The sequence below is a fragment of the Populus nigra genome, chromosome 10 (genome assembly GCF_951802175.1).
Source record: "Populus nigra chromosome 10, ddPopNigr1.1, whole genome shotgun sequence".
NCBI lineage: Eukaryota > Viridiplantae > Streptophyta > Magnoliopsida > Malpighiales > Salicaceae > Populus > Populus nigra.
Genome location: NC_084861.1, coordinates 11,117,201 through 11,232,988, shown reverse-complemented (window position 1 = coordinate 11,232,988; position 115,788 = coordinate 11,117,201). Strand labels below are relative to the sequence as shown.

Sequence of the window (115,788 nt, the reverse complement as noted above, 5' to 3'; positions counted from 1 at the left end):
TATATATATTAACTCCACGATCCTCCATGCGACGCCCATCAACTTCATGAACGTGCCCCGCTAATCTGGGTTTTTCATTATTTCAGGCTTTTAAATGTTCATTTTCTACACTTGTTTTTGGGGAAGAAATCACAACTAAGTTGGTTCGAGCTGCATTCTAACTAGAACTGGATCATGTCTGGCAGAAGCAGCTGGGATCTAGTTGGAGGGTCAACAGCTAATGGCTCATTTGTATGTGTGCAACTGCGTCATCCATGTATCTACCTTCTGATTTCAAACACTAATAAATCCAGTGACTGTGAGATGACCTTTTTGGATTCGATAATGGGACCAAAGGAGGCAACATCTCTTCCTCTCTGGCAAATAGATAAACAACCGATGCACTTGAGACAACTATTTATATTTTACAGAGTTACACACTCTTCAATTACATCAAGTTTTTATTTTATCATATCAACTAAATCTAATCTAATTTATTTAGATAAAAATATCAGAAACTTCCTATGAAAATGGGGATATACGGTGAAGTTTCTCTAATGGAACGTTTATATACTTCATAGAATATACCTTTTGAAGTATGGTTTTTTTTTATTATTTATCTCAGCATCATTTTCTGCAAGTGTTCAACAGGCGTGTGAAATTTAATTTCAAGCTGCTTGGGATCAATAAGCTCTGAATCTTATTGGCCTTGCTGGTCCTGCTGATGTTGTTGCCAATTGATTGAGAAGAGCACTTGAGATTGGATCATTATCGTGCAAAAGCAGTTTAGAGTTTAACACAGATAAACTAAGCGAGGCCAAGATGGCGAGCCCGGAAAGGAGAAGCATTATAGCATTTGCGATCCTCCCTTTCACTTCTTCTGCATAATCCCTTGAAGCGAGAGCAACGACTGTCAATGGAAACGAGTAAGCCCACCACACAACACTGAACCTTCTCATGGATCTCTTGAAGAGATTAGGTCTACAGATGTGCTTTACATGTCAAGAAATTAGCCATAAATTAGAATTAAATTATGCAAATTCACAAGCAAACAAAGAAAGATCCAATTTTGCACCATTAATGAATTAGATAGTTTCGGTCTGCAAGAATCAAGATTAGAATCCTGATGATACCATTTACCACTGCAAATGATTTTATATTTCAGTCATGCTAGTGAACTTTAGTTTAAGGTTTTACTTAGCGTAGATTATATTTACCATCTCGGAGAATTAGTCGGGTCAGATAATCGAAATATCCCATGAAATGAGAAATTAATAGCTCACCGGTCTCCATTAATTCTTGTTTGAGGGAATCAGCATGAATAACTCTAGATAAGTAGACATAACAATGAAATCAGGCAAGCTTTCACCAGCTTTACGGTTTTGTCATAATATCAAACAAAATCCAAGACCAAACCCTAGTGGGTGCATGGTCCCTGCCTCATATTCATATATATTTAATTTAGTATTCAATGAAAGCACGCAACTCCCAAGTCCTACCACAGGATTATAAATCTCAACGAATAATGTTTGTGTGGTTATGATGTAATTAACAGTGCCAAAGTCGGTCATTTTCTTGGCCGCATTTTCTAATTAATTCAGCATTTTAAGATTTTCCTTACCAGAGATGTGAACAGGAAGAGGGTGAGAAAGAAGAGCATCTTTGATGCAGTATCAAAAGCTCCATTTATGGGATTCCCAAGTCAAGCTTGCCCTACTTGGTGCTGCAATGAACAAGAAAAAAACTGGCCTTGACATAGCTGGAAGCCTATCTCCACCGGATAAACGCTAATGGACCGTGCCAAGTGAAAACAAGAAAACAGCACCCCATATTAGCTGCAGCTTGAGCACCAACCAAGTTGAGCATTAAAAAAGGTTTTATATTTAAGAAAATAGTAACGAATGGTAAAGACAAAAATTCATTTTCTCATACGATGTATAGGCAAATGGAAGGAGCCTGGTAGTGATTGAAGAGAAAGTTTAGGCTTCTGTTAAGGAAGTAGTTAAGATTTGCATTCAGTTTAATAAGTCCTAGTCTATAGGATTGTTAGTTTATATTTTGCATGATTTTCTACGTGAATATCTCCTCTGCTGAGATTATGTAAGGCTGTATAAAGCCAACCTTTTTCTTTCAATAAAATCATCGATTCTGATCCTGCATTATTGTCACTTTCTATAACATTGTGGTATCAGAGCCTTTCTACTTAAATCAAAGCAGCAGTCTTTGAGTCGCCTTTGCAGCAGCAAAGAAATATGACACCGGAAGGAAATTTTGTGCAGCCGGCCATTCCTCGTTTTGATGGCCATTATGACCACTAGAGCATGTTGATGGAGAATTTCTTGCGCTCTAAGGAATATTGGGGGTTGATCGAAAATGGCTATGTTGAGATTGAAAGTGGCATAGAGCAGACAGAAATGCAACGAAAGAGGATTGATGAGTTAAAGCTGAAAGACATGAAGGTGAAAAATTATCTTTTTCAAGCTATAGATCGGACGATATTGGAAACCATCCTTGTAAAGGATACTTCCAAACAAATCTGGGAATCAATGAAAAAGAAGTATGAAGGAAGTGCTAGAGTCAAAAGATCACATCTGCAAGCTCTCCGCAGAGAGTATGAAACCTTAGAGATGAAAGCTGGTGAAGGAGTTTCTGAGTATTTCTCAAGAGTGCTGACAGTTGCTAACAAAATGAGAACATATGAAGAACGAATGACTAATGTTACAGTGGTGGAGAAAATTCTCAGATCATTGAGTGAAAAGTTTAATTATATTGTCTGTTCAATTGAAGAATCAAAAGATATTGATCAACTCTCAATTGATGAACTCCAGAGTTCCTTGATTGTCCATGAGCAGAAATTCCAGCGTCACACAGGAGAAGAACAAGCACTCAAGATCACCAATTCTGAAGATAGATTCAATGCCAGACGACGAGGGCGAGGTGCTGCATACAGAGGCAGAGGCAGAGGGAGAGGCAGAGGGAGAAGCAGTCAGTTCTACAACAACAAAGCAACAGTGGAGTGTTTTAAGTGCCATAAGCTTGGGCACTTTCAATATGAGTGTCCAAGCTGGGATAAAGAAGTTAATTACGCTGAACTAGGAGAAGAAGAAGAAATGCTACTCATGTCATATGTGGATATGAATCATGCTCGAAGGGAAGATGTCTGGTTTTTAGACTCTGGGTGCAGTAACCACATGTGTGGTGACAAGAGCCTATTCCATGTGATAAATGAGAACTTCAGACATAAGGTGAAGTTGGGAAATAACACAAGAATGGATGTGTTGGGAAAAGGCAACGTGAAATTAAAAGTGAATGGTCTTACACATGTTGTTAGTGACGTATTCTTTGTCCCTGATTTGAAGACTAATCTTCTCAGCATTGGTCAACTTCAAGACAAAGGGTTGACAATCCTCATTCAACATGGATATATGAACATCTATCATCCGGAGAAAGGGCTTATTATACATACTGAAATGACAGCAAATAGGATGTTTGTGCTGTTAACAAATTCTCTACATCAGAAACCAGGAGATATTGGTCCGCAGAGATCTGCATGGATGAGCTGAAGCTTCTTTGTGGCTCTCCAATTGTTGTGCTTTGGAATGGGATCTCTATGCTACTTCCCAATCATGCAGGTAGCGCATACTGTTGATGGAATCTTGAACTGAGGTATCCCATGCACCATGTTCTTTGCTTGAAGAGTCCTCAATCCTTTGTAGCTCAAATGTCCATATCGACAATGCCACAAATATGCTAAGTCTGGTGTTGAGTTATAGAGGCAGACTGATTTAGAGTGTGGAGAAGAAGGTGATACTGGAACATCCATGAATGAGGAAGACATTCCTGAAGAACTAGAACATGGAGCAGATACAAATGAAGACTTAACTGCTAGTTTTCAGCCTGGTGAGAATCGGGGAGAATCATCAAGTTTTCATGAAAATCTTCTTGGCAGTCCTCAATCTAGTCCTCAACCTGGTGAGAATAGCAGGGCATCGCCAGGTTATTATGGTGGCAGTTCTCAACATGGTGAGAACAGGGGAGACTCATCAGTTTTTCATGAAAGAAGAGTTAGAGGACCTCCAAGGTGGATAAGAGATTATGTAACTGGGGAACTTTCAGAGGAAGAAGATGCAAATGTTAACTTGATTTTATTTACTTCAATAGATCCAGTACAATTTGAAGATGTAGTAAAATATGAACATTGGAGGACAACAATGGATATTGAAATCAAGGTCATAGAAAAGAACAACACCAACTTACTGATCTGCCAGCCGGTGCAAAGAAAATTGGAGTAAAATAGGTTTATAAGACCAAACTAAAAGAGGATGGAGAAGTAGACAAGTTCAAGGCACGATTGGTGGCCAAAGGGTATGTGCAGCAACAAGGGATAGACTATACAGAAGTATTTGCGCCGGTTGCAAGAATGGATACGGTGAGAATGATTGTGGCCCTAACAGCTCACAAAGGATGGATATTATATCAGCTTGATGTCAAATCTGCTTTCCTGCATGGAGAACTTAATGAAGAAGTCTACGTAGAACAGCCGAAAGGTTATGAGAAAAAGCAGAATCCACAGCAAGTATACAAACTGAAAAAAGCTCTTTATGGACTGAAACAAGCTCCAAGAGCTTGGTTCAGCCATATTGAAGCACGTTTTATAAATGAAGGGTTTGAGAAGTGTTATAGTGAGCATACTTTGTTCATTAAAACTGACAGGGAAGGTAATATTCTTATTGTCAGTTTATATGTAGATGATTTAATATTTATTGGCAATAATGAATTGATGTTTGCTGAGTTTAAGACATCCATGTTGAGGGAGTTTGACATGACTGATCTAGAAAGAATGCGTTTCTTTCTTGGCATCGAAGTTCTACAGAGACCTGAAGGCATTTACATTTACCAACGAAAATATGCTTCAGAGGTATTAAAGAGATTTAAGATGGAAAACAGCAACTCAGTCCATAATCCTATTGCCCCAGGATGTAAACTTTACAATGATGAGAATGGAGCTTGTGTTGATGAAACTTTATTTAAACAAATGGTGGGCTGTCTCATGTATTTAACAGCTACAAGACCAGATTTAATGTTTGCATTTTGTTTAATTAGCAGATATATGGCTAAACCGACTAAGTTACACTCATTGGCTGCCAAGAGAATTCTGCGCTACTTAAGAGGAACTACTGAACTTGGGATCTTCTACAAGAAGGGAGGGCGTGAAGGATTAATTGGATACACTGACAATGATTATGCAGGTGATCTAGAAGACAGGAAAAGCACATTTGGGTATGCCTTCATGATGGGATCTGGAGCTGTTGCCTGGTCTTCAAGAAAACAGCCTATAGTCATACTTTCAACCACTAAAGCAGAGTTTGTGGCTGCAGTTGCTTGTGCTTCACAAGCTGTTTGGATGCAAAGAATACTTGAGAAACAAAGTCTGAAGGAAAGCAAGGGCACTACAATTTTCTGTGATAACAGTTCCACAATTAAGTTGTCCAAAAACCTTGTGTTACATGGTCGCAGCAAGCACATTGATGTGCGATTCCATTTTCTTCGTGATCTTACAAGAGAAGGAGTAGTTGAATTAGTCTACTGTGGAACACAAGAACAACTGGCAGATATAATGACAAAACCTCTCCCATTAGCTGCATTCTAGAAGTTTAGAAATCAGTTGGGAGCATGTGAAATTCCTGAATGAACTAGTAACAGCTGGGAACTAGTTTAAGGGAGGGAATGAAGAGAAAGTTTAGGCTTCTGTTAAGGAAGTAGTTAGGATTTGCATTCAGTTTAATAAGTCCTATTCCATAGGATTGTTAGTTTATATTTTGCATGATTTTCTACGTGAATATCTCCTCTGTTGAGATTATATAAGGCTGTATAAAGCCAACCTTCTTCTTTCAATAAAATCATCGATTCTAATCCTGTATTATTGTGATTTTCTATAACAGTGATGCTTTGAGGTATTCCCCAACTAGGTTAATTATTTGAAATGGTTAGCAACCATTAACAGTACTGTTAATTACAATTTTTATCGAATATATATGTAAGAAACAACTATAATTACTATAAAAGACGTCGTGGTTGCCAAAACTCAATCTTTGTTTCATTTTGTTTATATTTTTTCCCCTTCATAACCGAGAGTATTTGTGAACTAACATGTACGCATCAATAATACTAAGTTCCCTCGTATAGCCGGGTTAAGAACAAATTAGAATTCATGAGGATTTTAAACCTTATACTTATCTTGTGATAGTCTGAGCTATCGGTTCATTTGGTGGAGACACATTGAAGTACAAACATTAAAAGTTGATAAAGGCGAGCCAAAATTCTGGAGCCACTTTGAGACACTCCTCAAACAAGAGCGTGGGGAGATCAAAATTAAGATTAGCCAAGATGAGGGATTTTTTTGTAGGTGCCGAAGCCCATTTCAACGGCTCACGCCCATTCTCATTTATAATACTAATTACTAAATGTAATGTTCATTCATCAGAGATAAATGAACAAGTGCAGTGATACTAATGTTATTATTCTTTCAAAATCTCCTTTGTTAATTATACATCCTTCTATAGGGAGTAAAAGCAATGGTGGCTAGAAATATAAAAAATCTCCCTTATATTGTCTGGATTGGTCCAAGGTGGCTGGCGAGCTTCGTATACTTGAAGCTTATTGTTTTCCATGCAACTGAACTATCCTCTTTCCTTCCTTCCATAGGCACATGATAAGAGCTACATTTTCTTATATTGTCTATCGCAAGCGAATAAAACTTGGATCAACAACATTCTGGATCAAAGGCCAATCTATCTCATCGACAAAACTTTATTGAGAGGGTTTCAAATGAATCGCCATCATGTATGTGAACAGTGAATATATCTGCAAGGAAAATAACACTAATAATGCCCTCAGATTAGAGAAGCCAAAACTTTCTTGCCGCTAACAGAATATTCCTCTGCTAAAGACCATAAATATACATTGAGAATGACCTGTGGGGAAAAAAAGTGAGAGGACAAAAAAGAGGAACTTTGTAAATGATCCCAGATAGGCGAGAAGGGGATTGTTTTGCAACCTGCAAAAAAAGGAGTTACATCACCAAGCAGTCTAATTCAGTTTAAGATGCTTCAGTAACAAATAAGCAAAAAGAGATGCAAAAAAGGGGATGTCACATAAACAGAACTGATATTTATCCACACTATTTTCTTACATCATTTACTTCGAGATAATTTGCATGAAAAAATAGGATCAACTGCGGCCCCATGGAAATGAGCATTCTAATTTTGAAGTATAAAATTTAAAAAGATCATATGACAAACAGCAAGCCAAGCCACAAATATATGGGAACTTGTTTGGCTTGGCCCTGGATTGTGGAATTCTATTGCGTCGTGGCACTTGCTCCTGGACTTCTAGAATATATTTATGATTCTAATTCAAGCTGAAACAAAGTGGAAATGAGTTTTCAGAACTACCTGATCAAACAAGCTCATATTATGTTTTATCGAGTCAGGTCAGGGGTTGAAAAAACTTGAACCATCCATAGTGACAGCAATTAGAACTAATATGCTTGTAATCACTGCAAACCAAACTAAGATTGATCCTGCAATAACAAGTTTTCAAAAAAAGTGCATCGTGAGATAAGTTAAACCAACCTTAGATATATGGTACCTTTACGAATCAAATGTTCACGTGAAGAATAATAAAGAGACAATAAAAAATTACCAGCAGAACCTTCAGAACTGTTATTACTATCAGAGGGCATTGATTCAGCATTAAGACTTGAGGCATCAATTGAAAGTTTGCTATTTCCAGTATCAGATGCCACAATTCCTTGAAATTCCTCACTCACAATTAAAGCTGCTAGAACACCCATAAATGACTCTTTATCCATCTCATTAGAAGAATCCCTTCTACTAGGCTCATAAATAGCATTTGAGTCATCTGAATCAGACAACTCATCATCTGAAGCACCTGTATCAACAGGCTCCACCTGATACTTGTCATCGTCTTCATCCTCAACATATGCTTTATAAGTTAGTCGAAGAAGTATCTCCCCAGAAGAAGCCTTTCTGAACAATCCCCAACCTCCTTGCAAAGCCACAATCTTGTCAGTTGGTACAGTATCTTGCAGAGATCCCAGATCAACCTGTGAATGTTATAGAATTTAGAAAGCTATATCCAGGAGAAACGAAAGAATGTAACTTCAACAAATTGCAATCAAAATTTCATATGAATGCACAAATTGCTCAATAAATGCAGACAAATTACAGCATGAAGGCCAAAAAACAAAATTCCTAGAATAAAAAAAAAGATAGACAATTATGGATATGGTCCCTAACACATCAAGTCCTAAATTTGCTATTACCGCCTATCTGACCACTGTTCCAAAAACACAACCATGATCATCTTTACCACCACAATCACTGACTCCACATTGACCACCGCCACACAATCATATCACCCCACTGCCACCATTCCATGATCACCATGCCAGCCAACTGCCATCATTGCCACCACTAATTAGCACCATGATTAATCCAATCCTTGGAATCACCATGTCACCATACTGCAATGAAACATTAACTAATACCAAGACCATTAAAAGTAAGTTTTTTGTACAACAACCACCTAACATTTCTTCTCTTTACCAATACTACAATCACAAGCAGGCAGCTTCAATAGAATCTACTATGAACATCAATTCTTTCAATATAAATACTATCGTTAATTCCAGTATAAATTGAAAAGAAATTATAATACCATTACAAAGCACAAAACCAAACATATATGATTGGATATCAAAATATCAATATTCTACGCTATTTTTTTTGCAGCAGGATTAGATATGCTAACTTTTTATTTATTCATTATATTTAATGTTATCTCGCTTGCTTGAGAAAAATTTTAGGCATGCAACCTTATGCATACAATAACCCACTGCAGAGGTTATGTCTAATAAAAAAAACCTCTATATTCTATGTGACCAACCATTCAACTAAGAGAGCCATTCGAAGAAAACATGAAAGACAACTTTGTACTTTCACAGAAAAAAAAGAGTTTTTTGGAATAAGATAGTTTACCTCTCCAGTGCCAACAGTTAAATCTGTGAATCCAAGAGAGTCTTTCACTTGGATGTTCAATTTTTGTTTCCTGGGGTTTGCAACAAGCATATGAAAATCCTGGCCAAAGTCATAAAACACAATTACCTCAAGAAAAATGCTTCTGGAGGACAAAAGGTGTTTGTAAATACATGTAACGTGGGAGATGGAGAATCACCTGGTTCCAAATTGGCTCGCCAGGACGGCCGATCACGGTGGTTCGGCTGTTCTTTTTACTACGCATAATTTGATCTCCCAGGCTCAGAATAACATAAGGGTCAGTTTTACCTGACAAACAACAGGGAATCGATGAGTACTGCATGTGCAATACAAAATGTATATAAGAATTAATCAAGGGGCATGACCAAATGCAGGCTAGGGGAAGCAATAGTGCTCTGATTGTGACCCATAACTAATAACATCAACAAAATGTAGTATGCGTGTTTAAGAGGACAAATCAATGTGAAAGAATCAGAACAAACAAAATACTGAAATACTTGTAAATGGGTTAAAAGACAAATGTATAGCAGCCCACTGCTTTTCTAGCTAACAGAAAAACAAAGAATGGTGCTTATTCAATTATCCAAACATGTGTCAGATACAAATCAAGTGGAAGCTTAAATCCTATGTTGATGGAGAGAGAAAAAATCAACCTAAAGGATAGGCATCCTTAGCACTCAATAATAAACTATAGTTGAGCAAGATTTAACTACTCAAAATTGCATGCAAGAATTCTCGTTGTAATACCAGTGTTGAATAATTATATTTTATTTTTGTCTAATGCATGATGGATTTTAAGAAAACTGAAGAAGCTAGAAGTAATTTATACCAAAGAAGACATAGGAAAGTTTTCGAGCATCTACAAGAGTCACTGATAGTTCTCCAACAAAATCCTCGTTTCCTTCTTGCATTTCTCCTGATTCATTTGCAACAGGCCCAACCGCTTTTCCATTTTGAAAATCCAAAACAATCTTCTTTGGACGAACAAACAGTCGAGGCAAATCCTCAGTGAGAAGTTTTTTCAGAAACCTATGAAAATGAAATGAACCATTTAAGTTAGGGGGAGGAAAAGGCAGCAAAACCCTCAAAAAAATATGCTGCGTCTATTATGGACCTTCTCCTTTGATGCATTCTGCTGTTGTTATTATCAAACAAAATAAAATCTTCCTGCACTGGCTTCAAGCTCCGAAGATAAATTGGCTAGCAACCAGAGGATGGCTAATAACTAAATCCAACCAACTTAGTTACTGTTTCCAGAGCAAGTGTATTTGTAATAAAGCATCAAATTATTTGCTTCAGGGAACGCAATAATTAACAGAATGCACAGACTTTATCATTCGCAGTACACTACGTCTTCTAAAACCTAAAATACCATCTGGTTGCATTCCAAGTCATCTGACCATATTAAGTTTGAAGCTCTGCGATGATTGACTTTTCAAAGACAGACTATGCCTGGAGGCAATAATATTACAGTAAGAAATAATACAGGGAGAACTGAAAAATGGATGGCGATAAAAGTCCACTTACAATGAGAGAACTGGAATTGCTGGTGTTGTCCGATGCATGCATAGAAGATGAGAGAAGAAGAAAGTTGCATTAGAATTTCCAATATCAGATATTAAAATACAAGAGATAAACACATGGAACTAAAAAAGAAGAGCTTAGCAGTATGTCCACAATCTCAAATCATGTTCGGTTTTGTCAATCATCCAATATTTTTGTCAAGTTTCCATATCACTCAGGCACAGGCATTCTTTGATAGCAAATGGGACATAATCCATGTTCTGTGTATCTTTCAACCAGGTTTGCTAAATCAATGAAATGCATTTATTTTTTAAGTGGAAATGGACACTTGAAATTGATTTTTTATTTCTCAAAAAAAAAAAAATACAGATTTTATTCATTATTGCCTGATTTTTTATTTATTTATTTCTGAACATCAAAAAGTGTAAGACTTGACATCTGCTTCAATGCAATACTACAACCATTGGAGAGAACATGGAATTATCTCCGAATGCAAGGAAGGATATTTTCTATGGCTAATCCTGTGCTCCTTTAGTTCCAACATGCCCTCCAAAAACCCTAGATAGGTCTATAACATGCTCACAACTGAGACCACCAATGACCAGTAAGTGTAGTATATGGCTAGCTATCCATATAGGATTAATTCAGAATGCCACATTTTCCTAGATCTCCCAGGGCCAACAAAGGAGGTGCAAATCATTTACAAGAAAAGAAAGCAACTTATGCAATAATTACATTTCATCAACTGACTTTTATTCTTGACCACTTAGTGAATTAGGTGCAAATCATTTACAAGAAAATAAAGCAATTTATGCATTAATACATTCCATCGACTGGCTTTTATTCTTGACCACTTAGTGAATTACAGCTGAATGAATCCAAATGCAAGTATTATTAAGACATAAAATAGATGAAATAGTTCCTTTATGGCCAATAAAATAGATGAAATAGCTCCTTTGGACCATATCTATGACCTACCCATTAGATTGAACAAACGAAATGGCGACAATTCAAATTTGATCTTCGGAAGTGACACAAAAGCCCAAGAAGCAGCTCCCACCCATGGCTCTGTTGGTATCAACCGCAGTTTGACCCAGAGTTCACCATCAATGTCAAAATCTCTAACACTGACTGGCAACATAATGGGGATAATGCTAAATTTTAGCGATAGCATTAGAAGCATCCGAGCGCCACCAGTATATCTGAGACCTATTTGATACCTAAATATCATGAAAAGAGAACATAAATCAACTTTGCTTCTTAACAAAGCTGAATCTCAGTGATCATGGCAGCAAGGCTGCCGACCACTTACAGTATGCTTTTGGGCAATGGAAATCAATCAAAAGCTTCCACAGATTAACAATTGAATTTCCACTATAATTCATTACAAAAATTCTGAAACATTATCATAACTGCTTCAAATAGCTAGCTAACTTACTGCAAATCATTGACGCGGCGAGAAGTTCTTCTCTCAACGTTCCTAACGGACAATGGCTCGTCCCCTAGAGAGAATTGCTTGATTTCAACTCTCTCAACATAATCAGGCTTCTTCAAATCATCAATAACAGGTTGCAATAGCCCAACAAGCCAATTCTCAATCCCGCCTCTATAAACCTTCCATAACTTCCCTAGCACCATATTAACCCACTCAACGGACTCTTTCCTCTGCAAATCCTTCTCCAGAAACAAGGAAAAGCTGGTGGGCACTTGCGGCCACGCCCCAACACGCTTCCCTTCCTCATTGCTTTTCTCTCTCTTCCTCGAAGTCCATACCTTATCAGAAACAACACCCACAAAAAAGAAAAACACAAATAACCCAACAATATTTCTATTAATTGGAGGTGATGGTATCGGGTGTATCGCTCCCAATTGAGTCCTTAGCTTTCCCACGATAGGATCCTCTTGAAAACCAGTGAAGTTCGAAATCGATGGCTCTTGGGATAGTTCTCCGGTCTCCAGTTCATTAGCAATTCGCTTGAAAACAAACCTCTTAGTCCCCTTTGAAAGCTCATCAATGTTTACATTGCTATTTCTGGTGTCGTTTGGGAAGACACAAGCATGGAAAGTTAAGAACTTTCTTCTGAAATTTTGGTGTGTGAGGCCGGTGATTAGTTTCTTCCTCCTCCTTTTAGAGAAGGGAAGTGACGGGTAGTTGGTTTGATGGAAGGATTTGCATGGGCAGAGGAGAGGGAGAATTTGATAAGAACTGAAGCTTGCCGGAGAAGACTGTGAAGTCATTTAGAAAATGGAAAAAATCAGTGCCCCAGTTGTGATAAGGGCATAAGAAGGATCATTGCCTGGGAACATAGAATTGTTTTTTTTTTAATATATATATATATATAATAATAATAATATTATTACTGGTAAGGATTGAAAAGGGAGAGCTGGAAATGAAATCAATAAAATCTTAATCTAGAGAGTTTGGGGTAACTGAGAAGAAGAGTCGTAGTTGAAAAGTCCATGAAAAGAAATTGGAGAAGAAGAAGAAGAAGTGTTAGTAGAGGAGCAGATTGAATTTTAAGAAAAAGCGTTTCTTTCTCTCTTCGTGGGTGTGGCAGGGGAAAGCTGGTTTTCTGACTACGCAGGATTGAAGGCCTCTAAAAATGAGAGAGACGTGGAAGATGTAATTTTTGCTTTTAATTGGATTTTTCCGCGCTTGTCGGGGCCGACGCGCCTAGAGAGCTTTTTTTTTTTTTTTTTCAGTTTGACTTGTTTTTTAAATTAAAATTTTTATTTAAAAAATATGTTTTATAATTTTAATATATTGATATTAAAATTTATAAAAAAACTAAAAAAATATTATTATAATATATTTTTAATTACAAAATATTTTTGAAAAAATCTACCTTGTTATCAAATATACAAATAATATTTATTTACTTTTCAAAATATATTTTAATATGTGTCACATGATAAAATAATAAAAATATCAATAAAAACTCTAAACTATGTGTGTTTTTTATTATAGTGGTAGATATAGTTTATTATGGATTGTTACACTGTAATTATTTCTTTACCCATGAGTTGAAAATAAAATATAATGATATTGATGGTATTTTGATATTTATAATTGGTTTATTAATTGTTAAAAGATTGTTCAGGTACATGTTAGTATTTTTTATTTTTTTTACACATTAAAAATACATTTTTGTCCCTATAGTTAACAATTTTTTAAGCTATTACCTAAAGGTTTTTTTAGTTTTTTTTAAGAACATTGAAATAATTAAAATATTTATTTATCCTTTAAGTGAAAAAATAAATTATTAATTGAGGGTTTTTTTTATGTTTTGCACGCATTAAAATACAGTAACAATACTATTATACCTTTAAAAATAATAAAAATCAAGACATGCTCATGATTTTTTTTTAATCTTTCTGGGCATCCTGATATTTTTATATTATAAAATAATTATTTTATTAAAATAACAAAAATGCTGCCGCGTCATGTTCTCGCAGGCGAGGGAGTACACGTGTTAAATAGCTATTGAGATATAAAAACGTGTTGTGTTGTCATATATGATTTTCAATTAATATTTTTTTTAAATGAAGGGATGCATTAGACAGAGGATATTGGAGTCGTAGACTACGGCATTGTTCGGCGGAAAGCAATTATTTACAAATTATTTTTATATTATTTTTATATTTATTTATTATTAAAAAATTGATAAAACAAAGAATACTTTACAGTTAAAATAAATTTTTTTTAGTTTTCAAAAAAAAAATATTTTTTATTTTGAACGAAAAATATTTTACGAGATTTATAAAAAATTTAAAAATATCATATTATTTGCCGATTATATTAAATTTGGTTCTCAAATTTTTTATTTCTATATATATATTGTTTTAATTTTTTTTTTTCAATTTTATTTTTTATAATTTGATTTTTATATTAACTTTGGTACTTATTTTTATAATTATTATTTATTTTTTTCATTTTTTTTCTATCAAATTTGGTCCTCATTCTTTTGATTGGTACTTATTTTATTTGAAATAATTTATGAAATGGTTATTATTATTATTTTAATTTCTTTATCTTTCAATATTTTTATTTTTTATATTTGATCTTTATTATTTTGATTATTATTTATTTTATTTGAGATAATTTATGAATTTTTTTTCAATTTCATTCACATTAAACTTTTTAATTTGTAAGATTTGTTTCTTATTATTTTAATAAACATGAAAAAAATAAAACATTAATAAGTTATTTTCCAGCTCATTTTTACAACATAACCAAATATGAGAAAATATTTTTCAATTTATTTTTTATTATACTATCAAATATTAAAAAATAATTTATTTTTCTAAAATTCACTTTTAAACAAAACTATTTTTCAGACCGGGTTTTTCTTCCAAGCATCTCACTGTTTGTCTTTGCATTCAAATATGGACCGTTGACTTTTATTACCTTTATTTTCAATGCTGAGTGTAAAAGCAAGAATCGTCAAATATGTATTAGATTTAATAAAAAATTAATAAAAAGATGACGATTGAATGGTAATATATATATATATATATATATATATATATATATTGTTATCTTAGCAGTTAATTATATAGATTACATATATATTTTTTCATGATTTTAATTAACGAGTAAGAAAATTAACATTCCAACCTCTAAGCTAGTTTTAGAAAAATACTCGTTATAAACTAGAGTGGAAAATAGTGATTTATATTCATTGCTATGTACATTAATTACAAGTTTAAAAGCAATACTCATCAGAATTAAAACATATTGTTTTCATGTTTCATCCCTGTGATACTCATCGTCTCTCTCGTTTGATTTTACTTTTTTTTTTTAATCGTTTGATCTTACTCTCTTTTTTTTAATGAAACTGTGCTGCCTTTGAAATTTTTTGCCCTCTCGAAGCCAGTTCTTCTGGAAGAAAGCTTACGATTTAATTATTGACTACAATGCACGTTTAATAAAAGATAAGGATGGGTTCTACCATGAGTTTGAGAAGTATGATCCATCTTAATTTCTTGTTTTGACAAAATAAAATTATTTATTTTATTATAGTTACTTGGTAGAGTCTAAACTTGATCATATTCGATGAAAAATGAAGTTTGTAAGAGTTTTATATATATTTTTTATTTAAAGAGATTATTATAATTTTATAATTTGATTATGAATTTAATATATTAATCTAAATAAATTTAAATTATTTTAATATATCAATATATCAATATGTTATTTTAAAAATATATCATTTTAAAATTTACTAAGTCTAACTACTATTTCATGATTGCTCAAGTAACATTTAGATATGTTAAATCAATAAAATAATATTGAGTTAATTAATTTAATCCACAACACAGCGCACACAAACGATTTATTACTGTTTCATGATTTTTCACTCTATTTTAAAATTATATTTTATTTAAAAAAATATTAAATTTATATTTTTTTAATAGTTTTACCATGTCAATATAAAAAATAAATATCTAAAAGTATTTTTTTAAAAAAAATACACTTTAAAAGCATGCATCAAGATATCAAACAAACAAATATCAAACCTAACGTGAACGGTAATTATCGAGTTAAGATAGACTATAGTTCTTGTGCAGGAAGTTTGACAATGGAAGCCCAGACTCCAGACTGAAGCATCTGTGAACACAACTTTCTCCTCGCCTTGCAGGTTCGTCGTGTTCATGCATGTATTCAAACCCAATGCGCTGTCCATCTCTCGATGGAAAACAAAAAACGACACCTGACACCTCGTTTCTCTCTGTAATCGATACAATGCACCTGCTATTATCTCAATATTCATTGAACTCGGGATGCGTTTCTATAAAAATCTTATCGAATTCTTTAATTTTTGCATGCTAATCGATTTATAATACACATTCAAAGCTGCTGAGTGCTGAGAACTCCTGGCATGTGAAGTCACGAGAGAAGAGACTGGAAGCGTGAAGATTTCACGCATGGCCTGAACAGATAAAAGGATAAAAACAAAGGCAATGGAAGAAGTGCTGATTTTTTCCCCTTACATTTTCACAAATAAAACCATATTTTGTTAAAAAGGAAGAGGTAACCGGGCTGGACCCGTCCCGACCCAAGTACAATACAATAATCCGTACACACGGCATAGCGGACGACGATTTCGGTTCCAGCACGCGCTTTAGTCAAACGACACTCTCTCTGACTCGACGATTCGACAGCCCTTCTCAGGACCTCATCACCCCTTTCGTCTCCGCTCCTGCCTATTGTCACCCTCTATTCCATACAAAGGAAATAAAATTAGGGTTTTGCATTTGTTATTTTAATCCCAACTAGTTTCACTCTCTCAAAGGTGATTCTTATATCTCCTTTTGATCTCGTCAAAATTAACAAGAAAACCATTCACTCAGTTTGTATTTGAATTCTTACTCGCTTCTTTACTCTGTAGATAAAATAATGGAATCGCCGGCTTGGTTACCGCGACGAGAAGTAAAGCCTCCGCCAACTTCCACTGAAGCCGGAGTCGCAGCAGATGCTCCTCCATTGGAGAATTCAGCTGGTAACAATGCAAACAGTAGCTGTTCAATTCCGGCGCCGACAATCTTGGACCTCGTTCGGTTTCGGTGTAGTTTGACAAGGATCTTGAATGCTGTTAGGTATAATTATAGTTGAATGGACTGATATGTAGGACATAGAGGACGTTCCTGGAGAGAATGACATGGAAATTTAAAAAACTTACATGGACAAGATGAATTGAGAAGTTGTTTTGGGTAAAATATTGAGTGTATAACTTAGTCATATTGGAAGAAAGTAAACCAGCATAAGCAATGCTTTATGCCTCTAGGTTGGAAAATGGTTAGTTTTTGCGTATCGAGCACATAGCTGAGGCACTGAATCTATGCAGGGATGATTCTGTGTTTTTTCAAATCAATTAATGCATATCCATGCTATATGTTAAATTTTTGACTTATAGCCTTGTATTGATGTTATTTTGTGCTAATTTTAGGTCAGGGATAATCTAAGGAACGACCCAAGATACAAATCTGTAAAGCATGAGGATAGAGAGGTTTTCTTCAACGAGTATTTGTCTGAATTAAAAGCCGCAGAGGGGAAAGCAGAGCGAGATGCAAGGGGCAAAAGGGAGGAACAGGTATAAATTATTGGCTTTGCACGTATTGGAAACTGCTCTCTGTCATGCTTGACTACAATCTCTGTAATTATTGCAACTGCTGTTTGACTGCATTTTGCTTTTGGAACATAGGAAAAGTTTCAAATCTATGAATCTGGGTTGTTGTTTAAATAGTCCCCTAACAAGACAATGAATCGCCCAGTTTTTATTGATCCACTGACAGCAATTGCAAAGACAAAAGAATTTGATTTGTAGTATCAAGAAATTAAATATCCATGTGCTTCGCCCTCTGCATGTGTTATATAGATTGTCACATATTTGTATCTCAGGCCACTGGAAATATTTGAGTTATGATCGTGTCAAATAATGCAAAATTGATTATGAACTTCAAGTATATACCATGTGCAAAATCATTTTTCTGCTCAAGAAGCTGCAATTAAGCCGCTAGTTGTGGCTGGTCTGGAAATTTGATTTTGTAACTAGTGATAAAGTGTAAAATCAGCTGCGAAAAATGATCCAAATAAGTAAATCAGAAGGAAAAGGAAGTCACTTGTTTTGCAATAAAAGGTTGAATTTTGTGTTACTTAGAGGGATTTTACTTGTGAAGTATAGTTTAAAAGCTAGATGGAGAATGCTGATCTTTGGAAAGATTATCAGGTCAATGCAAAAAACAGACAGAGAGGGACATGTAGTTTTAGTGCAAAAAAACACTCTCTTAATAGGAAAGAATTAAAACAGACACATATGGAAATATTAGTCTGTATATTTGGATGTTTGCAATTCTTGATCAATTTAATCTTTTTTCTGATAAACCATTATATGAAACTTTTGTACATTTATGTAGTACTAAGTTCACTGCAAGTTTTAACTGATAGGATTGATCAGTTCATTTTTTCTAGTTCATGACCTGGTTCTTGTGCTTGGTATAATATTTCTATTTGGGATTAACAAGGGGTGGGAATACAGCAGGGATTCAATAAGGTCCATTTCCAGATTCTTTGATGTTGCCAATCATCTACTTTATGGAAACACGGTCTGTTGCTTTACTTGCTGCTACTACCATCTATAGTGGTTTACATCATGCCGGATGATTGTTTTTATATTATTCATGTTCAATATACAAAATTGCTAGATTATGATAGGAACCAAGGTGATATGGAATAAGAGATGCCAAAAAGTCCATCTCAGTCTTGCCTGTTTTCTGTTTGTTTGTTATGTAAAAATGGGTAAATTGGTAGAAAATGATGAGGATGCAGGTGATAAATAATAAATTTTATTAAAGGTGATGAGATGCGTGCTTTTTGAAATTTGTATCATCGTGCATGGAAATGTTCTAGTTCTAACACTTGAATACCTTATTCTCCTTGTATGCATGATTTCCTTCTCTTTTGATAACATGTTCTTCTTCAACTCTTTTTTTCCAAAAAAAGAAAGAAAGAAACAAGATGAAGATGAAGAAAGAAAGAGAGACCAAAATGGCCCTGTCTGACGAGACAAAGCTAGATGCATTATAATTGTATATGTTTCATAGGACATGTCTGTGGTACAGTGACTTGGATTCTTTAGTGCAGCAATTGGAACAATTATAGCGATTCATCTTCCAGATAATTTATGATAAGATGTGATGAATTGGAAACTTGTTCTGAACTGAGTGATGTAAATTTGTCCAGCTCTCTTCCACCTCAGTTCATGACAATTTGAAGGAGAGGGAGCGAGAGTTGCGAAAACAGAAGGAAATAGAAGAACAAGAAATGGAAAGGGTGCGAGTGAAGGTTCGAAGGAATGAAGCAGTTGCGTCTTTTCAAGCTTTGCTTGTGGAAACAATCAAGGACCCTCAGGTTTGTTATTGATAACTGTTGATCAGAGTCTGGGTGGTACCAGACATGTCAATATTAAAAAATCGACCTTCAGCAATTCCAATAAAATTAAAATTTTGTTACAGACCTTGTTCCAGCAAAGGTTTTGATGAATTAGTTGACTGCATGGGTTCAATGTCATACTTGAATTGTAGCTGTCATAGTACCATCGATCCCTCTGTACGATGCAGTGCTTGCTAAACACTGAACATCATAGACCCAAATTCAACATCAGCTAGTAAACTACTCTTCTTACAGTTTAAATTAAAAATGGAAGTCAGTCCTTGTTATTTCATAATATGTTTGCCACAGAGTACTGAAGTGTGCAATGCTGCCTGCTATCGCTTAACTAATTAGACAAAGTCTACTAGATGATTCTGATAATCAAAATCTATCAGGTTTCTTGTGTAACTGAGCTAACTTTTCATGAACATTGTTGGATGGGGTTTGGGTTCGTTTTGTTCCCATCTATAGTGCTGACCTTTTGGCTTGACTGTAACTTAGGCATCTTGGACCGAGTCGAAACCATGGTTGGAGAAGGATCCACAAGGACGTGCGACAAATCCTGATTTAGATCCATCTGATATAGAGAAGCTCTTTCGGGAACACATCAAGATGCTGCATGAGGTAATATTTCTTAAATGCAAGTACGCTATAATCAAAGGGCATCTTAATGGATTTCATTTAGTGGATCTGTGTTGTGACTGTCTCACCATCTCACTTTTTTTTTTCCCAGCGGTGTACAAATGTTTTCAAAGATCTGTTAGCTGAAGTTATAATTGCTGAAGCAGCAGCCCAGAAGACAGAAGACGGGAAAACAGCCCTTGATTCATGGTCAACTGCTAAACGTCTTCTGAAGCCTGATAGCCACTTTGCTAGTGATATTTATCGCTCCCACTTTTTGTGGGTGCGGTGTCATCCAGGTTATCAGATAGAATTCAGCAAAATGCTTATCTAGAGCCTCCCTCTTAGCTGCGTCTGTCTATATATATATATATATATATATATATTACCCAACCTAAGATCTCTGCAGTGGCTGACAACGAAACGCAGGTGATAGGATTTTCTCCTTTTCTATTTTTTACGTTTTGATAAAATCTAAGGAGATAGCCTTAGAGCTCCGAATAACGGATGATGTCATCAATCCCATGGGTTGTGATTATATGAACCCGGTTGGAACGATCTTCTGATTTTGCAGATGGTTCGCCCACCATCTATCCCTCCTATGACATCCGGTGAACGGAGGGACCCTTCTGTCATTCGTCCGTTGAAGGTGGCGTCTAGAATCGTTGGTACTAAACCTTCAACAAGGAACATGCGAGGGTTCCATGTGGCGTTTGTTGCTCCAGGTACTTACTCGTATTATTTCCTAGTACTTCACAAGAATTATCTTGAAGTGCCCATCCTATAACAAATTAAATCCGCCCGGTTTAATAATTAGGAGTAACCAACAAACCATTGTGACGCTGCCGTAGCCTAGAAGCTATTTCAGCTTTCCAGCCACTAAACCCTGTTTACGTAGGCAGATAAAAAAGAAATAGCAAGTTGATCTTCCTATAAAATGGTAATTTAGTCATTTTTGTGGCACGTATTTAGCCAATATTCCATGCAAAGTTTGGATTTTAGATGACCGACAACTTGAATGGCAGACAATGGAATGGGAGAAGAGGCATAAACATATGGTGATGTTTATAGCAGCTTTGGCATTCTCCTGTAAGATATATTTTCCAGGAAGAGGCCGACGGATGGCATGTTTTAAGATGGTCTGGACCTTCACAACTTCGTTAAGATGGCTTTGCCTGGACAAGTGGAAAGAAGAGATCCTACACTTCTACGAGGAGGAGGAGATTAAGAGGCGAGCATGAGCATCAACAACACCAACAACCGCAAACAATTATGCGAGCAAGCAAAACATGCGAAATTGCTTGACTTCAATATTTGAAATCGGAATTGCTGTTATGTGGAAATGCCTTGGGAGAGAGAAGACATTGCAGATCCCTTGGTCGAGTTGCTCCACATCAGGAGCAAGTATCCTTGGATAACATTGCTTGTATAATTGCAGCTGAGAGCCGTCCTGTTGTCAAGGGAAACGCCATCATCTACCTTATAATTTTGAGATTTGGGTTCGCTGTAATCGACTGTCAAAGTGTTGATAATGGAACAAACACATCAGTGTTATTGACAATTCACGTCCCACTGCAGAGCTCCCTGTCTCAACACACACACACACACACACTAATAAGCGGCGCTCCTCTTTCAATATAGATAGTTGTTGGCTGGCAAGTTCAACATTCTTATACTCCTGTTTATCACTGTAGAGATTATAGGACCTAGAGAACATAAATAAATGATAATTAATCTTCTAACTGATAAAATATCCCCTGCATGATTAATTCCGTAGCTTGCCTTAAAAATTAGAAGTTCTACATACCTCAACAAAATTTTCTCTTCAGAAGCATTCTGACTCCGGAAAAGGGTTACCCCCTTTTCGCTTTCCTCATTGTGGAGTTTACAGTATTGTCAGGACGGAGAACATACAGAAATACTGCTATTAAGCTCCATTAACAACTAAAAAAATCTTCTTCACTCCTATAATAAAAGAATGTCTACTGAAAAAAAAATTATTAGTTTGCTTTACAAATCAGGTACAAACTTGCAGATTTGCCAAAGAGATGAATACTATCCAAAAATCCATCCTTGTATTTCTGATACACTAACACGATTGGAAAACGAGGGCTCTCTTGCAGAGTATTTACAGAACAGTTTGTTTTTTGGGTGCCAAAAATTTGCCCTTCTTTGTGCAAAACAATCCATAGAAAGAATTAAGAACAAAATGCAAATGATCTCACGGCAGCCACAGAAGTGGTAGATGAGGAAATTTAGATGAGACCTAATCCCTGAGCAGAAGAGGGGGATCTACCTCTGTGCAGAAATACTCTAATAGGAAAAACCTTTCATCTCTATGCCAAAAACAAACCCTCCAGATAATCATCAACATAAGCTAAGCATGGCCAGTAATCAGTTCTAATTCGAACCAAGGTTGAAAGATCACTTACTTCCATTTGGAGAAGGAGATGGAACCTTGGTGGAAGAAATATCAATACAAGAAAGCAGCCCATGTTTCTTTTACTAGTATTTATTGAACTTCCACTCTCATCGTCTTCACCATAGGTAAGGTGAAGGGGGCCACTTTCTAAACCAGTAACTGACGTGGTGCTTTCAAGAAAGGAATCCGATGCAGAATCCTTCCATATGATGTTGCAGATTATTCCCCCATCCTTCACCATGTTAACAAGTGGTTCACCAATCACACTAACAACAAAGGGTGCCAGATACTGCTCAGTGACCCTGATCAGAGAGTCTGCAGGAACTTCAAGTAGCTTGACTGATCGGGTTCCACTGATTGCTGCAACACCCTTCTGCCCCTTTAATTGGAATGTCTCCCGTCCTATGTTGGAAGGAGCACCACACGCCTCCCAGAGAGCATTGAATAACAGGGAATAATAAGCAGGTATCTCATCCTCAGCAATGTCAGATGGGATAATAGCCTTGAGAAACATGTCCTCTATACCTACAGTGATACTTTGAAGTTGACCACGAATGACCTGACCATTTTCTGCATTTGCTTCAATGGAAACATCAACTAGACCAGGAGTTGGTTCCTGTGGTTCCAAATCAATTGTTACGGGAGCTCTGAAGCTTTCCTCTTCTCTGGCACCATTTTCCATGGGAACAATGTCTAGTGAAACACTCTGGCCAGAAATATCATCATTCCTGGGAGGTTCACCGAGAAGACAAGGTATGCGATATGATGGGATAGATCCATATGGTGCCGAGGATGAAAATTTAAGGACAGTTGCATATATGGCAGGAAGACCATCTACTCCATCCAACTGACTAATAGGTGAATTGTCTCCCCATATATGATTGAAAGGCTCAGATTCAAATCTCAAATGGCAGGATATTCTAACCTTAAACCCAGGCATGTGCCTAAAATCAGGAATACACGAGAAATGCCTCCTTAATATTTCTAAGATCTCCGAAATTTTTGAATCCATTACGCGTAACGGCTCCTGAGACTGATAGATTCTTTCATTTTCTGGGGCAGTCAGCAAATTTTCATTGCCATTCAGATCTCTTGCGTCAACCAAAGGTTCACTATCCCTTATGGTCTCTAGATAACCAGCTTTAGCACTCCCATCACCCAAAGGTAACAAGGACAAGGACCAGGTTTGCTTAACAAGCAGTGGTTTTGTTCGCTCAATGTGAATGTAGGCTGAGATGTTCCTGGATTTCTTGAGATTCTGATAATGCTGTCGAGGAGAGTGAACATTGAAGAAAGAACTGGAATGTGAGGATGGAGAAATACCGAGTTGCTCCCCCAGGTTCAGCATGTCTCGAAGCTTCACTCCTGGTATACAGATCAGCATTCGCAGGTAGATCCTATAAAAAGCCACGGTTAAAGAAGAAAAGTCAATGACAACTGATTATAATAGGTAATTATCTCCAAACAGATCCATATAGTTAACAGAGCCAGATTTTGATTATTTTACATGGAAAGAGTCTGTCAAACTGAAACAACACTGAAATGCAAGCAATTTCACTGGTCATACCTTGCATTGTCACGAACCTCCAAATCAGGGAAATATAGACATGTAAAAGCAAGAAGGCGAGATAACCCAAGGAACAATCTAGAGCTATGGTGGTGCATCAGCATAGTTCGGCAAATGCCAAGAACTTTACTTCCCCGGGACCAAGTTTTCAGCCCTGTATCAGGGCCGTGTTTCTCGACAAGAAAAACCATAAACTTGTCAAGTAGGTCCAACAATCCCCTGGGAGGTATTGTACTGTTTTCTGCAATTCTGTCAAATATTGGCAGGTAAGAAGACAATTTATAGTTTATTTTGACTTTTGGAAGCAGAAGCTCATCAACTGTCTGAAGCAAGCGCTCTCCCAGCCAGCGATGCTTTTGACAGCCTAACAAGCGATCAGTGTAAGAAACAATGACAGGGACCAATCTCTGAAACTGCAATGTCATGTCCACTAGCATCCCCTAAACAGAAGAAAGTTGGAAACATCAACATTATGAGAGACAAAACAGCATGTGGCCAAGCTCCATCCACCCCACTTCTGAACCCGCACCCCATAAACTCAAGAAATCAGGCAAGACACTTCACTATGTTCCTTGTAAATAGTGAGAAAAATGCTTTAAAGGATGAGAAATTTAGGCCCTGTCTGTTTCCACATTAAACAAGACCCAGGATATGAATTCCTAGTAAACTTTTCTGCATACTTATTATTTCTATTGGGAAATAAACAGACATTTAAAATGTTATAAAACCTAATCTACAAAAATCAACAATACCTAGCCTATATTCTTCAAGGTGACATGCTGCTCGGTGCAATAAGTTTATTCTTGCCCTTAGTTGCACCCTGAACCTTCAAAATTGGGGTGGAGATTGAAATATATCTCCTTCAAACCCAAACATGTGGCAGGAATCTTGATAGTTATATCCAACATAATAGAATACGTAGGAAAAGGAAGCTTATCAAAGCAGACCACAAAACATGTTTTTTGATGAAATTGAAAACTTTAATGTTTATAGCAGATTATTTAAGGACTAAACTATAAGTAAATAACATTGGGCGTTTACCTCTTGGTCCAACATTTTATTTCCAAGTGTTCAATGCATAGCATAGCTTACATTATATTACTGTGTGTGATCACCAATGAAAAACTCTTACAAGGTTTATGAAATTCTCATCAGACATTTTTCAAAGATGGCACTATAAACTTGGAATAGCAGCTCCAAAAAGGCAAGAACTTGAAGCCAATTTTTTCTCCTTTGTCATTCAGATTCCATGTTTTCAACAGTGTTTATTCCCACACAACTATCCTTCCACAACTTGTGCAATCGAATATGATCTAGCTACATGTAAAAACAGCATTCTATAAACATGCCTCTGAGAATGCAGTTCCCTATACTCTCTGATCCTCAACTCTGTTTAAAACTAGCACACTGAGCATAAGTCGGAAACATTTTTTCAGTTATATTCCATTGTTTTTCCACGTCAAACTTCATAATATAAAGAATGAAGAAAGTCTTTAACAAATGCTAAAGGAAGACATACCAAATTCAAAGACAACTGACTTCGTAAATTATATTGTGATTCTGCTACATCTATTCAGATAAAGTAACAATTAGAATAAAATTTCAGCAAAAAGAACAAAATAAAGTACCTGCAAGGTATGGAAGATGGTAGAGTCCATGAGTGTTCTAGTGGTGGAAGGATCACTGTCGGAATGAGATGAGGCACCTATCAAGAACTTGTGAAATGCACGGAAAGCCACGGCAGTTTCTGAACTCCAAGGAGGCAACCATTTGAAAGCCGAAACAGAAACCAGACCATCTTCAAACAGCTTAGCAGCAGATTTCCCAATACCCACCTCCTCACCAGAAAAACTCTCAAGTTTCAACCTATCAAGACATATAGAGTAGAAGGCAAGCAAATCCAGCTTCAACGCTTTCAATGCAAGTGGATCAAACACGGCTGGATAAAACCTCAAACCCAACTCAAAAATTGACTTATATTTCCCAACCTCTCCACTGAACATCAATTTACTTAACAACCCCAACAACCAATGAAGAGCAAGCAATCTAAAAACCAAATAATGGTGTGTCTCCTTCGAAATCAACAACAATCGAGAAAAAATCTCTCCCTCTTGTCCATCAAACACATCCAGAAAACGAGAATACATCGTCAAAACAACATGACACGACAAAGGATCAAACGAATAAATCATCCAAAAAAACTGCACTTTCAACATCGACGCTTGCAACTCCAAAGCTACAGCCATAGGCATTACCATCCCTATAAACTCCATCATCCCACTAGGTGTCAAAACCTGCGGAGACTCCAATAAAAACGCCATAGCTCTCCTCAACTCCTTATAATTCAACCCCACAACCACCTCTTTACTCCCAATCCCATTCTCATCCCCGCCAGACAAAACCCATTGCGGCACGTTAAACGGAACTAAAGGCACCGAAGTATTCAATATCGAAACATTCAACTTGGTATTAACAATATTAAAAACAACACTAGTAAACAACAACAGGTAAGATTGGCAAGCATGACTTCTCTCATTTTGACACAAACTCCATAAATGCCCACCAATATTAGACAACAAGCACGGCCAACATTTCTCCAATTCCCGCAAACACTCGCACGCAATCGCGCGTGATTGCCTATCCATACTGTGATTTGGCCTGTTAATGACCAACACTAGAAGCTCAACCAAACCCTCAATGAACCGCGGGTGAAATTTCTCGAGCGCGTTTACGGTTACGAAAATCGAAGTGGTGCTTACCATGAATTGTTCTTTTAAATAATACGAGATGGTTACGCCGTCGAGGGGTGATTGTATAACGGAGCGGAGAGATTCGAGGAGGCGATTGAGATGCGTTTCGTGGGTGAAAAACGTTTCGGAGAATTCTTCGAGGAGGAGAAGGAGAGGAAGCTTGAGAGGGAAGTCTTTTTTGAGGAGAGAAGTGAGGGCTTGGTCGAGGAGAGATTGGAGTAGGTGTGGTGCAGTCCATTTGTGGTGGCGTGGACCGCCTTGTTGGAAATCCTCGATTAGGGATTCCCAGTCTTGAGAAGAGAGTGGTTTTGGAAGTGGTTTATCTGGTGGATTCATCGTGGTTTTAGACAAATGCTAAAACGGAATTATGAATTTGATTGATCTCGTCTCATGATCTGTGAAGTTCCAGAGGGGAAGAAGAAGACGAAGAAGAGGAAGACAGGGGAAGGATCTGCCCTGGTATGGAATTTGAGAGATGTATGGGCCAATCAATGCCCCATGCTCCCTGCAGCTTGAAAGAAATCCAGAATTATTTGTCTTAGCTGTAGGGCCGGCCCAAATTCTTATCCCTCTCACCTGCAATTCAACGGGTGCTCTCTGTTCATTTTTCTTTTTTCATTATTAAAGTTTAACCTTTCCCTTTTTTCCATCTAGCTAGGTTTCGATCAGGGATGCCAATTTTGTACGATTGAATTAAATTTTATTCGATTTAAATTTGATACGATTAAATAGGGTGTGTGATGAGTTCACTCGATTTTTTTATTTTATTTTATTTTATTTTATAGAATTGTATTTTTACCTTTCCGTGCGATATATTGATTTTTATCTTATTATTAGTAAAGTTTCTCGAGGTTTTTTGTATGGATTTGAAGTTTAAACTTTATTCCAGGACTTATGGATGAAAATATTTTATTTTTTAAACTTATCTTTTATTTAAATATATTTAAAAAATCAGGTCATGTTAGGTATTGTCAAATGGAGATGATTTTTCATCTAATCCTGTCTGTTGGATTAAAGGTTAAGTTGAGTGATGGATTTAGATATTTTATATCAGACTTGAACATAGCAAAATCTGACCCTGGCATTATCCATTGCTGCCATCCTTGGTTCCTACCTAGTTTAATAACAAAGTTTATTAAATTTAATCTTAAAAAATATAATTTAACTGTGAAGTTTTAGGCTTATTTTTAAAAAATTAAATTTTAAAATCATTAAAAATTTATATAAATTTATATAGTTATTAATTTTAAAATATATAAAATTAATTAAAATACGCATTTAATAATAATAATTTAAAAATAAATTATTGAATTTTAATCAAGATCTCGAGTCACCGCTACGTGATCGACACGTGGAATTGGACTGGATTTGACTATAAACTTTAACTTTTGACTGGATCTAGAAAATGGAAGGGACATGATATGAAAGTGACTGTTAAGTTGTACGGTCTGTTTGGCTGTACGTTTTAACTGTGTTTTGTCGAAAAAAAGATTTGTTAAAATTAAGATGTATTAATGTTAAAAATAATTTTTAAAAAATAAAAAAATATTATTAATATATATTTCAACATAAAAAATTATTTAAAAAAGTAACCCTACCACGTTATCAATACGAAAAACAAATTCGATAATAGTGTCGGAAAACTTTATCTGAGAGAAACTGAAATTGTAATGTGATGTTTCAATTATACAAGCAATATTGAAAGGGTTAAAAAAGGGTTTTGGAAGGCTTTGCTGCCCAGTTCCGTACAATTAGATCACTGCCCCTCGCTGGTACATGCTGTCGGTGAGATCAGCTTTTCTTTTTTAATATAAAAAATATCTAGCAGTTACTAATATTTTATCTATTAAAATAATAGTTTTAAACATGTAAGAATTATTTTAATATAAATTTATTTGGTGGGTGGTAGAATAAATTGGATGAATAATAATAAAAATAGTTATATTTATGGTGATTTATTTATAAATATTGAGATAGTATAATATTAGATCAGATTAGATCAATTTGAATTAATATGTTCGTTTAAAATCAATATAAATTATAAAATTTAATTTTTAATAAACTCAATATTGAGAAGTTAAACTTAAAAAAATATAAAAAATAACTCGAGTCAATATATATGAAATTTTAATAAAAAAATAAAATTAAATATAAAACTCAATTCTAAATAAATTTAATGTCGAATGATATAATTGAAATTAAAAAATCAATTAAAAAATAACAGAAAATAATTTAAGTAAACTCTTCAAACTCGTGACTCGAGTAATGAGATAAAGATAATTTTATAAAAATCAAATCAAAATAAGTCATAAAATCTAATTATGAGATAATTTAGTGTTGAGTTGATATATAAATAAATCAATTAAAAAAAAGAGAAAAAATTCATGTCAATTGAATTAACCTGTAAATTTAAATTTGTATTACAAAACTAAAATACCCTCCTAAAAATTGAGTTATAAAGTTTGATCCAAATAAAAAAAAAAAAGCCAAAGGAAGGAAACAGATCACTGTGAGAGATGCAGCAAAAACATTTCTCTTTTTTTTTTAGTTTTCTTCTTTTTTTATTAATTCCATCCCATCAATAGTTAATACTGTTTTTTTTCCAAACCAGACTGCAAGATAAAGGGGGCGAAAACTCTAGCGAACAATCCTTTGAAAAATCAAAAATAAAAAAAACACTTACACAAACACCGCATTCACACGTACACGTGTAGTTCTAGTGATTTCAATAGTATAGTATAGACTACAGAGAGTTGCTGGCTTCCACCTAGCAGGTTTCTGCAAGTGATGCTCTTTACACGTGATGTACGGCCATGCCCTTCGCATGCCGGGACTTTTTTTTTTTAATTCTTTTAAAAATAACACTAGAGAAAATATGTATATGCACGCGCGCGCGCGAATTCAAAGTCATGTTAATGGATCATATTTTATAAATCCTTGGTCATTAAATTAAAATCAATAGTAAGATTTTATTGTAAAACTAACTGCTCCATCTGCGAGCCATGCTAAAATGAAAGCGAGCCCTTAACTTTATGTTCCATTTAAAATTATTTTTTAAATTGTAATTCGGTTATTTTTTAAAGTATTTTTTACTTGTAAATATATTAAAATAATATTTTTTTATATTTTTAAAAATTATTTTTTATATTAGCACGTCAAAGTGATTTAAAAACACCAAAAAATATTAATTTAAAGCAAATAAAAAAAATTTCAATTTTTTCAAAAACACTTTTTATAGTTTTGATATACAAATATTAATATGTTTTTTTTTAAATGATTTTCAATTTTTTTCTCTTTAAAAATATTAAATTATTTTTTTATAGTTTTGATATACAAATATTAAAAAAATAAAATAAAAATAAAATAAAGACAAAAACATTATGCATTTAGACTCGTTTTACTATTTTTTGATTATTCTAAAAATCAAAAAATTATAAAACTATCAAAGAAGGGTGTGTATATATATATATATATATATATATATCTTTTTCACTTATTCGTGTACAACGAATTGACAAGTATACTTTTAGAATAAAAACAATAAAACCATCAGTTTTCAGGGGCCTTTTGGTTTTCTCTTTTGTTTTTTTACAAGCACGTGTGTGTAACTACAATGGTAATTAAGGATATCTTGGTCTTTTAATACTAATTAAATATTAATTATTCTAAATAAATTATTAGTGTACATGAGGTGCTCATGTATTTTGGGTGCATATGTGGTACCTCCAGGTAACATAAAATGCTTGTTTGTTGTATTGTTTGATGTGCTATATCCTTTTCTTCTCAGCACAACAGATGTTGGCAACTAGGGGATGGTCTGTCATCAATCAACCCTTTTTTTTTTCTATTATTTATTTGTTATCTTGAGAAATATAGGTGGATCTTATTTGCTGCTGATATTTCAGTTTTAATCTTTATTTTTTTTTATTTTTAATTTATATCCTAGCTTCTTTGTTAGAGTTTTATTTTTTTCAATTTAATCTTTCAATTTTAATTTATCTCATATTTTTTTTACAATTTGGCCCTCTTTTCCTTTGTAATTTTGCAATAGTTTTGAATTTCACCATTCAATCCAAGTCCACGGTGTGTTGTTTTTTCTATCTCGATCCTTGCTCTTTTTATTTATTTATTTTTTGGTAAATTTAATTTTATTTTCAATTCAATTCTCTACATCAAAAAATTATTATTGCCTTGTAATTTATTTTTATTTTGATTTTCACCATCATTCTTTTAATTGTTTTTTTTTTAAATTTTAAATGCTTTCATGTGATTGATTTTTCTTGAATTTTATCATTTCATATTTGATTTGCCGAGGATTAAGCGTCATGGTTTTTCTATATATGGTGCTTCCGGTCTAATGAACCGAGTCACGAGTTTGAAAAATTAACGTGGACCAACATTTTTTTTGCTATTTTTTTCTTATTTTATCATTCAATATTAATTTTTTTATATAAAAAAAATAGCTTTGTGTAATTATTTCAATTTTATAATCAAAACTACAAATTTTCCAAGTAAACTCGGGTGGAATTTTCTTTCATTACCTATATTACATTTCTTTCACATTATTTTAAGATGACTATAGTGTTTGTTTTTGTTTTTTTTTTAATTACATACTTTCAAGGTTTTATTTATAAGTTACAGTGTTTTTTTTTAAAAAACTCATATTTTTTATTTTCTAAATAAAATAAAATCCACTTATTAAACTCCATCGGAATTATAACATGATTTTTTTTTTCCTAAACACATCTGCGGCATCAAAATATAATTTTTTATGTATAAAAAATGCGAATCCGCTGCACAGCGGCTGCCCATATCCCAGCAGTAACTACCGCGGAAGCACCCAATCCATGTAAAATCCATTGAAGGTCTAAAAAAGAGGGAAAAAAAAACCCAAAAGAGTTACAGTTCGAAACAGATAGACAGCACTCAGCAGAGCTTATCTTTCTGTTGTTCAACTTCCTGTTTGGCGATTTCTTTAAATTATCGTGGAAGTGAATCGACGACCGAAGAAGAAAACCCTAATTTTTAAATCAACCGATCGTGATATTGAAGACGGCTCAATCCGATTTTATTTTCGAAGCACCTTCTTTAGAGGTACATTAATTAACTAGGGTTTTGTTTATTTTTATTTTCCTAGGTGAACAAATTATTTAATTGATTTAATGTTTAGGGTATATGTTAGGTTAGGAATTAATGTGGTTTGTCTGTTTGGCAGGGATTATTGAGTTTGATGAGATTGTAGCAATATGGCAAGCTATGCAGGGAAAGGAGACCCTTCTAATGGGACTATCTATATTAGTAATTTACCTGAAGGGACCGATGACATTATGTTGGCCGGATATTTTGGCACTATTGGGTTGTTAAAGGTATGGAGTTTTGCCAGGTACTTTTGTTTTTTCGTCTGTTTTTTTAAGCATCGACCTGTACTATTTGCTTCCTTTTATGTTGAGGGATTTCTTAGTTTAATTCTTTTATTTACTTTTTATTCCTTGTTGTAATGAGTAGAAGGACAAGAGAACTGGTCGACCTAAGATATGGCTGTACCGTGACAAAATGACGAATGAGCCTAAGGGTGATGCCACAGTTACTTATGAGGATCCTCATGCCGCTCTAGCTGCTGTAGAGTGGTTTAACAACAAGGATTTTCATGGTAATATTATTGGAGTATTTATAGCACAATCTAAGAGCAAAGATGACACTGTTTGTAACTCTGTGGATGATCCCAATGATTTTGGCGGGTTTGAGGAAAATGCTAAGGATTTGAATGAGGGTGGGGGGAGAGGTAGAGGACAGGACGATGCTTCAGGGAAAGCCTGGCAACAGGATGGAGACTGGTTGTGTCCGAATACAAGGTCTGTGATGTGATATTGGTGAGCAGCTCTTGCTCTTTTTTAGCTCTAGTCTGTTTTTTTTTTCACCTTCCTCTTTTCTTATGCAAATAACTTCTTATGCTTTATTGTTCAAGCAGTTGTTCCAATGTAAATTTTGCATTTCGTGGTGTGTGCAACCGTTGTGCAAGTGCTCGGCCTTCTGGTCCATCTGGCGGTGGTGCTGGAGCTGGAGGTCATGGGAGGGGACGCGGTGCCAATGACTCTGGTGTCCCTGGCCGGTCAGTTGGTGCTCCTACCGGACTTTTTGGTCCAAATGACTGGACCTGTCCAATGTAAGCCTCTGGTTGCCCGAGTTTCATAATTTGTTTGCTTTCTTGTGCTGTTCATCTGCTAAATTTCGTGTCGCTTGCTATGCTAGTCTCTGATTTTGAGCATACAGTATCATTTCCTCTGTATTTTCTTCTACTGCTGGACAAAGTGATGGATGATGGTGGAGTAACTGTATCTCATAAAACAATCTGAATCACTGACCAATAAAGGGAGAAGATTGTGAGGCTAAATGAGTTCAGTAGAATGATAATGTTTTCAGTGAGATCCAGTTTTAAGGTGGATCCAAACTCAACATTGACGAGCATGAATACAATCTGGAAGGAGAAATACAATGGACTGCTTTATGATGTTTGATTTGATAAAATTTGTTGGAGTGTAGCTCCCCATTTCTTATATAATCTATCTAAATAACAGGTGTTGAGCTTGGGACAAAGGGATTTATTCTGATGGCAGGACTGTGTTTAGAATGCTGAATTTTGTAGATAGATTTGTGCGCATGCATTCTGAAGCTTTGTGCTATTCTGTCAAGGGCGTGTAGTTGATGAGGCTGTTATGTACTGGATTTATAATAAGTTTAGTTGGTAATATTGTGCTCATTGACCTGTACATTGTAAAACCATCTGCGGTGCTTTTAGCTTTAAGAAGGTATTTGGGTTTCCTTTGTTGGCAGTTGGTTGAGACCTTCAAATTCATATTGCAGGCAAGGTTTCTGAAATGCATGACTAAATATTCAGCCTCCTTTTTTTTTTTGTTGCTTATGTTTCTACTTTTCCTTTTGTATTTCAGGTGTGGCAATATCAACTGGGCAAAGCGCTCAAAGTGCAATGTTTGCAACACAAATAAACCTGGTCACAACGAGGGTGGTGTGAGGTGATATATGATAATTCATAGTCTCTCAAATACTCCGGATCCATCATATAGCTTGCGTGATATAGAACATTGTCAACTTTCTTTGCTAAAATCTAAAATTGGTGGTGCTGAAAACGTTTCCTTACTCTTTCATCAGTTCTCCTTTTACAAGGGTTCCTGTTTTATGAACTCAAAGACCTTGTAACTAGCATATGGGTGAGTGGATAAGCAATAACCGAGTCATAACAAACCTCAATCTTGGTTTATGTACCTTAGTTGAGTGGATAAGCAATAACTTAGTCATATTTGCTTTGTTATGTTGGGTGAACTTCTGTTCTTAATGGTTCTTCTTTCCTTGACTTCATGTTTTACTATTTTTACATCTTGTAGAAACTATGCTAAAATTATGCCCATATCTATGCTCACACAGAGGAGGACGAGGTGGTGGTTACAAAGAACTTGATGAAGAAGAATTAGAGGAAACCAAGAGACGAAGAAAAGAAGCTGAAGTAAGATATTCTTGCGGTGCTGTGACTTTGAGATTATTTAACATGTTCTTGTTTTATATTTTTCACGTTTCAATAACAGGATGATGGAGAGCTATATGACGAGTTTGGCAATCTGAAGAAAAAATTTCGGGCAAAAACTCAACAAGCTGAAGCTGGAAAGGTGCTTCCAGGTGCTGGACGTGCAGGATGGGAGGTTGAGGAACTCGGTATTTGAGCATTATTTTATTCTTTAATTTTCTATTTGCAAAATAAGCATGTATTGAAATCAAGCACGTTGATCTTATAGGTCTGTACATGTTATTCATGAACCGGAGTTATAGCCATTAGAGAATCAGATGGACAGTGGAGTATTAAAGTTTTACTTGGACAAAGTTATCGGTGCTAACAAAATGATATATTGCCAGGTGTCGGTGATAAAGAGGGGAGAGAGAGAAGCAGAGAAAGAGGGAGGGATCGGGATGACAGGGAAAGCAGCAAGGCCAGAGATCGTGATGGTAGGGACAGGCGCCGTAGTCGTAGTCGTAGTAGGGATCGGGAACGGGATCGGGATTATGAGTATGGTCGAAATAGAGAATATGGCCGGGACAGGGACCGTGATCGGTACCGATACTGAGGATAGAAGTAAAGGTTCTCAGCTTTCACCCTTGGTTGTTTTGGCCCTCTACTTCGATGGGAAAGATGCCATCAGATATGAATTTTGGTTACTGTCATTAGATATGAAGTTTGGTTTTACCTGGCATTATTTTCTTATCCGGAATTTTAAAATCCCTGCTCCGATGTGACTTTATGGAGTTATTCCCCGTACTGCAACCATCAAGAAACTAGGAACTGGGTCATCTGTGCTCTTGTTGTTAGATAGACTAGTTTGAAATTGTTTTAATGTCTTCCAAAGTTTAAAATCTGGCTGGTGTTAGTAAATGTATTACGCCCCTTGCTTGGATGGATGGATGGACGGACCTGAAAGGTGGTGACAATGAAGACTTTTGATCGTGCAAATCACGAGCTCAGCATCAATCACGAGTGATGGCATGTTAGCAAGATCGATCATATTTTTTCCAATGGCTCGAAGTGTACTGGGTTTGGTTATTGAATGACAATATGATTTTTTCTGTCGTTTGGATCGCCAAAGCTCAAAATAATCTTTGTTCTGGTTTAGCCGCCAACGCTATTATGTTTATCATTTGGTTTCGAGCTTCTATAGAACTTCCATTATGTTTGATTTGATGACAACCTTTGTCAATCTCGAACGAATTTAAGGAAAGAGATGCTATAGACGAGGCCACCCATGTCTAACGTAAGAGCCACCGAACTGTTCGTTGCTAATCTTCTAGCGTGGACTTTCAATTGCCCAAAATCCCCGATGTTTCATGATCCTTGAACTTCGAAGGTACTTGCCTAACCTAACGCCTGCCACCACCCAGCACGGGGACGGTATCAAAATAAATTCTCCCCGTGAAATTTTTCTCATAACTCTACAAAGTCCAAATCCCTACAAAATTTTGTTATACAGACGGCTCTAGCACTCCACTTCACCATCTGGTAATTCTTCTTCTTTCTACACCCACCCTTTATTTTTTTTGTGTACATGGCTTTAGCTCTTTGCTTCAATATGTTCTTCTTTAGGGTTTGTACATCCCCTCTTTCGTTTTCTTTTCGGTCAATAATCATTCCATGGAGTATAATTATTTAAGATAGCAAATTGAGAGCCCCCTCTGGCCTGAAGCAAATTCTACACGCAGCATATCCACAAATAGCTAGTCACGTGACATAGGAGTGGTGCTGTTGTGTGTTTCGTTTTCCTTTGTTCATGTCAAATATTATTAGTAGCAGTGGGTCAGAAGTCTCTGCTGGGCCCCTTGTTCACATGTTCCGAAAGTGTAAAAACTCCCGTGGGGACGTATGCCGAAGCCACTGTAATAGAAAAGAACATATCATACGTGTGTGTGAGTGGGTGAGACAAGGGATAAATAATACAATAATAGAAATCTTCTTGGAGACAAAATTGCCTGTCATCGCTTTCGTTCGGCGGGCCAATGCGGTGTTTCTTTTTAGCTTGTACTGCCAACATGTATTTTGTTAGCTTCATATATTCATTGTTATTTCTTTTATTAAATTATTCGACATAGTGAACTCATGATCGAAAGCAGTTGGTGAAAAGGATTTATATTTTGTTTTTTTTGGAATTCTTATTATTTTTATTTTAGAAGAGTAATTATTCTTTTTAATTTGAGATAAGTCATATTTATGTCGATTTTTACCGAGTGATTGAACACTCACTGGAACTGTTTTTTTTCTCTTTTTTTTGCCCTTTCTATTTTATCATAAAAAGCACTTTCTACTGCATGCGTCACAGATCACAATTCTGTTCACAACTACAAGTCAGAGTGAAAAACCAACGGTAATGTCAAATGGAGCTTTAAATTACTGCGGTATTTGTCAATCGTGAAGATGCTTCTTGGGGGTATTATGAGATAACTGTATCCTTTATATAGTGTGTATAAATTTTCTTGTCTGCTGTCATCATATATCCTTAGAGCATCTCTCACTATCAGGCAAACATAAGTTTCTTGGTTACATTCGATGCAAAGAAGCAATGCCACAGCTCTGTGATCTTGCAATTAATGTTAATGGTCAACAAACATTCTTTATCAATCAGGTACTACTGCTAGTTTCCTTTCTTCTTTGAAACTTCAGGCAAGGTTTTCTGATTGAACTAGTTCTGATTGTTCATGGTTCATTCTTGCAGAAAATTCTATCAGCATATTCAGAAAAGCTAAAGAAGATCGTCAGGAGAGAAAAGAGAAAATCCCAGATTAAGAATTCAATTATTGAAATTGATGACTTCCCTGGAGGCCCAGATGGGTTTGAGCTGGTTTCAAGATTCTGTTACAATCATGGCCAAATCAAAATCACAGTTTCAAATGTGGCTCTTCTCCATTTCTGTGCAGTATTTCTTGGCATGACCGAGAATGTATCCAAGAGCAATCTCTTGAAACAGACAGAGGCATTTCTTGATGGAATGATTTACTGGTCTTGGCAAGATACAGTTTCCTGTCTCAAAAGCTGTGAGTTATTCCTTACAAATGCGGATTCATCTGGGCTTGTAGAAAAGCTCATTTTTTCACTACTGGGAAAGATTGCACATAATACAGATATTGCAACTCTTGCTGCTTCCTCTTCTTCTTCTTCATCATCTCCTGAAACTGCATCTAGGTTCAGGTTTTCTTCCCCGTCTAAAACCACTCCTGAGTCAACTAAGCCACGTTCATCGAGCAAACAATGGTGGTTTGATGATTTGATCATATTACCTCCAATGATTATTGAAAAGGTAATAAAAAATATGGGGGCTTATGGAACTGACAACGATAGCTTAATCCTCACAAAATCCCTACTCCATTTCCTGAAAATGGCAGCACTTCAATGCAAACGTGGAGCAAAAAGAGCTGCTTTGTATTCAAGATCAGCCTATGCTGGTCTTGCAGACACTGCTGTCCACGGGGTGATTTCTATGAGCTGTTCATTTTCTTGCAGAGGCCTGTTTTCAGTATTGAGGATTGTGTCTGGATTTGGTCTGAGCAAAGATTGCAGAGCTAAGCTGGAGATGTTGATTGGTGGGATGCTTGACCAAGCAACATTGGATGACTTGCTTATCTCTGGCCATGATAGAGGTGTTTTTGATGTTAATCTGGTATTGAGATTGATGAGAATATTTGTTCATAGTGATTTGCTGTCCTCAAAGAAGTTGAAGAAGGTTGGCACATTGATTGACAAGTACTTGTGTGAAATATCTCCTGATCAAAACCTTAAGACCTCAAAAGTTCTAGGAGTTGCAGAAAGTTTACCAGATTCCGCAAGAGATAGCTTTGATGGGGTCTACAAAGCCATTGATATCTATCTTGAGGCAAGTATTGCAAACCCTCATTTCCTCTTTCTTTTTTGTTTCTTTCTTATCCATGATGGCCAAATTATTGATCGTCCTGGATAAAGAAGAGAAAAAATCAGTAAGAGTTAAACAACAAAGACAAATTTAACAGACAAGACAAAATCACCCCCCCAATATTTAATTTTTCTTCTTCTTAGTTTAATTTAATTATAGCTATTGCCTTTTTTCAAGCTTCTTTCCCTTTAGCTGATCAACCGGAGAGAACCACGGCATATTACCCTCTCATCAACATTGAAAAATGAATCTGATAACTTGTCATTTCTAGCCAGGCTCAGGTACTATTGTGCCGGTATTTATATATTTTGTTTAATTAAAATGCAAGATATGTCTGTTATTTTCTCAAACTAGCACTGTTCGATATTTTTTTAACAAATTAACAAAAAATAATTTTTTTTAAAAAATAGCATATTTCTAACCCAATCGCTATTAAAAAACATGGTTTTATTAACATTCATTATTATCAATAGCGGTTGGAAACACCCGCTATTATTAATAACAGTTATATTAAGTAGCATAATCCACCTTGAAAATTTGCATAAAACAAAGTCTAAATCACTATAATTAAAGGGCAAAAACAAAAACATAAATTATTACACCTCAAACCTATAATTGAAACATAAACTATTTTAATATTATTTTATTTGTTAATTATATCTCAAATTAATACTTATAATTTTTAAATATTATTTTTATTTATATATAAATTTTAAGTTATTAATGGATGATTTGAAATTTTAAATAATCATGTTATTTTGTAAAAGCGATTTAGAATCACAATTTTATTAAGAAATAGCTATTATGAATCTTAAATAGTCCTTGTTAAAAATAACAATTATATTAAAACTGCAATTCTAAATTGTAATATTTATTTAAACTGTAATAGTGATTTTTCAACAATTACAATTTCCAACAATGATTCTTTATAAACTAATTAATTTTTCCAAAACTTTTCACAACGGATTCATTCCCTATTAACTTTATTGAAACTATGTTAGTTATATATATATATATATATATATATATATATATATATATATATATATATCTCACTGCCAGACTGGGTGCAATGAACTATATCTGCAATGAAAGAAACATCTTACCTACCAGAAAGAATATAATAACACTCCATTATTTCTGTGAAGGAATTTTTAACCAGTGGCTAAACGTGTTCTTTTCCATGATATGGACCTATGGTTGTCCAATCCAACATCAATGGATGCTAACTTATTTATGGCCGGCCGACCACATATAAGTTTGTGCATCTTCTTCATTTTTTTCCTCTAAATCTTCTGTTTCTTTTCCATTTCAAGTCCGTGACACTCACGGCAACTCATTCTGCTGCCACCACCGTCATTTGTCATCTATTTAAACAGACAAAAACCTGCAGAGCTTCTTCAAATAATGTATGCAAAGGGCCATGCTGTTCATAGTCTAACGTTCAGGAAAGTAGAAATGTTTGCCTGGATCATTACGGAACACAAGTTCCTTACTTTATGCCAAATTTATATATTTGAGGTACAATGTGTGCATTGAACCTGACATGGCCTACTCATTTGCTTGCTTGTCCACAGAGTTTCTTACTGTTCTTTTACTTCAAAGCTTTGTTGGCTAACAAATAATCCCAAGAATCTGTTTTCAGTATTAGTGATGCTAAATGCACAGAAAAATTCCTTGCAAAATATTCTCTAAAATATCGCCATCCATTTAATGAGAGAGTCCCCATTAATAAGCCTCCCAAATCTAATGGTTGAAATTCTTTGAAAAATGACTTCCGTAAAATTAACATTGTAAAGGTATGTATAGATTAGATTTTTCAATCGTATAATTATCAATCTTCAATGCATTCTATTTGTGGATATTTGCAGTCTCACCCAACACTCCCATTTGAGGAGCGATCAAGATTATGCAGATGCCTCAACTACGAGAAGATGAGTCTTGAAGCATGCAAAGACCTTGCCAAGAATCCAAGAATCCCTCCAGATATTGCAGTTCAAGCACTCAAGCTACAACATTCTAAAATATCAAAAGGTGAGTACTCTGTCTGTGTCAAAGACTTGAAGGGTCCAAGCATGATCAATTCCTCCGGGATGGTCTTGTACAATGGCGATGTTGAGAGTCTTTCACCGGAGAACGTACAAGGCACGAGAATGAACATGCAATGGAGGGTCATGGAGTTGGAGAAGGCATGCAGGGAGATGAAGCATCGGATGCCAAAGTTGGTTGGTCATGATGTCAATGTCATGAGGGGTACTACCCCTTATTATAGCAGATCGCCCTTGCCTAAACTCTGTTAAACTTCTCCTTTTCTCTCACAAAATTTATATCTAGTCGTTTACGTTTTTTTCTGGTGAACGTAAGACGAAGGATACATGTATATCATGCGCCGATATCAATTAAAGACTCTGATCACTCTCATAAAATCTAAGCTTGAGGGATTATAGTAAAGTTTTGTATTGTTAATGCAATTGATATTTCTACGCAACTGCAATTTTATATTCCAGGTTCTTGGATCACAGTCCCAGATAGACTAGTTGTACTCCAGTCACCGAGTAGTACCTGGCTAAATTTTTATGAAAGGAAGTCGCAAGAAGTACCATAAACCTCAAGAGAAGCTGGAAATTTTTTTTGTGTTTGATTATTGGAGTAACTGCAGCTCTTACTATATATATATAGACACACACACACACACGTAACCCATCAATTGGTTTTGGCTTTTGGGTCATGGTAGGGTGTAGTTTTAACCCATACAAGGGAATTCACTTCTTACACAACACAGAAAACTCGACATGGAAACAGGCGAGTGTCTTCGCTTTCTGGCATTTGATTTGATTCGATTCGCTCTTGGATGTCCTTATCGATACATTCCCTGCACGGTAAGGTCACAAGATAATAAAAAAAGAGAGTTTTATTTCTTTATTTTGGTAATTATGGAAAGATACATACAATCAGAAACCTCCCCCCAGTGCTGGTTTCTGGCACTGGTCGGATGGTTTTCACAAACAGTTGGCTTAGCAAGTTCCTGGTGGCGGCTCGTCGTTCTATATATTTTACCATTTTATTTATTTATTTTTTGGTTTGTTTTCTGGGAGGGGCTTGTTTCTCCTATCTATTCACCGGATCACACATTTTTGTATATTACCAGTTATACTGACAATCGCTTTGCAGTGAATTAATATTATATTTTAAAAATATATAAAAAATACTAAGAATATATTAGCAGCTGCATCATGCACAAGCAACTTGAAGACACTAGATCCTAGGAAATTGAATATAATAAACATGTCTAATCTAATAAACAACAAATAAAAAAAATAATGATGAATTTTAGTTGTTAGAAGGAAAAAAACACAAACAATAAATTATCAAGGATAATTTAATCATTATCTGTTCATACATGCTACATCATTTGAAAAATGAAATAACTGCACATCTAGTGGGAGCAGATGACCAGATTTTGCCATAAAAAAACATCATACAAGTCTTTTTAATGACATAAATACATCCCACTCGCTAAAATAAAAAACCAACAACTCATTTCATGAAAGATAAAAAATTAAAAATAAAATAATTATTATAACTCACAGTAAAATATATGTTGATTTAAGATCATTTCCTCGTATTATTTAGTTTTTGTTATAATTTTTGCAAAGGCGATGCATATCGTGAAGAGTGGTGATTCCGTAATTAGATCTGTGACTAACACGCACCGACACACGGAACGAAGCACCTAACTAAGATCGTCCCGCAACTTCCCACGACCAAAATAAAAATAAAAAATCCTGCAGCCAGTAGGAGCCGTTTAGCGTGAAGTTTTGAAAATAAAAATAAAAACATAATTATTTGTTTTTGATTTTTTATTGGGAAAAAAAGGAAAACTCACTACCACTGTAACAGCTTTTTAATTTGGTTTTAATTTTTTTTAACAATTAATCGATCGTTGATTTTTACGTTCTTGAAAACAAAGGGATTTTTTTTTTTTTTAAGAAATGATAACAGATAACCTTCATGATCATTGCGTAATTGCATGCTCACAAGTTACCAAAAAAAAAGGTTTAATAAATAAAAGCTCCGTAATAACTATACCATCAACAATTGTATGAAAATAAATTCTTGAGTGGTTATTTTTTTAAAAAAAATATTTGTAGTTTTAAAATAATATTTTTTAAAAATAATATTTTTGATATTAGCCTATCAAAATAATAAAAAAACATGTATAAAAATTAATAAAAAACTTTTTTTAAAAAAAATTAAAATTAAATCAGAAGACCAAACAAAAACATAAAAGCATTGATCCAGTCTATGCTTAGCTTACAAGTTGAACACAGACCATCTAAATTCTGATCTGTTCCGGTCTTCCAAGAACATCATGACTGAATAAATAAATAAATAAAACACATCAATTGATTAAGATAATTGACAACCTTTTCCAATGGAAGAATAGTCAGTTTGACGTCTTCAAGGTGATATCCAATCCTACATGGACACGCACATACATAATTTTGCCAAGACCAAAATTGGGATGACCTTCATTGGATCGAAGAAGCAGAAGATTATTATTGTGCTTTCACACACACGCTAATAAAAGTTCTAAGCAGATTCTATACCGTGAAATACTGCTTGATTTACGTACTGTTTGTTTGAATGCTCTAAAAATATTTTTATTTTAAATTAATATTTTTAAATTATTTTGATATATTAATATCAAAAATAATTTTTAAAAAATAAAAAAAATATTATTTTAATATATTTATAAATAACCGTTACTTATTAACATCTCATGCTTTGTATTCCTTAATTATATTTAATTTTAATACAATTCTCCCTTTTTATGATTTATTACTTAATTCCTATCTCACGCTTCCTCTTTTGTTTTTGTTTTTTTTTCTTTCCTTTTCTTAATTAGATGCGTACCCTTTTGTTTAATCTTTTAAAACAAAACACGCACGCACAGAGAACGACAAGTCGACAACCCTTTGCTTACAAATCACAAATTCAAAAAGATCCCCGGGACAAGACCGTAAATTAGGGTTTTGATTTATTATTATATTGTCTGGGTCTATCTTTCTTTCGATTGTACCTGTTCTGCACCGCGTCAAGAGTAAAAGAAGGAGCGTGCAGCGACCTCGTCAACTACCTGCGGCGGCACCTGCCTCCGTCTTTTATTCCTCTACCGCCCTTTCCATATACATAATAAAATCACAGCCACCATTTCTCATCTGTGCTTATTTTTTCTATTCCATTCTTCTCATCAACAATGTTTCTGACGGAGAAACCCAACTATCCCTCCTTCTTCGATTCTTTTAACAAAGAGAAGAAGAAGAAGAAGGAGTTCGACCTTATCTCTCAGTCCTTCGACGAATCCATTCTTCGTCGCCTCAATACTTTATGCAATTCGCACTCTTCTGTTACTATCAATTTCTCCTGGCTCTCCTCGGCCCTCGCTTTTCTCTCCTTCACACATAACCAAGCCATAACCCTACTATCCAACCCCAAGCTCACCGATTCTTTGAATTTTTACTTGGATGACAGTGTCAAGCTCCTCGATATCTGCAACTCCATTGCTTCGGAGATTGAACGCTTACGCCATCGCCGGCTTCTCCTCAAATTTGCACTTCACCTATTTAACAACAACAGCAACAACAACAGTGAAGATGCAGAGAAGCTAAGAAGAGCTCGGGCTTCGCTGACTGATTGGGATAATAATCTCAAGGGATCCAGATATGATAGCAGCAAGAATTTGGAGCATCTGGTGATAGATTTGGCTTTCATGCTTAAGGAGGTTCCACGTGGAAAGATCTCATCCGATGAAAGGATTGTCCGCCGCACGATCCACTCCGTTGGGTTGGTAACGGTGTTTGTCGCGGGAGTTGTGGTCGCGGCGTTGCGTGGATCGACGGAGTTAGGTGTTGCCGTTAGAGCGCCGTCCGAGTTTTTGTGGGCTGACTCGTTCAATCTTGTCAACTCAGCGATCTCGGCCGAGCTCACTCGGCCGGGCAAAAAGAGGCATCTACTCGAGGAGCTAGATGACGTGGAAGCACGTCTCAGGGAAGTGATCGGCGTGATGGATGACGCAGGCGGAGAAAAAGGGGAGAGCCTAAACGGTGCCGTTAAGGAGCTGGAGAGAGTGACGGAGACATTAGGAGAGGGATTGGAGAGGTTGAGTAACGGCGTGAATGAAGTGTTCAATACGGTTATGAGCAGTAGAAAGGAGATGCTGGAGAGAATGAGAGTGGGTCAACAAAAGCAACAGACAAAGCAATGCTAAAAAGCAAAGGAAGCCCGCCTGATAAGAATACATAGAAAGAAAGCATGTTTTATTTTACTGAGAAAAAAGTCCAACGAGCGCGTGCGCTTGCTTGCTTTTTAATCTTGTCTTTGTAAACGTGCACTGCTAATGAAAGAGTATTATTGCTAATTGGAATTTGATCAAGCAAAGCTTCTATCAATAATGCTTGTTGTCATATCATGCGATACCGGATAAAGATTCCGCCGCCGCAAGCCTTTATAGAGTTTGAAATCTCAAAGCTTTTGTCGATCATTTCGATAGATCATCACTAGTGATATATTTTCACCAATTCAATGTTTCTAGTCTGTCAAGATTTTCACTTGTAGTTTCTAGCATTTAAAGATTGATTAATCAGGTATTTATTGAGACTGTATATACTATCTCGAATAGAAAAAACAAGGGTAATTTGGCAAGATGGCGGCACCAATGCTGTGATCATCCTCGTTAATGATAGAAGAGAGTGGTTTCCTCGAAGACACGATTTTGCTCAAGAAAAGGTATTCCTTTATAACCAAGCATCTACCAAACTCCACAAGCAGAGACAAGAAGCTCGAGGGTTTGGCATGCGTGTCTTTTGAATCCCCACTACCCGTACGAGTCCAGGCTAAATTTCTAACTAAATCCAAGACGTTAAATTCTACCAAAACTTGCTATGTTTATAGGATTTACTTGTTCAATCAGAACGGACAAGAGAGAGCGTGAAGCTTTAATTAACTTAATGAAGTAGAGGTGACAACATTGGTCTCTTTCCTAGGCCAGTTTGCTTTCCGAAGAAAGCAAGTCCAGTCCAGCTCTAAAATAGAGAGTTCTTCTGAAACAAAGCTAAGGCAACATGCAGCGAGAATATTGTCGATATAAATCAGTTGGTGTTCCATATATTTTAAGTTTCCTTCATGTGCGTGACGGGAAAAAAGAGGGAAAAATAGGCAAAAGAAAAATACTCTCAACTCACAATTGCGGGACAGAAAAAAAAAAGGAGAAAAAAGGAAACCAAAAACATATAATATACTAATAAAATCATTCTCCGTGTACATACCCCTCGTGTTACAAAGAAACGGTCCGTGTTATCCTCAATCTTCCTCTCTTTACAATCTGCTACCTGAACTCTGCGCTGCAAAATAACCTACCTATTCTAGGCTTTCTAGCTAAATATTCAGATACAAAATAACTTACAAGAAACGATATCATTTCCTTCTTGGCAATCAACAGGACAAGATCTATCACTAGTTGAGCCCTATAGAGATGGTAAGTGTACATTAAGAAAATTTAAGTCTATTAGCTGCTGTTTTGAATTGGCTGTGAAGCACATCTGTCTTCAATGGCTTCAGAGTTCAAAATTTTTCTAAGAGAGCGATATTGTAGACGGACATTCTCACCACTACCAATAATCTTAAGCAAGTACCTGAAAGAAAGAAAAGGAAAGATCTTTGCACTGCATCTAACATCAAATTAAACCATGATTTGCTTTCATATCCATACAGCGTTCAACTACCAATACCATGATTATCTGAAGGTAAGTAGTGTTTAACGTGTATAACAAGCCATCTCAACTCACCAGCCATTGAGACATTGTGAAGTGATGATTGCTTCCTTCCCAACAAATTTTTCTGGTGTCCTCCTATTTCCCTATATGATTCAACACAGCGCTCAATGTTCCATGCATGCAATGCCAGTGACAACAGCCATAAACAGAATACAAGGACAGAGAATGCTAAATCGAACCTTAATCACTACTTTCTCATTTTCAGCAAAAGGATACTGCACTCCTCTATGCAAACCATCGTCAGCAGCAATATCTCCATTCTCCTGAGGACAGGCAAATAACCAGTCAAAATGCGTTTGAAACTGGACTCTTATTAATACATTACAGAATTCACAGCATGCTGGTTTTGTAAGCAACAAACTATAGAGAGTATCGGTCATTAAAAACATCAAAGAGACAAAATCCATTTGAAAGCACAACACTCCTTAAAGAGTTAACAATGGTCCATAACAGCTGAGAGAAAATACGACAAAATAAGGTTCTTCACACCAATTCCTAATGCTTCATTTGTGCTACCAGTCATCATTAGATTTTTATTGATTTCAAATCATTTTAAAAAAATAAAATTAGAGTTATAGTTTTGATCACTAAAAGCACCGACAGAAGTCAGAACAGAACCCTTAAAACATTGAACACTAGTTGAAGAGATGTTCCATAGTAGTTGAGACAGAATAAGCCTCAAGGTTCTTTACACCAATTCTTAATGCCTCATTTCTGCTTTCAGTCACCATTAGATTGTTATGGATATCACCCACTGCCAACAGAGCCAATGCCCAATTGAAATTTTATACAGTTTTTCTAAGTCGCATCTAAATTCCCTTTGCTTTGCCTTCCCCTTATCCACTACAAACATGAGTAGTTGAAGATTTGATATCCATGCATGCTTGTAAAAGTGTATTTCAAGGATAGCTAGATGAAAAAGTCAAGCACTTATTTGAAGCATACTCCGTGTGGTCTCTTCTTCATGGAATCTGTGTGGTCACCCATTTCTTTGCGACGCTTTCGCAAAGTTGCATTATGGAATAGCCTTCGATCATCTTCATTCTTTACAGCTGATGCTGCAGCTCTAAGAGCTGCATATAAGTTAAATATAAGAACAAAGACGATAAGATGCAATTAAGAGGTTCAGAAAAGAATTGGTATCTAGCATGACCGGGTATCAAAAGGCTGTGTGTGTGTGTTTGAGTGCGGGAGAGAGTATAAACAAGTCAAGTAGAACCTACCATAATTAGGAACCAAAGACGCAGCCTCAATTTCAGCATTGCAAAGTGTACATCTCGACTGTGATGCAAAAAACAACTGGAGTTATGATTCTTGTCTCCTATATAGACTAGACAAGTATATTGTACAAAAGCAGCAGCCCAGTAGATCTCATAAGAAGATATCAAAGAGCATGTCACATCACAAGGTAGGAGTCCTTGAATAACAGAAAACATCAACAGACTATACATTTCCGTTTTGGTGCCTATGCAGTATAAGCAATAAACACTACCTGAAACATTTGATGAAACGTCATTTGGAATCCAGGCAGGATGGGGATCAAAATTCTTTCTACTTCTTTAAGTATAATGACAGAAAAAGATCAAGGAGTTCTACGAGTGTCCAAGTTTGTAGCTAATTTTTCATGTCGTCGGAAAAATATACAAATGAAGGTCCTAAAACTCCCTTGAATGTATCGACACTAGAAACGATATAAAAACAATGAGCATCTAGTGTTTTTTACCATCTTATTCCTATGCTATTATGAAAGTTACTTCTAATTTCCATATAGCTAGCAGATAATCCTACTTACCATATCAATGACTCTTCTCAGCATGAGACCACCAAACGAATGTCCACAGGAAACAAACATGGCATCTTCAAGGAATGCACCTCTGAGGCATCATTAGATATGTGCGTGGAAAAGAAAAAACCCATTTAATATTCACATAGCACACATTAATATAGCGGTCAATTTCTGTCTCTCTCTAAACAAGAGAGGTAAAATCAACATATGAGTAAGAAGAGCAGTGAATATAAAATTGTTTTATCAAAATCATCGACGATGAACAGGTGCAGCCAAATAGGAATAACTTCTTGAATTACCATATTTTGATTTTTATTTCTGCATATTCTTGTTTTGCTTGTAAACTTAGTCTGTTTAGAAATTTGTCCTTCTTAGGAATTTAAAGCTACTTAGGAAAGTGGAATTATGGTTTTCTGATTTTAGTTGATGCAAAAACGATGTATGAGTTTTCTGGTTTTCCAACAATACCCACCACCATGATTTTATATCAAAAGTTTTCTACTATTTATGATTTTCCTTTTCAATTTGGATTACTATTTCCTATTTAAATCAGAACTATTAGGGCTTTTGGTGCCTATAAAAGTAATATCTAATAGGTAGGACTTTAATGAAACAATTATGAGTGTTTTGGTTTAGTTTGAGCTGCAGCCTGAGAGTGTTTCTTTTCTTCTCTTTACTCTAAGTGCTATTTTCTTCAACAAATTTTTGGCTGCTACTAACCTCAGCCATCATTCACATGTACAGTAAAAACTCTAATTTCCTTATAAGATCCTTAATTTTCTGACCTAGTGAGCTATGAATCCTTTGTAGGGCATAAATCCAAATTTTCCGACATCAACAAGTATAGACCTGATGATTCATCCTGTTTTCTATTTCTATGATGACATGGAACCCTGAACTCTGCTGAGAGCACCACGAGATGAGGTTATGTAAGAACTTAATGCATATTAAGTCAATTCTTAACAACTACTTGTAGGAATACTCTCATAATGTATACATACACTGGCAGACCAGCAGTGCAGCAAATTTCTCACTGCATCAGTGAAAAGGAGACAAAAAGATTCACCACCCATCCTTTCCACCATTGTGATAACCTGAAGTCTACTTAGACACTAGCAGCTAAAGATCTTAGTTACAGGGATATATAATCATACAAATCCCATGGCATGTGAAGTTGGTTATCACGTGTGATCCTAGCAATAATTCTATGGTATGTATTTTTCTTTTATTGGTGATTCACTCCCAAACGTTATATATGCACAAGAAGACCGTTAGAGAGAGGTTGGTTGTGAAAAAAACAGAGAAACCAGTATGCAGATTTCTTTCTAACATTGCACACATATGTTTATTAAAAACTTACACTTTGTATTGGTAACAGTATAAAGTAGGGATTGAGAAAATTTTAACTGGATGAATTTAACAATATAAGCCATAGTAAAAAAGGTGCCAGTATCATGTTGAATTGAAGAAACCTACTCGATTCCAAGACTTGAGACTGTTACCTGATCTAGGATGCCATTATATTGAAACCAACAAGCATAATGGAAAAGCACAAGCAAAGATAGAAGAACTCACGACAAGGGATCTGAGAGGACACTTCTTAGTGATGGTTCCTTGTTCATATCATTTCGAGCAACCTGTAAATCCAAAATTTAAAACGAAATCTCATGACAAATTACAACAGAAAGTTTCAGTTGATCAGCAAACAAAAATGGTAAAGCATTTAACTCAACAACAAGAAAGAAAATCTCAATATGCATGCACAAAGAATAAGGACTTGCAGGAAACCAAGTAGCGGACTCATATTCTTTTACACGCGTGAGCATCACCTGATTTCAGCTGATTTTTTCAATATTTTTCTTTTTTCTCCAGATGTGAAAGTCATAAATAGAATGTTTGCAAACCAGTGAAAAAAAAAAATCAAAGAATAGGAACTTGATCAATAACAATATGAATTTCATAACTGTTGCTCATGTGGGGTCTTTAAGATCCGATCTCAGCTGAAAACAGGGCGGATAACAAATATGTTTCATGACAGATAAAATTATCTATTTCAGCAGAACCTACTCTTAACAACCTTGTGAGAAGAACAGAGAAGAAGGAAAGGCCACATAGCACAACAAATAAAGAAGGATAAAATCTAATATACGAAGGTTCAGTTGGTGGAAATTCTTTTACTCTTACGCTTTTACAGGCAAACTCCAATTAGAACTTACATAAGTATTATTAGGTTGATTGCACACAACATCCTCCTCAGCAGAAAGGTCATCCATAAACTGACTCACTGATATTGGTACATAGCTCTGGGGAATAACATGACCAGCTGCTGCAATCGGAGAACAATCTAAAATAGCATTTCCCTGTGGCATGAGCCTGAATACCAGTGAAGTCCTGCAACAGAAAAGTTTAGTGAGCAGCCTAAATGTGAAAATCAATTGTAAAACTGGAACAATTTTAAACACAAGATGCATGACAATAATCAGTTTCAATAAAAATATTTATACCTCCCACCACTGTTAGTACCCGATGAGAAATCAGGAGCAGCTCTATATGAGGCAGCAGGGCGAAGTCCAGCAGTCGTGTGACTAAGTGTCTTGCCAGTAATGAGTAAAAGATCCACTGGAGCTGAGCCACAATCAGCTAAGTACCAGCGACCATTTGGGTCACAAACCTAGGGGAGAAAAGCATTAAAGATGGTATAAAACAAATTGCCACTATTACACTAAAACACCTATCAGAGTGTCGCAAATGAATAATGTTACTCATGGCTCGGGGGAAAAGGAAAAAAGGAAACTTTAGAATTAATTTGAAGCCAACACAAGTGTGACACTAGTCAGGAAAAATACTCCAACACTAAAGAACAATATTTGTTAGATATCAGGAGTGTATGTTGTTTAAAAGACAGAAGAATACCTGCAGACCAGGACTGTCTGAGGAAATCAAAGTCAACAATCCCTTCTCAACTTCACCATTAGCCGCTGGCTTCCCTGCCCCAATAGCCCCTTTTCCATTTTGCAAAGAAGTATGAGAATAGGTGGCAACAAGCACCGAAGAAGACACCTCACCAGCTGGCAATGGGGTATCATCAAGCAATTGGTTGAAAACACTGCAGTCAACATAATTTGCAAGCTTCATATCATTCATACGAACCATAACCAACACAAGCTTTCAAAATTAAATATCCACCACCGTCATCATCCTTACTCGCTTCTTAAACGAAGATGTCTTGCTATTGCACATAAAGCAGAGCGCGCTGCCTTTCCCATACACCTAAATATTTCAGCCATACATGGCGGAGACGAGTCCCAGTCTTCCACTGGCCTGCAACACATTTATAAATTATAACACCTAATTACCCACTCAAAGTTTTAACCTTCACACTAATTACACAGAACCATTTAAAGTTTCCAACTTTACACCAATCGCACACTTCTAATCAAAATACACACTAATTAAACAATCATTTTTACCTTCCAGCTCTGTACATATAAACCCCGCGGCCGCTACAACCTTTAACGACACCGTTTTGAGACCGACTCCTAAAATACAGCCTTGCGGCCTCGAGGCCACACCGCATAAGCGAGGCTTCTTCACTCCCCAATTCAATAACAGCAGCGTTGTGCCTCATTAAAGACCCCGAAAGGGCATCCACCGCCCGCACGTAGGGCCCACCCGGAGCCCCATCGTAGGGAGAGATATCAGAGAGCCGGACCCTAGCCAGTGTGGGAGCCGGGTCAGCGGAGTGGTGAGCTGCGGATGCGACAGGGGAAATTACATGATCGAGGGCTGGTGGTGGGAGACGGTGAGAGGAGGAGAGAGGGGCCAGAGGAAGAGGGGGTTGGGATTGAGTGTGGGAGGGAGTGGCTGGGGATCTATGGGCGGAAGTGGAGAGAGGGACAGGGTGTGCTGGTAGTGCAGTGGAGGTTTGCTGATGTTGGTGTTGGTGTTGGTGGTGGCGGTGGTGATGATGTTGGATCATCATCAAAACCATTAATCATTGTTTAGTGTTTAACTAAGCTTGTTTGATTTTTTACGGGGAATGGTAGAAAATTAGGGTTTTGAATTTGAAGTCATTGTTTATATTGTTTTTTCTCTCCAAATGACAGTGGTGTGGTAAAAGCTAATAATCTTTTTCTTTCTTCCCGGGGGAGGGGGGTGGGTGTTTGGTTTTGTTGATTATGGATTGTGCTGAAGTGTTGGCTGAGAAGCGTTTGTTAATTTCATTTCTAGGGTTTTAGAATTTAGATTTTGTTACGAGAAGAAGAATATACACCCGAGAGTGGAGGTGAGGCGTGGAGGGTGCATGGAGGGAGGGAGGGAGGGAGGATGACGGACCTCTATGTTTGACACCTTTTTTATACTAGTTTTTTGTTTTCCAGCAATTTGAGCACTTCAGTTGCTTCCTTTCCTATTATTGGATCTTGACCGTTGGTTGTTGCTGCTTCAGAGATATCTTGACCATTAAACTAGAGCAATTCTTCCTCCTTCTTTTATCCAAAATAAATTGTGCAAACCGCCTAGTTCTTATTTGGGTGTCAATCGGGGCTTAAAGCTCAAGAATTAAATTAACCAATATGGATGTTCAGTAATAACAATTTAAGATTAAAAAATTTATTTTTTATATAATTTTAGGTTTAAATTTTATAGTTATAGTCACTAAAATTTATATAATTGTTTATTTTAGGGTTTATAAAATTAGTTAGAATTTACACAAGCCGGTCCGAACACCCGTATTTATTAAAAATAAAAAAACAACCAAGATCCAATTAGATTATAACACAGAATCGAAAACATGTGGATCACTAAAAATCTAGTCATCTCTAGCAAAAGAATTTCTAAAATTTGTTGACTAGACGGCCAATCTGACCTCCCAATTTTTTAGACAAAATTGTGCATTACTTACTGGCTACATGTTAGTTGGTTTCAGCAATGAGAGTTTTTTTCTTCTTTTCTTAAATGATAAAGAATATTTTGAGGTTGTCTTTTCGGCATATTCAAACCAAGTAGACTTTAGACAAATCGCAAGCTTTGATGAATGTTTTTAAGAGAAATCTCGGTTAAAATCTCTCGCAATATCGAAATCAAGGATAACCAAAGCTTGTATTTTCCTAATGAAGTTAAAAGAAACTAAAATATTGTACTTTTCAAAAGTAAAAAATGAGTGCTTTTTTTTATTTTTAATCCGAGCATAAAAGAAATCTTTTTTCTTGTCAGCGGAAGTCCGGAACCCAACCCCTTGGAAGCAGGTGGCATACACAGTTAACTGCAGTTGTGTAGATGCTTAAAAAAGAAGCAAGCATGCGTTGACCGATTGATTTTGTTTGACTTTGACGTTTTATGTGTTATCTCTCTTGTAATTGGTAATGACTTGCTTGCTGAGGGACTATCGCTGCCTCCTTTCTCTTGACTGTCTTTTGACAAGGAAACATGTGGGGATGGCTGTGAAGAGTACTGCAAAATTGAGATACCCAGAGGTGCTGTTACCTTCTTCATCATTCAGTCGTCAAGAGACTGGTAAGATTAAAGCAATCCAAAGCCAGGAGGAAGCAGCTGCAGCACCTGCTTCCGCGAGGCGACACTAGAATATAGAAGGAGACTTCTGTGTAGGTAACTTTACAGCAGTCTCTCCCTCTCTCGTTCCCTTTTCGGGGTATAGATGAAACGTAATGCGAGGCTTATATTTTCAGACCAATTTAGTGTTTGATGATGCTGGTGTTCATTCTGTAAGTTTTGTTATGGGATGAGGCAACGTAGTTTATTTTCTTTCTGATTCGTTTTGCAGATCACACATGCGTAGATTGCGATGCCTGCCGTTGGATGGCTCCAGTAATCCTTCTAATTGGTTTTTCTTTTCTAGTCCAACTCCAATAATTCTTTATTTTTAGTACTTTTTGTTTAACTGGATTAATACTTATTAGGATTACTGCATAGGTTCCATTCAACGTAATAAATTGACAAACTTCACACAAACGTCTAAAAAAAATAAAATGAAATTGATATCTCAAAAAAAAAAAAAACGAATTGGTGAGATGTCTGCAGTTGTTTTTAAGCAGCCAACTTCTGGGGAGGAACGCCTCAAAGCTCTTCAGGTGCCTTTGCAATTTGATTCTTTCGTTGCTGTTTTAGCTAACTTATGGAGGTCATTTACCTTTCAGACAAAATTTCCTATCAGCCTCTGAATACATCGCCCCTCCCCCATCCATAGTTGACTAGTTTGGGAAGCAGTTATCTGCCTTGGTTGTTCAAGGAAATACTATATGATCTTTAAGAGTTCTCTTCTAGTAGAGTTATAAAAAGTTAGTGGATGCGTATAAGTTGGCTGCTAGTTTTGGATGTCCACTGGGGTGTGGCGGCGGCACTCCCTTCATGTAGGAAGAAATGCAAAAATGGATTCTTCTGGAAGGAGGGCTTTAAGGCTTCAAATCGAAAATGGTTTTGTAGTTATTGATGATGACCTGGAGTGGAAGTTGGCTAACCTTTTATATTACATTGTTGTCCACATTAATTTTTCATTCAATCAAAGGAAGATTCTACTACACGGCGGATGAGAAGAGTAAGAGATATGCTTATCTGCACAAGTTGAGTTTCTGGATTTTCTAGTGCATTCTTAAGCCAGGTGTTTACGTACTTTGCCAACTTCATTCCATTTTTTCTAATCTTCTGCCCCCGATTTCTGTCTGTAGCACAATGGGCTTTGCCTCATTTTATCCTACTGTCGCAAACCTTTTAGCTTGTCTTTGATCGGCTCGATAAAAGTTTGACCTTTAACGTTACTGATTGCACATAATTTGATCCAATTGTACTGGTCTAACTGTTTACATTTTAGGCCTCACTTTCTTGTCCAACGAGTTCAATCCATACCGAGAAACCTGCTCCAGATTTGTTCAAGCACAGAAGACATTTCCTACACCAATTGATCAGCAGAAAATACCGGTAGCTTTTCTCCTACACTATTACTCGAAAATTCAAAAATGTCACTTGAGCATCTATATCAGGTCCTGGTTTAATCATGACAAGCATCGTGTAATAGGCTTTGTACCATTTGTTCCAATCAAGTTGCATATCATATTGGTTTTCATTTTATGATCCATATATGCATACAAGTTAATACAATTTTCATTTTCTTTTCTTTGTCTTGGAAATAACCTGGTGAAAATTCGTGATTTCTGAAAGTAATTGTCATCATATACTGCAGCAAACTGACCAAAAATTTGATCATCAACGAGTTGATACACTGTTTGTAGATTACAACTACAGATGCAGCTGGATTAGCTGTATAATATTATATATTGTATTTCCCCATGAGCCTAGGGTATGAGGTCATTGTTCATGAGTCAACCCAAGTGAGTTGGGGAAAGTTTTGAGGAGTTGCTAGTACTTCTGTTCATTCCTATTTCTTCTGTTTCCCTGGTGCATCACTTTTATTACAATTCATATGAGTAGTTCATGCCTAACACTTAAACCAGTTAACGTTTTCTTGCTTGCTTCTCCAACTCCAAAAGACTACGTGCTTTATCCTCAAAGGCTGTGGAATGCTTTCAGGGTGTGTATCACTGTGGATATCATTCGGAGAAATCTTACGGAGCAGCTTCCTTCTTGATTGTTCGTCCTGAAGGAAATATAATTATAGACAGGTAACATTATGTATTGGTGCTCTCTACAGTTTGAGACACCTAAAGGTCCCGGCATAATTTTTTGGAATCTGATACACTTCATTCAGTCTTATATATGAAACTTGTCTGACATATTTTATACTGCATTGTTATGCAGGATACACAGAGAGACTGGTGCGTAGCATTGAAATGCTAGGTGGAGCATGTTACATGTTTCTTACCCATGAGTATGATGAAAGAAACCCTTTGTATCATTTTTTTCCTCCATAAATGTTGCAAATTATGCTGAATTATGTTTTGTTGATTAGGGATGATGTTGCAGAACATAGGAAGTGGCCAGAGAGGTTAAACCGTGACAGAATTCTGCACTCAGAAGATGTACCTTCTTGCTTAGGCTCCTCCTGATGCATCTTTTTACTTGTACGTGTTTATTGTCATTTCCTAACCTCTTGCTACAGTATAATTCTTTGTAAGGAATTGTTATTATACTATCTCTTTTTAGTGGATGAATAATATGTGGTTTGCAATAAATATATTTATGAAGTGCCTTCAGATTCTTTGACGTATTTCCTCCCTGACTCTCCTGACATGGGTGATGTGGAAAGTAACTGAATCCATGCTTAAAGAGGACGTTGGCTTGAACATCACTAGCAACCCTAGAATATTTCACTGCATCTGTTCTCTCTATCACTGACCTCTGCGAAGGAGGGATTCAGTAGTTTGCATCTCCGTTTTATGTATGACAAAATGGTAGGTGAACACCCACGGAGGCACTAATTAATGATTATCCTCAAGAAAGTTGTGACTAACTCTATGAAGAGTAAGGTGACTTTAAAGCTTACAGGCAGCTGTGCATATTTTTCTTGCCAGGTTGACAACTCTACTGCTGATGTTGAAACAAAGCTACAGGGTAGTGGTTCATGGAAACCTGGAATGTATGTCCAGCTTATACATACTCCAGGCCACACAGAAGTGAGTTGCTGGATCTTTTGCTTATTGGTTTTGTTAATTCACACACTCTGCTTGGTTAAAGGCATGTGGGGCGAAGAGAAAGAGTGGGGAAAAGGTGCGAGTGTTAGGCTGTAGACTCATTTGGTTGGAAGGGAGGAAATGAAAGGGTTGATTTTTCTGAATCTATGAAAACCTTCATTCAAAAAATGAGGAGCAGAGGAAGGAAAGAAAAGAGATTACTTCTTTTCCTTCTTCATAAAAAGTAGTATTATCCTGGTGGATCTATACTTTTTTCCTTCTTTTCCTAAACGAAAAGAAAGCAAATCGTACTCATCCCCATTTCCCTTCTTATTTCCTCGAATCTTTTTCTCTGTCTCAATTTCTGTTCCCTGTCTTATTGATATCTTACATGGTCAACCTTTTTCTCTTTTTGGAAACAAATTTCTCTGAAAACATAGGTTGTACCACTGTAGTAATTGCTTCTTGTTCGCATAGCAGCGCTTTAAGCATGTTACCTACTGATATATTGCTTCCAGTTAATTTCTGCATTAGACATCAATGACAGTGTCTCTATCTCATGGTTGGTGCAAGGATCAGTCTGCTTATTCTACAAGCCACTGAAGATATTCTTCACTGGGACCATCTTCTGATGACAGAAACAGGGCTGAACATTTGCGAGAGATACAATAAATGTTCAGGCAGTTTAAGGTCAATTATCCAGATTAGAAGGCAAAACCAATGTTCCAACCAGATGGTCATAGTTACCATAAAAACAATACTAAAAAAATAAAAACTAACATCACTAAACAATAATACTGGTGTGATATAATATTCCTTGAGTAGAATGAGTACTTGTTCCTAGAGAAGAGTAAAACTTTTCGAAAGGATAAATTTTCACAACATTCACAACAAGGACTCTATCGCAGCCTAGGGTATCATTCTTTGAGCACAATACGTTTCTAATAGCATCTATCTGAACAATCATATTTTATTACCATGCTTTCTATTAAATGTGGACTCATATTATTAATGTGGCAGTTAAAATGCAGCTAGATGGCGTCCTCAAGCTGCTAGGACCGGATAATACCAGGTTGGTGCAATAGCATATCCATCAAGATAAACTCCGCGGAGTTTTTCATTGGTGTCTAATAAAAAGGCGAGCCTACAAGGATCAAGGATATATTTGAGGAGATTCAATGAGATAATACCTAATAAAAGAACGAGTCTACAAGAACTGAGAAGATATTCAAGGTAGAAGAATTGATTGAGTTTTTATAAGAGTAAAAGAATAAGCCCTCTAAAAAAAACTTTATATCTTACTGTATAAAAACGTGTCTATAATGAAGTAATTTATGGAAAATCACATACGAGTTGAAGAAGTCAGTTTGCTATGATATGGACCTCGTTGTTTTTATAAAGACAACTAACTTGACTAACCTTTCAAGTGAAGTAATCAGGTCATTTTAAGCAAATATCTTAGCACCACTTTCAATACATGTTTTCTTCTAAGAATCTCCTCTATACCTATCACTCATATCATCTCGGGATGTATAATCCTTAATAAAAATATAAGTTTCTTAAATATGAATGATTTATTCAAAATGACATTTATTTTTTCCAAGTAATGGTTGAAGGTCTTGTAACACTTATCCTAAGAATGTGCAATTCTCCTAGAAATGGATGAATGTAATCTCCCCGATATGCACCAATCTTCAAGGGATAGACGTAGTCTTCCTAATGCTATATGAATCAATCTTCAAGGGATAAATATAGTCTTCTTTGTGTTATATGCATCAATCTCCAAGAGATGAATGTGATCTCTACGATGCTATACACACCAATCTCTAAGGGATAGATGTGGTCTTCCTAGTAATATATGCATAACTCACCAAGGGATTGACTTAATCTCTCTAAGCGCAGTAGTCCCTCAAATTACTAAGGCACAGACTTATCTCCCCTTCTAATTGCACAACTTTATCTTCTCAGGGTAATAATTTTATTTTTAAAGGGATGGACTTGATCTCCTTGATGCAATAGCAATACCATCCCATCATCACTTTTCAGTGGGGGACTCTTATGCCCTGATGATAATATTGATAAAGCTATAGGCTCTTACTCTTTAAAAAAACCTATAATCACTTAGAAATTTTAAAGTATAGGTTCATCCTCTTTGGGTTTCACACACTCACTTAGAAAACTTGTATAGATGATGGGTATGGCATTCTCGATCTCTTGGAATTTTTCTAAGTACAAACTCTTGGTATTTTACATCTAAAATAAATTTTTTCAATCCAGATGCATAATTTTTTCATATTTTTTCTAACTTGCACCGCTTTTTTATACAAGCAAAACTCATCTCTCTACCCGAATTGAAAAAATAATTAAAGTGTTTGCATATTATGATATCATAAAGATCAAGGGGCTAATAATGAACAAAGATTTCATTAATATATCTTTACTAAAAAACATCGGATCAAGAAAAATTTATGAGTATAAATTTTTCAGAACGCATTAGGTCTGGTGCTGGTCAAACCCAACCACAGATGAGCTTGACAATATGCCTAGGCCAGACATGTTAGGTATGAGGATGGTCAAACTTAAAAGATGATTGAATTTAACACCATCAATTCTATATATTTTTATATAAAATCATAAATGAGTTATTTTTCAATTAATAGGCTTTATTAAACAAGTATATATACTCCACCAAGACTATTAGATATTTAGATGTATTAAAGTCTTTCATGGCCAATCATTTCTCCATCTTTTAGCTTAATAAAATGAGTGAAATACAACTCATGATGCAACTTCAAAATATCAGAAAAATAAAATTACATTTCAACCTCTTTTCTCCATAAAAGGATAAAATTCATGGGATGTAAATATATTATGAGACTTTCAGAATAAATATTCACAATTTTCATTCTCTACCGCATATATATTTTCAGAGTATCTTTCTCTAGAATATTAATATATTTTTTCTCTTTAAAAAAATACCTATTTAAACATCGGAGAGTTCTTTACTCCACTAAAAAAAGACATTTTTTAGTTAGTTTCTTTCATTTCCAAGGAGAAAATTGTTTACTATTTATTTTGGTTGAATATCAACTAATTTACTTGATTTTGAAATTAATCCAATTAATCACATTTTTTTTATCTATTTAATTATTTTTATAACAATAGAAGATGAATGATGGATTAGAGGAAGCAAGACAGGGGATGTTGACAGCGTGCCTAACAGAATTAATTGCCAAAGGAAACGTCATCGAAAAGATAATAACATCAATATCAACACCATGAACGTGGAGATCAATGAAACTGACATCATCTCCCAATTGCCTCCTTCCTGCCCACGATAGAAGTGGGAAGTACATCAGTCGTGCCCAAAGCGTGGCATCATATATGGATTCATCGCCCATTTTCACAATCCTTGTTTGGACTAGAAATGTTCGCTTTTCCATGGACATACGAAGTCAATAACAGGACTGGAAAATTCCTCAATTTCTTGCACAATTCTTTGGTTAGACAATGCCTATAGCAGTTAGCATTCAGAGGATTAGATTATCTATGGAATCCTCAACAGAACTGGGAGCTTGATCTCGAATGTGAATTTCACGGTTTCGATTCCACTGTAATTTTCCGGTAGCCATCTTCTCTGCCAATTCGTTTTTCTGTTATTGGTTTGGGTAGATGCTTTCTCATGCTGCCCCTCCCAATAGAGAACATAATTTGGCCCTCTCTAAGAGAGATCTCTGTGCTGCATTGAGGTTGTTGATGATATTATTCAGTCCCGTCTCTCTCTGCCCTTCCATTGAGAATTTTGTTATGTTTTGGTGCCAGGGGCTCAAAAACCTTGAACTTTCTGGTTTGATCAACCTCGGTGACGTTGAAGTGTTGAACATTCTATATCATGGCGAGAATCAAGAGTGCCACATTGATCTAATCGCTTGCAAGAAGAACATTGAGGTGGTGAAGCTGTGTTCACCTTGCTTAACAAAAAGAGCATGTAAAGAACCCTATTTAATCCCGAAATCCCTTCCCTTGCGCTTTGGAGTGGTCTGCCTAGACGAGTTCAAGTCAAGGACCTGAAAATCTCCGTTTAAAGACTGGTGAAAGGCACCATTGATACTCCAGATGCACTCCCGTTCAAACATGCAGCCTCTAAAACTTTCTATTTGAGATTTCTGAGCGCACCAGAAGCTACTGCAAGACTTTTCTCAACACAAAAGCTCGGTGCTTTTGTTTTCTAAGAAAATTCTTGCTTTGTATGATATGATCGCTTGTTTCCTTGAAGATTTGATATACTCATACTTGCTTTGCGGTTATCAAAAACTTGAAGCTAAGAGTCAATCGATCAGGATGTAAAGATGTGGTCCTGGCAGGAAAAAGATACGACTGTTGGTGGATGGCTTGCTTGGAATACTAGACTGGGTTGATGATGAATTTGAAAAGATCTTCGCACCGAAGCTAATGCACATGGCTAAAAGACAAGATTGTTGCACATCTCATAGTAAATGTTGACAGCATGACGTTGAAAGGCAATGAAAATGAGCACTTCGCAAGGACCGGAGATAGAAAGGCACTTGGAGCACTTAAATCCACAAAAATTAATTTCAAATCCACGTAGAAACGAATGAATAAACATTTTATCAATTGCAGAGTGCAATTTCGGCACTCTGCAAGCTTATGGAGCTGAGGGCCGCTATCTTGCGCAGTGGCAGCAGCATCACCCGCAGATGTGCTTCTAAAAACATGTTGAACAACCACAAGCCACTACAGATATAAAAAAAACATATCAAGAACTAATAATATAGTGCCGTGTAGCGAAGCAGATTCTTCAATGCTGCTGGCTTTTATATATTCACATAATGTATACAGCAAGTGTCCTCGTTAACGGGCAAAATCAATGCGGGAACGAGAGCACTGGAGTTTTGTACGTGCATGGGGAAAACAGGAAAAAAAAAAGAGCTAAAGGTAGATTACCAAGCATGATATAAAATTCTGAGGAGCTTGAGAAGCAATTTATGGGAGGGCAAACACAAACTGTCCTTTTTCTTCAGTAAATGGAGTGTGTGCTAAGAAACCATGACAACAGCAAACAAAAATCATAACATTGATCTTACAAAAGTTGTTCTTTTTTTTTTTTACATTGTATGCTTTGTAATGAATGACATGGAACAAATTTGTATTCTGTGAAACACTCGAAAACCTCTCTTGTCATGAGCAGAAAACCCTGAAAAAACCTCGCCACTCAAGCTGAAGAAGCAAATAAATTGGAGAACACTGGAGCTATGACAAATAACAAAGCAGGGAAATAAATATCGAGAAAATTGAATACCATGATACAAAATTGATGGAAAAGAAAATAGTGCATTCACAGAATGAGATGTGGAGACAGCAGCAGGATCCAAATCTGTAAAAATGAGTGCATCTGTGTCAATTTATGCTAGTGGAGCAGGTATACTACGTAGCAGGTAAAAGTTTGTACTGATAAGAGTCTCTCAACAAAAAAAAAATCATTCTTACCTGATACTACTTTTGCATCCTCCCTGAATTTAGCCTTCCAACTAAAAGACGGACATCAAAAAACATTTTCTTTGAGAAGCACACTATGTAAAGGAAAACATATAGAAAACTAGAGAAGAAAGCCAACTGGCCAATTCAATCAGGCATCAGCTTTTGGGGGCAAATGCAGCTAGAGCACTAGCATGTGCAGGCGAGAGGTTACTTAATAGAGGTTGCATTTGATGACCATAGAGTGAAATCAGGTGTGAGAAAGCTCTTCCTACTTGAGCCTTGACTTCAGGTGTTTCAACTGGAGAAACCACAACCTGAGCAAAAAGATTGACCAACTCTGGAACAAGTGCAAGGATCTGCTTTTGCGTATATAAAGAAAGAAAAACAAAGAGCACAGCTTTAGTGATCGAAATAAAACTAGAAAAGCAGATAAGATTAGTATTTGTCTGTGTCCTGTTACTTTCACCACCTCATAACTATTTCAATGATCTAATAAGTTTTCACCAAGCAATCTATTAGCTGTATCCATCTGAATGATGTGTACACACAGACACAAAATTACCTGTTGATTGGATGACAAAACAAGAGTATAGACACAACTGTAGACAGCCATGGACTCTTCACGATCTTCTTTTAATGGAAGAACTTTCAGGAAAACTGGAAGGACCTGAGAAAATTAACCCAAGAGATTTAGCAATCAAGATTTATGAAGAAGAAATAAGTAAGAATATTAATGGAACAGACTGGGATGTTAACCTGATTTAATGGAACGGACTGGGGATGTGCCATTATCATCCTTGCAACTGCACCAGCTGCATTATCCCTGACAGCATCATCTGGCTCAGACTCTCCAAATAATGGGAAGAGCCCGCGCAATGTATCACCATAATATCTGGTGTTGGTGAAAGAAAAAAGCTCCAGCAAGATAAATGAATGGGCTATGTAATGATGAAATCAGCAACAAAATAGTTCCTTCCACCTTTTAAGACAACTTTCAACATAATTAATCACTCACAATAAACTGTAGTCCCACACTATGCAACAGCCACAACATAAATGTAGATTACAAAAAGCAGAGCTCTTAACTATCAATCATGGCAACATAGAAAAAAGAGGGGAAATGGGTAAGTTTATGGGGTTATGCATGCATAAGGATACTTCACAGTTGACTCCCCGCCATTTTTGCACAATTCTCCAACACAAAATGCAGCATTCCTCCTGTTAGTTGCATTAGATGATGCGAGTTCTTTGATTGCTAAGGGCATCACTCTCTGAAACATGAGACGAGCTTTCAGAAAATATAGAAAAAATATCAGAACTGCCAAATAACCAAACCTTGAATGAACAAAAAAGTGTCATGTTGCAATAAAAGTACATCAACATAATCCGCAATTGGTGCACCCATGCCCTGAGCAACTTCTGCAAGGCAAGCAACCACCATAGTTCGATCTTGCAGAGGGCGTGAAGCTTTCTGCACATTCCAACCATCAAAATGATAAGAATCCAGAATGAGTCTTAGCACAAGATGACAATTAACATGCCAAGAGGATCAATTAATAACACACCGCAAATTTCATCAAAGGTTCAAATAGGTTTGCAAAGATGGGTGCAAAATGAGAACCCATGGACACTGCAAAAGCAGGAAGAATGTCAGAAACAGCATCCATAAGCACTTCATCATGTTCTGTGTCATCATCTTCCATATCACTATCGTCTTCCAGCTGCTGACAGGCTGACTCCTCTTTTAGCAATACCAAAGTCGCATCAACAAGCCGAGACATATCTATGATCAAATCACATTAGAGCACAACCCATTAAGATGTTTTATCTGCATCTAAGAACTTTAATTTCACAAGAGAGAGAGAGAGGGATAGAGATACAGATAGAGAGGGGGGGGGGGGGGGGGAGCAAATACAGCCATGCTTACACGGTTCAATAGCTGCATAACCATAATCCTTGATGATCTCTGCCACACTTGTACAAGCTTGAGCCACTACTTCCTTGTCATCATCTCCGGTCATAGTTTTGATGTAAATATCCATCACAGTATCTGCTTGTATGAAGATATGTTAATTGGAATTTGTTCACCACTTAAAACCAGGATATTTAATCCTGGCAGATACAGACACTTTATAAGCCACTATCAAGCCATGTACTCACCAAGCATTTCTCTTGCTTTTGCCGGTCCATCCTGCATAACAAGAAGCAAGATTAACATTGAATTAGTACAGACAACCAACCATCACAGTCAGAATTGAAGAGAAGTGTATTTGGAAACTAGTTGTAAGCCTTTTCACTTCATCTTGTACCAAGGATAGACTGGAATTAAGTTGAGAATAAGGTCAGCAACATAACAAAGGAGGACATGGAAGAACTCATACAAACTAAAATGGCTCCACTGATCTATTTTCTTTTCAGGTTTTTTTCCCAAGAAACAAATAAAATTCCAACTGAAACCGAAAATAAAAAAAATGCATGGCCAGATTGTATGAAAAGTGCAAGTTGTATGTGATATTCACAAGTCATCTGTCCATGGGTGTGGCAAAGGGAAAAGAGATGGGCGACATTAAGACAAGAAAAGTAAAAGATATTTCTAAAACCATCAAAGAAAGGCAACAATAAGTAAAGGGCTAATGCATACTCACATTTTGACTCTGGAAGATTGCATGTGCTGCAGTCAAAATAGCTGTATGGAATCACATAATGGGATTAGTATGATTTCGGCGAGACTTACAGTGTGTTATCTATTGTTATCATAGAATATTCATTCAATCTCTACATCTTTGCTATGAACAATACAGGCTTACAGTGCTTAAATCCCACAGGCTGCGTGTGATAAGACAAGTCAAGTCATGCAAGAATTAATAGCAATAACAAACATCAGGGTGACATGCTAAAATTTGTCTCTAATGTTTCAATCTCTTTTGAATTGCCAAGGAAAAAAGATGCCCACATTTTCGTTAAAGTTCCCATCCACTCTCCTCTCCTAATAAAATGACTCGTTTTTCATATAATTATTGTTATTGCTATCTCATGGTGATCTGCTTCCACTTTGTAAACTTACTTCTAAGAAACAATCAAAAGAGTTCAATTCGATAACAGACATTAGTTTGAATGGGGAAATGGAGCAGCTGGGTATGCATTAACACAATATCATCAACAAGCCATATGGTTGTCACTCACACTTCAAAGCAATGATAGCCTGAAGCCGAACATCTTCATGGAAATACCCTGAATGTCTCACCAGAATCCTTAGTGTCTCCTCCAAATAGCTTAAAACAATTAAAGAATTCAAGATGTAATACTTTATTTGTTATTTAAAATTCAAACCTCAGCATGATGATAACGGAAAATAATTCTGGGAATAAGGAGGATAGAAAATGGATACGGAGAATAAGAACTCTTTGTGTGAAGTGCATATAAGCCAAGTGCTTGAGTTGCAGCTGCCTTTTCATCCAGCACTCCTGTTCTTACACTGATATTCCGAACTCTTGGCTCATCATGAGCTTCATCATCAGATGAGACTCCACCAAATCCATTGATAGTTTCATCATCAGATTCAATGATGTCCACTGCAGAACCATCATCAAGATTGCAGGAAGCAAATGCCAGGGGTACGACATGAGGAAGATACTGTTCAAAAAAATATCATTACATGTGAACATGGGATTTATGCAAAGGACCATACAAGTTTATTTCCATGGAAATAATTAAACCTGTGCAAAGCTATCATCCATAATTTCTGCTACATTGCTAAAGAATCCATGAGTATACTCCCGAAGCTCACTGAACTCCAATCCAAAACCCTGAGAAAATACAGAAAAAAAAATAAATTTCTAAAAGAACATGCGGCAATTGTTAAAGAGAAATGGTAATGTCATTACAGAAATTGCAGCTTCCATGAAAGGGGGTAGAATTGGTTCCATCCTCACTCTCCCAGCAGACATGGCCACTATTCCTACAAGCTCGGTAGCCCTTGCTCGTGATCGGAGATCTTCATCGTTGGTAAGCACCATGAAGGATTTCATTAACTCAAGAACCCTTTCAGAATAAGGAATGAAAGCTTGCTCAGCAGCAGATGCAACTGAACCAATTGCAGACTGCAAAAACATTACTTGGTAAAATTTATAAATATAACCAAAACAAAAGGCACAGAAGTTAATTACTAATTCAGTTTAATCACATGATTTGCCAGAGCACATGAGATGCATCTTCCTTACCATGCATGTCTCCTGCAAATTACGAGGGCTATTTTGGAGGGCTGCAAGAAGCTTCTGCATCAAAGGATCAAGGAAAGGAAGAATTTCTTCACCCATGTCCTCACAAAATGCTGCTAAAGCGTAGTATGACTTTTCCTATCCAAAATCAAATAAAGAAGATCATGTGGAGTAAAAGAGTACTGTTTATACAAGTGTCGTGCAAAATGTGATTTGCATAATAACTTGATGGTATTCTTATGTTTACCTTTACTTCATCAGATGCATCCTCAATAGCATTTAAAATGCAGGGGAGAACACTTTCATAGTGGGACATGATTTCAGGCTGTAAATGCTCTGCAAATTGACCCAATGCAAATGATGCAGCCCCTCTAACCATTTGTTCTGGATCCCTCAAAGCCCCTAAGACAATATGAAGAATGGGTTCCAATTTATCTTTCATCAACTCCAGACAACCCTCTGAAACAACACCTAAAGCTGTAACAGAAGCTTCCCGGAACTTTGGGTTCGCACTCTGACTACTTAGAGAAGCAAACTCAAAGACAGGAGGGAAGACTTGCTTTGAGAGGTTCAAAGACATAGTGTCAATAACTTCTGCAGCAGCTCGATCAGGAGCAAGATCATCATCTTCAACAGAATCAGTTGATTCTGCAAGCAAGGGGCACATCACTTGCAGAATGGGGATGACCAGCTTATACTTTTTCAGGGAACTGTATTTGTACTTTGCCAGCCATGAAATTATCTGAATAGCCTGATATGAAAAAAACAGAGGAAGAGGGGACAAGATTGAGAAAACAAGGAGGAATTTCTGTGTCTCAACTACACATGTCAACTAAATTCAGATGTCTAAGCACACATGTTTTGATCCACCTATCTAACCTGATGACGTGTGTTGGATTCCAAATTTTGACTGGAGCAAACTTCAAGAGAGAACTGCACAATGGATTTAACAGAATCTCCAAGAAGAGGTGCAGGAGATTCAATCAGCTCATCAAAGATTTCAAAAGCAATTATTGCAACATCCTCGTCACCAGATGAAAGGCATTGTCTAGCCACGTTTAAAATGCTTGGAATGAACTGGCGAAATTTGACCTGCACATATACATGGCTTGAATCAACACTTGAAAATAGTGAGGGACAAAAATGAGCCTCTCCAGTGTCAGAAAATTAGTCATCTCTTTTAAATTGCTTTTGCCTAGGATATTTAGACCTTTCAAGATTGCTGCTGAGCATTGAATAATCCAAAGCAGAGCGCAAGAGTTGTGATTGATCCAACTCCTATTGAAAGGAAAACAGTGGTTCATTTGGGGCTGTTCAGGGTTCAAGGACCATCTAAACAATACTTGTGAATAGCAAGGAGCTAATTTGAACTTTGATATGTTTTATTCTAGACATTAAGAGTCTTGGTTGAAATATTATGCATGTCATTTTTGAAGCATGGTAATAATACAGTGATGTGCAAGGTAATGTCAAAAGACAAATACTACAACAGATGACGGAGGACACAAGACAGGTGCAAATGGAGTAAAAAGATAAACCAGAAAATCAACAATTAAAAAGTAGTTGTCTAAATTCTGCTACGAGCATAAAAACTGACCACCTCATCCCCGTCATTTGTAAACTCGAGAAAAGATCCCACTGCCCTGGTAAAACATAATAAATTTTAGCAAGCAACCATACAATATTTGTTTGTTGATGAAAACAGGAGCACCAAAAACATCTAAAAAACGCTCAGACATTACTTGAGAGCAGCAATTCTAACACGGTTGCTAGTATCATCCTGCAGACACTTGAGCAAAAGAGCTTGCAAATCTGCGAAATGAGGTTGAAATGCATTCCCGATAGTTTCAGTTAAAGAGCTGAAAAGGATCAGTGCCACCTTACATCACCAAAACAGAACACAAGCAATAAGTAATCCTTTCAATTCTGGTAAAACAGTAGAGACACATAAATTATCACAGAGAGTGGGAGAGAGAAAATTACACACACACACACACACACACACACACTTGTTATAAGTAGGAACAAAAATGTATTGCCCTGGTCATGCTCAACAATTCTTGATCAGGCTAATCTTGCATCAAAGTATCAACCAGGTAAAACAATGAATGAGAAAAGAAAATGTTCTTACTTCTCTATGATCTTCCTGTGCACTTTGGCTACATTGGAACAAAAAGGGCAACAAATCAGGCCACTCTCCAGCCGGAACTGCGTATTTGGCAATTATACTCACCACATTCGCACTAGCTCTCCTTACTGGAGAACTACAAGATTGAAATAACAATAATTAAAACAGTTTTCCATGATTATTATTCATCAGATTAAAGAAATGAAATGAAATAATCAATACCTGTGTTCCATGGTGATGCTTTCAATGAGAGATTGCTTGACAAGGAGTTTGAGTTGAGGAGAGAGTTTAGCCCAGTGGCCAGTGATCTTCTTGCGGAGGAGGACGGCGGCGAGTTGGCGAACATTGGGAGTTTTAGCGGTGCGAAGATGTTGAGCAAGGGCGGGGACCACTTGAGGATCTTTGGCTAGCCTCTTAATTTGCTCCTCTGCTTGCCTTCTGGCATCGTTGTCTGGCATCAAGAATTGAATCAGCAGCAGTTCAAGTGACTGTGACATCCTTCCTTTTCTCTCAGTGTAGTGTGCTGTGCTGTGTTGTGCTGTGTTCTGTTTCTGTAAAAAGGAGGGCGGAAGGGTATGGCTATTGCAGTAAAAGGGTTTTTGGTATGGGTTTTGCTTTGCTTGGTATTTAGGAAGTATTTGGCAGTTGGGACAAAATGATTGTCCATAATTTGATTTTTTTATTTTAAATTATTTTTTAATATTTTTTAAAAAATAAAAAATATTATTTTTATATAATTTCAATTTTCAAGTAAAAAATATTTTAAAATATAATATTTCAAAACAAACTCTTAATTGAGGTGGTTTAAAATTTTTTTCTTAAATAATTATTTTAGTCCTAGGTTTTCAACCTGATTTTTTTTTACTGATAGCAAATGTTCAGCCAATTTTTAGAAGAAAAAAAAAAGCTTAAATCGTCAAAAGTACCATTTGATATTTGAGAAGATGGATGATAGTTTTATGTTTATGGTTAGGTTAATATTACTATGTCTTAAAAAGTTTTGGATGCTAATTTGATTGATATAAGATCAAAACAAGTAACATGATTGGTCAACTTCTTTTATGATCAATAGTTAAAAGAATAATACCAATGATTAACAATTAAACTTTAATTTAAGTAAATTTAGATTCAAAATAATTACCAGAGACAATAATAACATGCGCGCGAGAGTGGAAATAAAATGAATTGTTGGATTTCTGAATGCTTTCAGTTACAAATCTATCGAGTTTGTTAATAATAACCTTATTTGATTATAGAAACTTATGCAAATTATTACATATTTTGATTTTATTTTAATCAAATTCTATTTCAATTACTTTTTAATTTTAAATTAATCGAGTTGCCATTAAATGAAATGTAGTGATTTGAAGAAAAATTATATATAAAATTTAAAAGTTATTTGAGACGGTAATGGTGCTAAGTTTTAAAAATACCTTTTAATTTAAAATACATTATAATAATTTTTAATTTTTTTGTTAACATTAATATATTAAAACAATTCAAAGGTATAAAAAATATTTTTTAAAAAAATATTTTTAAAAAAACTCTGGTTGAAACACTCCTTGTTATTTTAGATTGAAGGTTGGATAAATAGCCTTTATTGTATTCAATTTAAATAATTTGTATCGTAATTTTAAAATTCGATCTGATTTAACAGGTTGATTTAGAATCTAGGGTTGGAACCAGGTTGGGTTAAAAAAAACAGAGAAAGAAAAAAATCAAGTGTGACTCGGTTGACCCGGTCAAAAACCTGATTGCAACCCGTTGACTCTTTTTTTTATTAAAATGATGTTGTTTTGATTTTAAAAAAAATTGATCCGAGCAACCCAGAAATTCAGTTAAAACCCAAAAACCAAGCCTTAGACCAAACCGAATCTAAAAACTATGATTCTTAGTCATCATTCATCAATAAAACTAAATACAAGTATTGAAAAATCACAAAACTGTAGATTAAATTTGAAACAATAAAAAAAGTTAAAGTCACATTTTGCGCTTTCTTAAATAAAATTCTTTGACTATATTTGATATTGCAGTAGCGGTTGTGGTTGTGATTTGAAAAAAATTGTTTTACAAAAAGTACTTTTAGTTGAGGTTGGTTTGAAAAAATAAGTATTTAGTTAAAACTATGGTTGAAATTGAGGTTGAAGAAAAAATAGTTTAATATGTTTAGTTAAGAATGCTTTTGAAATTGAGTTTATAAAATAATTTAAAAATATATATAATAATATTGATGGTTTTAAATTTAAATATTGTACTTCTATTACATCATGAAATAAATAATACTTTATATAAAATATTTTTTATTATTCCATTAAACTATTTATAATTTCATTACGTACAAAATTCAGCCAAAAAGAACTACAGTCTTCATAATTTTGTGAGCGTGTAATAAAATTAGATAAAATATCATCACGTATAAAATTGATATTACAGTGCGAGTAAATTTAATTCACTCTATATTAGTTTTTCAAGAAAAAAATATTATTCACATCATAATGCGAGTGAATTTAATTCACTCTAAATTAGTTTTTTTAAAAAAAAACTGTTAAAAAATTAACACACTTTAAAAAAACTATTCACGTGAACAATGCAAGTAAATTACACTGTTCATTAAGTAAACAGTGCAATTTACTCGTGAACCACAGGTTGAAACTTGTAAAAAAACAATATTTTACTACTTCTAAAAAATTATGGTTCAGCCGTATACGGTGGGATTCATGTGTTTTGATTATTTAACAATATGTAACCAAATGGTTATTTCATGTATTTTTAAAGAAATGCGAACACTAACAGTTGGCGAAACAGGGCTCTTTGTATCCACGAGAAAAGTTTTCCATGCCCTCGGATTGCAAAATGTATTTTTTTTTTTAATGATTTGAAAAGTTAAAACTGGAAGCATCCTTGAGATTTTGGACAAAGTCATGTTAGAATGACATGGTCTGTATATGAGGTATGTTACTGGACCGCAGGTAATGAATTACACAGTTTTTGTTCAATTTTTTTTTATTATCTTTATTGCAAATTTATATCTTGGATGCTTGAGAAACATTTTTTTTTCATTTAATGTATTATATAAAAATATTATTCACTGGACACGTCATTGTTATTCATAGGAATCTAAAATACAGGCAATCAATTTCAGCTCCTCAAACTTAGCTTTCTAGTTTTTTTTTTTCTTTCTAAAATACATTAACTCGTGCTAAAAACTTAATTTTTTTTTAGTTATTTTTCCTGCAAGCACAGTGCAGAGCGAAAGATCACTATATAGCATATTTTAATTGTGATAATATATCAAAACCCCAATGTAGATCGGGATAGATGTCTATCTTCTTCAATTCTTCGATATATCAGCATAATATCCTGAAATATATATCAAGCATTAAATAAATATTTTTAAAACTTATTTCACTAACATATTCAAACAACCAATGAGAAAATTATTTTTTTAGATGATATTTTTTCAGAAACAAATGCATCCTTAGTTCGGGGAATATAGTTGATGATAATTCGATGATTGATGGGTTAATTTGAGGTTATACTTTTTTCCCCGATAAAATTTGATCCTTAATTTCAACAAACAATCTGCCATCGTCGTCTCGCTTTCCCGCCAAAACCCACTGCCAGAGCGAAGCAGAACCATTAAATTATTAATGGCTGCCTCTTAAAAAACAATCGTGGATTTCCTCCAACCAGCTAAGCTCCCTAAACTCTCTCCCTCTTCTCCTTCCCCAACAGATCCCTTAAATCTCTTGAGCAAATCCAGACGCAACCTCAAGCTCTGTTCTCAATCGGTCTCCAATTCCAAAGGCAACAGCACTCCTCACTTAATTCATTTTCAATTTTACTTTCCTTAATTTGTTTTTCATTTCAATCAAGGTCCCTCTGGTGGAGGACACGTGGCGAGAAGTGCTAGCAGGGGAGTTAGAGAAGGCGTATTCCAAGAATCCGTGTAAATTTGTGTGGAAAGCGAGAGACTAGCCAGCTATATATCCACCGCATCATTTGATGATTTTAATGCCTTGAATTCAACTCAGTTTTATACGCTTAAGGCTATTATTATTGGACGGAATCCTTATCGCGGTCTTGGTCAAGCTATGAAGCTGCTGCATCTGTTGCCCAGAGAGATGCGAATGCGGAGTAGAAGGCTTTCTTTTCCTGCGCCTCAAGGGGTTAAGGCACCTTGTAGTCTTGTTAATGCATATATTCAAGCAGGATTTGGGGTGTTCGATTCCGTTTCATGGGAATCTGGAGAAACGGGCTGTTCAGGTTAGATTTTGTTCACGCTCTTCTGAACAATTATATGTGATTTGCTGTTTTCTTCTCTACAATGTAGACGTGCAAGGTTTAGATGTAAAAAAAGAAGAAGAGGGTTTTGATTGATTTGGTTCTTATCTTATCACATTAAAGAGGTGAATTCGAAGCGCGAATCAGTTGAGAAATGAAGTCAGTAGTAAACTCTGGAATGAAATTCAAGATTTGTTCTTTTGTTGCAGCTCACTCATATTTTTTTGTTTCAGGGTGTTCTATTGCTCAAGGCTGTTCTTAATGGTAAGATTCTTCATCGTGCCAATTTATTTCACAAGGAGCTTATACGTGCTTCATGCTGATTCTTTCATTTTACTAATTTCTGATCATTGCACACCTGGGATGGATTGAATCAGTGGGCAGAAATGCTCTCATAACCAATGCAATAATTTTTTAATTGTTAATATATAATTTTTCATGAAATAACTGTTAACAAATTGTGTCAAAATCATATAATTTTAATAATTTTATTTAAAGAGTATTTTATAATAAAATATAAAAAAATAAACAATTAAATAAATAAAAGGAAAGGAAGTGCAAAAAAATAGGTTAGGCCTACACGCTGTCCTGCTAAATAAGGAGGTGATTGTGAGTGTCTAAGGTAAGGTCCATGCATTTAGTCTATTATAATAATAATAATAATAATAATAAACCTAGGTGTGTCTAGGGCCTCTAGGCCCAGAAGACAAGATTCACGCACTTGTACTTCTTATTAGACGACAAGTTGCCTGCTTCGTCTTTTTTTAAATGAATGGACCATAGGTCGTCTGACGGACTACCAGTTGTCCTCTACGACTATTTTTTATGGATAAAAAATCAAGTGGAAATGTTTTGGATCCCAAATATGAAACTATTTTGACAAATTAACCTTCAAATATATCACATCAACCTCAGTAACCCAATTTAGAATCACAAAACACTCTCTATTCTATTTAAAAACTTAAAATTAAACCGAAGCTAAACAAATTTTTATAAATTCTTATCTATATTTTAATGATATTAAAGGGTTAAATTGATCGAACTTCTCTTTTAAGGATAAATTAATTGATAACAAGACTGATATTTTTTTTATGGAAGAAAAGTGATTGGTTGAGACACGTCTCTTTTCTTGTTTTTTTATGATTTTCTTTCTCGTTTCTTAGTAAATAAGACTGGAATGTAAGTATCAAAAACTACAAGAGCCAAATAAGGTAAAAGATGCAAAAATTAAAGGACTTGATTGCAATTTCTTGTAGAAAAAAATGCGTAGTGTTTCATTATTTATTTTACTCGTCAAATGAACAGTAAACACACCAATGCTTTTTAGTTTATAACTAGATAGGTGGTCTGCGCTATACTGCGGGTTGAACCAAATTATTTTGGTGCAAAAAATAATATTCAGTTGATGATAATCTGAGTCAAAATCCGGGTTAAATATACTAAAATACGACACGGGATATGAGACCAAAACAATTGATATAAAAGAAAGCAAAAAAAATATAGTAAAGTTCAAGACTTAATGTCAAAGATAAAAACAAAATTAAATAAAAATATATAATGCTAAATAAAAATAATTAAATCAATTTGAATTAATTTGATGAACACACAACAACATGTAATATAAGATTGAAATAATAAATTTTTTTTTTAGAAAATACCTGGCAAGAAAACCAAAATTAAACACAAAAAAGGCTCTGAATACCAAAATTAATAGAGATAAAAAAGGGGCTTAATTATTTTAAAATTAGGATCATAAGAAAACAAACTTCGCCGCATAATCAACCTTCTGAATAAGGAAAGGTGGAATTGCGAAGGTGAGGCCATTTCTCATGTCGCCAACCACAAATTAAGCAAATCAAAACTCAGCTGCTTGCCTTAAAAGTTTCAGATAACAAGATAACATAAAAACCAAGTTTGGAGCTGGATTAATTGTTTGATTTGTGATCAATAATTGATCCTGTTAATAAATCCAACTTCAAAGCCAAAAGCACCCTCCAAATGAGAAATGCACCATTAGGTCAGTCAAGCTGCTCAAACTACCCCAATAGAGCCATTTTTCTTTTTAAAAGAATGAATGTGTAATATTAAAATAAATTTTAAAAAATAAAAAATATATTATTTTAAACATTTTAAAATAAAAAAAAACAACCATTAACCCAAAATCGGATGCTGCAAGAGCAGAGTTGCTCCAAAAATTGAATAACAGATGACATGTCATTGCAAATTGCATATCCAAACCTTAATAAGCCCTAGCTTCAATTAGTAACTACATGTGGGAGGGGAGGATGCAGTTTTGTTTCCATTCCCTTTTTAGCTTTACCCCTCTGCCCCTTTTACTTAAAAGAAGATGGATTAATCATAACAAGCAAGTATCGAGAGCTCCCTTCTCAGTTCTAACAAAACACAGAAAAGCACATCCATTACATGCTATGGCGCAGTTATCATGACTTTTGCCCACATTTTGGTGAAGCCACAATTAGGAGTTTAAACCATGAAAGACAAAAGAGGACGTCCAGAGAGACACACGTTTGAAGAACAAAAAAAAAAAAAGGCAGCATGCTGATAAAATATAAAAGATAAGTGAACAGAGAAATGATTTTGCAAGGAAAGTTACTTCTCTTTTGAACTGTCATGCATCCTCCATTCTGATTTCCATGACCATTAATTAGTGACTAGCTATCACTAATCAGTAATCAACATAGTTGAAGAAACTAGAAAACGAAAGAACAAAAGAAGGCAACAAGAAAAGAAAAAACAAGACAAAGAGGTTTCATGCCCTCTAGCCTCTGCCTTTCTCTCCATCCATCCCATGATCAAGATGAAGTAGAAGACCCATGAGGAGTCATAGAACCATTAACATGGACCTTACTCTCAATCTGGTACCTATCAAAGCTATCATGGCTGCTCCCATTGTTATCGTTATCAAAGCTGTATCCCTTGTTGTCCGTACCAATTACTCTACCCGCAGCTTCCTCGTTAACATTAAAACCACACTTGTTGCTGCTATTAATACCATAACTATCACTGACCTTCTCTTTCCTGGACCTGTTGTTGTGCATCCAAACTTTGAAAACATTTCTATCAACCCCTATCTCAATGCAAAACTCTCCAACATCTCTATCATTGATGCCCCTCGGCATCCTCCACCCCAACTTCTCAGCAAAAAGGTACATCTTTTCTTTCTGTTCTTGACTAAACTTGGTTCTTCCTCTCTTTTTCCCATGTGGGTTTATCATTACCAGACTGTGACTCTGTTTCTGGGGTTGGGTATCATCAGGATGACCTGCGCTCAAGGCCAATAGCATGTGAGGTGCAGAAGGGTAGAAAGACCGGGGGATTGGTGATGCTGGGCTTGGACTTGGGCCTGAACTTGTCGACCCTGGACCTGGGCTTGTGGTCCAGTTAAGTGCTGGTGGCGGCGGCATGCGAGTGGTGGTGGTGGTGGGGCCAAATGGCTCGCTTCGGTGGAAGTTGCGGTGGCAGCCACAGGCAGCACATTTGAGGGAGGTAGGGTCTTGAGGAGTAGTAGTTGGCTTAGGCATGAACTCCCCACAGCCATCCAAGGCTAGGCCACCAAAACCTGCAGCATGGTTTTTAAGGCATTCTCTGTAAGAGACCACCATACGTTGCTGTGGTGGTGGTGGGAAATAGTGATTTTGGCGGGTCTTGCACGAGCCTTTTGTGAGAGATAAGGCCTTGGTGAGGTGGGTCTGGAGCGGGGTTTCAGTATCCGTGTCCGAGTCAGGGGATTTGGTAAAATGGTGGGGGCTAGAGGTCAAGTCCATGGCTTTTTCTACACGCTAAAAATGAAGAAGTTGAGGGCTATGCAGTGATGATGATGGTTTATCTGTTTTTAATGCCAAATGTCTCACGAGGTAATGTGTATTGGGGGTTGTGAGGTGGGAGATAAGATGGTTGATATAGAGGGATACAAGTGTGCAAGGCAAAGGGGCACCACTCCGAGTCGCAACAAAAAACTTGGTGTTACTTGTGTAGTGTCAACTCAAAGCTTCAACAATATGGTTTACTACTTGTCATTAGCGTGTGATTTCACCTGTTTAGCTAGTTTTGTTGTGGGCAATCAATAGAATTGGTTTTGTACTGCTTTGGGTGGTAAAGGCTGAAGAACACGTTCGATGGAAATCAGTGCCTAAATATTTGGGTTAAGGCACTTTTCAGAGGGATATGTTAGGTTTTAGGTGTCTGCTGCAATGCAGTCCTGAAAGAACACGTGGCTTGATTCTAAGGGTATACAGTAATAAAGGACAGTATGCCCTCATCATCGGGCACAGCTCATCCCCTGCAAAATATAGAGCTATGATTTTCACGTCAAGGCGTGTATTGGACTCTCTGCCTACGCCATCGTCTCCTCTTCTGTTTGCACATAGAGTTTAATAAAAGATTTCAAACTTGTTTGCTTCCATGGCAAGAAAGAAATCTATGTTAATTTGAGAATTGTTGAAATATGTCAATTAATTAACATGGCCATGGCTAGTTTTTGGCTCTAACAATTAGTTAACATTGTTTAATTCATCTCCATCAAGTTTTTATTAAAAAAAAGATCGTGTGTATAAGAATATAGTTGAAATTGTGTTTTCTGAAAAGTATTAATTTTTTATTTTAAAATATTTTTTTATGTTTTTTAATTATTTTGATTTTATGATATTAATATTAAAAGTAATTTTTTAAAAAATATAAAAATATTTTAATATATTTTTAAATAAAAAAATATTTTAAAAAATAACCGTAATCAAATCCTTAAAACACTTGATGAACAAATGAGATTTTAGTGATCAAATGGACAAATATCTATCAAGTGGCAGCTCATCATCATGTAAGAAGAGGAACTATTACATAATGGAGGCTGATTTGTTTGCTATGGGAGGAGATTTGGAGGGGCAAAGTACCTTGCATGATTGAAAATTGCACCGACCATCTGAAGTGCTTTCCTTGATCCGCCAGGAACTTCTTACGCTGCGTATTGCCAAAACAAGGAGGGTGAATAATGTCGATTTAGCTAGAGGTCCACCTATTAATCATCATTTTCTCTCCCCTCGAAGCATCCTAATGCGGCGGCAGGTCATTTATTTATTTTTCTTGGTGCGTGGTGTTAGTCCTCTCTCCCAATCATAGTGCATTTCTTTTCACTTTTGCTGGAGGAAATTTGCAAACCCCATTGCTAAACACACAAAATATACATGTTACTGAGAAATATTGTAATTAATGATAATCCAAGGAAAATTATATAGACAAATCACAAAAGTTGAAGATGTGATCTTTTGTCCTTTTGTACTCTCATCGGTGTTAATGTTCTCCGATCACGCTTCATTGGAATCCAAGAGAGAAAAGTCTGCTCCATATAAATGCGATTTATGGGCGTTAATTCTCTCTTCGATATTTGATTAGACGCAAGATTAAGATCATGCTTAAGAGATATAATTAAGGGGTTGCCAAACCTGCTGCGAGCCTAGAAAGTTGTAACAAGATGACAAAAGTTGTACTAACAACAGCTATCAAATTACCAACGCCACCCCTTGACCCTAAAACCCTAAAGCCCGCAAGATATGGCCTAGATAGCAAAGAGTCAAGAAAAACTCCTACCAATTGATTAGAAACATTGCCTGACAACAACGATGCCATCATCCATGAAGCATGCGCAAGGTGCTAGAGAGAATGACCCTAGGGTTGCTCCACCGGAGCCTCTAATTCCAGGAAAGATTGAGAAAAAAGGGAAAAGACATGCATGCTTTCTTTGTTATTATCACTTCCGGTGTTCTGCTTTTTTACACGAAGTGATTAATTTTGAATGGTAGAAAGGTGAGGTTTCGAGGACGCGTTTAACCTAGACATGGCATCAGCAGCTGCATATCATTGTGGGTTCATGCTATATTAGTGAATTAAGACCTGTTAGACTCGTCTATGATCAGCTGATCATTCACCAAAGTACCAAGATTTTTGTTTTTTATATGTTAGCTGTGGATGGATATGATCGGAGCTTGATCCATCTAAGAAAGACCCATAATTTTTATAGAAACTAGCCCCTTAAACCTCCCCCCCCCCCCCCCCCCCCCCCAACAAAAAGAGAAAAGAAAAGGCGGCAGCAGCAATTAAGGCTGAGGGGATTTGAGTCGAGTTTTTTTCTCGGATGAATATTTGACTCGAAGTTATTATTTTGTCTCGGATCTATTCGATTACCTGGACAAGTAATTATGAGAAGAAAGAAAGGGATATTGATAGGCCGAGTCCATGGAAACTCGGCCATGATAATTATTCTTCTTGCATTATTATCTTCCACGAGCGTAGAAAAGAAACAACAAAAAAGCAAGGCGATGACAATCATGTGGTGTCTGAGATCGCAATTCAACCATATTTTCAAAAAATCTTGAATTTTTTTAATTCTAAATTATTATTTTTATATCTTTATAAATTTTTAATTTTCTGATGCCGAAATTAATTTAATTTTTTAATAAATCCTCAAGCAAAATATACTTTTAAAAATAACAGCGCTCTCTCGTCATCGAGTAATTAATCCCGACCATGCAATTAATCATGGTCAGGAGGGCAGATAACGTGGGTATTTGTGCAACACTAGGTTTTGAGGGCAAAAGGGAAGACATGTCCTTCTGCCTTTATTTCTTCTATATTGGAAGCCTTGCATTTGCCATTCATAAACAAGAGTAACAACGCTGTCCGTTTATTTACTGCAAAGTAATTTTATTTAAAAAATAAATTTTAAAAAAATGAATTATTTTTTAATATTTAGTAGTGTAGTGAAAAATAAATTAGAAAATACTTTCCACTATTTGATTATGTCATGGAAAATAAGCTGAAAAATAATTTATTAATGTTTTATTTTTCTCAAGTTTATTAAAATAACAAGGAACAAATCTTACAAATTAAAAAGTTAAATGAGAATGAAATTAAAAAAAATATAATTTCATAAATGATCTCAAATAAAAAAAATAAAAAAAATAGAGATCAAATCTAAAAATAAAAAAGATGAAGAAATTAAAATAATAATAACTAACATTTCATAAATTATTTCAAATAAAATAAGTAACAATCAAAAGAATGAGAATCAGATTTGATAGATAAAAAATTTCAATTAAAAAATAATAAGAAAAAAATAAATAATAATTATAAAAATGAGAACTAAAGTTAATATAAAAATTAAATTTTAAGAGATGAAATTGAAAAATAAATACTCAAAACAAGATATATATATATATATATATATAGCAATCAAAAGTTCAAGGATTAAATTTGATATAATCAGCAACTAATATGATATTTCTAATTTTTTCACAACATCCGGAAAGTGTTTCCGCCCAAATTTTTCAGGAAAACACTTTCTTAGAAACCAGGCTAAATTTTTTTTACTGGAAAGTGTTTTCCATTGACCAACTTTTCTAATAGCAAACAAACATATAAAAGTTTGGAAAATAGTTTTTTCAAAAATCACTTTATGGAAAACAAACGTAGACTAAATTTCACCCAAAAGCATTTTAATGTTACTTTGAGGAGAATAAATCTGGTTTGTTTTTATATTTTACAAGTGTTTTTTTAAAAAATTATTTTTTTATTTTTTAATTTACTTCAAATTCATATTTTTAATATTTTTAAATTATTTTAATATGTTAATTTCAAAAATAAATTTTTAAAAATAAAAAAATATTATTTTAATATATTTTCAAATAAAAAATATTTTAAAAAATATTTTAAAAAACAACAACGAATACACTTTAAAACATCCTCTAAGATTAAAAAAAATCCCTTAAACCAGCCTAAGGGAATAAGGAAAAGAACTATCCCGCTAATATCATGGACTCATCCCACTTTCACTCAGATTACCTGTCATTTTTCTACGGCCTAAAGCCCATTTTCTTTTAATTGGGCAATACCCGGTAAACCTTGCCGTTTCAGAATCCAATCAATTACCTTCTTTCTTTCTGCCTAAAACAAATGCCCTAAATTGATCACTCACGCAGTCACGCGCCTCACAATCCCCAAATGGAATCCACGTCGTGGTCAACAAATTCAACGGCGTAGATTGTTTTTGAAAAATACAGTCAAGGATTGATGAGCATCTTCTGGTGATCGAGAATCATTCAACCTTCAAGATTAGGGCTTTATTCGTTTGAAGCTTGCAAACTAAAGTGAAAAGGGATTCTCTATGAATGAATTCACTCTCTGGGTATGGTTATTTTTCTGTTTTGATTAATGAGTTTAACTTGTTTTAGTCTGATTCACCTATTTGCTGTTCTTTCAAAATAATTGGCAGCTTGAACGGTTTTGAGCTACGTGTTACTTGATAGGCAATGTTATTTTGTGGCGTGAACTTGCTTTGTACAAAGTCTCTATGTTTTATATGGAAGGGAAGTTTTGCTCTTTCATTTTGCTTGCTATCGCTTAAATGTATTTATTGATTGAATACTTTAATTTCGTGTAAAAAAACTCGTTGATTGCTTTTCGAAATGGACAAATCATTTATGATTGGCACAGGCTTTTGAAATCAGTAAGTGTAAGCAGCCTGTAGGGTAGACTTGCCCTTCTGTATTGGTTGCCTCGTTGGAATTTCCCAAATTGCAAACTAGTGAGCATTTAGATTTTCTAGGCTTGAATAGTCATAGTGCTATGATGCGATGCTGTCCTAGAAAAGAAGATGGGAGTGGAAATAGGTTAGTTTGGTGTTAATAGTGCTGCTGAGAAACCAAATCCTGCCTCCTCAACTTTTAGTATAATATCTTATCTTTCTTATTCTCTGCGTTAATCCCAATGCCTCGCTTTCTGTAAATATGCTTCAGAACAAGTTCCTTAAATGATTCTAAAGATACGTCTTTCCCTAAGTTAATCCATCGTCTCGTTCCTGGTCATTTTTATTAAGGAAATGCAATGATGTTACCGATAATTTTACTTTGTTGGAGACCCAAAGTATGTGCACTGTTATTTAAAAAAGCTTTGTCAGATCAACCAATGTAATCCACTAACCCCACTCAAATTTGCTCAAACCATACCATGATGAGCCCCTGTTCTATGGCAGTAAAGGAAACTGAATTCTATTGGAGTATATATTTTGCTGCTCATAATCCTGTATATTTTAACTGCAGTTTCAATGATATTCGACCCCGAACTCAGTGGGAAAGAGAATTGAAATTTCACGAAGTCTATGATAGGTGAGATGATCCAACGTAGAAGTCTCTTTAGATATGCTTAACCTGTTGTTTTCTTAGTTTTATAAGGTTAATAGCAGCATCATAAATATTAAGTACTTTGTAAAAGGGAGAGCATCCTTGGTCATAACAGTGATCATGTTGTATGCCCATATTGATTTGACTTCTTAGCTTCTATTGGTAGACATGAGATCTGCCCTGTTTATGTCACATGAAATAAGGTATGGATTTTCATAGTAGTTCATAATGAAACACTAAGAAAACCTGTAGGTCTACTTCATAAATGTACATAAAATCAGTTGTGAGGCTTCTAGTTCCTGTATGACTGGATAGCAAGTTTATTTAATTAGTGCTTACCTTTGTTGTGGAGTTGTTGGTATTCTGGGTTAAGGCATGTCAAGGGTTGAGCTTGAATCAATCAAAGAATTTTTACCCTCAGTATGCTAAACTGTTAAACAAACTTTGTTAATAAAGGAATATTACTATAGTCTACAGATAAGCATATAACTAAGCAAACAGATGCAAATTTCAAAGAAAGATTGAGGGGAGAAGAAAAAACTGTCTTTTCCTTTCAGGGAGCCATACCATCATCCATTCTGGGTTCATTGGCGGTTGATTATGATCTCAACTTGTGGCACAGAGATGATACTGGCTCTGTGAACATTATCTCTTATGGCTTTTCTATACACATCTCTCTCTCTATATATATATTAAAAAAAAACAGAAACTCTTAAAATAAAATAAAACGCTAAACCAATCAACCCATCCTCTTTAGAGTTCTTCAAAATGCAAAATTCACCACCTTCTAGATTTCTCTGCATTGCTAGAAACTATTCTTTTTCGTTAGCTGTTGACTTGCTCTTCCTGCCTCTGTTTGAAGAAACAATTCAAATATATCAGGACCTGTTGTGGATAGGATCTGATCCTCTCGGTGCACTTCTTTTGTTTGATTGACTTCGATCAAAAGTCTTGCTTGCATGCGCTGATTTCTTTGTGTCCATTCCCTGCATATCAACATCCTTAAGAACACGTTGGCTTTGTGGTGCTGTCCCTTGAGCTTTTTGGTTGTGTCTGAGGACCAGCTCTACACTCGTCAAGCCATAAACTTCATCAGGTTGAACTGCTATGAAGCCAATACATATAAGAAGGATAAGCACTCTATGAGCACAAAAAACCATTGTTTCTGCTTTGAACAAACAACAAGAGCAGAAGTATGTTGTTTCTGTTTAGAGTAATGAGATGAACACGTCTGAGAATGTGAGGTTTCTATGGTATGCTCCATTCCTGTGGATATAGGTCTGATATTTATCCCTTATTGGATTTGGAGGGCGCTTTAAAGCAAAAAAGCAGGGAGGGCCCCAGAACACCCACTGCGATTTTTGATTCACTCAAATCATAAGCCTGCATTCTAAACAATTTAAGGCTGTTATGGAAGAATCTGACAATGATGAATAAAGGAGTTGGAACACTACCCTTGAGAAGCCAAGTATCTTTTTCCATTTGTTCCCCCACATCTCTATCATTTGTTTTGCTTTTGCTATTGAAACAGGCCTACAACTCTCTTGGAACTCTTTAACTGTCTGGCCACATCATCCGACCATGCTTACTTGGACATGCACTGGGGACTGATATTTATTCGTAGCCAATGGTCTTTCCAGCTCGGGTCTCAGCTTGGTTCAGCTCAGCTTATGTGGATGCCTTAACTGCGTACTTTTGGGGCATACTTTGAGGCAAGCTTTCTACGAATAACAGGGTTTGCTGTTGCAGTTATAAATACATATTCTAATGGTATGAACTTTTATGTATTGGGGTGTTCTGGGAAATTATCATTGCTTTGATATTAAGAAAAGGGGAGTTTCGTTTTTTAAGCAGGAGTGACTGGGCAGACATAAGCCACGGGGCCACCTAGAACCAGTAGTAGATTGCTACAGTGGCAAATGTAAAGAATCAAATAAGAGGGTAGAGAATGAGGAATAGAAGAGCCCCCAAAGAAACAAGCTCTTGCTTTATGCCATTCTAAGATCTCCTCCTCACTTTAGAATTCCAAGCTCTCTTCCCTATGCAACAAAAATAACATTACCTGGTTTCTTGTGCTAAATGTGTTTCTTTATGCTTCTTTTCTTTGGGTTGCCAAGTACTTAATCCCCCATTCAATGATTCAGGAAGACCCACTTCAAGCCTCCCTCCCTCCCTGTCTGTGGATTAATTTGTAATTTTTCTCGTTTATTTATGAAGACCATCTTTCCCTTTATTCTCTTTTCCTTTACTGTTATTGTTGGTGTTATAATAAAAAGCACATGCATCTAGGAACATTCGAAGGCATATGTTCTTGTACTTTATTAAAATGGCTGGTGAATATTTATGGTGGCTTATCAACGGTGTTTAATCACGGTCCAATAACGCAAACCCAGCTTGAATGTGTTGTTAATGTGCTGATTCTTTGCTTTATATCTTCCAAATAAAGTAGAATGGTAAAATCGATTGCTGCTTTGTATTCTTCCCTATCTTCCATAAGGATTAAATCCTCCCTCGGTGGGTGGTGCATGCACATGATCAATATGCGGATTCATTTGGAGGTCTTGTTTGCTTGAGAGCCCTAATGTGTTTACCCAAGAAGTTGAGTGATGAAGTCATCCTCATCTGTTTCATCACATTTTGAATCAAATTATTGCTGCTACACTAAACCTGAGCTTTCTCCTCCACTGACTGGATTGGCACCCACCATGAGCACTTAAGAACTGTGTTCTGATGCCATATATCTTCGGACAAGTATTATCGCAATTTTTTTTTTATATTTGTTTTGTTGCTTTCATGGTCAAGTGGTGTCGTTGTCCAGTCAAACGGGATGCATCGAAGTTCAAATGCTCATGGAACACTCCTTTTCTTTTCCTACTTTTTCTCCAACAAGTGAGTTGGATGAAAGGCTTCAGTTTCTAAAACAAAAGAAATTTTATTTTCATGACTTGCTTTGTTTTTTTGGTGTTTGAGTCCCAACTTTGCATTTGAAATATATTTTCTTAAAGAATAGAGCCCGCCGGAAGATATCTTGGGCTGCAAACTCTTTTTTTTTTTCCTCTCGAAATATTATTACTTTTTTTCCCCCCCTGAGATTCTTTTTGTTTTTAGCCCTATCTCGCTTAGCTTTTCTTTTTTATTTTTACAGTAAAGAAGAGGTTTGAAACTTGGTTTAAAATATTAGTAAGTTATTAGGTGAAGTTAAAATAATGATTTTATAATCGTTTAATAACCCACCAAATGCGTGTATTTCTGACTGTATTTATGATCGAATTACTAGAACCGTAATGCATTCAGATTAAAAAATATACATACCAAATTGATACCTTTTGTATTTTAAATGTATTTAACCTAAATACCTGAGGGTTTCTTAAACTACAAAAACTTAGGATGGATAGATGAGACGAAGAAAAAAAGTAATTATATCAATTCACATATAAAATATGGCAAATGGGCGACGATAAATATATTTTGAGGATATTATTTATTCCGGTGGTGATTGTTTTTCAAAGTGATATTTACTTGGAAATATATTAAAATAATATATTTTATTTTTTAAAATTTATTTTTAATATCAATACATTAAAACAATATAAAAAAATAAAATAAAAAAATAAAAAAATTTAAATATTTTTGTAACATAAAAGTAAAATGATGGGGAGAGTTGTCTAATGGTTATGGTTGACAATGATCCACTTGTTATTCGTTTTTTTTCCTCTTGAATATATAACAAGTTTTAATGTTATAAATGAATTATCTTTATATAAGATTTGATAACGATGGGGAGAGTTTGTTAACATTACACTCTTAATTTACAGGCCACGTCCCCTTTGGTGCAAGATAGGAAGTAGCATTAGCTACATACTGTGGTAAAAAAAAGGGAAATTTTATTTAAATCTTAAAGTGAAACCCTAAGCTACAGATTGTGGCTTTGTAGATTCTCGAGGCTGCTGGTCTTAAAGTCGGGACTTCTCTTCGGCACTTTCATTTACAAGCTAAAACAATGGATTGCAAGGACTCGAATCCATATTCCACGGTCCTTTTTTTTTTTTTTTTTCCATTTAAGCCACCATTGTCATGTCAGGGCCGACACACAAAAGTGGCAATAGAAGATCGCCAGAGCAGTTTCTGTTAAAGTTAAAGCAAATTTGAGTATGGAATACTTACATATACCCAAAAGAATACTTGTGATATGTTCTGCTAGAACGTAATGCAATAGAAGAAGAAAATGAGCACCAATTCCTCCTATAGATTACATTTCCATGGAACAACTTATCCTTGACTACAAGTGCATGCATCATTACAGATAGTGTCTTAAAAGAGCACTAATGAATAGGATTGGAGGACATAGAGTTTGGCATTTATTAAGATTCTGACAGCCTGAAGGTTTCCTTGACCTTTCAAGAGCATAGATTCACCTTATAAATTGAGGGCAGTTGTAGCGTGATAATAATTATTTTTTAAAATATTTTTTATTTGAAAATATATTAAAATAATTTTTAATATTAGCATATTAAATTAATATAAAAATATAAAAAAGTTCAAAATTTATTTAATTCTAATTTGAAACGCAATACCAAATATAATATTATCTCGAATTGTTTATTAGAGTTTATTAGGGTTTAAGGTTAATAGTGTGCAATCTAAAATGTATGAATTTGAATAAAAATTGAGTATCCAGAGACCAAAATAACACTTGATACTATGACAATCACAAATGTTACCTGTCTACCTGGAATAGATAGGCAATGGGCATTGAACTGACAACCATTTTGCGTTGGGATCCAAGTATAAACAGGGGACTCCTTACATGTTTTGCTGTTGCCTTCTTAGGCCAGCCAAAACATGCATCATCAATGAAGTTTTGGGCCTGATAAGATATACCAAGAAGGATGTTAATCTGCATCCCTCGAGATTCCATATTTGTTTTTTCTCAGCCAGTTCCGAAGAAATCTTGAGGACAAAAAGCCACATTGCAGGTTGAATCATTCTCTGGAACAGCTAATCACTTCTTTAGCAGAGGAAGATTCTTGATGAACCCTATCGTAAGCAATATATGTTTCTAAAGGGACGCCAAAAAGTGAGAGCTGCAAACAGAATGTTACCGAAACACAAGTAAAAGGGAGATGCTGCCTTGTTCTACTTTTAACATTGTTTTTAATGAATAATAATCATGCCTGGAGACTGAGAGAACATATTCTTGATGCTTTATGAGCAGTTGTTTTAAACGGTCGTATCTTCATTTGGTCATCCACCTGCCAATTTCGAACGCATTTTCTTCCCATCCCCTCCTCCACTTTACAGGGTGCAGCTCGTGTGTTAGATAAAAGTACCAATGGGCATGTGAAGAGAAGATGGAGCGAGCTCCTGCAGAGGCCGGCTCCATCTTTTCCTGCATTCAGCCCTGCTGGTGTCGCGATCCAAATTGAAAGCTATGCACGATATCTTAAGAGCAGAGGTGCGCCTTCAAACTAAGCTTTACAGAGTTCCATTCAATCAGATTGCATCTCTTACGATTTCTAATCTGGCACGTCAACCTTCCCGGGAACATTTCCACCATGGTGTCAATTATTTTTTATAAAACAAACACCTCTCCATCATCAACTATGATAATTATGATCTGATGAATCATTTCTTTACTCCATTCTATTATCAGTTCCTTCAATTGTTCCATTTGGGCTACATTACCGCGGGAACCCTCCCCCCTCTGCCAGTCCCTGTTTTGGCTGCTTTTTATTTCACGAAGGCTGGGCCTAACCTAATCTTCGTAGGACGATTTCTCCCAAGAACTCGAGCAAGAAGCTCTCACCCCCTTTACACAACTAAATTAACAATATATTCACAAGGCTGCATAAAATTGCTCGTGTCAGTAGAAAATAAAACCAGTTTCAGACTACTAAAAATAAACTCTCAAATCAGGAGGAAACAATTTAAAATTAAATGTGTTTAAATTTAAACAAAGTACAAAATACAGGGAGGGGGCGAGGGCATCCGCGCTCATGTTTTGCCAGCAGATTTAATTATCCAGCTACTTTCTTTGAAGTGGTCACAATATAATGCATATACACGTTTTTAAACAGGACAGATACTGATTGATAGCATTTTGGCCTTGTAAACAGGCCATTAAACATTTTTCTGGATGATATTATTCAATGGCACTCTCTTTCATCCTTCCATTACTTTCGCACAACCACTTTTTTTTGCAATATTAAACAGGTTCCTGGTGAGGAGTTACAGTAGCTCCTGGTGCAATGGTAAACTGCAGACCCCTCGGTTGCCCTGATTGGAGCACAAAAGCAACCTGTGTCGCTGCCAATGCTGCTGCCTCCTGTTAAAACAAATTATTGTATAAACTTCAATATAAACTATTATATAACTTCAATTTGATGTGAAAAGATAGCATGGACAAAGTTACAGATACAACACAACAGACTAGAACTGAAAGAAACACCAACCTGTCTTTGCCTCCGACGCTGCAAGATGCTGATGGCCCAGGCCATGATGTAACAGGGCAGAAGAAAACCAGCTGCCCGAAGCAGGAAAAGCTGTAGGTGATCAACTAGTTCGTTAGATTGGTGAAACCATAAAATCAAATAAACACTAAACAACAACGAAATGATGATCGTCATTATCATAGAATAGATGGAAATACCAATTCCACTTACAGAAAAAAATGTAGATACGTCATCGTCTGCATCAGAATCTGTGAGAGTCAATGCATGCCGCAAGAGCAGGAGGGCCATCAACTGCAATGTAAGTGAATTTAGGATTAAAACCAAATTTCAAGTGTGTAGATAATCAAAGAAAAATGAGAGCTTAAATAAGAAAGCATTAGCAAGAGAAATGGCAGATGCAAGTAACGGCCAGCTTGGACACCCAGGTGGTATGCTCAAGCTGCTTATAGAGGGAAGTTTATTCAAATCTACAAAGTTTGGTTCAATCAGGTTTCTTTATATTGCTAGTATTCTCCAGGTATTGAGAAAATATAATCATGTGTCAGCAAACAAACACTTCAATATTAAGGGCACGGGGAAAATATCCTTTACTTGTAACAGCTAACCGATTGTACTAATTCACAAAAGATTCTGAATTATAATTCTCACATGGAACCATGAAAAAAGAAAATTTTGACACTTCAAATGCTATCGGGGGAAGTTATGAAATCAAGGGCTTAAGATGGACTAATTCACATAAGGGCACAGACACGATGGTAAATACCCTTAATTCATGCAACAAATGATCAATTCACATAAAATTCTGAATAAACTTTTCACACGGAACCATGAAAAAAAAATCTTTTAGACTCTGTGAATGCTATTGGAGGAATTTATAATTTAAGGGCTTACGATAAGAGCAACTGAACGGCAAAATGCAGCTCCACTAGCATTTGAAGTAGCATAGTCATCATACTCTGCTTCTAGAAAATGGCGCTCAGCCTCTGCAATTGCCAATAAGCGAGGATCACGCAAATCTAGTTGAGTGCCAGAGATTGTCCAGCCTCCACTGCAAAAAAGATCATGGTCAGAATGTCAAACAAAGGCATGATAATGCAAAAATCATCAATGATAGGTAAATAACATGTAAGTTATTTTGATGCACGTCAAATTGTATGTAAGAGATAAAAAAAAAACCCAACAATCCTAAAGCAAAGGACAAAAATTAGCACCAACTTATAAGACAACAAACATACAAGAGATTTTAAACATACCCAATATCAATAGCAGTATCTTCAGAGTGTGGTGGATGAGGTGGAGCGGTGTAATCAGGTTGGTAAGGCTATACATCATAGATGAAAAATTAGCAGGATTATCAAGTATATTATGTTGTAAGTTGAAGAATTAAAAAATTGAATTGAACTACATACAAAATAAATACAAAAACAAACTGCAGACAATTATCCAACACATCAAAAATTAAGGTTTAACCTAAAAATCCTCTGAAAAGTTCAGACAACATTCTTCACACATTCTTTCACCCAGTTCCACAAAATCCAAAAAAATTCCACCAAAGGTATAGAAGCCTACATCACTTTTCCATATACACAACCACATCCTCCCCTGATAAACTAAGCCTGATATAACACAATGAAAACCTAGAGTCTCCAACACCACCTGTAAGCTTCTTGGTGTTTGTTTAGTTGCAATTTGATCATTACAGCATGACGCTGCTTTGCTAGTAGGACGTGAAATCCAAAAACTGCTTCGCATGTTTTCATGTTAAAAATGCATGTACATTCATGAAATGGTGTATGCTATACAAATCAACAAGGAACCAAGCATGCAGCCGAGCACAGAGAACACCTAGAAAACAATATTAAGCGAGCATACCTGATGGCATATCTCACAAGTGATATCACCCTTCTCATTGCACCAGTGCTGGACGCACTTCCTATGGGCATACTGGAAAACAGAAATTGCAGTCATCATCACATACATAAAAAGTGTATAGCGAAGACTAACATCAATCTAAAGGCTCCTAGTATCCGATGCCATTTAAAAAAGAAAAGGGCAAGATGGAAAGACAGGACCTTTAGTCAGATTATCTAAAATGCATCTCATAGGCACAAACATCACGACAAACTAGCTAATACAATGTTCCGAAACAACAAATTCTCGAATAAGATGAAATAAAATTTACACCGCAAACATGATGAAATGTCAAACGATGTCTTAACAAATGTAAACACTGAACAAAGGATAAAAAAATCATGCTCTAATCCAACAAGCTACAATTATTATACACGGGCACTGGCTGGCCTATCCAGAAGTCAATTACAATGAAAACCTAACTTTAAAGAGCACAAAATGAGATATTAATTATTGACCTCTCTAAGCATCAAGGAACGAGCGACCTTTCCGTTGACCAAAAACCCTCAATTTCATAATATTTAAAATCTTTAAAAAGAACTTAATAAGAAATAAAATCTGTCAACATTTATTATACCTTGAGGCTGCCGCTGCAAGCACAAGGAGTCTCCAAATTGCTGATGGAATCCTCCTCCTGGCAAATGCGACACTCGCCCCCCTGAATCAACGGCTCCTCCTCCCCTTCCTCCCCTGAAACACGACCATCGGTTCCTTCACTTGCCCTCGAGCACGAGGGCCCGGCGTCGGCTTCCTTAACGATCGCCTGAACAGACTCCTCAGTCACCGGCGGCCTTGTGAGTCGGTCAACATCCAACACCACGTGATCACTCATTTGCAATCCCTAATCTCGTTTTCTCCTCTTCAGACTAAAAAACAATAGAAAAGGAAAGAACAAGTAAGCTTATTTGAAACCCTAGGATGACGCTTAGAATCAGCGGATCGAAGGATTTCGATAGAGAAACTTAAAGAAAGAACAAAAACAAAAGAGATTGTGATTTTATATATATATATATATATATATATATATATATATATATATGTTTTATAGTTGGCTTACCGGTGATTTTTTTTAAAGATTTTGATCTTTAATTTGACGCGAAATGGGTATGTTAGGATTTGTTTGTATATTTAAGCAAGGAAACAGGCAAGACCAGGGAGAAAGAAAGAAAACGCGTTATCTAATATTTTGCGAAACAGGGGAGGGGAGACCGGCGAGCGTGTCTTGGAATGGGTCACGGGTAAAAGTTTGAGAGGTCCCTTCTTTTTTTTCTTTCTTTGCTACAGTACTGATTTTTAAAAATATTGTTTATTTAAAAATATATTTTTTTATTTTTTAAAAATTAATTTTAAAATCAATACATTAAAATAATATAAAAAAATTATTTTTTTTATTTTTCAAAAAAACTTCTTATCCAACCCGCTTGAAACGCAAAATCAAACCATTTCATGCTAGCACCCCCACGGTATGATTGTTTTTCTCAGACTGTTCACTTACAATAATACCCCCCAAAACTGACCCTCCCACGAATCACATCTCTTTTGATTGCTTTCAACTCTCCCATTAAAGAAATTTCTCAGAGGAAATTGTGAAAACGTCAACGTTTTATCCGAAAAATCAATCATTTTGTTCTCACTCTCAGGGTTTTGCTATTCCCTGCCGCCCGTGCAGCTCACGTGTCCCCTTTTCTCGTAAATAGATAGATACATAGACAGGATTTTATCTTTTTTTAATTGATTTAAAATTTATTTTAAAGCAAAATAATTATGTCAAGCTTACATTGCACGATGATGTTTCTTGTTTTTTTTTTCTCTCTTTATTGTGGCGTTTAATTTTATAAATGGGGCATATAATTTCTCTCCCTGACCAAATTATACGGCAACGGAGAATTTGTCAAAAAGCTCGTTCATCACGCCGGAGATTTTTCGTTTTCTCTCCTCGACTGGAATGCTGGCCACCCGATTCGTGAGAGCACGACGACCTCATGTGAATGACGTCACCTTTCCCAGGAGTTTCTTTTCTTTCTTTTAATGGGAAAGAAAGAAACAAGATAAGCTGTCAGAATTAAAATAGTATTGCAGTGCAAATATGGGGATTTCTCGTCATCTTAGCAGAATTTTGGTGGGTGACAACTGACAAGATTTTCGGTGATTCGTGTATGATTGGGAATGGCATGTAAAGGATGTTTTTAAAAATTTTAATTTTTTTATTAAAAATAATTTTTTATATTTTTATATTTTTTAATGTATTGATATTGAAAATATTTTTTAAAAAATAAAAAATATATTATTTTAATATATTTCTAAATAAAAAATATTTTAAACATCACAATTCTAAATAAACAACAATCTTAAATCAATTTTGATATATATAAATGATGTTAAGGCGCTCTCTCTATTTTTATTTCTAAATACTTTTTAATGATATAATTATTTTTTAAAAATATTTTTTTAATATCTTTACGTGTTAATGCTTGAAATAAAAATAATAATTTTTTTTAAATACCTTGCAACACACTATTTTTCCTTCCTAGCTAATCTACCAGGTACGGAGCTGCTGTCATATGGACACAGCTACCTTGGCCGCGTGGTTTGGAATATTCGGTCCATTTATCTTAAGATCTGACCGAGGTGTTTGTTTTTTTCGGGGGTAAAAGACAGTTTGTAGAGCTAAAACCTTCAATTTCCTCCTTTAATAATTCTGGAAATGAACAATGAACGCAAGTCCTATGACGGTGTTCTGTCATCAAATGCTATGCTTTGATTTTGACACCAACAAATTACATAATTTATGTTGACAACATTGCTAACATCACAGGCATTGTTGCAAATGTTGACAACAAAATGCACGTAAAATTTTATGTACATGCTTACAAATGCCTTGTCATTTCTTTTGGAAATACACATTCGGATTTATAATATGCTCTTTCCCATCTTGTGAATACCAAAATTATGCTGGTCTAACCTAGGCACTACAAAAGAATGTTTTTTTATTATTATTAACGTTAGTATTCGGATCAGCTTGCGTGTACATGAACTAATCCCATGAACTTTAAAGTTAATGATTATGTAAGTTTCCAGTAACTATTATATTAGCAACCCCATAATTTAAATTTAAAATTATTAAAAAAAAAACCTTTTAATTTTAAATTCTTATTATTACACCGCCTACTACTAAATGATTCACAGCAAAAGAATGTTGCGTAGAACCCATGCCTGATAAACTCTGTGTAATAAACTTAGGGCAAATGAGTTTCCTAGGCCTGAGCTTGTTTTGTTGATACGGACTGAGCTAGCTGTGGTCAGTATTTTGCTATTTTCTGAGCTACTGCGGGCTTCTTGTTTGCACTCTTGGGTTAGGCTCATCTCGTTTTTGGTTCAATGAAGGCTAGAAACAATTGTTCTTGTGAAAACTGAAGAAAAAATTAATTACCCTTCACCGTTCAAAGTTTAAACATGTTTGAGGGATGTTAATTGTTGGTGTTTTTGGAGGAAAACATTTATGCTTCCAGTGCATGGAGAGTAATTTAACCTCCAAGCAATATTATTTATTTTTACTCTCTCTCCTCCATTTTATCTCAGAATAAATATTAAATGATTTTTTTTTTATTTCTCTTATACCGATCATACCAATGTTTTAATTACCTTTATCTGTCTCTCTCTTTCAAATAACAACCTATCCTTCAATATATTAACAATCAACCATTCATATACAAAAATTAAAATTATTTTTGTAATGATTACTTCTATAAAAAATTATATTTAAACCCCAAACAAAACTCCATCTTAAGCTTAGTTTTTCAAGGCAAGAATTAAGTGTTTTAACTCTTATAGCACTTGTTAAGCATAATCTAGGGAAATGACAAACAAAAATAGATATTGTAGAAGCCCTAGTGTTTCAGTCAAAGAGGAAAAATCTAGGGAAGGGTTTTTCCAAGTACATTCGTGTTCATGCATGTTGATAATTGATGTTGTTAGATATAATTATAGTGATTTTTGTTGAGATGAATGTTTAAAGGTTACCTTAACTTGACTTTAATTTGAATATTCTTGGATTAATGTTTAGGATTCACAAAAATAGATGATAAAGATTGCCATAAGACAGAAATTTTTTTCCCCTTAACTTCCTCCTCTTCTATTCCCACCCATATCGCTTATGAATCATTCAATTTCAGCATGAATTATGTCTTCATTCTGGAGCTATTCCTTGTATTCATGCCTTGATCTATATCATTCAAATTTAAGGAAGAGTTAGATTTTGAGAATTTTGTGAAGCTTAATTGTCCGAAGTTCCATACTTATCGGTAAGGGCTATAACTGATGCATGATATTTCAATGCTATCTGATTTCATCTCTACATCATGTAATTAAAAAATGGTTCAAAGTCAACAGTTTTGAAGTAGTCGCGTCTTCACCCGCCTATGATACCTTGTTAAAGCACTGTTCTTGTTTCCTGTTATTCCTTATACACTATGCAACAACTCGGGCTTTTTTTTTTCTTTTTGATAATTTCAATTCAAGCTGGTTTACTACACCGTCTATTGCGTAGAAAAAAACGCTTTGACAATATAATTTGGCAAGATTTGTGAGTTCAGCCTCCCACTTTTTGGCCTCCAACAATGCCGATGGACACCATTCTTCGTGGCTCGCCAATTTCTAGCGTCAGGATGAGTCTGTACGTACCTTAATGGCACGGCATATTCAATCATCCTCACACTTCAACGCGCTCATTCATCCTCCGAGTGTAAAAGAAAAACAACCTTAAGAAATAGAAATAGAATCAAAACGCAATATGCACATGGATCTGGAAAAATGAAGTGAATAGATATTAAGTAACTCATTTTGATACAACACACTGAACAGCGTCGGGAATCGAGATTCAGAACTCCCCAATCTCAAATGGTTCCTAATTTTGTAGTCTAGGCAACAAGGAAGCATTTGCTTAAAAAAATATTCAGGATTTAAATTCCCGCTAGATACAAAATGGGAAACTAATCTTCTATGCTATATTGTTGTTCTTTCACTAGTTACACTGCAATTTTTGGATCCCCGCATGATAAGTTGGGAAGCTTTAAGAGTGGGTGACTGTACAGTGAAACAGGTAAGTGTAGAATACCAAACGATGCTTATTGTAATTTATACAAGCTTCCACCTGATCTACCAAGCCAGGAAGATGAAATTGCATCCTGCCACAGATGCTATCAACTTTTTCCAACTCGAGTAACTATATACCGTCCCTTCTCTAGATCGTAAACTGTCTTCAACTGGGGCTTCCTCCACTTTGATATAGACCATGCTATAAACATTATTAATATGGCAAAGCCAATTAGAGACAGTAGTGTGGGCGAGTCATCACTGATAATAGTTGCAATCCAGTCAGAGTGCTCCATATCCAAGGCCACATTGGTGTGCAAGATAAAAGCTCCCAACGCCCAATCAAGTGGGATATTACCAACCTGATTAGCAAATTCAATTCTGCAGAGGGACAACACAGGTCATTAGGATTTAAATTATTGAGATAACGATAATAAAATACAACTGGGACATGAAGAGGTGTATTCAACACATGCTCAAAGAGAGTCACTCCTTTGCGTCACTCCTTTGCAAGACTAACTTTATGTAGAAACATGAGCAGTTTCAATTCACAGGCTAATTAAATGATTTGGCAATCTAAGAAGCATATATTTCCGCATTCAAAGACAATACTATTTGAAAGTGCTGGGTGAGAAATTGCCTTGGGTCGTCAACTGCAATACCAAGGCTGTCATGAAGTAGGGCAACAATATATGCCGAGGAGAAGCAATAGTGCACCAGATCTTCATCCTTGAACGAGTGGTGTTTCTTCTTCAACGTTGACCAATCCTCCCCACAGAAGTGTTCTCCAGCTATCATGAGATTGGAAAGAAATGCCCTTTGACCCAGTCCAAAGAACTAATCAATCAAATAGGAAAGTTAACAAATAAGAAAGGGATTTGGAGACATATGATCAGAGCATAATTTAAGCATGTTGGATATGGTCACAACCAAAATCAGAACATCATAGGAAAACCTTCGTTGTTGTTTCTCCATCATAGAATGCGAAACATGAAACAAAATTATAATGTAACATAAAAAAAGGAAGGGGGGTTGTGAAACCTTTGATGTATAAAAGAAATTTTCCATGGCCAAGAACTTCCCCTGAAGCTTAGGTATGAATACCGATCCTATTTGGCAATGCTGAAAGGAGCATATCTCTGCATCCAGATAATAAAGCAACTAAAGGAACAGAAAACACAAAATGCCACGCTAATTCTACGGACAGAATTTCATACCTTTTCCCTTTTGTAACAGTGTTAGTGCAGCTGATCTGCACTCGGAGAAGTTGCCCCTAGAACGAAGAGTTGATAAAAATCTGTTCTTTTCAGACAAAGAACCTGGAGAGAGCTTCAAAGACTCCACAACACGTGAATATCCTTTGGGAGTACAAGGATCCACAAATATTCCCTTCCCAAGAGATTCAGCAGCTGCATTATTGAGGATATACAAGAACTTATGTTAAGATATCCCATTTCTAAAACCAATATGCATAATGAACTAGTGCACACTGACCAATTCAAACCAATAAAAGATCCTAGAATTAAAATCAAACAGAAAAAAAGAAGACAGTAACTTTAACAATCCTTATGCATGACCCATCGAACATGCATACATCCCATTAATCTATTTATCTGAAAATTACTGTGAAAAATATTAATTTCATGCACATCAGTCATAGATTTATAATTTATCTGGTCTTATTGTTGCTCCCAATAATTGGTCAGGTGTGTATTAGACTAACAGAGCATATTGGGAATCTCTCTCTCTCTCTCTCTCTCTCTAGATAGATAGATAGATCAAATTTTGATAGATCAAATTTAGTTTTAAATTGATTCATTAAAAAAAAAGTTCTTAGATTGCATTTAATTCAGATTTAAGCACTTACAAATAAAAGGCACAGCATACTTACCCAGATGATGGTTTCCTGAGACAAGCGATTCCCTCAATGCTTCAAATGCAGCATTCTACAAAATTAAAAAGTTACAAGCTTCTAATACTTAACTTTTTCTCAGCATCCGAGAAAAAATCAATAACCGAACGTCAAAGTTCTTCCAATGTGGATAAGTGAAATCAAAAGCAGTCGGCTGCGACACAAACAGTTTTATAAGAGTTTCACATATTCAAATTTATGCAGTTGATGCCTTGGTAAAGATTAAAATACAGCCCATGCAGAAAACACTTTTATCTAGCTAAATAAATATATGGAAGTTACAATGCTAGGAATTTTAATTTAAGCTTGTTTCCCCTGGTTTTCTGGTCAAGCGGTTTTCCTTGATTTAACAAACTTTTACCATTAAGAAAGCTATGGCTATATATATTATAAGAATTATTCTAGAGAAAGTTTACCTGTCCAAGATTAAGAAAGCTATGGCTATAGATATTATAAGTAATATTCCCAAACTCAACAGTACGTGAAAACTCAGGAGGCACTGGCTCAGTTGAAACAAAAGCCACCTGCGACAGAAGCATCAGACAGCAGGCATGGATAAAAAAAATTAGCATTACTTAAAGCATAAAAACAGACAGGAAATTCAAGCAATATAACCTTCCTAAAAATATTTTGCACTGGCCGTTGACGGCCAACCGATACAAGGAACAAAAGACAAGATCTTCTCTCAAACCTTTAAACCTAGAAATACAGCAACTAACGCTAAGTACATTGTTAGAACATCTCAAATTTAATTCAGCTCTAACATACAAAACATTTTGCCTAATTCAACAAAAACACAAGCAGCAAGACCTTTCGATACATGACACTTTGCCCTTGAATGGCCACTCCACATTTCCAACTTCAATTCTCCTTACAATGACAATGCAACTGCTGTATACTCACAAATTTTCAGTGGCACAGCAGAACACCAAAAAAAATAATATAAATTTGAGACAAAAAGATAAAAACCTGAGCAGAAGCTCCACCAAGTTCAATAATCCCAGTAGTTTCCAAAGGATCGCCACCAAGAGTACCCAACGCATAATTCGCAATAACCCAAGCATACAACCCCTCATCCGACCCTATTGAGAAAACAGGGTAATCGCAACCAATGTCAGTCCTCTCTCCATAACAATTAACAATATACAAATAAATAAACAAACATTTTGTACCAGTAATAACAGAAGCCCAACTATCCTGAAACTTAAACCCAGACTTTCTCAAAACCCGTCTGCACACGTCTAAAATCCGATCTTGAGCCTCCGAATCAAGCAACCGCATTCCGGCAGTCGCCATTAACCTAACCTCAGTCTCTCCCCACAATTCTCTAGGCACTCTCCCTTTCCCAAACTCCACCAATTCCTCCACTGACCCACCTGCACCTTCCGGATCCTCCGCATAAGCCGATAACCCTGGATTCACCTTCATTGCTCCTTCTTCAAAATCAAACACAACTTTCCCTCCACTTTCAATTCGGTACCCCAATACATGAATCCGGGTACCCGTACTCCCTCCGTCGATTATGATACCGTACATTTTAGAAAACGATTTTGTTTTCGATTTAAAGAGGTAATAACAAGATAAGAGAGCGATTAGAGTTATTATAATAACTAATTTGGATTTGGCGTATTTTAATTTGGTAGATCGGGTTGAGATGGTTCGGCTGTGAAGTTTGATAGAAGGATCCATTTTTTGCTGGTCGGTGGTATTTGAATCGACCCGGTTGCGGGCATGCGATCGTCGCATCAAAGAGAAGGAATTGGCATGTGAAGGGAATGTGAGATTTTTAGGGTTTCTGGTGGATAGGAGAGTGAGAGGGCTAACAGAGCATGACGGCCCCCCCTCTCTCTATCTCTCTGAAATTCGGGTTTGGGTATGTATTTCGGGCACTCAGGTGGTGGTGGGATTTTTACGATGATGGCAAGACGCGTTGACGGGAGATTTTTAAGGGAAAGAGGTTTTTGCGGTTCGGTTTTTCTTGCGAGGTCTTTTGGGTTCGGGTTGTGGACTGGTTTGGACCCTTTTTTAAAAACAATTTTAAAATTAAAAAACAATATTCTCACATATTGTTTACAGAGTTTAATTTGAGGTATTTATGTAGAAATTAATGAAAAATAAATATTTAATTGTTAATTTTTTTTAATCAATGTAACATGATTATTTTAATGTTAATAATGAATTGAAACATTTATGTAGGAATCAAATAAGTCATTTATATTTTTTTTTCTTACTGTTTTTAGAATGATGTACCCTATAAAATGCATGCTTATGATTTAAATGTATTTATCTATGGATAAAAAGAAATAAATTCAGTTTTAACTAGACCATTTTATTAAGAATAGTTTTCATTTAAATTAATAAATTTTTAATCTTTTAAAAAAAATGCCCTGATTTTCATATCTTCATGTGCATTTGTTTTATTTCATTTAAAATTCGGTGTCATTTATATCGATCATAAACTATTAATTTATCCAAAAATATTTTGATTCAATAGACAATAAGTATTTCAAATTTTTTTTCCGCGCGTGCATGGTTTCAAAACAAATGTACATTTACATATTTTTCTCATAATTCTTAAGTTACAAGTGTGATTGGTATTGTGGTAACTGTTATGGTTGTGATTTGAAAAAAGTTATTTTATAAAAAATACTTTTAGTTGAGATTGATTTAAAAAAAATATATGTTTGGTTAAAGCTGTAGTTGAATTGAGGAGATAAAATAATATATATATATATATATATATATATATATATATATATATATTGATGATTTTAAATTTAAATATTATAGATTTAATTACTACTATTAAATCATGAAATAAATAATATTTTATATAAATATTTTTTATTATCCATTAAATCATCTACAATTCCATTACGTATAAAATTCATCCGACAAGAACTACAGTTTCCATGATTTTTTGAGCGTGCAATAAAATTAGATAAAATATTATCAGAAATAAAATTGAGATTACAATACAAGTGAATTTAATTCACTTTATATTAGTTTTTCAGGAAAAAAAAAATTATTCACATGATTCACTCTAAACTAGTTTTTTTTTTAAAAAAAAACTGTTCACTTAAAATAATAAACAATGTGAGTGAATTTATAATTCACCATACTATGTTTAAAAAAAAAACTATTCAATAAACAATTTGAGTAAATTAAAATTCATTCGGGCGCTGTTCAATGAATAAACAATGCAAGTGAATTTATAATTCACTGAAATGTTTTTTTTAATTATTCAATAAATAGTGCAAATGAATTAACAATGCAGTAAATTTATAATTCACTCGCACAGTTTAAAAAAAAAATTAAAACTATTCACATGAATAGTTCACTTGCACTGTTAACTGAAAAACATAAATAATAAAGGAGAAAAGCAGCCGAGAGCTACTTCGACAAAACCTGTATTGTAAACGTGAATTGCATTGGGTCCCCCAAAAATAAATTATGGCTATATGTTATCAAAGATTTACATGCTGCGGTTTGCTTTAAACCGCAGCCGCGTAAATAAACAGTGTCTAAATCATAATTATTAAACTTGATTTCGAAATTGACCCGATCAAAAAGTCTGGTTTCGAGTTTTATGGGTCAACCCAGGTCAACCCATAAAACCCAAGTTATTTTGTGGAACCAGATGTTAATCTACGTTTTGTGCACAGAGAGAAATGACTTTTAATCTCATCACCATCACCTCACAAACACAAAGTTCATCTACCCTCTCTGTTCCTTCACTTTCCCATGCTTTAAAACTTAAAAACATCACACAAATTCTTAAAAAGTTAAAGACTTGTTGACAGTAATAAAACCTGTGGTGCTGGTACTGCTACAGTGCTACATGTTGCCTCTTTCTCTCAATGTTAATAAAGCCTACTAGATGCTAAACATGGATTCCAGAAAGTGGAGTCGACTTAGGATCCAAATACGTTCAAATCCAGTTCCAATCTGGATAAAAGAAAGAAGAGGATGAGAATCACGGCGCGGAATTACTACCACTGAGAAGAAGAAAGCTTTTAGTACATGATTCCCCGCTCTTAGTCATCGCTCTATGAAGGAGTGGGTGAATAAACATCCGGCAAAGGCTCGTCGGTTTTGTTTTGGAAGACAATAATGCTTGTCTTTAAACAGACAAAAAAAAAGAGGTCGATCCACCACAAAGGGACGTATTCGACCCTGTTTTGAAGCAAAGCAAGGAAAGACCTCAAGATTTCCAAATCTAGATCGACTTGCAAATTGCAATTATCTCAAGTAGATCTAACTTCGAAACGTTGGGTCTCGTCCGGGTTTGTTCGGGTCATGAGTCGACCCGTCAGGTTTTACCGGGTTATTGCACCGGCTAGTTTTTTAACAAATCCGAACCGTCCCGTAACCGAGCCGGTCCGGGTTTAATAACTGTGGTCTAAATGTTTCTTAAGCCACGTGCCGCTGTTGGCAAAATATTATATTAACTTTTAGGGTCCTATCGTTTGGTCGTTGGTCCTCCTAGAGTCGAGGGGTTTTTTAAAACTGGTATCAAGAAGAGGAGGGAAGGACTGTAAGTGATAGCTGGAATTGATTTCTTGTTCAGTTTACTAATCAGCCATCGCACTCTTTAATCCCTGGATTACTTTTCTAACTTCCTTTTTTTTTTATTCCAAGGTTAGGTAAAACACGAATGGTTTATGTTCTTCCATCTCAGAAGCAATTAAATTGAATCCTTTTTCTCAGAGGGAATAAAGCTGGACATGTCAAATCCTTTCCTAGTGGTGGTTGAAGAAATTCTACTTGTCAGCAATGTATCGTTGCTTTACTGTATCAATTAATAGGAAGTTGTTCTAGATTAGATCCGCACCACGAACACATGCTCTGATGTTGTGGTCCTCTGTTTCTAACTCCCTTTAGTGCCCTCGTCTAGACTAGACCTCCAATAATGCAGCCGAGCTGCCTTTTTCTTTCTGCAGTCAAACACGATGATGATATCAACAGCTTTTAGGGTCCAATTTACAAACGTTTTGGCCAGTTGATTTGTTAATTTAATAAAGCTGATGCCATAATCATATTCATTCAGAGGCCGACATGGTTAAAGCCAGGATGCCGTGTCCATGTTATGGCTCATCTGATTCAGCTGCCCAAATGGCTTGAATAAAGTAAATTATGATAGGATGATAAGGAAATCTAGGAATGGTTACGGTTTCCATCTTTTGATCCATTTATATGCATTTCATAGGTTTGACAGATACAGAGGATGGATGAGATTTGTGACTTTTATTAACACTTTAACACAAATGGCTCCTCCTTGGATTCAATAAAGCATGACGGGATGGATTTGCTTAGATTTCACCATCTGTTGGAAAGTAAAGTGAAAGAATGAAGCTCCAATTTATCCTCCTCATTTATTTGCTGATAAAAAAGGATATAGGGTCTTGACATCCAATCCAGCCATGTAAATGGACAGTACTGTATCTCTAAAGTCAAACACGATTTTAGAGAAAATTCAGCTGCAAAGCATAAAAAAAGACAGATGGGCAAGTTCTGGATTTCAAATTATATTATTCTAGAGAAGAGAAAAAACCAGTAATTCTCTGTTCAGTGGTTGCGTTTGAGATTTCGCAAGTTCAAGGCTCGTGGTTATGATCATCAATGTAACCTCGACAGACCACCTCAGTGTTCAACTTCAAGTCCTAGCAATTGTTGTTTTTGTCGGGCACCAAAACGGTGGTTGTTTTGTTTAGCTTAAAATCTGTCCTCTGTTTTCTTCATGCGATCTTGAATCTGTTTGACAGAGGTGATTGGTAGACGTGGGTTCTCACTCGGATAGCAATTCAACTTCCAAATGCCTATAAACAGTGTTATGCATTAACGAGTCTTGTCACTGGAAGATTTTATACTGAAGGTAATATACTAAAGGCTAATCAACGGGATGATACTCTCTGCTAATAGTGCTCTAAGAGTATATGTTTGAATCTACCACCACCATCAAAAGAAGAAAACGACAGACAAATTGTAATAAAAACTTAATTTTCTGTGGACAATATTTTTTTTTCTTTTATCTTCTTAATATCCCATTACATATTCCCTATCCATGCTTACATAGCACAGGAAAGAAGTGAATACCTAAATCTTTTTATTTCAGTTCTTTTAAACTTCGATGGAATCATCCCTTTTTCCCCCTCCTCTTTCTGTCCTTTTCTTCTCTCTCTTTTTTTTTTTTTTAAATTGAGAGTAGTCCTGTTATGTAACAGAAGAGTTCTCAAAGAAATAAGTTGCTATGCTTGTAAAATGCATGAGCAGAAATCATGAAGACTCACGTCTCCATTGTTGAAGAAACCGTAAAGAGGAGGCACACTAGTGGGCGCCATGTGAGTGGTCCTGCTTTTGGAAGATGAATAGTAACACTCACAAAATGCCGTGGTGGGAATGACTATCTACTCATCCTCACTATCTCTCATTCTATACCGGGCATGTTTGATTACTGTAGAAACAAAAATTAAATTAAATTCCGTCATGTGTTTTTATCTTATTTTAGTTTTACATGAAAGATAAAATAAAATTGAAATAAATTACAAGAAAAATAAATGAATTTTCATATAATTTTTAGGCACTAAAAAATTGATACATGGAATGAAATATTTAAGATATATTATTGTAAATATAAGATCCCATAAATAAAAATCAATCAATAATAAAATATCTTTTTTAAAATAAGTTTTTCAAATAAAGAAGTTCTCTTTAAAGCTCTCGAACTTTTTTCATCTACCCTTGAAATCTATAAAAAATAAAACTTTGTTAAATCAAACCTAAATATTCCATATGAGTTTTTCAAGAGCACTTTGAAAATAAATTAAAAGTAGTTCGTAAATCATCAAATCTTGCTTCGCAATATATGTTTAAATTTGCGTTCTTGCAAATCATAAATCTTGGCTTAATTTTATAAATAAATTAAGTCACCACACATCAAATTTAATGAAAGATTATTTTTTTTTGTAAGAATAGTTTAAATAAAGATTATACCTAGTTATATATTTAATAAAATCAAATATTTATATACGTTATTTATTTTCAGGTGCTCCAATTTGTTTCTGCAATTAGTTTTCAGTAATTAAATAGATATTATGTCACTGATTAATAACACAAGTATCTCCCACTTCATCTATAAATATATGCCAATATTTTACGTAGTGGGCAACAAAAGATGGAGTGCCTAAAAGCTAAGGAAGGGGAGAGCCATAACCAGCTCCCACTTCCTGAGGAGTCACACATAGGCACCACCTTCCTTAGAACTTGTTTTAATGGACTCAATGCTTTGTCAGGTCTCGCCCCTTCTTCCTCTCTTCCTCTCTTTGCTGTAACTAAACCATTTTAAAGATTTACAGGAAACTTTCCTATAAATATTAGTAGCGTTTTACTTGTGTTTTCCATGTTACATTCATCTATTCTGTTTCAAGGAATTCAAAAAAAAATCATTTTCTGAGTCATATATAGTAATTCTAGGATTTGTAGAAGTACTCAGGACAGTGCTTAATACTCAAAGGTGAGCTGGAGGATGACTAGGAATGATACAATTAATTACTGTCCTGTTTTGCAGGTGTTGGGATACTCTCAATTCCCTATGCACTTTCTCAAGGAGGATGGCTGAGCTTAATACTGCTTTTTGTAGTAGCAGTTCTATGTTGGTATACAGGATTACTTCTAAGACGCTGTATGGATTCGGACCCACTCATCAGAAGTTACCCTGATATAGGAGAGAAAGCTTTCGGATGCAAAGGAAGAGCTCTAGTATCTGTCTTCATGTATCTTGAGCTATACTTGGTGGCAGTTGAGTTTCTGATACTAGAAGGTGACAATCTATACAAATTGTTTCCAAACGCAGGTTTCGAAGTTGCCGGGCTATATATTGGAGGTAAAACGGGCTTTGTTCTGCTCACTGCCCTTGTCATCTTGCCAACAACATGGTTAAAGAGTCTAGGCATGCTGGCATATGTTTCTGCTGGTGGAGTTTCGGCTTCTGTTATTTTGGTTGGTTGTGTTTGGTGGGTTGGTGCAGTTGATGGTGTCGGGTTCCATGAAGATGGTGTGCTTTTGAATTGGGGAGGATTACCTACTACTTTAAGCTTATTCACTTTCTGTTACTGTGGTCACGCAGTTTTCCCTACGTTGTGCAATTCCATGAAAGACAGAAGCCAATTCTCCAAGGTAGCAACCTATGTGGAAACTGGTTCTTCTCATATTTGGCTTTATGATAATGCAGCTATGCTAGCGATATCTTTTCAGTCCAAATCTGTAAGGAGTGTTGTGTGATTCTGACCTCTCTTCTGTATTCTGTCCTTTGCAGGTCTTACTTATCTGCTTCGTTACAAGCACCATCACTTATGGATCAATGGCAGTTTTAGGCTACCTCATGTATGGAGAATATTTGAAGTCTCAAGTGACCTTAAACCTACCAATCAGAAAAATGGGTTCAAAATTGGCAATATATACCACTCTAGTCAATCCCCTGACGAAGTATGCGGTTATTACTGCTCCAATCGCTACTGCTATTGAGGAAACTTTTGTTTTCCGCGACAGCAGATATCTCAGTATCCTCGTCAGAACAGTGATTGTGATCAGCACAGTGGTTGTGGCACTAACAATTCCCTTTTTTGGATACGTGATGGCTTTTATAGGTGCATTTTTGAGCGTCACTGTCTCCATGTTGTTACCCTGCTTGTGCTACCTCAGGATTGACAAATCTGCTCGACGTTTTGGGTTGGAGTTGGTGTTCATTGTGGGAATACTGATAATCGGGTCTTTTGTGGGTATAATAGGTACATATACTTCAATCAAGCAAATCGTAAAACATCTCTGAAACTAAAAGATGGTGCAATTAAGCTTACTGACAATAAGATCGACAGCAGTAACGCTGTTATTTTGGAAAAGCAGCTTGAGGGTTGAAATCTCTAGCAGAGTAAAGAACAATATGTAGATCTTGTATGTTAAAATTTAGATTAACTAGATGTAATATTGCATGAAGATAAAGACTAAATAACTTGATTGTAGTAGTCTAAGCAAACTAAATATAAATTACTGGTTGGTTTTACCAATTTATCTAAAAATGTTTTAGCACGATCATAAAATTGCACAGTTACTTTATTAGTTTAAAGATTAAAACTATAGTTTTATGGAAAAAGCATACATAAATAATAACTTAATCAAATAAATGCATATTATATTATTTTCAAGAATTATATCCTTTATTCTTAAAATTTTAGTGCTCAATCACTTTATATAAATGGATTGATTGCAATTACCCTTCTAGAATTCTAACAACATCACTCTAATTAGTTGCTTGGACAAGATCCACAAACTAAAAAAAAAATATCTCAAAGATTTTTCTATAAAATACTTTAACTTTAGCTGTAGAATAACTAAAGTGCAAACAGAGCAAAAAAAACTGGGAAAAGCAAGGGACTGAGCTTGTTTGTTTTTTGCAGCGCTTTTTAAAAAATTTTAAAAATTTATTTTGTGTTTTTTAATTTGTTAATATTAAAAATAAATTTTTAAAAAATAAAAAATAATATTTAATGCATTTTCAGTACTGTTAAAAAAATATTTTAAAAAATAATTACTATCACAATAATAAATACTACTGTTAAAAAAACTTGTTTTTTTTAATGTTTTAATGTGAACTAAAGAATTGTATTTCACAAAATATATCAATCAATTATTTTTTTAAATAAATTTTTGATTAACCCATAATTATTTTTTTAATTATGCTATGTTTTATGTTAAGGTTACTTTTTGTTGGAGAATAATTTTTAATGAAACTTGAACTTTAGAAACAAATGAAATCCACTTTTAATTTATTATTAAATATGTTGATTAATAATGTTTTTAAAACTAATTTCTAACACAATACAATGCTGCCTTTATATATAAGGTCCAATCATATTTTTATCTTCGAGGTACGTGTCGGATTTCTGTGAAACTGCATTTTGTTTTCATTTCTCAAGATCTGGTAAAAAAAAGAAAAGAAATTCTGGCACCGGCAGAAATAATGTCAATCTTCTTGTTCATTTTCCCAACAGCTAAGAACAAAAATTTCAAACATCGGCCATTAGGACACTATATTTTCTATCTTCAATTCTTCAAACAAAACAAACCAGCCAAATGGCATAGATTCTCCTTACATTAACATCATCTGAAATCGTCATCCTTATTCCTCGATGATCATGAACGAGGCAATTAATAGAGATGATTCACACAACTAGCCGAGATACTAGATGAAATGGCAGATAGTTGTAAACTAAAAAATAGACCGAATTCAAATTCGTACCACCTCCTCCTCGGACCACGCACACCAACTGTTTGAAACAATTTTCCAACCAGACATTGCCCTCTTTAACTCCCATGTCTGGCGGCTATTCACGGTCCACTGCCCCTCTCAAAGCCATTTCTCTTTTCATCAGAGCTTTAAATTATAATCTCTTGCCGGATGACTACTCTTTCCCATCTTTACTTAAAACATGTGCGATCGCTAAAGCCTTATGACAAGGTAAACGATTGCTATCAAACTTGGGCTAAATGAGAATACTTCTGCCTGCCCTACACTTATAAATATGTACACTGGGTGTAATGATTTGGATGGAGCTCAGCGAGTGTTTGATAAGATATTAGAACCGTGTGTTGTTATACCAGGCTATGCTAGAAGTAGCAGGCCTAATGAGGCATTGTCTTTGTTTCGACAATTGCAAGCGAGGGGACTTAAGACTAATGATGTTACCATGCTTAGTGTTTTATCGTCGTGTGTATTTGGGTGCGTTAGACTCAGGGTGGTGGATTCATGAATATGTTAAGAAGAATGGATCGGATAAATATGTGTAGGTGAATATTGCAATTATAGATATGTATGCCAAATGTGGAAGCTTGGATAATGCCATTTCTGTCTTTTGAGAGCATGAGTGTAAGAGATACACAGGTTTGGTCTGTGATGATTGTGGCATAATGAACACATGGGCAGGTGCAAAAGGCGATATCTATGTTCAGGGAAATGATGAAGGCAAAAGTGCAGCCTGATGAGTGATGTGTATGTAATTATTCCTGGGATCAAGCATCATCGGTGTATGGTGGATTTTTTAGGTTGAGCTGGACGCTTTGACGAAGTTATAAGTTCATAGATGAGTTGCCGATCAAGCCCACGCCTATGCTGTGGCGAACTTTGTTATCTGCACGCAGTAACCATGGCAATCTAGAATTGGCAAAGCAAATGTTGGAGCGCATTTTTTAATTTGATGATTCTCATGGTGGAGATTATGTGATTTTATCAAACTTGTGTGCAAGAGCTGGCAAATGGGAAGAGGGGATATCTAAAAATTTTTTTTGATGGTTGATAAAGGTGCAGTAAATGTTCCTGGGTGCAGCTCCATAGGGGCAGACAATGTAGTGCATGAGTTCTTCTCCGGAGATGGTTTTCATTACGTTTCTACATCTTTACTTCTCTAGTCGTTCATCCTAACATGGAAGACGAAGAGAAAGAAATCATTCTTTGATATCATAGCGAGAAATTGGCCATTGCTTTTGAAATCCTCAACACCCCCCCGCTACAACATTCCGCATGGTGAAGAATCTTCGAGTTTGTGTTGATTGCCATTCTGCCGCTAAACTTATATCATCAATCTTTGATAGGAGGAATAATTCTTAGAGATGTCGAACAATTTCATCATTTCAAAGACGGGAAATGCTATTGTGGGGATTACTGGTAGTAGAGTCTGTAACTGAAATTCCTCTTGTATGATTGAGACATTTGCACCGTTCCTGTCTTTCAACAACTATTTCTACCCGCTATCATTAGAAGGCTTCGCAGTTGGTGCTGTAATCGCTCCTAAAAACTCTTCGTTCAACTTATGCAAGTTCTTGAAATCTTTCATCGCTTGTAATGAATCAATGGTAGCAGGCTTGGTTCCAATTGGCAATTTTTGTAAGTTCTCATCAGGGTCGAAATTGGTGTATATTCTGAAACATTGATGTACAGCAGCAGGCAATTGATCAATACATCATTAATTTCTAGTCTAAAATTTATTTTCTTCAACAATCATTAAAAGAAAGAGGTGGTGCTACAATTTTCTTCTCACACTCGTAAAATGCGGTGGAGCATGAGAGCTGTGAATCCCATTTTTTCTCGATTACATAATTTCTTGTACTCTTCGAGTTTTTCAAAGCAATTCGGTTGTCCGAATGGGACCATATCGATGTTCATAATGAGCAATTATAGAAGGCCGGACAAGTAATCGTATCCATAGAATAAAATGTTGTCCCATAATTTTGAAGTATCTATGTGTGTACAGGATGACTTTCCCAGTGAAAGCAGCTACACCATGTGAAGCTAAGATACAAAATTGGAATTCCCTTGCTAACCAAACCGCCGGCCAGACAACATTGAAAGATGTCAGTGCCACGCCAAGTTAACTAACACTTTGACTTGCACGCTGTGCCTACTTCCATTTCCATTTTTCTCTTGAATAAGGATTATTTTTTTTCTAATGAAGTTATCGTTACATAAATAGTCATCCTAGATTAATTTAGATTGTTATTTTATTATTTTTTAATTATTTTTTATTTTAGATTTCATAATTTATTTTTATTTAATTTCTATTGGATTATTCCGATGTTATTATCTAGGTTGCGAGTTTGGCAGGTTAACCTAAATTAAATAAAATTTTTTATTGATTTTTTTTTATTTTATCCTTTAACATTGGGTTAGTTAAAAATTAGATTTTCTAATTTTTTTTATTTGTTTTATATAGAGTTATCTCGATCTCATGACCTGAGTTATATCTTTGGCATGTTAACTTGAATTAACTCGTGTAGTTTTTTTTTTTTTTTTTAATTTAATATATATGTTTTTTATTTTGCCTTTTAATATTGGATTAATTAAAAATTGACTTTTATAATTTATTTTAATTTGTTTTTATAAATTTATCATGATTTCATGATTTGAGTTCTATATTTAATAGGTTAATTTATGTCAATCTAATATGTTACAATTTTAAATTTTAAAACAAAAAATATCATTTAATATATCATTGTATCAAAATTTTAAAAAGATATTATTCATATGCATCATATTTTATATTTACTATTAATTTTTTATATTAAAAAACATGTAAGCAACACTAAGAATTTTTTTTACAATATTATAAAAGAATAGTTCCAACTTCCAACCAACAGCAAAGAGCAAAGAGGTGGACAATTATCGAGTACTCTTGGGTTAGATTTCGTGGCACCAAGACTAAGCGCTCCCACTTAAATCTTAATAAGACCATACAGATTTAATAAGACCACGAACTCATAAAATCTGCAGTCTGAACAGCCGATCATACACATACAATAATGGAAGTATTAGAAGTTTTAGCCATCAAAAATTAAACATTCACACCACAAATTGAAAATGAACGTGGCCGCATGGTGAATAAAAACAAAAGATCAATCATACTTGGGATGAACTTAAGAATAGATTTCCCTTTCACAAATAATGAGATGCAAATCAGTTCATAGAATATAGGCTATATTAGACGGAGAGCCGACGTACATGTAAACTTAACAGGGAAATGTTCACACGTTATTGACAAGGTTGGAAAGTATATCCTGTGTAGTAGATACTGTGAAATCTGAATACAAAGCTTTCCTGATTGGCCTATAAATACAGTTCATAGCATCCTAGTGTTGCACAATCAGATCACATTTTAGAAGGCTCGAAACCCATTTCACCACCAAGGTAAAAGAAAAGATGAAAGCCAATAGGACTGCAACTTTGATCAAGCTTTTGGTACTCTTGTGCCTATCAGTCCTTTGTGTTTCACAGGAATTTGATTTCTTCTACTTTGTTCAGCAGGTAAATTAGTCTAGTCTTTGATATATGAAAGATTCTACACTAATCCTGGCTTCACAACTGATCAGCAACGTTGAGTTTCTTATGAACTCCCTGTCTCTCTCTCTTTTTTTTCCTCTTCGTTAATGGCTACTGTTGTGATGCAGTGGCCTGGATCATACTGTGACACAAAGCAAAGTTGTTGCTACCCAACTACTGGGAAACCTGCAGCTGATTTTGGCATTCATGGGCTTTGGCCTAATTACCAGGATGGGAACTACCCACAAAACTGCGATTCCAAAAACCCCTTCAATCCAGATAAGGTACTTTGCACTCCATAATTTACAGTTTTGCCTTTGAAATCATCTTCAAAATGGGTTGTCATAAGATCCCTGTACTTCTATTAATCTCTGCAAATCAGGACTGGTTCTTTTCTTGATCGAGATTTTCCCTCTTTTCATTCATAACCAATATATGCGCTGTTGTGACAGATAATACGAATTTTATAGGAAAGGATGTGTCCTGAGTATTTTAATTCATTGGCTGAAATCTTGTTTCTTCTAAATAATATATACTAATAGGTAACGCAGAAAAGATCAAGATTTTATATTGAATAATTAAGTAGGCTTTATTAATCCACTTTCGTTTTGTGGTAATCGACAGGTTAGAACAATGATCATTGATCTTATAGTAACCGTGAATCTCTTGTGGGTTCAATGTCTTGGCTGTTATTCCGTACACGCTAGATACACTGCAGGCACTAAAAGCCATTTTCATAAACATGTTTTGTTTAAAAGCAAAAAAGAACCCCACCATTTCTTCCTTTTCCCGTTACTTATTTAGACTGTTAGATGCTTATTTTTGCAAGTCTGTTTCATGGAAATAAGCTTCCTTCGATATTTATTATATGCCTCTGGCGAATTAAGAACACTGCTACTCCCATCTCTTGGCTGTCATTTAGACTTGGAGACCTCCTGCTCCTTACTGTCCATGGCGTAGCCCATCAACACAGCTCAGAATTGGCTTAATAACGATAGGGGTATTTTTGGTATCGTATGTAAACACGCCTTTTTAGTTTCACTTTGTTCAGTTACGTCGCCGGTCGGTAGGTTAGGGGTAACAATTTCACCTCGCTCGTCGGGTATATGGTATTATCCTTTTTCCGGTTTAACTGAGAGTCAGATAAAATCCAATCTAGTTTGACTAGAGTCGAATGTGAAGGGACATCTAACTCATCACCTTACTTGGCCCCACTTAATTTCTTAACTTTTTTATTTTTATTTTATAAAATTGTAATCTTATTTTCCAGTATAATATATGATTTTTTTATCTTATTACTCAAAAAGGGTTTTTATGGTTTTATGCACAGATCCGAAGTTTGTGATTTTATAATTCATGAAAAATATTAAAAAAAGTTTGCCATTGATTTTTTTTATTTATCTATATGGAAACATTTTATAAAAAAATTTAATTTAATTTTTTTCCATTTTATTTTAGAAATCCAAAAGGATGTTTAAAAATCATTGTTAATTTTTTATTTATTTTATGATGGATTTGAAAATATCTTTTCACAATTTTTTATTTATTTATTCATAAAGACTTTCATGAAAAACTAAAGTGAGAAATCATGGCAATGAAAAAAAATAAACTTCTATTCTATCAGGTGTGTTTCATCAATAAATTCATAGTTTTTTCATAGAGGATTACTAGACTATTTTATTTATTTATTTACAAGACCCAAATGATTATTGTAGTATTTGATAATTAGTTTGTGATAAAAAAATAATTAATTTTTACTTTTTAAAATAAAAGATTCTGGTTGAGATAAAAAAAAATAGAAAAGATAAAGATATCCAGATGTATATAAATAAAAATATCATTTTTTAATAAATTTTTTCAATTTTTAATCTTTTTTTAATTAAAATCAATAAAAAATTATCACATGTTCCTCCATATCTTAAAAGTCAAAATAAAATTTAAGAAATGTATTGACTATAGAGGGAGGAACCTCTTATGCTCAAGAGACCAAACCATACTACTCAGTTACTAAATCGAAACCACGAGGATATCTTTATAATAATGAAATGATACTACTGGGACGGGTAATGTCACAAATTAAACCACTCAAAATTCTCATCATAAATCCAGCCCACAAAATGACAAGAACATTAAAGCACACATATACCCTGTTTGTCTGATATGCTTTTCTTTGAATGATCAAGACCTCTCGGTGAGAGGACATTGATGCTAATCATTTAGTTTCAGTTGAATTCTTTCGTTCTTTCTTTGTATGTCCTTTATCTTTTGGCCATGGTACAGGTTGCCGACCTCAGGAGCAGTATGCAAAAGAATTGGCCAACACTCGCTTGCCCAAGCGGCAATGGAGTAAGCTTTTGGACACATGAATGGGAAAAGCATGGGACATGCTCCGAGTCTGTTCTTGACCAACACGGATACTTCCAAGCAGCCCTCAGTTTGCAAAAGCAGGCTAAACTCCTTCAGGCTCTAGCAAGTGCAGGTAAATCTTCTTCATTTTCACATTCACCGGCCCCTTTTAGAGTTGTACCTTGACTATTTCTTTTTTTCTTTTGATCTTTAGTACTATGGTAGCTAATGGTTGGAGGGTAAAAATGTTACAGGAATAAACCCAGATGGAGGATCATACAGCATGAGCAATATTAAAAGAGCTATACAAGAGGCAGTAGGATTTACTCCATGGATAGAGTGCAATACTGATGCATCAGGGAACAGTCAACTTTATCAAATTTACCTGTGCGTGGATACTACTGGGAAAAATCTCATCGAATGTCCAGTGTTTCCCAAAGGAAAATGTGGCTCAGAGATTGAGTTTCCTTCTTTTTAGACCCTTGATTTAGACTGAATTGATATGTGTCCTTTCGTCTTATTATTCACTGATAGTTCATTTTATCACAGTCGTCGTCTCAGTGACCGATGTATTTGTTTTCCTAGCGAGTTCAAGCTAATATGTCAATGTGGGTTTTTCTTTTTCTCAAGAAAAAACAGTATAAAGTCTTTCTTTCAGTCATTCAAAGGTTTGGCGCATTATTGGCAATGGCTTTAATTTTAGTAACTAACCACAAACAAGTCATGGGTGTAATGAGAAATAAGTTAGCTATTAATGTATTAGTTAGATTAATTTTCCAACACTAACAAATAACCACGTAAATATGTTTGACTGTTAAGAAAAAAACCCACCGACGTCCGATAACACCAGGTAAATTTTACCGACAGGTTAATTTGTGAAAGAAAAACAAAGGGTAAAGCTCACCAACAGCAATCTGCCCTCCTTCCTTGCTAAGAGCCTAAGATACCGATCGGTATTACGGTAATTTTTGGTTTTTAATTAACTGTAAGGAAAAAACTGTTTTTATTATTTAAATAGTTTTTGCTTTTTACATGGACTCCTATATAATTATATTTTAGATTTAGATTTTATAAAAAATTATAATAACCATACTTTTCATTTATCTTACATCTAAAAAATCATCTGATGGAGACATGCCTTTTCTTTTTAAATCATAACTAGAATTAAAAAAAAAACTATTTTTAAAAATCACAAACACATATAGATCGGTCCAAACTTGCTTCTGAAGTCTGAAGATATTTTTAAAAATCACAAACACATATAGATCGGTCCAAACTTGCTTCTGAAGTCTGAAGATGGGCAGTTTATAATTATAAAGAAGCCGGTCGGTCAGTCGGTGGAGAAGCTTTATTTTTTGTCAAATGTAGCCATCACACATGTTGTATATACTTTTTTAGGATACCTTGTTTTGTTAAAAAAAAAAGAAGAAAACTTTCTGGGTATTTAGATGTATCAAGAAAAATATTTTTTTGTATAATAATTTTTTTGAATGATGATAATAGATGAGAATGTTATAATATTTATAACAAATATTGTGATAATAGAGATAATTATGATTATGACATTAATGGTGATTATCATTGTAATTTTTGTAATACTTGGATTATTGGTGGTAATGATAATAATTATAGGATAATGGTTAATATGATAATGGTGATGATAATAATAATAATTAGTTTATTGTGAAGCACCAATGTTGATGAGCGTATAGAAATAATGGTGGTGATTATAGTATTGGTGTTATATAATTGATGTGATGACATAAAATAGTGGTTATGTCATTAATAAGTGATTGATGATAATTGTGATAGGGTGATTTTTATGGTATGGTGAAGGATTATGGTAAAATAATAATAAAATAATAATTATATCGATAATGAATGGTTGTGACAATAATATTAGTAGCTAGTAATATATAAAAAAATATTCCTTCATAATATTAAAATATTTTTCTTACGGTTGGCACTGTTTAGGGATTGATTAAACATATTTTTAATTGATAACTTTTTTAGTGTTGGTTTCAAATTAAAAGAAAACATTCCTATATATATATATATATATATATATATATATATATATATATATATATATATATATATCCTCCAACAAACAGAATGTGTTCATGTATGCAAAAATATTATAAATTCAAATTGATTACCCTAGTAGTCATATGATATTAAATAAAACAATAAAAGAATTTGGAACGTGTATTTGAATTATTAAACTAAAATAAAGGCTGAAAATTTAGTTGCAAATAATAAATTGAAAGCATGCGTGACACGTTAAATTATAAAAAAGACATCTTGATTTTTCTTATATGTGTAGCTTGTAAAAATATTAAACAAGAAGAGTCTAGTTGAT

The 115,788-nt window shown here is 35.3% G+C and overlaps 14 protein-coding genes, 1 long non-coding RNA gene and 1 pseudogene across 30 annotated transcripts; 8 read left to right on the top strand and 8 right to left on the bottom strand.

Annotated features, from left to right (window-relative positions):
* Window positions 1-6,466: 6,466 nt before the first annotated feature.
* LOC133705924 (tricalbin-3-like) lies at window positions 6,467-13,195 on the bottom strand. 3 transcript variants are annotated; one of them, XR_009844362.1, is made up of 10 exons: window positions 12,022-13,195; window positions 11,562-11,803; window positions 10,587-10,605; window positions 9,889-10,088; window positions 9,238-9,347; window positions 9,042-9,140; window positions 7,684-8,107; window positions 7,434-7,561; window positions 6,954-7,036; window positions 6,467-6,860 (listed from the first exon to the last, which is right to left on the bottom strand). XR_009844362.1 is itself a non-coding variant. In XM_062131372.1 (9 exons), exons 1-8 carry the CDS (start codon window positions 12,819-12,821, stop codon window positions 7,473-7,475), a joined length of 1,983 nt encoding a protein of 660 aa, XP_061987356.1. In that variant the 5' UTR covers window positions 12,822-13,195; the 3' UTR covers window positions 6,467-7,036; window positions 7,434-7,472. The 3 variants fall into 3 exon arrangements, 1 of the variants encoding a protein (XP_061987356.1); XR_009844361.1 differs by having other exon boundaries at window positions 6,467-6,843; XM_062131372.1 differs by having other exon boundaries at window positions 6,467-7,036.
* Window positions 13,196-16,455: 3,260 nt separating this feature from the next.
* On the top strand, window positions 16,456-21,887 carry LOC133704694 (pre-mRNA-processing protein 40C-like). 6 transcript variants are annotated; one of them, XM_062129613.1, is made up of 9 exons: window positions 16,456-16,879; window positions 16,976-17,183; window positions 17,534-17,677; window positions 18,626-18,689; window positions 19,327-19,494; window positions 20,017-20,139; window positions 20,249-20,565; window positions 20,711-20,861; window positions 21,162-21,887. In XM_062129613.1, exons 3-7 carry the CDS (start codon window positions 17,652-17,654, stop codon window positions 20,468-20,470), a joined length of 603 nt encoding a protein of 200 aa, XP_061985597.1. In that variant the 5' UTR covers window positions 16,456-16,879; window positions 16,976-17,183; window positions 17,534-17,651; the 3' UTR covers window positions 20,471-20,565; window positions 20,711-20,861; window positions 21,162-21,887. The 6 variants fall into 6 exon arrangements, with proteins under 6 accessions (XP_061985597.1, XP_061985594.1, XP_061985592.1 ...); XM_062129610.1 differs by having other exon boundaries at window positions 18,623-18,689; XM_062129608.1 differs by lacking the exon at window positions 18,626-18,689 and having other exon boundaries at window positions 16,461-16,879; window positions 16,976-17,086.
* A 160-nt stretch (window positions 21,888-22,047) lies between these two features.
* On the bottom strand, window positions 22,048-27,397 carry LOC133704693 (uncharacterized). The gene is made up of 3 exons (XM_062129607.1): window positions 25,754-27,397; window positions 24,126-24,565; window positions 22,048-23,955 (listed from the first exon to the last, which is right to left on the bottom strand). The coding sequence occupies exons 1-3, from the start codon at window positions 27,209-27,211 to the stop codon at window positions 22,473-22,475; spliced, it is 3,381 nt and encodes a 1,126-aa protein (XP_061985591.1). The 5' UTR covers window positions 27,212-27,397; the 3' UTR covers window positions 22,048-22,472.
* A 4,218-nt stretch (window positions 27,398-31,615) lies between these two features.
* On the top strand, window positions 31,616-35,507 carry LOC133705152 (transcription initiation factor TFIID subunit 15-like). Of its 3 annotated transcripts, none has more exons than XM_062130274.1 (8): window positions 31,616-31,969; window positions 32,091-32,241; window positions 32,381-32,727; window positions 32,844-33,038; window positions 33,823-33,906; window positions 34,316-34,394; window positions 34,474-34,600; window positions 34,681-34,765. In XM_062130274.1, the coding sequence occupies exons 2-8, from the start codon at window positions 32,122-32,124 to the stop codon at window positions 34,719-34,721; spliced, it is 993 nt and encodes a 330-aa protein (XP_061986258.1). In that variant the 5' UTR covers window positions 31,616-31,969; window positions 32,091-32,121; the 3' UTR covers window positions 34,722-34,765. The 3 variants fall into 3 exon arrangements, with proteins under 3 accessions (XP_061986258.1, XP_061986256.1, XP_061986257.1); XM_062130272.1 differs by lacking the exon at window positions 34,681-34,765 and adding an exon at window positions 34,799-35,507 and having other exon boundaries at window positions 31,617-31,969; XM_062130273.1 differs by lacking the exons at window positions 31,616-31,969; window positions 34,681-34,765 and adding an exon at window positions 34,799-35,507 and having other exon boundaries at window positions 32,120-32,258.
* A 1,138-nt stretch (window positions 35,508-36,645) lies between these two features.
* LOC133705151 (BTB/POZ domain-containing protein At1g50280-like) lies at window positions 36,646-40,819 on the top strand. The gene is made up of 3 exons (XM_062130271.1): window positions 36,646-37,050; window positions 37,141-38,295; window positions 40,203-40,819. The coding sequence occupies exons 1-3, from the start codon at window positions 36,988-36,990 to the stop codon at window positions 40,629-40,631; spliced, it is 1,647 nt and encodes a 548-aa protein (XP_061986255.1). The 5' UTR covers window positions 36,646-36,987; the 3' UTR covers window positions 40,632-40,819.
* Window positions 40,820-43,396: 2,577 nt separating this feature from the next.
* LOC133705877 (protein BPS1, chloroplastic-like) lies at window positions 43,397-44,752 on the top strand. The gene has a single exon (XM_062131295.1). The coding sequence runs from the start codon at window positions 43,592-43,594 to the stop codon at window positions 44,600-44,602; it is 1,011 nt and encodes a 336-aa protein (XP_061987279.1). The 5' UTR covers window positions 43,397-43,591; the 3' UTR covers window positions 44,603-44,752.
* An 857-nt stretch (window positions 44,753-45,609) lies between these two features.
* On the bottom strand, window positions 45,610-52,289 carry LOC133705710 (uncharacterized). The gene is made up of 12 exons (XM_062131066.1): window positions 51,423-52,289; window positions 51,157-51,273; window positions 50,866-51,058; window positions 50,457-50,623; window positions 50,169-50,343; window positions 49,528-49,589; window positions 47,959-48,040; window positions 47,390-47,447; window positions 47,112-47,239; window positions 46,346-46,429; window positions 46,179-46,249; window positions 45,610-46,025 (listed from the first exon to the last, which is right to left on the bottom strand). The coding sequence occupies exons 1-12, from the start codon at window positions 51,941-51,943 to the stop codon at window positions 45,899-45,901; spliced, it is 1,785 nt and encodes a 594-aa protein (XP_061987050.1). The 5' UTR covers window positions 51,944-52,289; the 3' UTR covers window positions 45,610-45,898.
* A 931-nt stretch (window positions 52,290-53,220) lies between these two features.
* Window positions 53,221-59,829, top strand: LOC133705549 (uncharacterized). Of its 6 annotated transcripts, XR_009844297.1 has the most exons (9): window positions 53,221-53,559; window positions 53,735-54,885; window positions 55,495-55,586; window positions 55,723-55,792; window positions 55,874-55,985; window positions 56,110-56,315; window positions 56,436-56,537; window positions 57,555-57,606; window positions 59,700-59,829. It is a non-coding gene; the product is annotated as an uncharacterized LOC133705549 (long non-coding RNA). The 6 variants fall into 6 exon arrangements; XR_009844301.1 differs by lacking the exons at window positions 57,555-57,606; window positions 59,700-59,829 and having other exon boundaries at window positions 53,735-54,530; window positions 54,779-54,885; window positions 56,436-57,229; XR_009844299.1 differs by lacking the exons at window positions 57,555-57,606; window positions 59,700-59,829 and having other exon boundaries at window positions 53,222-53,559; window positions 53,735-54,568; window positions 54,779-54,885; window positions 56,436-57,229.
* Window positions 59,830-61,602: 1,773 nt separating this feature from the next.
* On the bottom strand, window positions 61,603-68,961 carry LOC133705548 (uncharacterized). 2 transcript variants are annotated; one of them, XM_062130815.1, is made up of 21 exons: window positions 68,601-68,961; window positions 68,382-68,514; window positions 67,993-68,129; window positions 67,848-67,893; window positions 67,130-67,342; window positions 66,498-67,001; window positions 66,254-66,388; window positions 65,918-66,133; window positions 65,750-65,839; window positions 65,422-65,666; window positions 65,217-65,305; window positions 64,679-64,719; window positions 64,194-64,224; window positions 63,961-64,083; window positions 63,599-63,816; window positions 63,409-63,504; window positions 63,192-63,304; window positions 62,790-62,925; window positions 62,596-62,700; window positions 62,043-62,389; window positions 61,603-61,929 (listed from the first exon to the last, which is right to left on the bottom strand). In XM_062130815.1, exons 1-20 carry the CDS (start codon window positions 68,873-68,875, stop codon window positions 62,189-62,191), a joined length of 3,147 nt encoding a protein of 1,048 aa, XP_061986799.1. In that variant the 5' UTR covers window positions 68,876-68,961; the 3' UTR covers window positions 61,603-61,929; window positions 62,043-62,188. The 2 variants fall into 2 exon arrangements, with proteins under 2 accessions (XP_061986799.1, XP_061986800.1); XM_062130816.1 differs by having other exon boundaries at window positions 67,851-67,893; window positions 68,601-68,937.
* Window positions 68,962-75,255: 6,294 nt separating this feature from the next.
* LOC133704137 (zinc-finger homeodomain protein 11-like) lies at window positions 75,256-76,462 on the bottom strand. The gene has a single exon (XM_062128894.1). It carries the CDS (start codon window positions 76,445-76,447, stop codon window positions 75,476-75,478), a length of 972 nt encoding a protein of 323 aa, XP_061984878.1. The 5' UTR covers window positions 76,448-76,462; the 3' UTR covers window positions 75,256-75,475.
* A 5,909-nt stretch (window positions 76,463-82,371) lies between these two features.
* On the bottom strand, window positions 82,372-83,010 carry LOC133705741 (CLAVATA3/ESR (CLE)-related protein 45-like). The gene is made up of 2 exons (XM_062131118.1): window positions 82,736-83,010; window positions 82,372-82,531 (listed from the first exon to the last, which is right to left on the bottom strand). The coding sequence occupies exons 1-2, from the start codon at window positions 83,008-83,010 to the stop codon at window positions 82,435-82,437; spliced, it is 372 nt and encodes a 123-aa protein (XP_061987102.1). The 3' UTR covers window positions 82,372-82,434.
* A 4,740-nt stretch (window positions 83,011-87,750) lies between these two features.
* LOC133704125 (uncharacterized) lies at window positions 87,751-91,460 on the bottom strand. The gene is made up of 8 exons (XM_062128877.1): window positions 91,271-91,460; window positions 90,791-91,079; window positions 90,175-90,246; window positions 89,556-89,623; window positions 89,194-89,350; window positions 88,513-88,593; window positions 88,303-88,392; window positions 87,751-88,175 (listed from the first exon to the last, which is right to left on the bottom strand). The coding sequence occupies exons 2-8, from the start codon at window positions 91,043-91,045 to the stop codon at window positions 88,056-88,058; spliced, it is 843 nt and encodes a 280-aa protein (XP_061984861.1). The 5' UTR covers window positions 91,046-91,079; window positions 91,271-91,460; the 3' UTR covers window positions 87,751-88,055.
* Window positions 91,461-95,015: 3,555 nt separating this feature from the next.
* Window positions 95,016-99,211, bottom strand: LOC133705479 (probable apyrase 6). Its single transcript, XM_062130721.1, has 8 exons — window positions 98,389-99,211; window positions 98,186-98,298; window positions 97,633-97,740; window positions 97,196-97,250; window positions 96,522-96,713; window positions 96,346-96,443; window positions 95,945-96,141; window positions 95,016-95,685 (listed from the first exon to the last, which is right to left on the bottom strand). Exons 1-8 carry the CDS (start codon window positions 98,960-98,962, stop codon window positions 95,412-95,414), a joined length of 1,611 nt encoding a protein of 536 aa, XP_061986705.1. The 5' UTR covers window positions 98,963-99,211; the 3' UTR covers window positions 95,016-95,411.
* A 5,179-nt stretch (window positions 99,212-104,390) lies between these two features.
* On the top strand, window positions 104,391-106,113 carry LOC133704100 (amino acid transporter AVT1I-like). The gene is made up of 3 exons (XM_062128844.1): window positions 104,391-104,508; window positions 104,784-105,391; window positions 105,531-106,113. Exons 1-3 carry the CDS (start codon window positions 104,391-104,393, stop codon window positions 106,041-106,043), a joined length of 1,239 nt encoding a protein of 412 aa, XP_061984828.1. The 3' UTR covers window positions 106,044-106,113.
* A 1,371-nt stretch (window positions 106,114-107,484) lies between these two features.
* LOC133705307 (pentatricopeptide repeat-containing protein At2g02980, chloroplastic-like) lies at window positions 107,485-109,248 on the top strand (annotated as a pseudogene).
* A 1,538-nt stretch (window positions 109,249-110,786) lies between these two features.
* Window positions 110,787-114,087, top strand: LOC133705058 (ribonuclease 1-like). Its single transcript, XM_062130154.1, has 4 exons — window positions 110,787-111,065; window positions 111,209-111,364; window positions 113,361-113,559; window positions 113,681-114,087. The coding sequence occupies exons 1-4, from the start codon at window positions 110,961-110,963 to the stop codon at window positions 113,902-113,904; spliced, it is 684 nt and encodes a 227-aa protein (XP_061986138.1). The 5' UTR covers window positions 110,787-110,960; the 3' UTR covers window positions 113,905-114,087.
* The last annotated feature ends 1,701 nt before the right edge of the window (window positions 114,088-115,788 follow it).

Coding starts and splice junctions, on each gene's coding strand:
- LOC133704694 (XM_062129608.1), top strand. CDS start 17,060: ATGCTCCTCCATTGGAGAATTCAGCTG. Junction 17,087..17,533: donor TCCATTGGAGAATTCAGCTG/GTAACAATGCAA, acceptor TGCTAATTTTAG/GTCAGGGATAATCTAAGGAA. Junction 20,140..20,248: donor ACATCAAGATGCTGCATGAG/GTAATATTTCTT, acceptor TTTTTTTCCCAG/CGGTGTACAAATGTTTTCAA.
- LOC133704100 (XM_062128844.1), top strand. CDS start 104,391: ATGGAGTGCCTAAAAGCTAAGGAAGGGGAGAGCCATAACCAGCTCCCA. Junction 104,509..104,783: donor TGGACTCAATGCTTTGTCAG/GTCTCGCCCCTT, acceptor CCTGTTTTGCAG/GTGTTGGGATACTCTCAATT. Junction 105,392..105,530: donor ACAGAAGCCAATTCTCCAAG/GTAGCAACCTAT, acceptor TGTCCTTTGCAG/GTCTTACTTATCTGCTTCGT.
- LOC133704137 (XM_062128894.1), bottom strand. CDS start 76,447: ATGGACTTGACCTCTAGCCCCCACCATTTTACCAAATCCCCTGACTCG.
- LOC133705058 (XM_062130154.1), top strand. CDS start 110,961: ATGAAAGCCAATAGGACTGCAACTTTGATCAAGCTTTTGGTACTCTTG. Junction 111,066..111,208: donor TCTTCTACTTTGTTCAGCAG/GTAAATTAGTCT, acceptor GTTGTGATGCAG/TGGCCTGGATCATACTGTGA. Junction 113,560..113,680: donor TCAGGCTCTAGCAAGTGCAG/GTAAATCTTCTT, acceptor AAAATGTTACAG/GAATAAACCCAGATGGAGGA.
- LOC133705151 (XM_062130271.1), top strand. CDS start 36,988: ATGCCACAGCTCTGTGATCTTGCAATTAATGTTAATGGTCAACAAACA. Junction 37,051..37,140: donor AAACATTCTTTATCAATCAG/GTACTACTGCTA, acceptor TCATTCTTGCAG/AAAATTCTATCAGCATATTC. Junction 38,296..40,202: donor CCATTGATATCTATCTTGAG/GCAAGTATTGCA, acceptor GGATATTTGCAG/TCTCACCCAACACTCCCATT.
- LOC133705479 (XM_062130721.1), bottom strand. CDS start 98,962: ATGCGACGATCGCATGCCCGCAACCGGGTCGATTCAAATACCACCGAC. Junction 98,299..98,388: donor TTGGGCTTCTGTTATTACTG/GTACAAAATGTT, acceptor TTTTCTCAATAG/GGTCGGATGAGGGGTTGTAT. Junction 96,714..97,195: donor CTCAGGAAACCATCATCTGG/GTAAGTATGCTG, acceptor TCAATAATGCAG/CTGCTGAATCTCTTGGGAAG.
- LOC133705710 (XM_062131066.1), bottom strand. CDS start 51,943: ATGGTTTTGATGATGATCCAACATCATCACCACCGCCACCACCAACAC. Junction 51,059..51,156: donor CATCTTCGTTTAAGAAGCGA/GTAAGGATGATG, acceptor TGTTGACTGCAG/TGTTTTCAACCAATTGCTTG. Junction 49,590..50,168: donor ATCAACCTAATAATACTTAT/GTAAGTTCTAAT, acceptor TTGGATTTACAG/GTTGCTCGAAATGATATGAA.
- LOC133705877 (XM_062131295.1), top strand. CDS start 43,592: ATGTTTCTGACGGAGAAACCCAACTATCCCTCCTTCTTCGATTCTTTT.
- LOC133705741 (XM_062131118.1), bottom strand. CDS start 83,010: ATGGTTTTTTGTGCTCATAGAGTGCTTATCCTTCTTATATGTATTGGC. Junction 82,532..82,735: donor TCAGATCCTATCCACAACAG/GTCCTGATATAT, acceptor ATATATATATAG/AGAGAGAGATGTGTATAGAA.
- LOC133704125 (XM_062128877.1), bottom strand. CDS start 91,045: ATGAGTGATCACGTGGTGTTGGATGTTGACCGACTCACAAGGCCGCCG. Junction 88,594..89,193: donor GCCGTTCAGTTGCTCTTATC/GTAAGCCCTTAA, acceptor CTTACATTGCAG/TTGATGGCCCTCCTGCTCTT. Junction 88,176..88,302: donor AGCGTCGGAGGCAAAGACAG/GTTGGTGTTTCT, acceptor TTGTTTTAACAG/GAGGCAGCAGCATTGGCAGC.
- LOC133705924 (XM_062131372.1), bottom strand. CDS start 12,821: ATGACTTCACAGTCTTCTCCGGCAAGCTTCAGTTCTTATCAAATTCTC. Junction 9,348..9,888: donor ACTTTCCTATGTCTTCTTTG/GTATAAATTACT, acceptor GTTGTTTGTCAG/GTAAAACTGACCCTTATGTT. Junction 7,562..7,683: donor CAGTTCTGAAGGTTCTGCTG/GTAATTTTTTAT, acceptor TTGTTATTGCAG/GATCAATCTTAGTTTGGTTT.
- LOC133705152 (XM_062130272.1), top strand. CDS start 32,122: ATGGCAAGCTATGCAGGGAAAGGAGACCCTTCTAATGGGACTATCTAT. Junction 32,242..32,380: donor GCACTATTGGGTTGTTAAAG/GTATGGAGTTTT, acceptor TGTAATGAGTAG/AAGGACAAGAGAACTGGTCG. Junction 33,039..33,822: donor AATGACTGGACCTGTCCAAT/GTAAGCCTCTGG, acceptor TTTGTATTTCAG/GTGTGGCAATATCAACTGGG.
- LOC133704693 (XM_062129607.1), bottom strand. CDS start 27,211: ATGAATCCACCAGATAAACCACTTCCAAAACCACTCTCTTCTCAAGAC. Junction 24,566..25,753: donor CCATCTTCCATACCTTGCAG/GTACTTTATTTT, acceptor TCTTCTGTTTAG/GGGATGCTAGTGGACATGAC. Junction 23,956..24,125: donor GAGGTTCGTGACAATGCAAG/GTATGACCAGTG, acceptor GGCTTTTTATAG/GATCTACCTGCGAATGCTGA.
- LOC133705548 (XM_062130815.1), bottom strand. CDS start 68,875: ATGTCACAGTCACTTGAACTGCTGCTGATTCAATTCTTGATGCCAGAC. Junction 68,130..68,381: donor CACAGGAAGATCATAGAGAA/GTAAGAACATTT, acceptor TGGTGATGTAAG/GTGGCACTGATCCTTTTCAG. Junction 62,390..62,595: donor TTTTGTCATCCAATCAACAG/GTAATTTTGTGT, acceptor ACGCAAAAGCAG/ATCCTTGCACTTGTTCCAGA.